General features: G+C 44.6%; 1 protein-coding gene across 1 annotated transcript; it reads left to right on the top strand.

Annotated features, from left to right (window-relative positions):
• The first annotated feature begins 45,416 nt into the window (after nt 1–45,416).
• SEMA3A (semaphorin 3A) lies at nt 45,417–121,470 on the top strand. The gene is made up of 16 exons (XM_032220582.1): nt 45,417–45,572; nt 50,694–50,756; nt 62,042–62,161; nt 85,125–85,218; nt 90,020–90,139; nt 99,223–99,365; nt 99,762–99,876; nt 99,986–100,055; nt 100,640–100,784; nt 103,221–103,440; nt 106,921–107,012; nt 108,672–108,713; nt 111,684–111,841; nt 114,057–114,124; nt 117,261–117,403; nt 119,081–121,470. The coding sequence occupies exons 1-16, from the start codon at nt 45,417–45,419 to the stop codon at nt 119,537–119,539; spliced, it is 2,208 nt and encodes a 735-aa protein (XP_032076473.1). The 3' UTR covers nt 119,540–121,470.
• Nucleotides 121,471–144,179: the final 22,709 nt, after the last annotated feature.

Raw genomic sequence — 144,179 nt, forward strand, 5'->3', positions numbered from 1 at the left:
TCACACCTGGTTGGAGGGAAGCTGAAGGCCCCTTTTCTGTTGTCTCCAGCAGTCGCTAGAGCTGTCACCATCCGCCTGCCTTGCGGTGACTTGGAGGGAGGTCTTCCTTTCCAGTCGTATTGGCCGGGGCCCAAGTGGGATCGCTCACACAGCCCAGCCTCTGATCCCCTCCCCTTTTGCAAACTCCCCATCCCCGGTGGAGCCTCCCCCCCCAACCCGGCTGCAGAACCCGAGAGTTATGACTACATCCAGCCAGGGAGAACCGTCTTCTCCCTTCTTCTCCCCTTCCCCTTTTTTCCCTAAGGCTGAAAAGGAGCCAATTGTGAGATCTCCACTTCAGATGATTTCGGTTGAAATCCCCCCTCCCTTCCCCCCCCCTCCCGGAACATTTCTGATTTTTTTTTTAAAAAAAGAAACTTTTGTTCAGATTCTCTTTGTATAAAGGAAAAAGTCTCTCAAGTCTGCCTGTCTGAACTTTTTGATTTCTTGTGCATTTATCATGTGTTTGGTGTCGGATTGAGATCAGTCTTGTTTCGTTGCTCTGGCTGCCTAATTCCAGGACAATTAACTGGGAAATGGTGGCCCGGTGGCTTTCCCTTCCTTTCACCTGGCATTAAGATGAATTCTCTGTCATGGTTTCCTCAGAAAACAAACTCTGGAAAGGAGAGTGGTAGCAGGGAGAGACGGCAGAGGCCAGGGGAAAGAAAGCCAAGTTCCCTTCACAAGATTTTGTTCACCTGTCATAAAGCTGCAGGTTTCATTGATCAAACTTTAGATTCTTCCTTTTCAGGCAACCTTCACAAAAGTTTCCTACCTACAAGGTTGTCGGGGAACCCCGTTGCTCACCAAATTTGCAAAGGCGACCTGTCCTCTCTGCCTTGACCGGGGTTGTTGTGATTTGTGTGGCTTTTTCTGGCTGGTCCAGCTGCCCCCTATAAAGCCATCTTCCCTGACCTCTCTCTTGGTCGGAGCCCTGGAAAGTTTAGCTAGTTTGGCAATGTCCCAAAGGTGCTTCTTCAGGAGGCAACTGGACTTTCTCCTTTTTTCTTTTGAAGGCGTTTCGCTTCTCCTCCAAGAAGCTTCTTCAGCTCTGACTGGATGGTGGGAGAACGGAAGGATTTATACTCCTTGCAGACAGCTGGTCACTTGCATCCTTTTATAGGGCCATTGAGGCCACTTGGAGGTCAAGGAATCTCTAAAAGTTCTGCAAGGAGTATAAATCCTTCCGTTCCTCACCGTCCAGTCAGAGCTGAAGAAGCTTCTTGGAGGAAAAGCGAAAAGTCTTCAAAGACAAAACCAGAAAGTCCAGTTGCCTCTTGAGAAAACACCCTTGGGGCAACCGTAGCCGGGAGGGTTCATCCCAATAGAGCTCCACTATTTCTCCACTATTGCTGTCTACAGGGATCCCCCAAAGGGATCTGTGCCTTCTGCAACGCTGGGGCAGCCTTGTTGGAAGAAACGTCCTTCTGGGTTCAATTCCAAGTGGGGGAGAAGACACTGGAAACACGGAGGCTGCTTGGAAAGGTGGTTTCCATGGTGGACGGGACCCCATGGCACTGAACCCAGAAGGGCATTTCTTCCAGCAGCCTTAACCCTCCCAGAGGGTCCCTGCTTTGCTGTTAAGCAATACCTGGGCCCCCACAGCAGGTGGCAGCACCTGACCAACCGTGTCTGCTCTCAGAAGCTAAGGAGGACCAGGTTCAGTTGGAACCTGGGTGGGAGATGACCAGACGGACTTGGAAAAAGATAATCCCCAGAGGAAACCCTGGTGAGCCGCTTCCATTTAGCTGCCTTTGTCAAAGCCCTCCGGGTACGGACAGCAGAGGTGGGTTCCTTCCTATTCGGTCCGGTTCAGCCAAACAGGTAGCAACTCCGGCCAACAGGTGACCGTTCCGGTTCTATCCTCAGTGGCGCCATCTTGATTTTCTGTTCTGCACATGCGCAGTACGATCTTCATTGAAAAAATGTAATTTTTATTCCTTTTTTAATGTGCGCGTGCACAGATCATTTTAAGTGTAAATGTGCACGTGTGCGGGGGGCACAAAATTTTTCAGGTGCCGAACTGGTAGTAATGGTGGCCAGAAGCCACCCCCGATGGGCAGGCTCTTCGTTTAGTGAGAGCGCCACTCCTGAAACGACTCTTCCCCAATTGGGCGGGATGGTTGGCGGGAGGAGCAGGGAAACGCTCCCTTCCGTAGAGGTTTCAGCTTTGCAAATGGGGCGAGGGAGTAAATGCCACCTGGGTTATTTGGCCAGTGGAACTCAGGGCACAGAGGAGCCTGCTGAGTAGCCAGGTGTTCAATAGGGGCCACAATGACATCACGAGACCTGTGGCCTCCCTTGCCCTCCTCCTGGGGGGGGGCACTGAGCACTTCCTGCCACCTCCTGCAGGGGGCTCTGCCAGCCTCCCCAGGCAGCGGGTGGAGGGTTGCAGGTGGGCAGGTAAAGATGCCGGCTGGATGGGATCTCCAAGGAGACGCTTTCCCTCAGGCATCCGACCGAAGGGAAGACTTCCTTCCCCATATTCTGATAGGGGTGGAAAGGTTGCAAGAGGCCTTCCCTTGGCTGCTCTGGGCCATCTCCGTATTTATACGTTAACAGCTTCTTTTGGGCATTCCTGGTCTTTAAATAGGAAGGCAGCCTATGCTGCTTGAGTACCAAATCAGTTCGTTCATTTGTTCATTTGTTCATTCATTCTTTCTTCCTTCCTTCCTTTCTTTTTCTTTCTTCCTTTCTTTCCCTCTTCCTCTCTCTTTCTTCTCCTTCTTGTTCTTCTTTTCTCTCCTTCTCTTTCTCCCTCCCTCCCTCCCTCCCTCCCTCCCTCTCTCTCTCCTGTTTCCCCATATACCCAAAAGATTCTTGGTAGGTAAAGAATATTAATGAGATAGAAGTCAAACCAGTGTGACTGTTTTCTACAGCAAACCTATTTTGACAGATGTTTTCCAGGACATGTACACCACTAGGTTTATTGCTTTAAGATGTGACTGGGCCAAAGGTATATATACACATATATATTATTAATACCAGAACATTTGGATAGAAATATAATCTAGGGGGGCTTTGGCTGCAAATGGAAAGCATACTTGGCACGCGGAAGGCCCCGAGACGTAGAGCCAAGGGGTCCGTTTTGCAGAAATCCAGACGACCAGCAGATGGCAGCGAAGACATGTAGAAGACGCTAACTCTTACCCTGCCATCTAGGAGTCCCGTGTCCCTATTTTTGTAGCCCAAATACATGTGTCCATCATACTGTTCACTTTGAGGTTAAGCAAAGCTAAATGCGGGAAGAGTAAAGTAGAAAACCAAAAGAATTAAGATGAAAAGAAAACGTCCTTTGAAGTTTACCCTCCTGTCCTTGTGAACTGTCCTTCCTTCTGCTCTTCTTCACAATGTTGCTCTTCCTTCAAACCTCTGAATGCTCTTTTTTGCTTCCCTTCCAGGATCTCATCAGCCACGATTTTCTCAGCCTTCCCTTCCTCCCCACGGATGGGTTTTGTAATTCGGTCCTCATTCATTCCCTCTGTATAACCAAATCATCCTTTTTTTCCCCATACAAGTCAGTCACTTTTATATTCAGTTCAGATTCTGCACAAAAATATAATTTTGATAAGAATAAAAAGTACTTTAAACCCTATGATTTATTATGCTAATAATGTCAAAAGATTTATAAATTGCCAGCATTATCAACAATGCTACCGATATGCAGCGAGGACAATTTTGTGAACTATGAGTACCCTCTACTTAAAGATATTCAGAAGGATCCATAAAGATATGACAACCATTCAGAATGAAATTATACATTAGCCCCTTTCTTGAGTGTGTAAAATATTCCTTTTTTTTTTAATTTTCCCAGCTGCTCTTTTCTAATTCATCTCTTTTGTATGTGTTTTAATCCTGCAAAATGGTTCTCACAGGAAGGAAGGGGAGGGAGGGAGGGAGGGAGGTCAGCCTGATGCCATGGATTCTGATTTGGAAACCATAGTTTACGGCTTCATTCAATGTGAGAATGAGCTAATATTGTTTATTCAGTGCTTGAAGTCCTGACCTTTAGAAGAAAAGACACAACTCACATCACTCTCCATTTCTGCCTGTGATGTTGAGTAGCATAATTGTGTTTTCCTAACACCCCAAATTCTGGCATAGCCGCCATACTGAAGCCATCCATACTGTTTCGCCTCTTTGGTGTTGACCCAGAACCAGTTCTAACTTCCAGGAGGACCCCAGCACCATTGAAGTAGGTGACAACTGATTGACATGTGTCAGTCCAGTCCTGGGTCCCCTGTGTGTCCCTCCCCATGGCTTACCACGGGGTGGCGGGGGGGGGAAGGTTCATGCTATTTCCTGGTCACCACAAGGTCCTCTCTTGTCTCTTCTGTTGGGTTATGTTCCTCTCCCCAAGGCCTTTGCCCACTGCAGACCTGAAGGCCCAAAGGGACAAAGTCAGTTCCCCCATCAAGGGGCAAAGAGTGGGAGACCCACAGACACCCTCCCCAAACAATGCCATGGGGGAGGGGGGATCCTTATGGGCAAAGGCTCCTGAAGAGCTGGATCTCTTGTCTGCCAACAGGGCCAGGTTGCATTTGCTGCATGCTGGGAGAACCAGAGGCAAGTTCTGCTTTAGCTCCACATTTGTTTGTAAGTGTGTCTGTCTGTCTGTGCGTCGGTGTGCAATGCAACTGAGTGGCTGTTAGTAATATGCTTGATATACAGTATGCATTATTAATGTCCAACTGCACCTGGGCGCAGTTGGACATTTGCACAGCGGAATGCATGGGTGCATTAGATGAAATTAAGATGCGACTCAAAGAAAGAATGACATGAGTGGCCCATTTGGCTTGGTAGGATTACCCCGATCTCACATTTGCCCTTTTATGAACCCTGGTCCATGGCTATATCTGTAGGTGCGCCTTCTTCTTTTATCCGGGGCCACCAGAGCTGAGTCCTGGGGGGGGGGGGACCCATGGCAGTGGCCAAAGGACAACTTCTCTTGTGGACCTTCTCTCTGAGGAAGCCTTCTTTGGTGTCTGCCATATCCCAGAATTCCCTGGAACAGGTTAAAAACTAATAAATGGCCCCAGAATGGAAGCAGAAAATGAACATTCCTCCGCTCTGCTAAGGTGCCTAATAGAAGGCCCGACCTTGGGAATCTCCTGTGCGGAGACCAGGCCCCTTCAGCGCATCCCCTCAGCAGACGGGAGGAAGGAGCTTTGACAGGCGGAGGCCCCGGAGGGAAGGCCAGGGGGAGGCAGGTGAGGTGAAGGAGGGCCGTGTGGGCCAGCATTCAGCTGGAGAAGGGTCTCCCTTGGGGGGATGACAGTGCCATGAATCTAAGCACAGCCGCCTTGTCTGTGGGAGGGGAGAGGCGTCGTCTCTTGTTACCCACAGATGAAGGTGGAGGAAAAGATGGGCTGGGTGTCCGAGTGTTTCTGCTTCCGATATTCTCTGGCAATGCTCTTCCCATTCTCCTCCTGGCACAGTTTGCAGTAGAGCCAGTAAGCCTCTTCTCACTTATAGGTGAAACTCGAAAAATTAGAATATCGTGCAAAAGTTCATTTATTTCACTAATGCAACTTAAAAGGTGAAACTAATATATGAGATAGACTCATTACATGCAAAGCAAGATAGTCCAAGCCGTGGTTTGTCATAATTGTGATGATTATGGCGTACAGCTCATGAAAACCCCAAATCCACCATCTCAGAAAATTAGAATATTATATGCAATCAATAAAACAAGGATTGTACATAGAACAGTATCGGACCTCTGAAAAGTAGAAGCATGCATATGTACTCAGTACTTGGTTTGGGCCCCTTTTGCAGCAATTACTGCCTCAATGCGGCCTGGCATGGAAGCTGTCAGCCTGTGGCCCTGCTGAGGTGTTATGGAAGACCAGGATGCTTCAATAGCGGCCTTCAGCTCTTCTGCATTGTTCGGTCTCATGTCTCTCATCTTTCTCTTGGCAGTGCCCCTTAGATTCTCTATGAGGTTCAAGTCACATGGGTTTGCTGGCCAATCAAGCACAATAATCCCACAGTCATTGAACCAGGTTTTGGTGCTTTTGGCAGTGTGGGCAGGTGCCAAGTCCTGCTGGAAAATGAAGTCAGCATCCCCTTAAAGCTCGTCTGCAGAAGGACCCCTCGGGTCAACCCTGAGCTACAAATATTCTCCTTTATTTGTACTTTCAAATCTGAAAGGTCTTAAATATTCAGCCAGCTTCTTCAAGACAATACTGACCTATGTGTAAAAAGACAGGAGCTCATAGGACAGTCAAGTCCTTTGAAATGAGCAGCAAAATTTAAAATTGGTTTTAAGAAATGTTTGTTTTATTTAAAAGGCAACGTCCCTTTCCAGCTGGTACTGGTGAGAACATTTGTGTCGTTTTCCTGGCAAGAGTGAAGGAATTGTTTGCTGCTGTTGTTTTTTGAGATTTCTTTTTGGTTTCCTAGTCTACTATCTATCCCTGGGATTATTTTCTGTTCAAGTCTCAGGCTGGGCTGACCTGGAGTCTCAACTTTTGAGAGGACTCAAAGGCTGGAATAAAACTGTGCTCGTGTGCAGCTCCATCGTTCTTTAATGCCATAGTGATGAAGGTCACACAAATATTTGATCTGGAGAATGATTGTGAAGGAGAGCGTTCAAGCGGATTTGACCATTTGGATGAGGCTTTGCATTGAATCCACTTTCCGAATTGATTCCATCCAGTTTGACTAATTGACTTGAGATGTTTGAATTATCGAGTCTAGCAAGCAGCCTTGCCTGCAATAGATCAGGCTATTCCCATCCTATCATCTCTGTTTCAAATATATAAATTTATTTTCACTGAAGTTGGACCTAACATAGTCCGAGACTAGTTTTAACACGTTATTGTGATTGTAGAAACTGACATCTGTCATTTTCTTAACCCCCGGAAGTCTCTAATTTCAATTATAGCAGTTTAAATTAATACAAATGTCATGGACCTTTATATGGAGTCAAAAAGATTTTTTTTCACTCTCTTTTAAGATGTGGCTTCCAGATGTCACAGAGATCAGATGCAGAGCAAATATGTTTCTTATCCAGTTTTATGTCGTGGCTCATTTAGGTTCCCATACCTAATGGAAAACATTCCTTGCATGTCATGTCATCCTTTGGATACCCACCTATCATAAAACCTGATGGTTTTATGATCCATCAAACTTAATATTGCATGAGATCTGTTGTGGTTCACTCCTGTGTGAAATCAACGGTAATAAATCTGTAGCTCATAGAAATGTCTGTGCAAAGAGACCCGAGTTTAAATGGCTTAGAAATGGGACAGCTCTCTCTCTCTCTCTCCCTCCCTCCCTCCCTCTCCCATTCAGAATTCTAAGCCAAGATATCTGGAGCAACTAAAGCACGATTTCTGATTTTCCAGCACGATCACATCAAATGTTTGAAAGAAGGCAGAATGTCCCTGTTTGCCAACTTAGAAGTTGTTTCTTACAAAAAGAAAAAGAAATCCATAGAATCTCAGAGAAGCTGGTGTTTACACTCCCCATCTGCCCTCCGTAGTCACAGGGGCAATCCATGCAGTAGATCATATTGGAAGTATCTTCCCTGTCCAAGCAATCTTTACAAGGCATGATTGGTTCTCATGTGGAAGCTTCTGGACTGTGTTGTGATGCCTACTTGCAAATATTGGAAGGCATATATACATATAACTCTGTGTGTGAGAGAGAGAGAGTGTGTGTGTGTGGTTTTCCTTATAAAAGTGTACCTGTACCTTACAATCCCTGCAGAGGAGGAAGGTGATTTCATGGAGCACAAAGGTGGGCGGGCCCAGTAGCAGGAAGTGTCCCGTGGGAAAATGTGCTAGCCTGCAATCAGCATGAGATGCCTTGGAAGAAAGTCTGGCAAAATGTCTCCTTCCAGGTTGGACATTCTTAAACTGGTTTAGGCTCAAACCGCCATGAAGCACAGAACCAGAACAGCTCAAACAGCAGGTGTGAGTATCTCCTAAAAGTCTGTGTTAAAAGGAAGTAGTGGCAGTTAATCTTGTTTGAAACTACTTTCTCTTCTATATTTTGGTGACATGAAAATCTGATCATATTAAAAATCTTTAGTAACACCATTTTTATTTCTCTGGCCTTTCTGATGTCTTAATTCGCTTTTCATTTTCTATCAAGTAACAAGGAACCTGCCAACACACTCAAATAACTAGAGTTTTAGAAGTTTGGACGAGTTCGGAAATTCAATTCCCGAGTGGGATGTGGCTCGTTCTCTTTCAAACAAGTAGTAGAACCCTTTTCATTAAAGCATGACGTGTAGCTGTATCAAAGGCCTTGACACTCAGCTTCTTGGCGCAATAATAAATACCTACAGAACTGTGGCTATCCGCCATATGTCCACCCATCTGTCCACCTATAAATCAGTGCAGAAAATGAAGACAGGGTGGTTGGAGAACTGGCTGTGGGAACGGTTGGAGTAAACAGAGGCTGCGAAGCTTCACTTCAAAGCTCCCATGCGAAGAAGGCGATTCAAGTGAATCATCAAATTGGGTCTGGTGCCTTCACACTAATTCCACAAATTAGTGGACTTTTGTTTACATGCATGCATATTTTTTGAGATTAACCATTCAAATGGATTTAAAAATGTGAATCGGTTCAACGCTTAGAGCAGAAACAATAATGGAAATCAAATGGACTTGACATTACATCAAACCAACAATTCAAATCAGATGTTGGGTGATTCAGACGCTCATAATAACTGGTACATTCCACCCAAGAGGTCATCTGGAGGCCAGGAGCGGACAGGAAGAGTGTTTAAAAAGACTCTGAGTAAGTTTACAGCTAGACTTACTAGGATTCCCTATTTTTATTATAGGAGTCTGCTTCTAAGGATACATAATTTGGAAGATACGATTCAAAAGGTAATTTCAAGAAAACAAGGGTTTAGGGCAGAGGTGCTATTCGGCTGGTTCGCCCCCAGTTTAGGCGAATCGATAGTGGTGGCAGCGGGAGGCTCCGCCCACCTGCCCTGATGTCATCACGGACGCTGCGCATGCGCAAAAGGTTCTGCACATGCGCAGAAGCACTGCGCACGAGCACTCCCACTTCTGAACCGGTAGCAAAGATAAGAGGATTCCATGCCTGGGTTAGGGTTACCTAAGGAAAACCCTAATTCTTCACTGAACTCCGTTCTCCATATTTTCCAGAAAGCAAAGCCATTAAAGGGGGGAAACTCCTGTGGTTTCCTAAAAGAGATTCTGTAGCTGCCTTTGTTCAGGTGAGCCTGTTACAGTCATCTGACACAATTAGAAACCGCTCCGTAAGACTCCCAGACCCTGCTGTGTGCACATCTGCACTTGAAAACACATCTGCTTGTTCCGTGAGACTAACCTTTTGCAGGAGTTCAAGCTGGAGCAAGGGACCTGGGTTACTGAATATTTCCTTCAGGGGCTCCATGTGGCACAGCTAAGAATGGCTTTCCACACTCCGAAATGTCTGCGCGGATCGATTTGTCTCCTTTCCTGATATACGGGGCCTTTCGGTAATAATAATAGGTGACACGTTGTGTGTGGCTTGAAAAGAACCTGTGTGTTACGGTTCACCTGGGGCCTTCAGAGAGCCAACTGGCTTCCAATGCACGGATGCCTTGATGCCTTGCCTAGCAAAATCCTATCTGCGGTGGCGCAGTGGTTAGAGTGCAGTATTGGAGGCTACTCCTGCTGCCTGCAATTTGGCAGATCGAATCTCACCAGCTCAAGGTTGTCTCAGCCTTCCGTCCCTCCGAGGTCAGTAAATAAGGATGGATTGTTGGGGTCAAGAGGCTGGCTCTGTAAACTGTTCAGAGAGGGCTGTAAAAGCACCATGAAGCGGTGCATAAGTCTAAGGGCTATTGCTATAAGAGAGTGTAAATCTCTTCTGCTTCTTCCGGTGAGGAAGGTTTGGTGGTAACAGTAATCGTGTTGGAAGGGACCTTGGAGGTCATCGAGTCCAACCCCCTGCTCAGGGGACCTATACTAGGGATTCGAACCACCAAACTGCCGACCTTTCTGACAAACATTGGTGGAGGGGGAAAAACCCACTAAGAGGGGAAGAAAAAAATGATCTGAGATCAACTAAATGCTTCTGATATGTAGGAATGAAAAACAGGGCGAGGGGGGATTTTGAGTGCTTGAAATGTAAATTCTGCATTTCTCTTCTTTGTTCCAGCTTTTGTGTGTTTGTGCATAGCTTTCCAGCTTTGCCTGCTGGAGTGAGTATTTCTCAGGGATGGAGGCTCCTGGGCATCTTAAGCTGGAACAACGCGAAGACTTTATAACACAGCTGGAGAAAACTTCCAAAAGGTGCTTTGTTTCAAGAGGATCCTTTCTTTGAAGCTGCTTTGCCAAATTTCCCCCCACACACACAATGGCAGAGCAAGGCTGCCACATGGCTTGGCCTTTGCCTCACTCAGATGGCTCTTTGCTCTCCCCCTCCCAGTAAAAAATGGCCTGCACACGGGAAGTGCCAGAGGAGGAAAATAATGCACCATCTCCTAAAATAAAACATAACTTCACAACATCAAGCTCCTTGCCAAGGCAATGTCTGGCGTAATTTCTAATGTGATAAATCATTAAGGGAGGTTTGATCTTGCCAAACAGTAGCAATATTCAATTAGAACAGAGCTGGAAGGGACCTTGGAGATCTTCTAGTCCAACCCCCTGCTCAAGCAGGAGACCCTACGCCATTTCAGACAAATGGCTGTCCAATCCCTTCTTAAAACCCTTCAGTAATGGAGCACCCACAGCTTCTGGAGGCAGGTTGTTCCACTGGTTCATTGTCCTCACTGTCAGGAAATTTTTCCTTATTTCTAATTTGCTTCTCTCCTTGATTAGTTTCCTTCCGTTGTTTCTTGTCCTGCCACCTTCAGGTGCTTTGGAGAACAGTTTGACCCCTTCTTCTCTGTGGCAGCCCCTCAAATACTGGAAGACTCGTATTGCCCCCCCCCCCCCGTAGTCTGGGTGACTTTATAAATATGGAGAATGTGAACGGAGGCTTCAGGCCCTGCCTACGTACGTGCATGATGTGGAAGGGACCTCCTAGTGTTGGAGTCTTCTTCAAAACAAAACAAGTGAGGCCATTGACATCGAATTGATGTCCCTGACTTCACGTGGGACACTTTTTTTCTGTATAACAGCAACCACAACAAATTTAGACCAAGGGCTCATTAAGGAAGGTTGCAAATATCAGACAAAAGACCTCTGAGGTTGGGCATAAATACTCCCATATGCCACGTTGGCTTTGATCTGGGAAAAAAATAAATCAGAGGGCATCCCATTGTGAAATCTCTTCTTTATTGCATAAATAACTAAAAAGTGCTTTGAATCTGAGGTCCCCCTGAACTCATGGCAGGTTTCTTGGCTTTCCAGAGGTTTGTTCCATTCAAAAAGCATTCGGGACTTGAGGGACGCAGAGCCCCTCTTGCCACAGGAACATTGTAGGAGTTAGAATTTGTACCGTCCTTTGATACTGGATTTCTTTTGTTAGAACTGTTTGTGTGTTCCTGTTATTCCTGCACTGTAAGATCATCGCACACAACCTTTTGTTGAGCTTCCAGACTTCTTATCTAGGGAACCCATCACAAACAAATGCTAAATATTCTACTGTCTTTCCAAGACCGGAATGATCCTCTGTGTTAAACTTCTAACACAAGAATAATTTGAAGGGGAAGATCTCACATAAATTAATCGGTTGCCAAGGCAATTTTTTTTAGCTTTCTTCCCTTAATTAAGCAGTAGGTGTAAAAACCAGAGTTTTAAGATGACTGGAATAATTCCTCATTTCTTTTAATGCAATCCACACTCAGAGGCGTTTGCTGGAACACATTTTTGGTGAACAAAAGCTACATTCTGAGTAGGATTCATCTTCAGAACTGTGAGACATGATAGTTTGGAAAAGAGATGATGGTTTTCAGGTCCGCTTGGTAACCCAGATGCTACAAGAAGCAGAGTTCCATCTTTCTAACCGGAATCTTGCTAATCAGAGGAAGGGAGGGAGGCCTCCGGGATGGAGGCCTTGGGCAGTTTCCCTTCTCTTTGGCCCACAGAAATCTTCCTGCTTGGCTGGGAGGCCGAAATCCCAGAGGCTTCACAATGCTTCTTCAGTTGCGATGATGGGACCTGGTTACGTCTAGATCCTTCCTGCCCTACCTTGGCTCTGTCACTACATGCCAGTCAAGAAGCAACTGGGACCTTCCTTCCTGGAGTGCTTCAGTTTTCTCTCTGACTAAAGTGATATTCTAGATAGTTTCCTGAAACTATCATCCTCTTCTATCGTATCCTAGATAAAGACAGATCCCATTTGCTATAAATGCCATCCTTTCCCTCATTCATGTTCGAATAAGAGGCTAACTTGACAGAGTGACCCAGTAAAATTCTAGCTGGCTTGCAATTTTATGTTATTGCATTACTTTACAAGTTGGAAAAAAATCCCGTGAAGAGGAAAAGGAAAATCTTACATTCTACTTTGAGAACATACAAGAGCAGACTGCAATCTTACTTTGCTTCTTGAATAACATCAGTGGATATGGATGGCTCCCCCAAATCATGGTCTGTTACCCAAGATAACCCTCTGTCTATTCAAGTTGCTTTTCTAGTTTTTAGTAACTCTGGGAAAATTTGCAGATAAAACTGAAGGAGGAAACTTTCTGTGACAACTTAGCCTTGTGGTTCTGCCTTCAAACATTTGTGGTTCGTCTTTTTCTTGGCTCTCAGAGTTCTTCTTGTGTTTGTAAAAATTGGGAGAAAAAGTCTGACTACAGTTAATTGTTTTGGCCTTAATTCATGGAGGCCCATGTGGTCATTGAAGTCTATTGTGCACTCATCTTTGAAGTCCATAGCCCACCTCTTAAGTCTCCCCACTCAGTGTGTCATTGCGCAAGAGGCAGGGAAGTCGCCCTTCCCGGGCGTCTTCTCATCCACACCCTGTAGAGGCAGGTGTGAGCATCATGGGGTGTCAATAAAAAGTCCATTAAATGAATGGGAGTTTGTGTCGCTGTGGCTCTTTCACAGACAGAGTATTGCAGTTTTTCTCTGGAATAGAATTGTGCTCAAAGGCTTGGAAACCATACAGGAATGGTTCAAGAGCCGAGGTGGCGCAGTGGTTAAATGCAGCACTGCAGGCTACTTCAGCTGACTGCAGTTCAGCAGTTCGGCTGTTCAAATCTCACCGGCTCAGGGTTGACTCAGCCTTCCATCCTTCCGAGGTGGGTGAAATGAGGACCCGGATTGTTGTTGGGGGCGATATGCTGACTCTGTAAACCGCTTAGAGAGGGCTGAAAGCCCTAGGAAGCGCTGTATAAGTCTAACTGCTATTGCTAATATTATCGGGGAAAGAGGAGGCACCAGCAAGCGCGGCGTTCAAGTGCTTATTTAAAAGCATCCGTCCTTTCACCCTTTAGAAGACTTGAGTGTCTTCTAAAACTGGCAGCTTGGTTGTTTCTAATGCCATCTGTTCTTTTCCTTTCGGTCTGTTGAGGAGCAATGAGGAAGGTGGGGGTAGAATCGTAGTACCATTAAAACCCAGCCATTCTGGAAGGAAAGTCTCTTGTTAGGGCTGCTATTTAGGGAAGTAGCTCCTCCTTCCAAGGTAGCTTTCACCACAGGTGACGTACAACACTTTAACTCAGCCCTCATAGACCCCCAAGCTTCATTGCTTTCCTTCAGTCTTGAAATCTGCATCTGTTTTTGCTCTTTTTCTGCATCGATTTGCAAAATTAAAAAAAAAAGTGAGTACATTTATGTGTATTTAATGCATATCTTTATTGTTTCCTGGCATGAATGGGACTGTTTTTTTGTGCAAATGATGCTTCCTTGGCATTATAAACTTTGGTTCATAATTTAACCTAACAGCTTCTGGATGCACTTTTTCTTAATATGCACATTTTTAAGCTCTTATGTCTAAAAAAAACCACCCTGTCGATTTAATCATACTTTAAAAAAAAATAGAAAAGTGCATTCTAGGTTACATGGAGAAGTACAAATTAAATATCCAGGTATGGGCACAACTGCCCCCCCTGGTCACACAAGCCAAACCTGTTCCTACCACATGTGCTTCTTTTTAGCTGGACGGATAATCACGTTTAGCTCCACAAAGTTGGTCAACATTTTATAAACTTAAGGAAAACCTTTTCATTACTGGCAATCAGACTGAGGAAAGCATATTTGTTTTCTTTCACTCTCCTGAATGGCTTTTAGGCACTAATCTAAAATAACATCACTTTCTTTCACTCCGTGTTCTGCATTTTTTTTTTTAAATTAGAGCTGGGTTTCTTGTTTCTGTCTGCCTAATAGTGTCTGCTATTATTCTACTTTGCTGAGGGACTGAACAAGCCAGTCGATATTCTGCAAAAGAGCCTCAACAAGCAACCAAACAGGCCTGAAACTCAAAACAGGAAAGATTTGCAGATCTGGCAAGAAAAACAAAAGTATTAGGAAAAAGTGACCTCTGTCCTGCAACTGTAACCAGAGGTGGCTAATGCCAAGGACGCCTCTGAGCTCTCCGAGTGGGCAGGATGGGTCTTAATTCTTTCACTTGAAGTCCACTCTGGTTGCAGTCGGGAGAGGACGTTAGTCATAGGTGTGGAACACATCATGTGCAGCTGCGTTCATGGATAGTTCACCCTTTGCAGGGCATGGATGGGAGGCTGCCAAGACAGGCCCTGTTCCTCCAGCGTCTTGAAGCACCCAAGAAATATGGCTCTGCTTTACAAGAAAAGGTTTCTCGTAAGAAAACAGACACTGCGAGGATCCTTTGAAGTTTCCCAGTTGAAGGCTAATCTGTTGCGTCTCTGGCCTCTCCGAATCACTCAATGTGACAAGTCCGGTAGTCAGAGCTGCAGATAACATTGCCAGATCACGATTTGTTTAAAAAATATACTGTATATATAGACAGACACAGACACACACACTGTAAATATATACGAAACAAAGAGCAATCCTGGGCATACAACCAAAGTTACTATAGAGATACAATGTTTGCAGAAATATTGTGGTTGTAAAGCTTCCCATTCAAGAAAGAGACCCACCAAAGGCCTCTCTTGGCTTCTCTTGTTCCAACGGCATTTCCAAATAATGCAGCCCCGTGTGATCCCTTCGCTCTCCTGCTTGTGGATCCTTTAATTGTCCAAGATGAGAACTCGATTGCAAACAGATGTTGCAGTGTTGGTCAAGAGTCCTCATCTGTAGCTCTACTTGCCAGGAGTAGGTAGAGGAGAAGTTTCCAGGCGTGCTCCATGGGAAATTGCAGAGAGAAGCAGCCTGCAGAGGTCTCAGAAGGACTCAGAGAGAGGAAAGACAACAGGTATCTGCCTCTGCTTCAGCTGGAGATACCAAAGACTAGATCCAGTGACCTTGATTGATCAGTTGTGTTCATCAAGTCAGTGTCAACCACGTGGATAGATCTTCTCCATGAAGAAATGGCCCTGACCCACTGGGTCCTTGAGGTCTTCCACCTGAAACTGAGTCCATTCCCTTTGCTTCTGATTGTCCTGCCCTCCTCCTTCTTCTCTTTCCTTCCAGCTTTTCCAACATTGGAACCTTCTCCAGATCTTTGCATAAAGTATCTGAAGTAGGTTAATTTGGGCCTAATGGTTTTGATTTTTGTGGATGATATGAAATGATATGATATGCTTATGGAAATACTTTTATTAAAAGAAATTTATTTAAATAAGTCACAACACAAACAAAATATATTTAAAACCTAATAGGTAACTGGGATGATCCATAAAGCTAAATAATTATTATGTTGAAAGCCAAGTCAAATATTTATTACAGTCAAAAAGTCCACTACCCATTCAGAATGCTGAGAGAGGATCTAGTTAAAAGTCCTAGATGTTGAAAGAATAACTCTGTATAAGAACAGAGGTGGCGCAGTGGTTAAATGCAGCACTGCAGGCTACTTCAGCTGACTGCAGTTCTGCAGTTCGGCGGTTCAAATCTCACCGGCTCAGGGTTGACTCAGCCTTCCATCCTTCCGAGGTGGGTGAAATGAGGACCCGGATTGTTGTTGGGGGCAATAATGCTGACTCTGTAAACCGCTTAGAGAGGGCTGAAAGCCCTATGAAGCGGTATATAAGTCTAACTGCTATTGCTATTGCTAACAGTCTTTTCATATTCATTCTCAACTGGTGTTTTAGAGCATGTGGGAACAGCTGCTATAAGGTGTTGCAGACAAGAGTCACAACTCACATGAAATATCTTTTGAAAAAAACCATCCAAAACAGGGCTTAGCATTCCACCTAGAGCCATTGTTTTCATCCAGACCGTGGTCGCATGGAAGATGGTATCTTAATTCCCAAAAATATATATCACTTCAGTACACCATGACCAAAATTGGCAGGCCACTTTGTCATACGCTCTTATTCTCCTTCTGTTTTAAATTTTAAGAAAAGTTCATACATTTTAGCAATTGCATGTTCATTTTATTTTTTCAAATAAATTTATTTTCAAATTCTGACTTAATATTGTTCAATTCCAAAAGTCCTTTTGACTACTTTCAATTTTTTTTCAACTACCAACCGGTTCCAACCCAACTTATCTTTTCAAAATTGGCCAATGTTGACTCATAGGAATCCCATTCCTCCTTGGATTCAGACCGAGGGCAGATTGTCACACCTGCCCTTGCTACTTCTTCTTCTTCTTCGTTTAGCGCCCCTGTGGCCTCTGCCGTGGGTTGTCTATTAGGTCTGCAACTGCCAGAAGGAAGGGGGATGGGGGGGCTTTAATAAGCCATCACTAAATTATGGTCCTCCGGGTGAGGTTCAGAAGATGAGAGTCTGTCATCATCATCATCATCATCATCATCATCATCATCATCATCATCATCATCATCATGATGTGCGTCCTTTGGAAGCCACTCCCTCATGACAGGTTGCCTGATAAGATGACCTTGGGTTATGTCAGTGAAAGTGTGGAGCAACATTAATGATGAAATGCAAGAGCTTTTCTGGACTTTTTGGGGATCAGAGGGATCTTTACATGGCTGCATATTTATGAATCTGAGGCCCGGAGCAAGCGACTCCTTTCTTTTCCTCGTAGGCTCGGTTTAATTTAATAGAGGTCAGTTTACAAAGCATACAGACTTCTGAAAGCTTCTTGACCGGGAGGCCAAGCCTAACCTGAAGCTCCGCTTTCATGGAGAGGGCTCCGAGGGCCTCTGGCCAAGAGGTATTATTTTTCTTCTCTTTTTTTTCTTTTAAATGTGTTTTATTACGTTGTTATAAGACATACATAATAAATGATGGTAGTTTGATACGGTGGCATTTATACAGTGTTGACTAGAGGTTATTAATGATCTAATGTTTAGATAATTCAGACCGTGAAAGATTGGTTAAAAGGATGATATCATTGTTACTGTAACTTAGATTTAAAATGTTGGTTTTAATCAGTGCAGGGAGATTTAGCTTTTACATTCAGTGCTAATTATTACATGGAGAAGGCCTAGTTTTCCCTCCAGGGGGGTGAAGTTGGGTGCCATGGACCGAGTCTCTCAAAGGCTTCTAAACCCCGATAGTGGGCAAGAGGCCATCGGGGGCCCTTCAGAAGCCTTTAGAAGGAAGCGGCAGGACCATCTATATGGATTTATTCCAGCATTTTTAGTCCTTTGGTACAGGGAGAAGTAAGAGGGGGGGGGGGGAATCCTATTGTTTGGTGTCCTCCAAGTACATTGGATTCGGATGATGAGTGTCCAAGAGACCCAAATGCCCTGCGGTGGATTGTCTTTCTCCTCTCCCTCCTTCCTTCTCCTTGAAGTTTGGAGCTTGTGCCAAATAGTTTCAACTGTCCTTGACTCTGTGATGGCCGCCGAGACCGAGGATGTGCAGCTTGAAGACTTGGGTGACCTCCGTTTCTTCTCTTGGGCCTCAAATTTCAAGTGGCAACATTCATGTCCCACAAAACCCAGTTACTCGCTTTCTGGGTTCCTGCAGTACAGGCTGGGTTCGTAAACATGTTAAGCCACAGAGAAACTGGAGAAAAGTAACGCAAGCCAAGACTAGAAGCATGGTTAGCAAAGGTGTAGCTGCTGTGCTAGTGGAGAGATCCGGAGGGGATGGTTCAAAAGGGCAGCTATGACTGTGTGGTGGTTGAGAGACCAAAGGGTGGCTGGCATGTTGGTAGTCATTTTAATCCAGGTGGCAAAAAAAAAATACAGGAATTATTTAACAACTCCTTAACTGATAGACAATGAGAGATTTAGAATAGTGAAAAGTGATTTTTTTTTAAAAAAAGTTGCCCTGAAAATAAATGGATCAGAACACACATTTGTGGGTGCTGAAAACACTGTTATCACACCTTACAATGTGTTACATTATTTTTACTCTACTTATTTTAACAAGTTTTGCACAGAATCTGGAAGTAAAACTTTTATTTAGGCCTACAGTTTAATAATCATCGATGTAAAACGAGTCCTCCTTGCAACAGGGAGTTAACAATTTGTATCCGTAGCATATGCCGGAATATGTTTAATTATAAAGGTGATGATGAACCCAGATTGCAACATGTACCTGGCAGAGAGAACTGAATAGCTATATTTATATTTGCACCTGGAAAGGCCTTTTTCTGTTTCCAAAAGGCATTTGGGGTTCCAGGTGATACTTTTCAAGTGCAGAGATGCATGCAGAAATATTAAGTTGTGCAAAAGTGTGTCACACTCAATATAGCCAGACAAAGTCCAGAGATTAAATGGAAGGCCTGAGTTCCTTGTGTCAAAATAATATTTACTGGTCCCTAAAACAGCTGGTAGCACTTAATCGGGAATTGGATGATAGAAATGTCCGTGTAATCAGATGATCCAGAGGGAAATGATTTCATGCAGAGCTCTTAATGAGGTTTCTCTTTTCTGTCATATTCGTGTTATCCCACAGTCTCGCTTCAAACAATAAAGGTAATGAGCATTAGGAGCGTGTCTCTGATGATTACACCACGGGAAACTAATCCCAGTGTCAATATTTGCACGAAACCGAAAGCAGGCGTTGGAAATGTGTTTCCCCCCACTTCGTATTGGTCTTCCTGGGATCCTTAGATGGGAGCCAGGCAGCACGCCTTGTGGCCTTTTGTGCAGTTTGGAAAACAGCATTTAAGGTGCAGCTTTCCTTCCTTCATTGGTGGGAAATTGAGGGGAGAATACAGAATATTTTCCTGCCGAGCAGATGGACAGGCTGAGTCCCTTGGCCCAAAGGGACGGAGCCACAGAGGCTTTGCGGAAGATTCACCAAAGCGGCTGGGAAGACGGGCTTTTTAAAAAACTTTTTAAACTTCACAAACTTACCTGGAGTTCTGGAATTTCCTGGTAGTCTCTTATCCAAATACTTAATAGGTCCTTACTGGAGGCTTTTGAGATTAGTCAACGTGCACTCGATGTGGTCGCCTGGTTTGAGACCCCATCAAAGACTAAGGAAACCTGCGCCAAATTAACCTATACTGGTAGAATATAATGACTCTTCTCTTCTATCCTGGCTGTAAAAAAGATACAATAATACCCCTAGCTGGTCTTTTCTGCAAATCCACTGCCTGGGGTATGCATTAGAGGCACTCTGCAAGTTAGACCCCATTTCCTCCGGGGCTGTAAGATACACTTTGTGAGAAGAAAATTGCTAAGTTTACAGGCAAGGGAGTTCAGCTAAAAATCCATTATCCTAAACAGATCAGAGTATTGTGTAAAGGCCGCGTATTTATCTGAACGTTGAGCTTTGTGTTTTGTCTATATGTGTTTTATTACTGTGTTTTCTTTTACCTATTTTATCTTGGAAATAGACCTTGTATTTTACCTTTAATTCCTTTTCTTTCTTCTCGCCATAAGAACGATCAATCAGTAAACTACCCGAGACGGCCTGAGGGAACAACCTCACTCCATCACTCGGAGCCCAGTTAGAAGAAGCTCCATGTCTCTCAAGGGCTCTTTCCATAGCTTCAGGCTATGCAGACTGAAAAGAAATGTCCATTATAATAACTGGACAGGCAGAGGCCGGCGACTCCATTCAGGCAGCTTTAAAGCGAGAAAATCTAGCAGAGGTTTCATGCCCACAGGACAAGCGGCCTTTGGCCTTGGACGATCTGGAAAGGCTCCTCTGTCCCCCTGCAGTGGTGGAAGCAGAATGGACATTTCCACCACCGTCCCTCCTGTGAAGTTAAATCTTAGACTTCATCGGGCTTAAATCAGGGAGTGCAGCTAAATGCTGAGGAGCAGCTAAGGAAGCATAACCAAAGCGGGGTCCCCAGGAAGGCCAGAAGCAAAACGGGGAAATCAGCTGTCCTTATTCTTATGCAGGTTGTCTAGCCAGCCTCCCTCAGTTGAGCTCAGCTCTTGGGCGTCTCGTGGACACGACTTCGCCGCCCAGCCCACAGACGTTGGTGTTCAATAGGCAGCAAGAAAAGAGAGAGGCTTCTCTTGCTCTGGGTTTAGCGTTGGCTGGCTGAGGTGTCGCTCAAAAGTGAAGTGATGCCCCTTTGGATTTGTTGCCACAAACAACCACACGACTTCATTCCAATCGCCCACAAGCCCCTGTGTGTGTCTAATGGGGGCGCAGAACTCTCGGAGGGCAAATCACAGCAGCCAAGTGTGGAAAACGGGCTTCACCATGAAATTTCACTGAGGCCAAATGAGGCGTTTCACTCTACTGAGTTGGGGGCCTCCCAAGTCTCACTAGTCCCTTTAAAGCAGGATGAATTTGGGTGACAGCCAGAAATGATCCTAATTATCTTTTTTCCCCAATTAATCCCAAATACCTTGTATCCAGAAGTGTTAGGACTGCCCCAAGGGCTGCGGAAAATGTCCAATTTCTGGGGCAGGAAAGACCAAAGAATTCTGTGTTCCTGACCAGCCTAGATCTGATCCGTGTGATCCTGAATCTTCCAGAAGTGGATATTCTGGGACCGGAAGTAGTTCAGGATGTTTCAGACATCACCTGACTCCAAGAAAGGCTGGTCTGGGATCAGAATGGGCTTATTCTGTGCTCCTTGGAATCTTCTCTTCCTCAAACGAGGATTTGTACTTCCCCAAGAGAGAAACTTTAACTGCCCAATTTGCATGTGACTTAAATCCCAGTAGTTAAAACTCAATAACATGCAGAATCGCTTTGATTAGTGCTCTCCATAAAAAGGCAGAGAAATTACCTACCAAGAAAGTAAGTTCACCATGATACGGAGGTGATTCTTCTGCTTTCAATTGTAGGAGGTTTATAGTATCCATTATCTCAGCACTCCTAGAGAGGCCCCACATTAGGCCCCACCAGAGAGGGTTCAGCATTAGTAACTAAATCTTTCTAGAGAGTGAATGAGCTGCGCATAAATAGAAGAAAGGGAGCTATGTTGCCTTTTCAGGTGCGAGAACTGTGTTTAATGCCAGCCGCCTTTATGAAATAAGCATCATGGAATCCAACTTTATCTAGCTGCCTGTCCATTATCTTCTTTAGCGACACCTTCCCTGTCTAGGGTATCATCCTGGCTGGGGTTCGGTTGTAGGGCATCCCTGCTAAGTGTATCTGCAGCCACAGTTCCACAAGTCACAATTCATCTGGCTTTTGAATAGCATCCATGCGCAGGTAACTGGACCCGTCCGCTGGTTCCTCCTCCCAGAACGGGGCAGATCTCTCCTCTCGGGCTGCTCCTGCGTCTGCTGTTGCCCTGCATGAATCGCCCTTTCATAAGCTGCCATGGGCTGTGAGAATGGCCTTGGGGGGCAGGAAGAAGAGGCGTCCAGCCAAGGTGAGATAGGAGAGTAGCTGGCTCCACAGAAGGGAAGGGTCTCCGGGGGGACCCTCCCTAGTTCCTTGGGAAGGTGGGGGGAGGGGCATAAGAGCTTTCAGACTTGCAAAGTTCTTTTACTCTAAACTTGTAAAAAAAAACATGTCTCCATTAGTGAATATTGTTTTACTTTCCTCCCTGGATTGTCTCAAAGGGCTGGCATAAATTTGCTTCTCTTTCCAGTTGTGTCTTCGTGACAGGGTCCTTTTTGGTGCAGAGCTATTAACAAGTATAGAAAGATAAGTTCTCCTTTGAATTGAGCTCCTGAGGCCTTCAAGGACACCTCCAAGCAATTTCCTGACAGCCACAGAGAAGAAGGTGGCCTCTTACAGGCTTCCATGCGGGGTTCCCCCCCCCCCCCCCCCAGCTTTCTAAGCCAGCCCAGAGCCCGGGGATTTCCTGCTGGAGCTCCAGGCAAGAACCGGCCAGGCTGATAGCCAAAGCCAAGGCAGGTAACTCAGGTCCTTCCCTCTCCTGGAAGTAACAGATGGATGCCATGTATGAGTTTATGGCCAAATAAGCAGAAGAGGGACCAAGTAATGGTAGCAGCAGCAGAAGAAATGCGAGAAATAGGAGTCAGGTCCTGATAACCTCATTTATTACATAAATGAGTCCCTTTAATATAGGACATATACTCAAATGAAGCATTTCTCTCAGTACCAGCATCTACACAAACTTTCAACAAATGAGCAGCCTTCCTCGGTTGGGAAAACCCAGCCACAATTCCTCAGGATGATGACTCTGAAGGGGGAGAGATTTTCCCTTCATGTCTCTCCATGGTCCTGTGTTCCAGCCTGGGGCCTCCATTGAATTTCATGGTGCAAAAGGAACAATTAAGGTTTGATATCAAACTTTATTGTTCTGTCAGGTGTGCTTAAAGAGTGGCTGTGTTATAGGGGGGGGGGGGGGGACCTTCCTGTTTTCATAAACAGGAGATCATTGGTGACAAAGGTTTGGACTGACAAGGAGAGGAATGAGATCCATGGCAAACCAACAGAAAGCACCAACTGTAGGAAGCCTCTTCATCCTCTGGCTTTCTGGTTCGGGAGGACAACCTTGGCTAACTTCCTTTCATGTCTGTAGAAAGAAGTAGCTGCTTACAGTATAGATCTAATCCAAAATATGAAGAGCAGGAAATCTAGTGAGTTTCCACCTCGCTAGTAAAAGATAGTGAAGCTGAGTTGGAGGAAAGTTGCTTCAATACATTAAACTTGTTTTAGAATCAGATATGACATTGTCTCAGCTCCTCTCTATCCAAAAGAGGGAAGAAGGCTACACGATGAGAAGCTAAGGAAGGTGCGTAAACTGGATTAGTCAAAACATCGCTGGTTATTATTCTTAGTGTTGGAAATGGCAACTTTTTATCCTGCGCTTGGAAATGAATCTAGTGGGTTTTCTTTATTTGGGCCCTACCTGGATTATCAAGAGTTAATTCTAACGTTTGCATCATCTGAAAAGTTTTATCCTATTAAAGCTAAACCCAGAACAATTGTACCCACTTTCTTTTGAGCAAAGTCAAGTTCCTGTCCTTCTGTTTTTTTCCAGAGTAGCTTGAACTGATTTTGAAAGTTGCTCTGGATAAAAAATAATAATAAAAAAGAGAATGCAAAACCTTCTTGCTCAAAATGGAACAGAAAGATGTTTAAAAAGTATGTGTGCATAATTAACGGCACTGGAATTCCAAGGGGTGCCAAGGAAAAAGATATTTAATATTCACTGATACCTGCTTTTCTATTTTTGTACCGGCACTGTGATTTATAACCATTTTTTTTTTGCAATGTATTGGATTACCTATTTTAACAGCTAATTCCCTTCTCACCCCGACTCTTTCTTTGCTTCTTCCTCAAGTAGCTTTCTGTAAGTACTTCTAAAGCCATTTCTGTGATCGCTTCTAAGCTGCCGGTGGAGGGCTGCTTAGGGTGAGCTTATGACCCGAGACAGACTTGGGTTCAAGTCTGCCCGCAGCCCTGGAATCTCATTGGGTGCCAGTTTGAATTCCTGGTTAGATGGTGGTTATCTTGCTTCTTTCTAGTCTTAAATTCACCCTGTGCCATTTCTCTGCACTTCAATCTGCTGAGCCAATAGAGGAAGGTTGATTTTTTATTATTATTATTATCTTAATGTTGTGCATTTTCTGGTGATTGAGAGATAGTCCTTGTCTTTATTATGATTGTGTCATTATTAGCAAAAGTTATGTTCAAAGGAATTTTGCTTATGAGTGTTTTGAACCTGTTTTGATACATCAGATATTGGACAGGATGATGGAAGGGCCTGTTTTTGTATTGATGTGGGCCGTGCATGGGGGGGGGGCAGGGATAAAAAGGGGAGGGGGCTTTGGTAGGTCTTGACTGTTTTGACTCCCTTCCTCTGCAGACAGCCGTGTCAGCCTAAGCCCTACACTAGGAGTCTCATGCATTCAAAATGCAAGATGCTTTCTTGAGAGGGACCGTGTGACTATTTCCAGTAACACGATTCGGATCTTAAGGTGGATTCCTGTTTATTCAAAGGAGCAGCAACCTTGTGACAGTGAAGCTTTTTAAGCCTGCATGGAAGAATGGAAATCAGTTGTGGGACGTCTCTTATCCTGAAGCTGTGTGTGTGTGTAATGCTTTTGTGGATCACGTAAAGATTGCAGAGGTTAGCTGTGATGATAATATTTCCTTATAATATTCCAGGCACTTTAGCCTAGTGGTTTAATTTCCTCTTGAGCCGCTAACCAGCTTTTGTGAGCGCTTAAAGACTTAAGTGTGAAATGAGGTTTAAGTGGCTATTTTGAAATGTTCTTTTCGGAAGTCCTCACAGGCACTGACAAAACAGCAGACGGTGAAGAGAATTGCAGGTGTGCCTGACTCAATTTTGAGTCAAATTAGACATAATGGCTTCAAATTAGGAAATGAGGAAGAGATTCAAATTGGAGCAGGAGGAGATAAATTGATTCAGGAATATTCAACATATAATTTCTGTGAATAATTGTTTATTTATTTGCAGGGCTTCTATACCACTCAGTGGAAATTGGCTGCGGGTGGCTTACATTACATATCAAAGGGATTAAAAATGCAAAGGATTGCACCAGATGTGGAAATACCTCTGCATTTGCAAATCTCCAGATTACAGGAAAGAGAAACTCGATATCTCCGTCCCCAAAACCTATCAAAAAAACTCTTCCTGAAACCCAGCAAGAATGGAAGCATCCAAACCAACCTGAAAAAATGAGCCGTGCCCCAGAATTGCTTTTGCAGGGGTCCTTTAAATCTTTTTATACCTGTGATAAAAGATTAAAAATATCCAAAGTATATTGTGGAGAAGTGATTTGGACCTTAGTTGGAGGAAGTCCCATCTTTCCTCCCAACTTGTCAGGAGTTGGGCTGTAGTAGCAACTGTAGAAATGAAATGTGAAAAGGGTTTGCACTAAAATAAAAAAGGTCATCTTTAGTCTTAAAGCATCCCTTTAGTTTCACCAGAAGACAACCACCATGGATTAATTGATACGTATCAGATAACGCCATCTTCTGTTGCTGGTGTGACATCATTAAATCCAATCTAATTTAGGTTTAAATCATTTCAGTAGCATGGAATGAAGGAGAGGTGAAAAGAGAGAAAACCTCCATATCTTTAATTCAGTTCCCAGGAAAAGGGGAACAAGCACAACAGAGTGGGAATGGCCAACGTTCCTGTGAATCTGATAGGAAAGGTTAAAATCAGAGAATCTCCGCTTCAGTTCAAGAACGAAGACCCCGCAGGTGTTCCATCTGATTCCCTTCTCCTTTGACTGCACCGATGTTCCAGATGTTTGTAGGGTGGGTGTGCCAGTAACGTGTCTGCCTAGGCTACAGTTGCTGAGACGTTAATGGTGCAGTCATGACTTGGCGTGTGTGGCAAGACCCTTCTTCAAAACAGCTGTAGAGAATACCTACGTGGGTCCAGGTGGTGCGTGAATGGGACCTCGGAGCGTTGGAAATATGAACCACACATTTCCTATTGGATTCCTTTGGCCGATGCCTGGTCCAGAAAATGCTCCGGAGGAGGTGTCCTTTTGAAAGAGGAGATTGGCAGGAACCTCCGAACAGGAAAACTGGTTTGTTTCACTGTAATTCGTAACCCCCTTTGGAAGGTGTCTAGACTTTAGTGAGACCGGTCTTTTGCAGGAAGTGGCCATCAACGTTTCAGTTGCTGCTGCTCTTCAGGTGGGCCCAGTGTCCATCTATCTCCAGTTCACACAGACCCCTCACATCCTGGACATAAACTGCTACAACCTCTCCCCTCGAGAAGCTGCTATGGGGCATTGCATGTCAAAACAACTAGACGCAAAGAGAGTCCCCCCCCCTCGGTGCCATAACTCTGCTAAACACCTAGTTCCCACAACATTCTCTTATGTCTAAAGATATTTACCCATGTAGTAGGGCTATATTGCTACTATCCTTCTCATCTTCTCATGTTTCTCATCTTTCCTACTGCCTTCTCCAAATAGAATAGAATGGAATGGAATGGAATGGAATAGAATGGAATTCTTTATTGGCCAAGTGTGATTGGACACACAAGGAATTTGTCTTTGGTTCAAAGGCTCTCAGTGTCCATAAAAAGTCAAGATACATTCGTCAAAAATCATAAGGTACAGCACTTAATGATAGTCATAGGGTTACACATAAGCAATCAGGAAACAATCAATATCAATATCAATCGTAAGAATACAAGCAACAAAGTTACAGTCCTGCAGTCATAAGTGGGAGGAGATGGGTGATAGGAACGGTGAGAAGACTAATAGTAATAGTAATGCAGCCTCAGTGAATAGTTTGATAATGGTGGGGGAATTATTTGTTTAGCAGAGGGATGGTGTTTGGGGAAAAACTGTCCTTGTGTCCAGTTGTCTTGGTGTGCAGTGCTCTATAGCGTCGTTTTGAGGGTAGGAGTTGAAACAATTTACGTCCAGGATGTGAAGGGTCTGTAGATATTTTCACAGCCCTTGTTTTGACTCGTGCAGTGTTACAAGTCCTCAATGGAAGGCAGGTTGGTAGCAATTGGTTTTTCTGCAGTATATTGGTATACTATGATTATCACTTGTTTGTATCTTATGATTTATTATCTATGACGTATCACTTTGTTGTTTGTATGTCCACTGGGAGCTTCTGCACTGGAGGCAAATTCCTTGCATGTCCAATCATATTTGGCCAATAAAGAATTCTGTTCTGTTCTGTTCTGTTCTGTTCTGTTCTACTCTATTCTATTCTACTCTACTCTACTCTACTCTACTCTACTCTACTCTACTCTACTCTACTCTACTCTACTCTATATTGGCCGTTCAGTTTCACAAAATATCTTCCTCACTTTTCTTTCAGTGTCTGGCTGGTCACTATCCCCAATCTTAAGGTATTTATAAAGATCATACATATGTTAAAATACATTTGCATGTTTATAATTTCTCCTTTAAAATACTTATTTTCCATTAAAATATAATTTGCAACAACAACAAAAATCCTTTGGAAGTTGATACATAAGAGATAATACATTTTGCTGTGCATTTTATTTTAATGTATGTCTTTAAATGAACCATTGGGTCAGTTTAATGGCTGGGGAATCAAAGCTGGTCCGTTGGAAGCCAAATTGCAGAAGAAGCCACCTTTTGGAAATTATTTCTGTAAATACGGATCCTCTTTGATAAGTGGAAAAGGAATCTTAGAGTTGCCCCCCCCCACTCACACACACACACACACACCCCTGGTGTTTGTCCACTCATTGTGTATCTTGAGTTTTACAAGGCCGCGGCTTTTGTGTGCTATTTGAAGCTTGTGTCGATGCCCTTGTGGCATAAGAGGTGCTGCTGGTGACCACCACTCCTTGAGCATGAATGCCTGAGAGGAGGGAGAAAGGATTTAAAAAAGGTGGAGGGTTAATGCGAATAAACTCTACCAAGCTCTGCATCTGGAATTGGATTAAAAAATAATTCAGCAGAGTGTCCAAATCCAATGACGTTTTCAGTCAGACTGGCAGTGGGATTCTTCAGGCTCAGGAAGTTCCAGGTGACCATTAAACTGCAACCTTCCCACTGACTTTCTGAGTCACCAACCCAAAGGGGCTTCCTTTCAAAAGGCAACTGGGCTTCCTTGAGTTTCAGCCGCCTTTTGGGAAAAGCCCCTTTGGAACAACCAGGACCTGGGTGACTGAGAATCCCCCACAGACAGGTTGACTCAACCATCCGAATCTTGGCCAATTGGCCAACTTCTCCGTGTGTTCCTAAACCCAAAATCTGAGCTTGGGCCTGGCCGTCTTCCTTTCCTGCTTCCTGCCCCAAAGGGAACATAGCCTGCCTAATAAATTGGACCCCCCTCCCCACCAGTGGTGGGTTCCAGTTCGGACCGGTTCAGCTGAACCAGTAGTGGGTTGGTGGCCTGGGTAGCTGGAACTGGCAGCAACCCAGGCCTGCCACGGTTCTCCTACAGCAGCGCCGTCTTGACTTCCGGTTCTGCGCATGCACAGAACAATTTTCATTGCACAAATTTATTTTTTTCCCCATTTTTTAACATTTTGCGCGTGTGCAGACCTATTTATGAGCAAATCCGCACATGTGTGGAGCACGCATCTGGCATGCACCAAACTTTTGTGTGCACTGAACTGGCAGTAATGCCGGGAGCAACCCACCCCTCACCCCCCACCCCACCTCCCACCCTTCCAAATAGCCTGAAGGTGGGATGCGGAGGGAGGAAGACGGAGGGAAGGGAGCAGTCACGCAAAATAAAGAACGGAGGCATTGAAGAAAAGGCCAAGTAGGTGCATTAGGTTTCATGAAGGCCCAGGAGGGGCCAAGGCAGGAATAAATGTTTTTATTTAGCTTGTTTCTCTTCCAATATACAAATTCACCCAATTATGAAAGTTTATCTCATTGGATTAAGGTGGAATGTGATGACAAAGCTGCAGTTCTTTGACTCTGAATCTAACTGCTACTGTCATCACATTTCACCCTAATCCTATAATATAAACTTTCATACACGTATATTCCTTTAGCATTATTTTCCTTTACTCTGTTTAGCAATTTTTCCCTCCTGGCTACACATAAATGCTCTTAGATTGGCAAGAGTTCTTTAGCTGTACCATGTTCCTGGAACAACTTCTGGAAACAAATGAAATATTGTTGTAAATCTGTAACCCTCTTACGGGTATTTTTATTCCAAACTGTATCGCAGTAGTTTTAATAGGAAGAAATTTTATATTTCTGACTCAATTTAAAAATTAGGAGCAATAACAGAGTCCATTATTACTAAATCTTAGATACTAAGCTTTAAATAGGAGTCGATGGGCTTGAGGTGGAGGAGAAAATCTTTACAGAGAATGGAATTTACAGAGGAGAAAGTCAGGATTATGCTAAACTTTCCCACAAATCTTATGGACATGTTTTAGACATAACACTGAATCCATATTTTCTTGCCACCCCAAACTGAATGCTGGGACCCTCAGAATTAAATATTGGTTTTTGAGTTCTCTGCTACCTTATTCTGCGTCATTAAGTATAAAAAAGGGACTCAGTGTTTAGATTGCTTAGATAAACTGAAATAGCAGTTAAGGTGTTCCATTTATATGCTCAGTTGTGTGCAAAGTTGAGGAACATTTATAGATTGAGAAGACCAGATTGTTGTTTCAAATACAATTAATGCTTTGAACATCAGAAAGATTTGTATATTTAAAAAATCCCAAGAATATTAGATGACCTATTAATTCTCAATGCATTACTGTGCATGTGATTGTAACATTGATCGATTGTATTTAATACTGAATAAAACCTCTGTACATTCTTTTAGTATGTTTTGGTTCATGGATCTTTTAATAGAGAGGGATGGGGAGAAAGAGAAAGTGTAATATTTTCCTCCCGAAGAAATTTGTTTTAAACTCTTTTGGGGAGGGACAAAAGATATTTATCCCAAATGGATAATTGATTTTTGGGTCAGTTTCTAAGGAGAGGGAAGGAAACATTCACCTGCCCCAAAGGTGCTTTTTCAAAAGGCAACTGGACTTTCTTTGCTCTTCCTTGAAGGGATTTCGCTTCTCATCCAAGAAGCAAAATCTCCTCAAGGAAGAAGCAAGTCCAGCTGCCTTTTGAAAAAACACCTTTGGGACCACCAGGATCTGGCTGGCTGAGAACCTCGATAAGTTCTCTTCTTCTTCTTCTTCTTCTTCTTCTTCTTCTTCTTCTTCTTCTTCTTCTTCTTCTTCTTCCTCTTCCTCTTCCTCTTCCTCTTCTTCTTCCTCCTCCTCCTCTTCTTCCTCCTCTTCCTCCTCCTCTTCCTCCTCCTCCTCCTCCTCCTCCTCCTCGTCCTCTTCTTCTTCTTCTTCTTCTTCTTCTTCTTCTTCTTCTTCTTCTTCTTCTTCTTCTTCCTCCTCCTCCTCCTCCTCCTCCTCCTCTTCTTCTTCTTCTTCTTCTTCTTCTTCTTCTTCTTCTTCAACTTTTCTTCTTCTACCTGATGGAAACACAGATTGAAGTGAATGGTCTGTTAAAGGAAAACATTGCAAGGCGTGCATCCTTTGATAAAGGCGTGACCATTTCTCGAGAATATATTTGGTAACTCAGATCACTGGTGAGACATTGAAGGAATGGGGGGGGGCAGTTAATATCTTCTTTAAAGGGCACAGACAGGCAAATGAATACCCTCTCAAAGATCTCATCACACGTCAATAGAAGAGCGCTGAAACAAAATAACTAAGGTACTTCCAGAGAAATAAGTCTCCAATGTGCCATCCAAGAGGCAACAGAGTTATCCTAGGTGTGTTTTCTTCATGGAAACCCCTGGTGGGTGACGTGTGGAAATGGAAGTCTTTAACCATTTGTTGCTTCTACAAAGCTCCCAACAGCCAACGTAAAACGTTTAGAGTCTGGTCCCCTAATAATATTAGAAGAATGCGAAGTGTTTTGAGTTCAACATTTATGCTCAAAATTCATTTTTCAAGCTCAAAACAGCTGCTTCACCATACAGAAAATGAGCTGCTCCCATCACTTCAGAAATGCTCTGAACTTGAAACACCTCAGAATATTCATTTCTCCAAACCCTCCCCAAATCAGAACCATTATTCTGAGTTTGGGGGAATGTAGAATTCAAACTCCCCTGATCTGTTCGGATGATTTGCAGATCCATGATATCAGACCTATGTTTTGTCAACAATAGAAGTATATTATATTTAGTCTTGTACTTGGAAAACATAATTATCTAAATATTCCACACCCAACCTAATTATGTAAACTAGATGAGGAAATTGCATAATTAAAGCTTGTCTAGAAGCAAAGTTATCCGAAGAAGACTCGTTTTCTCACTCCTGGGTGTGCAAGAATAATTTGAGGGGTGTGAATCTAAAGTTTCAAGTTGCTATTCTGGAAGCCGTATTAGAACAAAATATATTCAGCTCAGTGGAGGGAAACGTGTCCTGGTACAGAATATATTTTCTGCAAATACACAGCTTTCACTCAAACCTTTGCAGTGATTTGAAGTCGATCCATACAATTCAGTGAACAGAGGTAATTGAGACTGTAGACATGGAAATGGGTTGAACATTAAAAAGATCCTTCATCTACTAAACAAATATAGCATGTTATAGGAAAAAAACAACTTAGAGTGTGTGAGTTTTCTGTGTGAAGAGCTTTTGAAAATATGGGAAAGCAATCAAAGATTTGATTCCTTTTCATTCTGAAGTGGCTCAGGCCAAGAACAGATGTCCTGTAGGAGTCTATTTATCATATGTTTTGGCTTTTACATGTGCATGAAAAAAGAAGGGGGAAAAAGGCCAGATGTTAGTAATATTTGATGTATATGTAGCCTGATGAATGTTGATCGCAGACAGATCCACAAAGAAACAAAAGCTTTCAGCCAAAACCTCTTTAAAAGCCACGATGTACACAAGGCAGGAAGTCTGTGGTTAACACTATGTGGCAGAAAATCACCACAAACAGGCCATTACCACAACTGTCCTTCGGCCTTGAGAGCAGTTTTACACCTGGCTGTGTGTCTGGTGCACCAACCAAGAAAGAAGGAAGTTGGTGGGGCCTCCCTGACCAACTCCAGGGATAAGAGATGCTTAGTAGGAAGTATTCCAAAGAAAGGAAACTAGCATTCCACAAATTGCAAGTGAAACATATTAATTGAGAAAGAACTTCCTTAACTTTAGCCACAACTCTCTGTCTCTCCACCATGGATCTCCATTCTTTTTTCTTTCTGCTTCATTGGAGAATAGAATAAAGGCCCCTGAACAGGTGCGCCTCATCTGGCCTTCGGGACAATTAAATAATTCCTACTGGATAGGTGAGCAGAGGGGAGATTGCTGAAGCAGATGCAAACCTGAGGAAGGGTGCTGGTAATGAAGTCTTGAAGGTGGGGTGGGTGAGGAGGTTTCAGGCAGCACCCAAGAGAGACGGGGGGGGGGGGGAGGGGAGGGGGGGAACCTGGCCAGGCTCCATCAAAACCAGCTGGTTTTCCGAGGCTGAGATTGGCTCTTATGGACAGTGACTGATGGCTGTTATCTTTGCATGGATTCCCCGGTGCCCAAGTATTGTTATGCACCTGTATCTCATCCTCCGCTTTAAAAATAAATATAAATCATAATTTCTGAGTGAAAAGCGAGAAATCCATTCTTAAATCCATGGAAAGTGAGGGGATGGTTGAACTCTGAAGGCATGATTAAGATGCCAGAGAGATTCCAGAGTATTACTCATTAAGTAAATAATACAAACTTTAGGCAAACGTTGTCTGCTCGGTATGGAAACACCAGCTGGTTCCCCCATTGTGCTAAGTGAAATATGGTTTGTTTATTCTGGCTTAGTGGACTTCACCAAACTCAGTCCTCTGGCTTGCAAATCATAATTTATGTTTTAGCAGATTATGTGACTTAGTTTGCTCAGCAAATCATGGGATCTTAGCACATTTGTTCATTGTGTGCTAAACTATTATTCATGTAACTCAATGTCTGGTTTGTGAAGATGGCTTAGCAGCTTGGATAAATCTCAGCACTGTCTTGTAAACTCTGGCCGATGGTTTAGCATGTTGTGAAAACCTCACCCTTTGTGTTCTCCTCAAGAGGTTATGATTACACAACCATGCGCTAGTGAAATATATGAATGCAGTCATTGTTTAACACCATGGGTTTATTACCATCTTCCAGGGTGTGCCTCACTTGACATAGGCCTGTTGTTACTTGAGATTGGATGTGGATGGGACGTTCATTGGAACAATTGGAGTCAAAAAAGATCGGACTCCGGTGTCTGCAAGCATCTAATAGACCTTGCATGGGATTGCTACTTGTAATCTTATTGCTTTAGAGGTCTTCAGATTTTGCCTGGGCAGCATTGCCAATTCTTCCTTGCATTTATTGAAAATACACTTTGAAGCAGATCTCTGCTGGCTTATCCTGATAGACATCCTTTCCTCCTTTTTTTGTCCACCTTTAAACTATGAGACGGAAGTTGAGCCCTGTGTTATATTTCCTGCTACATACATACGTACGTACGCCAACTGTTGACTCTACAGTCAACAGCTACTTGATTTGGATTGATCTTGAAATAAGCTGGACTGAATTGGAGACCACCAAATCCCAGAGTTAGCTTGGGAAATTGGAAAAAAAAGCATTTCTTTTTGTTGCAAAAAAAACCCATAAATGTTCTTACAATACCAGACGGTGAAGTGAAACCCAGAAAGAATTTAATTTTGCCTTGAAGTATAGCCAGTGGGGAAAACAGCACTCCAGAGCTGAAGTGTCATCGAATTCAGGAGCTTACGTCAAAATGGAAACCAGTTCTTGATCCGTGCCATTGTTGCTGGATTTGAGGTTGTCGGGATATGTAGCTTCTCTGTTCAAAGTGGTTTCATAATGCAGACTTTGGATGCAGCCTCCTTTCTAACAAGAAGTTTGAAATAAAGCAGAGCTTGGAAAGGGGACTAGACCCCATTTCTATGGAAGAGCCTTAGAAACCCAAGAAAGCAGCCGTGACCAGGCAACAGAAGCTCCTCCCACAACAAAAGGGGGTGGGGCTTCAATAGCACAGTTGAAGTCCTCCTCTTGATGCCTTTGAAGGCCTCCGGGAGTCCCCCTCGCCCTCTCCCTCCGAATGCTCCCTCACCCTCTCTTCCTGATCCAGCTGATGCTTGCGACATGAATTCATTGCTCTCTATTTAGTCTGAGACTGAAGGCCCCTTGGGCTCTATGGGACTTTTGCTAAGATTAAATTATGTGATTTTTTTAAATATAATGATTGCATTCTGTTTGGGAAATTACTGTGGCTTGAAAAATGACTGCATGGCGGGTAATTTTTTCTGAACATCAGTGGCAAAACTCCTGTTTTTTGGCATTTGCTAGATGTAAATCCGGGTGCCTGATGACATCCTTCCTGATTTCCTGCTTTTGGTTAAAATTCCTGCTCAAATTTTGCATTTCTTGTTCTGCCTTTATTTTTTTCCCAGGCTGAGTCTGGCTAAGGAGAGGAGAGGAGAGGCGTGTTTTATGTTGCTATCATATGTATTTCTTTCAACAAAACCTGCCTCTCTACAACTTTGCACTATTCTCAGATCAGTGTGTAGGTGTGCTATTTTACCTGTTTTCTTTACCAACATGAATCTTTAAAAAAACTTATTCTTGTGCTGATATCCATGATACATGAATTTTTTAATCATGGTTGTCTGTCTCAAAAGTTAAAAAACAAGTTTACATATCAATTCGGTCCGGTGCAGATGGGTGGTTTTTCTCTCTTTTTTACTTTTCAGTAATTCGTGATTGGCAGTTGTGATGATAAAGTAGGATGAAAGCAAGGATTGATTGAACAGCTGCGAAAGATCCCTCCCCTGCATTTATTAGATGAGTGATGAGATGATTATCCCGAATGAACAATAGAGCGGCATAACAGACCCCATTGAGGGGAGAGAGAGTTTGCTTTTTCCCAGGGTTTGCCTGATCTTACGTCCTTTTAGTTATCTCAGGATATCCAGGGGGGACTTAAGTATTCCTAAGAATTTGTAAATTTGGGAGGGATTCTGGCTTTGGCCAGTCAGTCTGCTACCAGGGATGTTTGCACCATTTCTCAGATTGAGGGTCATGTGCCCCAAAGACGACTTTCTCTAACATCAAGACCTGCTGTTGAAGTCGTGCCCCGATTGGGATCCGGTTGCCTCCAATATCTCCGTCATGAGATGAGATCAAACCCCCTGAAATTATTACGTCCTGATCCAACTGTCCCTATTTGACAAGCGTCTGTCAAGTGCTGATTACCAGTATCTCATCTGCTCTTAAGCCATGAGATGCTATGCAGCTGAGATTTTTTTTTAAAGGAATCAATGGTAAACTGTAGTTGACATACATCAATACACAAATCTGGAACATGTGTTCATGTTCCCTTCCCTTCTTTTTCACAGTTCTTATAGCACTTTTTAGATCAAAACATCCTTTTTGAAATGGCCCAAATATGAGCATGGTGGACCAGGTTTCTTATTGTCAACAGTTGGAGTCAATAAGGAGAGAGAAAAATCTGGAATTTGTGCATGGTGGAATTAGTCTTAAAATACAATATAGTATCATAGTTTAACCTCCTCTTCTATCTTTCTCAGATCACCCTGATGAAATGGCATAAAATCTCCACCCTTCCTCAGAGCTAATAAGTGCCAGGGATCACTAGATTCCTCAGGTGGCCCTTGACTTATGACCACACCTGGGACCAGAAACTGTAATTCCATTCTAAGTCATTGTGATCATAAATTGAGTCATGCAGTGGTAAGCTGACCCATGCTGCCCTACGTTGAGTCAGGCCATTGTAAGTGCAAATCCAGCTTAGACCATTGTAAGGGTTGTTTTTTTTTTGCTGGAAATGGCCAGAAAATGTGACAAATAGCAATCATGTGACCCTGGGATGCTGCAAACCAGAGATGTTTAGTCTACCAAAGAGATGACTGAGAGGAAACACAACAGCACTTTCCCAATATCCGGAGTTGGCCCAGGAAGTGGACTTAGAGAACAAAACCAGTGGGTTAAAACTAGAAGGAAGGAAATTGCTGACGGGAAGAGTTTCCTTACTCTGCAGTCTTACCACTCCGTGAAATAAATATATATATATATATATATATATATATATATATATATATATATATATATATATATATATATATATATATATATATATATATATATATATATATATATATATATATATATATATATATTGCTGGAAGCCTACAGACAAGCTGGCTGCGTATTTCCAGAGATCTCTGCTGGACGTTGTGCTGAACAGAGGGTTAAACTCTAAGGCCACTTCCAATACTGGGATTTTATTGCATGGCAGAGATTTATATGATCCTGTTTAGGTGAAGAATTCATAAGGGAGAAAGTTTTCTCCTCTCAAAATATTTGAACCAGGGCCAGTCAATGAAACTGAATTGTGGAAAAGCAAGACTAGATAAAAGGAAGCATTTGTTCACTTGGTGCATAAATAATTTATTCTTTCACCGTCCGAGGGTTCAGCCGTCTTCCCAATTGGGACAATGTTCAAAGAATAATGGAATAAATACATAGCACTAAGACAACTTAAAGCTGTGGTCCTTGAGGGGTATATAATCCAGCCAGACACCGAGGCAGGGGGTTCTCACCAGCAGGTCAACTACGAATAGAAAGAGGCCAGGACATCTATATTCTGCCTATGGATTCTCTTCCTTAAATAGGTCCCTGGAGGGCAGTGGCTGGGATGTTGGATTAGGACTGGGATAGATTTAAGTTTCCACCATGGAGTTCACCAAACATCTCTAAACATTAGCTCAACATGACCCACACGGAGAATTATGAAGATATACTTAGAGAGATCTCAACCTCTCGGTCTATTTTACAAATGCATGTTATTGCTATTTTAATTCGTTATTTGCTTGAGTCACATATGATCTAACAGAATAGAGAAAAATAAAAAATGATATGGGAACTTTACCAAAACTAGGTTTCTTTAAAAGAATAATAATATTAATAATTAGAAGCCATTTTAGAGCATTATTTAGAATGAGGTAGCTGCTTTTTTCAGCTTCCTAGCATAAAGGGATATTTTGACATAAAGGGCGTTTAGTTCAATCCCATCTTCAGATCCATTTGAGGCGTAAAATACAGGTCTGAAATGTTGCTGCATCCCTATTGTTTTCTGTAAATGGGCAAAGCTGAGAGGAATGGCTCCTCTGCGCGTGGTTTGATATTGAAAGCAGGATTCATTCAGACAATTATATCACCTCTAGAAACCGTGTAGTTGGGTTCATAGCTCACACCTTTGCTAAAATGTGTTTAGGCAGGTTCGCTTGGGAGAAGAGTTGAGGTAACAAGATGTTTTTCTCCAAAGAGACTAAGTTGTTGGCCCAAAAATTAAATCTTCAGGTGTGTTGGACTCCTTGCTATTTAGTAAGAACGTACTCTTGAAATATTTTTTAAGGGTTACTATTTTCAAGATGGAGTAAAAGGGCCATGCTGGTTGTTTCCCCCCCCCCCCCTTCCATCGTACTATGTATCTTAGTACGGTTCAGGGGGAGCATTTTAAAATAGAGTTTACAGTTGTGCAATGAAACCTTGTAAGTTTTCCATCTGAAATGTTCTCCATTGCCTTCAAATGAAGCCACCATCTGTGTTGTTTTCCCATTCTGCTAAAAGTGAAACAAGTAGGTGTTTGGGTATTTCTGTATTACAACAAGGCCCGTATTTTTTTGTTGCATTAAATCCATTTGATCGAATTTATCTTGTCTTTGAATCTCACATTTCAAGTGAAATTTGACCTTTTGGTAGCCACCAATCACCAGGCTTGCTTGCTTTGGCCGAATCCTTGGCTGCAGGGGATCAAGGGGGGTCTTCTGCCTTTTGTAGCTGGATGATAGAAGCATCGGGAGAAGGATTGTTTTTAAGAAGACTCAGAAATTGTCAACACACAAGCAAATTTCTTTCTGCAGCTTATTGGCTTGACTGAAAGAAGATTTATTTTCATACCTGTTTGTCTTTTGGACTCTGTCCCTCCGATGAACTAAAGAAATGTCCAGAGAGGTGATGACAATCAAATTTACATGGACAGAAACAAGACCGAAACTTGACGCGAAAGAGCAACTTGTCATTCAATAAAGTATCAACAGAGAAAAAGGCAACACCTATATTGCAGTTTAAGTAAAATAAACCCTGAAAATTTGCACAAAGTACATTTTGTGAAAGAATCCATTTCAGAAAACCCCATTGCAATCTCACAATCGTATTTATTGAGAAATATTATATCTTGAGGCAAAGCAATGATGATGGAAAAATTAGTGTGACTGGCAGCTACCACTTGCTGGTATTAAGCAAGTTCTAACACAGGCATCTAATATCGGCTCCTGTTATTCTAAGTAGTTGGAACTATTCCAGTTCTCATTTCAAAACAAAGCATGTAAACGGCATTGGTTCATGATCTGCGACTGTGCGCCATACTCTGCTATGTATGGGTGGGTGTGGGTGGGTGGATGTGGAGATCGCAGAGACCAAAAAATGCAGTAAATAAGAAGAGTGCAACTCTCTGTGCTTTCCTTAGATGGGGGTTTGGATGGAAGCCGCCTCTTGAGGTTTCTCGGCCACCTTCTCCTCCGGAAATCAAGAGGTTATGGTACTTATTTGCTCCTCATTTGTGCATTCGCATCAATCTACGCAGTGGCATTTCTGGGTGTTTCCTATGTCCTAAACCAGAAGAGACTAAGGATCTCCTGCCGTTGAGCTGAACAGGGTTTGATCCGTCTTTGAGTCAGAAGGAAACTGGGTGGGCATGAAATTTGCAGACTTCTTTACCAAATTTATGATGCTTCTATTGTTGGCATCATTGATGCAATGCTACGTGAGGAAGACTTTGAGAAACGAGGAAAAGGGAGATGCTGCTTAGGGAATGGTCACATAATCAATCAGTCAGTCAGTCGGAATAGAGCTGGAAGGGACCTTCGAGGTCTTTTAGTACCACCTCCTACTCAAGCAGGAGACCCTAGACCCGTGATGATGAACCTATGGCAGGTGTGCCCAAAATGGCACGTGAAGCCATGTCGCCTGGCGTGTGCGCCTTGCCTGTTTGTCTTCTGGGTTTCTGGAGTGCATGTGATGATCAGCTGTCCTTGGTGCATGTGGCAGTGCCAAAAACCGGTGTGCGCATGGGCATCGGACAGCTGATTGTCAGGTGTGCATGTGCGCCAGAACCCAGAAATCCAGCTTTTCTAGAGTGCAATCTCTTAGCACACACGGCAGTGCCGAAAACCAACCTGCGCATGAACATCATCCAGCTGATCACCAGGCACGCATGTGTGCTAAGACCCGAATGTTAGGCTTTTCTGGAGCACGGCCCCATCGAGCGAGCGCACAGGCGACATTTCCACACAACCTTTTCGGCACTCATTGTATTCCTACAACAAAATAGAATTGGCATATCCAGTCATGTTTCTTGTCTGATTTACCTGGGGGGGCTGACAAAGGATTCTGTAGCGTATCCCCCTGCTTTTCCACCATTTTTTCATTTTCCAGAATGGGAGGAGGGAATGGTCACACGTGGGTTTTATCACAGCCTGATTGGTCCAAGGCTGAGAGGAAATCTATAAATACCGGTGCCTGTCCATTGCTAGCCCAGATTCTCTCTCAGCCTGGTCCAAGCTGTAGAGTAGTTGGATAGGTTCTGTTTGTTTTCTCCTTTTGGGTGAGTTCTATTCAATCTGATTCCTATTTGGCTAATTGGGCACTTTAAATTCAAATTCTAAATTGATCTGCTGCGGCCCCAAGGGACAGATCTCTGCCTCGGGCGGCTGGGGGAGAGCCCAGTGGGGCACCAGTCTCCCCCCCCGCAGGCCAGGAACCTTTGCCCGTCCCCGGGTGCGGGGGTGCGGTTCCATTCAAACTGCTTGGTTCAAACTACTTGAAGGGGCTGTGTTTTTGCAGCAGGAAAGTGAAAGTGAAACTTTAAGCCTCGAGGAGGCTCCAGCGTGCAGATCGCTCCGGAGGGGGCCCCTCGCTGCAGGCTTCCTTTGTTTGTGTTGCCGGGGAGACAGAGCAGGGGGGGAGAGCGGCTCTCCCTGCTCAATTTAAAGTGAAGCCGGCTAGAAGCCTGGCTGGGCTGCTGGTGATTATTTCCAGCCCTTTTCTCCCGCGCACGGAGTTCCGGTGGCCATTTTGGAGGCTGCCACGTGCGTGAGGCCTTGCCTTATTGACGGGCCTAGTGCGGCCTAGTGAGAGGCCTTGAGCCTAGGTCTCCCCACAGGCTTCAGGCCCTGGTCTCAGGTGGGACTTTGGAGGCCGATTCCTGCTCCTTTCGTCAGACACGTGAGTGGGGCATGGACGAGGGAGCGGAGATTCCCCAGGGGCAAGGGGCAGGCCCTACTGGGAGTGAGGAGGCCTTGGATCGGGAGGTGGGGAGGGGGGCTCCCCCTCAGAGACCCCTTTCTTCAAGGCGCCCCTCCAGTTCTGTCTCTAGGGATGAGGCAGCTCGCCATAGGGCGCTGGAAAGGACCTTTGCCAGGGCAGAAAGGCAGGCCCAGTCCTCCAAGCCTTTATCTAGGGACAGATCCAGGTCCCCTGTTAGGCCCATTTCAGAAAGGTCTCTACTTAGAGGTTTTAGCCCGGCTTCTTCATGCAGCTCCCCTGGTAGGTCGCAGGCCTTCTCCAGGAGGGGGCGTTCTCCATCCCCCATAGATGATCCTCTGGAGGGCACGTCCAGAGGCCCCTGTTCCCCCCAAAGGTTGGCTCCTCAGGGCCCTGCTTCTACTTATGGGGATGTGGAGGATCTGGATAATCTCCCTGAAGGGATTAAGAGGCTTATTTCGGCAGCCATCACTCGGGGCATTGCCCAGCGGGACAAAGGCTCCCTTTACTCTAGGCATGGGGGGCTGAACAGGGCTCAGTTTCGGGCTTCCTCCCCTTCCATGATCAGTGAGGCTTCCTTCCTGGGTGGGGGGGAGTTACCCCAGGAGATGGGATTCTCAGATGATGAGAATACCACTGTTTCGGAGGAGCCTTCTTCTAAGGTCCTATTTATGCCCGCCTTGTTTAAAGTTCTCTTGGATAAGGCGAGGCACACCACCAAGGTCGGAACTGGGGATCCCTCTGTGCCCCCCCCCAAGGGATCCCGACATGGTCATGTTCTCTGCCACGGCCACCAACAAGGAAGAGATCCCTGCCCCTCCCTTGTTCCTAGAGGTTCTGACCGACCAGTGGGCTAAACCTTCCACTTTCTCTTCTCCAGGTAGTACCGACCGTCGGCATTATAACATGGAGCAAACCTTTGCTCAGGCCATTCAGCTCCCGACGGTTGACACCCCTGTGGCCGCATTGGTGTCCTCCTCCCCGGTGGTGTCGGGCGATGCGGCAGATAAAATGAAGCCGGAGGATAAGCGCGCAGAGCTTACGTTGCGGAAGAACTTCAACGCCACAGCGTGGGCCATTAAGGCGGCGGCCTCGGCTTCCTACTTTAATCGTGCCACGGTCATGTGGCTCAAGAAGCTGCAGGCACGCATTCCCATACAGGAGGACCGGATCCATCAGGATCTGGTCAAGATTCTGGCGGCGTGTCAGTTTTCAGCTGACGCGACCTTGGACACGGTCAGGTTTGCTTCTAGCGCCCTGGCCACCTCGGTCACCTCCCGTAGGCTCCTGTGGTTGCGCCATTGGCAAATGGACAACAAAGCGAAATGGGATTTGGCGGCTGCCCCCTTCAAGGGGCCCGATCTCTTCGGGGAGGCTCTTACTCGCATCCTCGTGGAGGATAAGGACAAGAAGAAGGTCCTACCCTCCACGGCTAAGAAGGCCGAGAACAAGTCACGTCCCTTCCGTAGGCAACGGTATAGGGCCCCTAACTTCGGCTATAACCAGCGCTTCTCTTCTTTCTCTTCTGACAGGCATTTCTTGGGGCAGCCCTTCCAGGACAGGAGCCGTTTCCAGGGCCAGGCTCGGCGGCCCTTTCGGGGGGGAGGCGGCCGTCCCTTCCGCAGGGGGAAGTGACTCGAACCCGAGTCATCCCATCGGCGGCCGCCTCGCTCTTTATGCGGACCGGTGGGACGACATCACGTCGGACGCCTGGGTTCGAGCCACGGTTCGTTACGGGCTCAGGTTAGAATTTCTCTCCACTCCTCCAAATCTCTTTCGGTCGTTCCCTCCATCCCGGAGTCGAGAGCGCCGCCGCCTGATGAGTCAGGCGATCGCCCACCTCCTCGAAATCCATGCGGTGGAGGCGGTTCCCGCAGGGGAACGGGGCCGGGGCCATTACTCAAATCTCTTCGTGGTCCCGAAGAGCACGGGGGGTTGGAGAGCAATTCTAGACCTCAAGCGCCTGAACAGGTTTCTGGTCTACAGGCGGTTCAAAATGTCATCGCTCAAGTCCATCCTTCAGGGCATCAGGAAAGGCGATTTCCTGGCCTCCGTGGATCTCACGGAGGCCTATCTTCATATCCCCATCCTGCCCGCTCATCGCCGGTTCTTGAGGTTCTCCCACGGGCCCCACCATTACCAGTACAGGCTCTTCCCTTCGGCCTGGCCTCGGCCCCGAGGACCTTCACAAAGGTCCTGGCGGCTCTGGCGGCCCATCTGAGATCGGTCCCGGTCCGCCTCCAATGTTATTTAGACAATGTCTTGCTTCAGGCGGGCTCCCTGTCTCAGGCCGTTTCAGATCTTCAGATTACCATTCGAAGCCTCCAGGCCCTGGGGTTCTCGGTAAACTTCGAAAAGAGCCATCTCACTCCCTCCACTCGCATTCTGCATCTGGGGACAGTCATAGATTCCAAGTTGGGGGAGGTGCGTCTGTCTCAGGAGAGGCAGGTCAGCCTTCGTCGGCTGGCAGAGAGCGTTCGCACAAAGCGCTCCGTTTCCATCCTCTCTCTGTCGCAGTTATTGGGCAAGATGGTCTCTTGCATAGGGATTGTCCCGTGGGCCAGACTCCATCTTCGGCCCCTTCAATGGGAGCTTATCCCCTATCAGAGGGGACGAATGAGCAATTCCCTTCGGACTCTCCGCATCTCGACGGGAGTCCGTGCATCCCTGGTGTGGTGGCTCTCCCCGGCCATCCAGCGGGGGTGTCTGTTCTGGGAGCCGAACAGGGTGACCGTCACCACGGACGCGAGTCTGTTCGGGTGGGGGGCCCTGGTGGGCTCTCGGTTGGCTCAGGGCAGATGGACGGCCTCGGACCTCCGTCACAACATCAATTGGCTGGAACTGAAGGCCGCGCGTCTGGCTCTGAGTCACTTTCGCTCCTCGGTGGAAGGGAGCCACGTTCTCCTCCTGACGGACAATGTGGCCACCAAGGCGCACATCAATCGTCAGGGCGGGACCCACTCGAGAGCCCTCTGGCTGGAGGCTCTGCGATTGGGGTCGTGGGCGGAGAAACACTTACAGTCCCTGGTGGCGGAGCACATCTCGGGACTCTCCAACGTCCAGGCGGACTGGCTCAGTCGAGCAACTCTGGACAACGGCGAGTGGCAACTCCACCTGTCGCTGTTCCGGGAGATCTGTTGTCGGTTCGGGTCCCCCCGGGTGGACCTGTTTGCGTCTCCCGAGAACACACAACTCCCGCGTTTCTTCACCCGTTTCCAATCCAGCTCGGCAGAGGGCACGGATGCCCTCAGGAGCCGGTGGCCCCCGGGCCTCCCCTATGCCTTTCCCCCCATTCCACTCATCCCGGGGACCGTCAGGAAGGTGGTGACGGAAAGGGCCCTGGTCATTCTGGTGGCCCCGTTTTGGCCCAGGAGACCCTGGTTTGCGGACCTGGTTCAGCTGTCAGTGACTTCCCCGTGGAGGATTCCGCAGGGGGAGGTGGTCTTACGGCAGGGGGCCCTGATTCACCCAGAGCCTCAGTGGCTTCAGCTGACCGTTTGGCTCTTGAACAGCGGCTTCTAAGGGGGGCTCATCTGTCTTCCGGGGTCATTCGCACCATCGAGGCGGCCCGTCGTCCCTCAACGACCCGCATTTATAACTCCACCTGGGCAGCGTTCGTCCGCTGGTGCTCCCCCAAGGGCATCTCTCCCGTCAGAGCCACCATCCCCAACGTCTTGGATTTCCTTCAGAAGGGCCTGGAGGACGGGCTCTCGCAAAACACCTTGCGTCGCCAAGTGGCGGCTCTGTCCTCGGTCTTGGGGGGGGCGGGATCTTCTTCTCTTTCCCAGTCTCCTCTGGTCAAGCTGTTCCTCAAGGGGGCGGCAAATCTCAGGCCTCCCCCCGTTCATAGATTCCCCACGTGGGATCTTCCGCTTGTCCTCAAGGCATTAACAGGAGCCCCGTTTGAACCTCTCCGCTCGGTGCACTTGCGCTTCTTATCACTGAAGGTGGTCTTCCTGGTGGCCATCACTTCCGCCCGGCGTATATCCGAGCTGGGCACCCTGTCTTGTAAGGACGACCTCTGTCATTTTCACCAGGACAGAGTGGTCCTTCGCCTTGACCCGGCGTTCGTCCCCAAGGTAAATACCCCCTTTCACAGGGCTCAGGAGATCGTCCTGCCTGACTTCTGCCCGAGTCCGTCCACTGACAGGGAGCGTCTTTGGCATCGTCTGGATGTCCGCCGTGCCTTGCGGATCTACCTCCGGCGGACCAAGGATTTCCGCAAGTCGGAGGCCTTGTTTGTCTCCTTCCTACCTGGAGCTCTGGGTTCGAGGGTGTCCTCGGCTACCATCGGCCGTTGGCTGCGTCAGGCCATCTCGGAGGCCTACGTGGCCTCAGGGCGGCCGGTTCCGTCAGGCGTCACGGCGCACTCTACAAGGAGCGCGGCAACCTCGGCAGCGTGGGCCACGAGGGCCCCGTTTGAAGACATCTGCCGGGCGGCTACCTGGGCCTCTCCAACCTCGTTCATCCGGCATTATCGTCTGGATGCTTTCGCGTCAGCGGACGCGTCTTTCGGTCGTAGGGTCCTACAGGGGGTGGCAGCTGAGGCTCCCCTTGGTTCCTAGAGTTCCTGTTCTCCCTCCCTGGGACTTTAGCTTGGGTATGTCCCACGTGTGACCATTCCCTCCTCCCATTCTGGAAAAAGGACGTTGGTCTTACCTGAACGTCTATTTTCTGATGGGAGGAGGGAATGGTCACAACCCGCCCTGAGTTCTGTCTGTTGGGGCCAAGGGGAGGGCCCGGGGGGTGTTTCCCGGGGTTTGTTGTGTTGTTTCTTGTTTTTCAGTTGTACCGTTCATGTTCGAGAATCTGGGCTAGCAATGGACAGGCACCGGTATTTATAGATTTCCTCTCAGCCTTGGACCAATCAGGCTGTGATAAAACCCACGTGTGACCATTCCCTCCTCCCATCAGAAAATAGACGTTCAGGTAAGACCAACGTCCTTTTTAAATAAATCATGATTCATTTTAATAAAGTCAATTCTATGTTTGATTTGGTCTGCATTTCCCGGCCTTCCTAGGCTGGCAAGTGGAGAATGTTTCTATCACATTAGCAGTAGTTTATATCATCCCGCAGCTTAAGTGGCATCAAAGGTCAATTATAAATCCAGTGCATCCCTCAGCTATAAATGCCACGCATTATAGAAAAGTTAATATAGGGGCACATTAAAACTGAAGTTTGTACTTACAGTTTTGGGTTCTAGAACGGCTATTAACCCAGGGACAGAGGTCTGAAAAACCTCTGCCTAAGGAAATTAAGAAGCTCCAAAGGGCTGTTACTCATCTGTTTACTTATTAGAACCAAAGTCATTGTTCTTGACATTAACAATACTTTTTTTTTTCTTTTGTCCTACAGAAATGTACGAATCCAGCAATATAGCTACTTTCCATGGACTGGTCAATAGTTCTAGTTACCACACATTCCTTTTGGATGAGGAACGGAGTAGGCTCTACGTGGGAGCAAAGGACCACATATTTTCTTTCAACCTAGTCAACTTCAAGGATTTTCAAACGGTACTTTTCATCTCTTTTCATCTTTAGATGTATGGTATGTCGATGGGGGTAAGACGACCAGTATGGTATGAAGCTGAATGTTGAGCCACTTAGTTACACAAGTCCATTTGCAACATTACAAACACTCATAAAACATTATTTGGCGTAGGTAGAATATGTGAACCCATTCCAAGACTTGCAGAACATGGAAAAGGAGTAGTTTCCTTTCCTCTTCAGTCTTCTACATGGTGTATCACTGTCGTTGGAATTTCATCTACATGAAGTCAAAGGCAGTTTCAATGATTTGGATGAGGGAATAAATGGGGAACTCATCAAATTTGCAGATGACACTAAGCTGGCAGGAATAGCCAACACTCCAGAAGACAGGCTCAAGATACAGAAGGATCTTGACAAACTTGAACATTGGGCACTATCTAATAAAGAAAGAGCCGAGGTGGCGCAGTGGTTAGGGTGCAGTACTGCAGGCCACTTTAGCTGACTGTCATCTGCAGTTCAGCGGTTCAAATCTCACCGGCTCAAGGTCGACTCAGCCTTCCATCCTTCCGAGGTGGGTGAAATGAGAACCCGGACTGTGGGGGCAAGTTGCTGACTCAATTTGCTAAAAAATTTGTAAACAACTTAGAGATGGCTGAAAGCCTTATGAAGCGGTATATAAGTCTAATAAATAAATAAATAAATAAATAAAATGAAATTCAGTGGTGAAAAGAGTAAGGTTCTACATTTAGGCAAGAAAAACCAAATGCACAGGTACAGTATAGGTGGTACCTCACTCAATAGTAGTAACTGTGAGAGGGATCTTGGAGTCCTAGTGGACAACCATTTAAATAGGAGCCAGCCGTGGGCAGCAGCTGCCAAAAAAGCCAACACAGTTCTAGGCTGCATAAACAGAGGGATAGAATCAAGATCACCTGAAGTGTTAATACCACTTTATAAGGCCTTGGTAAGGCCACACTTGGAATACGGCATTCAGTTTTGGTTGCCACGATGTAGAAAAGATGTGGAGACTCTGGAAAGAGTGCAGAGAAGAGCAACCAAGATGATTAGGAGACTGGAGGTTAAAACATATGAAGAACGATTGCAGGAACTGGGTATATCTAGTTTAATGAAAAAGAGGACTAGGGGAGACATGGGAGGAGTGTTTCAATATCTCAGGGGTTGCCCCAAAGACTTGGGGGTGAACCTATTCTCCAAGGTACCCGAGAGTAGAACAAGAAGCAATGGGTGGAAACTAATCAAGGAGAGAAGCAACCTAGAACAAAGGAGAAATTTCCTGACAGTTAAGACAATTAATCAATGGATGAACTTGCCTCCAGAAGTTGTGAATGCCCCAACACTGGAAGTCTTTAAGAAGATGTTGGATAGCCATTTGTCTGAAATGGTATAGGGTTTCCTGCCTAGGCAGGGGGTTGGACTAGAAGACCTCCAAGGTCCCTTCCAACTCTGCTATTGTATTGTATTGTATAATTTGGGCACATGTCCGCTTTGAGTAGTATTTTGCAGAATTGGGTTGGTGAGTTGAATTTTTAAAAGTGCATTCAAAGTAATTGAAAGATTAGATGGACCCATGGCCAAATATCCTAACACTTGTAGAGTTGGATTCAAATATCTGACGAGTGCTGAGAAGACTCGTTCTCTGCGCTCCCCAGAAGGCAAGAGCAGAACTGGTGGGTTAAAACTACAAAGAAGTAGGCTCACCCTAGATGTCAGGAGGAACCTTCTAACTAGTAGGTAGAAATTTGTCAGAAGGAGATGCAGCCTGGAACTCAGGAGATTCATCAAAGGAGCAGTTTTCTTGCCAGAGTTGTGAGTGTTCCATCTCTCAAGCTTTTCAAGAGCAGACTGGACAGCTGTCTGCCTGGGATGATGTAAGGGATGCTGCCCTGGGCAGCTCGGAGGTCCCTTCCAGCCTGAGGATTCCATGACTGCCTGAGCTGTCAATCAGTGGAAGAGCCACCACGTGAAGACAAGGGTTTTCCATTGCCAGAGGTCTGCAAATAGAGGCTGCACGGTGTCCTGCTAGGGATGTTCTAGTGGATCCTACACCAAAGTGGAGATTGGGAAAGGTGATGATGTCTAAGCTGACTCTTCCAACTCTACAATTAAAATTCTTCAGCTGAGTTTACTTGACTGCTGAATCACAAAATTCAAATGGACTCTTTGAATCAAATTGCAGATGGGAATCTACTCTCGGTTGCTTCACGCAAAAAGGATGACAGAACTGTGGAGTTCCATTTTTAACTGTTGAGAAAACAGACACAATATTTCAAGAGAGAGGAAAGGAACATTTCATCCACCAGGAGCCTCCATACAGCATCCTGGGAATCTCACAGATTTAATCTTCATCTGTCCCTGACTTTGGGCACCAGATCAATCGATACACACCCAATCCAGTGAATGGTGATCATTCATCAAATGTTCAAAATCCAGTTTGTTCACATACAGAAGGAAAATGTGGATGAGAAAGGCCAGAGACAGTTGAAAGCACTAAATTATATAAAGACAATGAATCTGATTTAATTCTTCATTTTATCACTTCAGATGCTTCCACCCAGAAGATCAAAGCCATGAATAAATCATTATAGTTGGAATACTGATGGCAGCAACACAATGGACAGTTTTGGATTTGATTAAAAACAGCGATTTAGGTTGAAAGCTAGTAGACATTTCATTATGAAAGCATGCGCGTAAATAAAACATTAACAATATGCATAACACAGCTATATTTTCATGAATCCTCAATCAAGAATTCTTGCTTTAAAACTGGCAAGGTTAGTTCTACTTTGTGTTAATCCACAACCCATTAATTCCTTGCACGATAAATGATTTTTTTCCCCAAGTCCTGAGTGGAGATTTGTATTCTCTGAAGATCAATATCCAAGTAAAATTGGCCATTTCCTATTCTCTCAAGAGCAGCCATAAAAGAAATGGGTTATTTATTCGGATGTTCTGTGAGGCTCAGGATGTAATGCAGAAACATCTGGAATCATTAGAGAAACAGGCAACTGCTGTAAGTAAAAAAAAAAGGGACAAACAATTTAGGGTGAATTCACACATGGACTCCGTTCTCTGTTCACACTTGTGTGGTGGCCCCAGATATTGAGTGGGTGACCTTGATGGAAAAGGTGCTCTGGTTCCTTCCTGAGATACTGGATGTAAGAAAACCAATTGGGATTGTTGGTCCTTGGCTCAGTTTGCAGTTTTTACCCAGTGTGGTCCAAGATGCCTGGACTCCTCCTTCAACACAGCTTCAGGCCTTCCTAAAAATACCAGTACGTTTTGTTAGCAATGTCTCCCATCATGAAACCTGCAGCTGCCTTTGCTATCATTTGCCCTAATGACCTTAAATGAACTTCTTCCTGCTTTATCTGCAAATTGATTGAAGATTAAGGTGATAGTCCAACCACATGGCCCATTTATATTGCATGATGTTGAAATTTGATCATGTTTTATTCTTTGGGCAATTCTAAAAGCTTTTTAGAAGACATTAATAATTAACTAAAAGGGGTTTGGGGGCTTTTGCACTAGAAGATGAAATTGATTGTTAAGAATTAAACCCAAACATAACCAGAAATGAAATTGTGAATCACTGTAGAATAATTGGGACAAACCCATGAGGGTAATAACCTCACAGCGTCTTTAATGCAGGAGATAGATAACTTCTAGTTGTTATTGTTATTATTGAATGGCATCTTCCATTATTTCCATGCCCCCTGAGTTTAGGGGACCTGGAGTCCAACAAGCGAGTGAGAGACGCTGGTGCCACAACGGTTTCTTCCGCAGGACGTGTGACGCCCATCCACTCTAACCTTCTGCTTCCCAGATTTGCTAGATTAACTTTTTCCAGAATCTACAATCCAGCTAGAAGGAATTAATTTATCCTCTATTTTTGTTGGTATTTATCATCCATTCACAACTCAGAAATCTCCAGCATATTTAGAAATGACATTTCTAAGTTTTGCTTGATCACTGTGGGTGATCAAGGATGGATGGATGGATGGATGAAGAGACAGAGAGGGAGAGGGAGAGAGAGGGGGGGCAGTATGTTGTCTATGTATAGAATAGTCCACTTACTTTATTTCTTGCTTGCATAATTTTATATATTTTTTCCTTTCCTCTTTTATTTTCTTTTACCTGAGTGTACCATATTCTGGCCATCTGCTCTCTAACTATAAATAAAATATTACTGTGGTTGTTAAGGTACCAAGCGTGGTGTGTCATGCATGCCTTTCTTTGTGACATAATGTGTTCAAGGCCATCCAGGAAAACAAGACAATCTTTGATTAAAAATAACACCCCTCTGTTATTCCATCTACCATTTTCTAAGGATACAATACAATACAATAGCAGAATTGGAAGGGAACTTGGAGGTCTTCTATTTCAACCCCTTGCTTAGGCAGGAAACCCTACACCACTTCAGACAAATGGATATCCAACATCTTCTTAAAGACTTCCAGTGTTGGAGCATTCACAACTTCTGGAGTTAAGTTGTTCCACTGATTAATTGTTCTAACTGTCAGGAAATTTCTCCTCAGTTCTAAGTTGCTTCTCTCCTTGATTAGTTTCCACACATTGCTTCTTGTTCTACACTCAGGTGCCTTGGAAAATAGTTTGACTCCCTCTTCTTTGGGGCAACCCCTGAGATATTGGGAGACTGCTATCATGTCTCCCCTGGTCCTTCTTTTCATTAAACTAGACATTCCCAGTTCCTGCAACCGTTCTTCATATGTTTTTGTCTCCAGTCCCCTAATCATCTTTGTTGCAGAGAAGAGCAACCAAGAGGATTAGGGGACTGGAGACTAAAACTTAGGAAGAACGGTTGCAGGAACTGGGTATCTCTAGTTTAATAGAAAGAAGGACCAGGGGAGACATGATAGCAGTCTTCCAATATCTCGAACAAAAATGGCTCTATCTGTATCTATGTATAGTCGTATCCAAATAAAATCCTGTCCAGTAGGATGTGGAGATGAACACGGCAGGCCTATCATGATGAAGCGAGCAAATCCATAAAGGGAGTTCCTTTAGAGAAAGAAATAATCCTAAAGAGAGCGGGCGTTTCCTGGGTTGAGATGACAGCTCTGGATTGCTAAGTGACATGATGCCATTTTGACTTTACCCCCTTAGATTGCTTGGCCCGTGTCTCATAGCCGGCGGGATGAATGCAAGTGGGCTGGAAAAGATGTTTTGGTAAGTAGAAACCTTTATTAAATCTCCCACTTTCTCCTTGGTCAGGCTGGTCAGTATTTTGTGACCTTTTTAAAGCTCTGGTTGCCTTTTTCATAAATAATGTCATGTTGGCTGAAGCTTGGACATCGTTCAAGCTCCATGTTCTCCCCATGTGCTCCCGTGAGGGTAGACTTACATGTAAATGGAAGGAGGGAATGAGCATATAATTGTCCCCTTAGTTAAGAAGACTTGGGAGCGTGACCTGGTTCCTGTAACCCAGCGGAGGCCCTCAATCTGCCGCCTTGGAATAGGGAGGCCTTTGTGAAGTCAATGAGAGTCATTAATGTCAAGAAGCTTTGAAGGCCAGGGGGGGGTCTCCCTTGACAAGGACACACGGATGCCTTCCCCATGTTAATTTCCTTCTTCCTATTGTGGTTGAAAACAGGGGGGGGACATTTATTTTACGCATTCTTTCTCATATCATCACTCTTTCCTCCCCAATCGTTTCAACCCTTCCATTAGATAATACGGGAAATTGTGGGGCCGTTGGGTGTGATTGTAATGCTGGCAGAGGATAAATAAATAAAGGGATGGAATTCACTGTAATTATACAGAGACTGAGCGCATTCTTTCAAGACAAAGGGAAAATCACTGTGTTTGCAAAGGCAGAAGACAGCCCAGAGCTTGTCCCAAGTGAATCTTTAGAGATGGTTTGGTAAAATATTCATCATAGCAGCTGGCAGAAACCGCTGCCCCCTCTCAAGTCGGAAGTGAACGAGAGTCATTGACCAGAATGGGGTTCAGGATCGGGAGTCCAATGTTTAAGATGACAAAGATGATCTGTGTCCACGGAAAGAATTTGCAAAAATTCCTTGACTAAAGAAGGAAGAAGATCATAAATAATGCAGTGGGCCTGTTTTAAAGATCCTGCTGGGTTAACTTCCAAGGAATAATGGGCCTTAGACTTAGAGGCAACTGCTTTTCCCCACAAAAGAAGAGGTGATGCCTTTTGTAAGCTCAAGTTTTAAGAATAAAGAAAATGAATTCTTCCTTTTGGCCCCCAAGGGAAAAATGAAAAGTAATATTCAGTAGGCTTTCTCTTTCATTCCCTACCAAGGAGGGAATGGGAAATAGAACCTAAAGAACATTTAAATCAAAATAATGAAGGTATTCTTATGATGACAAGTATTTTGCATGTTTGAATGCCCAGAAGTTAATAAATCACAAATGTTTAGGGGGGGAACTAACATTTTTTTAAAATTTAAATGAAGTGATTGTGAATCCCAGTTATTAACCGTTCTATGCTGAACAACTGGCTCAGCAAGAGCCCTTTGCAGCGGCTCTATTGCTTATGTGAAGTAAATACGAGCAGGGACGACTCATGTCGGGTGGAAGGAGCCCACTGGTGACTTCGGTCGTGACCTGAGAGGGAAAGGCAACTCTGTTGGCTAGCAGGCTGTGGTTTCTCTCTGCTGGAGTCCACCAAATGCCTTCCGCGTTAACATCAATCACCGAGTGCCATGAAATGGATATCGTTGGGGATCTAACATTTCAAGGGTTTCCCCCCCCCCCCAGACACTGATAAATATGGAGGCTCCCTGACGGCACAGCTGCGGGGGGGGGGTCTTCAGAAAAGAGAGTTAACAGTTGGGAGGAAATGAAGGTGTGGATGGGCCACTCCGTTTCTCAGACGTCTGCAATCCAACCATTCACCTCTGTGGGAAACGTTATCCGGTGTGCTGAGTTGGGTTGTGCTGGGGATGTGTTAAGAACATTCCAGTTTGAGTCATTGATTTGATTCTGTTTGACCCACATTTCTGATCTGATCCATAAAAACTGATCCCACCTGATCTAGGTGCTTGAATCAGATCAGTCCAAGAGAAAGAAATGTTTCTGGCCCAGTGGTGGGTTCCTACAGGTTCAGACCAGCAGTAGGGCCTGCCGGAACCCAGCCCTCTTCTGGCCACGCAGAAAAAGGGCCCCCAAATCCTTCCACGGGATTTGATGTTGGACGGGCACTGGAGAGATCTGGGTTCTGGTCCCCTATCAACCCATGAGTGATCTTTGGCCGGTTCCTCTCTCTAAGCCCACGCTACTCTTGGCAAAATAGCCAGCAAACATACCTAATACCTCCTATTTTCTCCATACTTTCAGCCTTGTGAGTTGACTGCAACAGAATATCTATACATGAATTAATATTGGAAAAATCATGTATGCATAATGTTCAAAATGCATAGGTTTCAACTCAGGAGATCCTGTCTTATTCATAGAGAAGTGGCCAAGCTCTGTTGCATCTACGGTAGCTTTTCTTCCTATGCTTTGTGGGTCTGTGTGAGGGTGCAGGTGGGCACCCATGTAATTACCCTTGTCATTGGCCATTCAGGGATGAAAAATCTGGGGTGCTTTGGCACTGATCACCTTGTACATCATGCATACAAAAGCTGTTTTATGCATATTTATATTCTGCCTTCCAATTTAATAGTCCTCAGAGTTGGTCATCATTCATAATTCATCACACACACACACACCAAACACACACCTAACACCAACCTGCACCAATCCCAGCCCCCTGGGCCCCTGCTTTCTTGTGCTTTCTTGCAAGGGAAACAAGGGGAGCGTCTTTCTTTCACTGGGAATTAGAAGCCAGATGATCTCAATGCTTTTCCTTGGGAGGGAAGGGGAAGTGGTTTGTGGGGAAAGCCAAGATATTTACCTTTGCCGTCTCTCAGTCTTTGTTTCCCATCTTTGCAGACTCTGCTTCCAAAATAAAAGGAGACCAAATAACTCAGCGGCAGCCCCCGCCCTTTAATCCACTGTAAATTAAGAATCTCTCATCTCTTTGGATCCATGTCTGCCCTTGGTTGCCAAAATCCTCATGGTTAACTAATGTCCCCCCAGATACGTAGAACAGACATTTGGATCTGAGATGACTGGATTCCTTCATGGAACATTTATAAATATCGCTTTATAACAACTGTTTGCAGTATCGATTAGGGCTCTTCAGATGATGGATGCTCAGATGGATTTAGGAAATCAAACTTGAGCCAACTTTTATTTGTGTGTGTGTGTGTGTGTCTTTGTATTAAAGTTATTAAAGTCTTAAAGGCCTTTTTTAAAAAAAAATATTATGAAATCCATTCCTGCTTCACCAATACCCATGGACTGCTTCGTTTCTAAAGCTGTCGATGGAGGCTCTTGTCTGAACGGGATGTCAGGGAAGTGACTATAATTGTTCTTTCCATTAAGTCAGCCCTGGTTTAGTGCCAGCCTTCTTAATCCCTAAAATGTGCCAAGCTCAGAATGTCATATCTCAATGCCAGCATGAGAAGCTACAGTCTTCTGTCCCACCTTAAATAATAAGAGTCATCGCGAAATTCAACATCAGGATTGCAGCTTCTTTCAGTGTTGGAAGAGAAAAACAGAGAAATATAAAAGACGCCCAACAGTCCGTGCTTCAGCCTGGGAAGGATCAGTGCAGCTGTAGTGACCCACTCAGGGTTTCTGTCCAGAACAATTATAACAGGTTAAATTGTTCAAACTGTGCCTAGGGGGTTTAACTTTGCTTGCTCAAAAAAATGAACTGTTACAGAAGGATGTTTACATAATAGGAGGCTGACACAGCTTGCAAAGAAGTTGAAATAGATACAAGAGAGACGCGTAAGAGAGCAAGGACTACTTCTACCATATAGGATGACAGGCACCATAACTATACATGGGTTGTGCAGATTATCTAAGACTCAGTTCAAGTTTTTGACTCTGTTTAAGTATAAAGTAAAAATTATCCATGTGCCTTCGGTACAAAACTCCAGTGGACCTTCAAACATCTTTCAGTTCAGGATATCAAAGTGATTACCTTTGCGATGTCATGGCAACCCCTAATCCCATGTCAACCTCTACCACAAGACATGTTGGTGGGGATAATTCTCCTTCGTGAGACCCGTTCCTCTTGGATCCCGCCTGCCTTTGTGTGAGAAGATCTAAGCACAGATGGAGCACCGGCCAAGGTGGGGTGAGATCATCCTTTCTTTGACAGTCATGTAGACCAAAGGGAAAGTGCCCCATATACCCCTTTTGGTGACTGGCTGTGTAAGGTCGCGCCCACAAATGCAAAATTACTTGTGCAACAAGAAGCCTGGGCTACAGGATCCAGCTTCATGGATGCTTCAGAGACGACATGGTCTCCAGGACTTTGAATGCCCTTGTTGGCCTTAAGTTCATGTGTGCACTTCGGCAGAAGGAGGCTTCCAGCGAGATAAGACGCTGATGCTTTTATTTATCTCATTCGGCGTGATTCACACGCAGGGCAGGGCCTCGAGGCCAACATCTCCTGATGTGAACATGATGCAGGTCTCCAAAGTGAGAGCTATAATTTTGTACAATTAGAGCCAGAGGTACGTGTCTACTCAAAAGTAAATCCCATTGATTTTGCAAAGGTTACTCCACTCTTCTGAAGTCAGGTGGTGTCTCAGAAAGTAACTTTAACTTTTAAAAGCCTTGGTTGTACTGTGAAGAAAAGAACATGTGTACATCTATGCAAGTAAAGGGTTAGTTGATGCTCTTTCCATCTTGAGGCCAAGTCAGCTCATCTCTGTTGCAACCAAACCCACCTCTGCTTCCGGCCTCACTTTGTCTCTTCTGGATTAACTGATTTCCACAGCTTTGGAACCTCTGAGGAACGTTTGAAAAAGCAACTTGGCATCTCTTCTTTAAACAAATGTGACTCCATGCCAGATTTTAATTGAAGAGAGAAACTTTAAACTTCCTTCTATTAAGGTGTTTCGGTCTAAATTTTCCTGTGGGAAAATAAGGAAAGGCAAAATCAGAGTTGCCTTAAACATTCTGCGGTTGTGTAGGGAAGTCTATGCGAGCTCATTGTGGCGCTTCTGGGGGGTATTTGTTGAAAACATATAGAGATTGCTAAGCAACTGCTTCACAGAGACCCACAATCTGTTGCTCTCTTTCAACACTTTGTGTTCCCCCCTCCCTTCTGGAGGGCTGAGAACTTTGAAGTGCATTGATTGCAAATGGCTGCATTTGGAAACCTTTCCCAGATTTGTAGGAACCACCTTGGGGTTAAAAGTACTGGCTCATTGATGCAAAATCTGAGGGGTTTATAAACCTGGCCAGGCTTGCAAAAACTACCTTATGTACTTTGCCAGGAGAATCCGGCATGAACGCAGCGCCAGGCATGATCCAAGACGAACATGCGAGGAGACAAGGGAGAAGTTAAAGCAAACCCATCGTGTTCTGTAGAGTAGGCTGCGGAATTGTACTTAATGATGCCATGTCTACGTAATATCAAGATGATTTTCATGATGATGATGATGATGATGATGATGATGATGATGATGATGATGATGATTATCCAACTTTTGGCGATTCTCTGGGCCAGGTGGTCTCTCCACATCTTCTGATCTTGCATCCTTGAGTCATTCTGTTCTCTCTGGCCGCTGTTGGCCTTGGTGGCATCAACTTTCATGAGACCACACCCAAAGGGGACTGCAACATATATGTCTTCTTCGTTTGGGGAAGTGGAAGAGAGGGGGAGAATGGGTTTTCCTTTTCTTTTTAATCTTTGGCGGAGGTGGAATTTGTCTAAGTGCCCCTCTCTACCGGACACCTTTTCACCAGAAATCAGGACCTGTCTTGTCCCGTCTCACAAAATTAGTTGTATTCCTTTACTGACATCTATTTCTGAGTCAGCTACAGGCATGTTTGAATGCAGGGAACTATTGTTGTTTTCTGCTTAGATGACTTTTAAAGGCAGGTTGCTTGTTGACAGATTGGGGCTCTTCCCTCACCCTTCCTGCTAATCGCTGTTTCGGTGTGAGAGATTATTCCGCAGGGGCCCCTTTTAACGAGGCTTTTAGTGGCAGGGAAGAGAATTGTGGCTTGGCTTCAAATGGCTGTTTAGAGATTAGAGGGTAGAAAAGTACCAGTGATATGGAAGTGGATTAGGTGACCTTGTGTACAGACCCATTAGATAGGTCACTTAACGGAGACCCGTGTTATTATTCCTTTCAGGAACTGCATTTATGTGCCTTCCCATAGTTTAATTTCTTTGGTTTCAACAGGAATCTCTCTCTAGAGAATGTGCATCACAGTTGAGGTTACAGACGATTTCTAACTTTGTGACATGATGCTCAGTGAAGCTCCTTTGATTCATCTGTACATTGAAATGTTGGACATCAGAGTTATAAATTGTTATCTCTGTTATGTAAATCTTTATGGATTATCTCCTGTATATATTTTTCTGTTCCTCCCTTTATCTGAGAGAATTTAAAATGGACAGGGTCTTGTACGATGCTGAGGAAGAAAAATGTTCTCATAAGCTCTTTTCTGTCAAGAAGTCAGGAAGATAAACCTGAGTGACTTTGCTCAGGGGAGAGGGGGGGGGGAGGGAGCGCACCACTTAAAATGAGAGGTGTCAGACTCCAAAAATACCTCCTCAGGTGTCCCTCCCCCCACACCAGCTTCACTCCCGAAATTCCCAGGAGCTTCTGTGAGGCAAGAAGGACGTTCTGACCTCTGTGACTTCCTCTTCCACAGCCTCCAGTGGGTGCAATGTGCTTCCCCAGAGCACTTGAGAATGTATGAGAATCCTGCCCATCTCAGCTCTTCACCTTTCTGGAGACTCTCCCTGTCCTCCTTGCCCATAAATGAATCCCTTCTCCTCGTCTCAGGCATTTTTTTTCTGCTTCTTTGGGAAAAATTCCTCCAATATATTTAGTCAGCTCTAAATGTACACTTTTAAGAGCCTGATGCTGGGAAAGATGGAAGGCGAAAGAAGAAGAAGGGGACAGCAGAGAAGGAGGTGGCTGGATGGAGTCACCGAAGCAGTCAGCGTGAGCTTAAATGGACTCCAGAGGATGGTAGAGGACAGGAAGGCCTGGAGGAACATTGTCCATGGGGTCGCAATGGGTCCGATATGACTTCGCAACTAACAATAACAAATGTACGCTGTGAAAGTTGCCATATATTTACTGAATCTATTATTTGGGATTTGGCCTATGATTTTACGAGGCTGATTCTTGTGCAGTTTTAAGGTACTGTGTTCTTTGGTAGTTGTGTTCTTGTTTATTTTAATTTCTTATGAAATATTGATTACTGTTGACATTTTAGCATCATTTGATGACATTTCAACTGTCCAGCATCCTTTAATTTCAGCTGGAAGGAGGCAAATTCACCCATCCACCCATCCAGCCATCCATCCATCCATCCATCTATCATATCTATCTATCTATCTATCTATCTATCTATCTATCTATCTATCTATCTATCTATCTATCTATCCATCCATCCATCCATCCATCCATCCATCCATCCATCCATCTAGCTACCATCTATATCTATCTATCATCTATCTATCCATCCATCCATCCATCTTTCTAGTGGTGTATTAATTTATCCTCAAAGATAACAACACTCCTGAATTGAGTCATCCCTTTATAACCAATTATTTAACAATCATTTGAAGTTACAAATCACGTAAACCTATCCTTGAAGTCGCAATTGCCTCAGACGCCTCATGCGGTTATGAGGTTACATTTCAGGTGCTTGGAAGGCAGCTGGCATTTATGAGTGGCTGCAGCATCCCTCAGTTGCACGACTGTGATAGTTTGAAGGGCCCTCGCTCAAAACCAGCGTGGTGTCAGGTGTCCCTGCATTTCCAGATTCTGTGCTTGGGTTGCCCATTGGAGGTCTGCATCTCTGTGCATACTCATTGCCCTTTGGGCCAGCATTTCACATACTTCACCCTCTCTGTCCCTGGTTTTCCCCTTAAGGACAAATGTCCTCTTTCCTTGAGGGAAAGGCAGCAACAGCTGGGAAAACCCAGTTTGAGACAGGCTGAACCGTTCCAGGCTGACAGCCAAGAACATGAGTGGGTACTTTGCACTAAAGCCGACATGCCTTGTCCTGAGTATTGAGAATAATTTTGAATGCCAAATTTCACAGCTAAGACATGCCTCAGATATTAGCGTGGCAGTGTTTGATGGAGGGAAAGGAAGAATGCTAATAAATTGGCAGAGCCTTGGAAATATCTTAATGAAATCTCTGCCTACTAGGTGGCTTTCTTATACCACTTGGCAATCACGTAACATACGCAAATTTAATTAGGTTTAATACCCACCTGCATTTAAAGGGTTATTATAGCCGTGTAGTTTGATCTCTGCTTCCCGATGAATATGACTGTTGGATCACTAGATGGATAGAGTGGCTATTAAAAAAAAACATGATTTGGCAACTCAAGTTAAAGTTGACTTAACTGACACTTCCTTTCAATCAAATCCTCTTAACTGAACTACTGAATCAACTTCTTTCATTGAATGAAACTGAATTGGGAGCCTGCCAATTGATTACTAAATTTTATAATTTCTATAGGTGAATCCTTTTCACAGAACAGGAAGTGGAGAAAGATCTTTCATCAATTTACTCCACAACCATTTATATTGCAATACTTAGGATCTTTGTCTTATCCTTTTAAGATAAATCTTAAAACTAGTGCTATATAACTACAGTGCAATCATTCACAAATTCAATTCCTGGTGGAAAGTTTGAATGCCACAGAATAGGATCGGGCTACGTGCATCTGATGATTCCTAAGAAGGATGAAACCAGATAAGTACTAACCCTGGCAGAAAATATAACAGACAGAGACTCTCTAACAGTAGTGAATGTATTCCCCTTCCCAACTGGGGCAGAAGTCATGATCGTATAAAACCTCAAACATGGAGACATGACAATAACTCAATGTCTATCTCTCCCTCCTGCACCTCAAGGAAAGTTGGATTCTTTATAAACATTATGTTCAATCAGATATGCAGAAGCTGGATATTTGCAATGCAAATGTGCATTTTCCAACCAGATTGCCCTCTAGATACGTAGAACGGATTTCACATCTAGAATCCCAGAACTGGCCACTCTAGCAAGGGAATCCTGGGAGCTGGTCTACCCAACTAGAAAGCAACCACATTGTACAAGGCTGGGACTGTTCTTCTACCTCAAGTCAGTTAAAGCCATTTCCATCCTTATAAATTAAAAAAAACCTTAATAAACACAAAATCACATGGTTGGTCGAAAGTGAAATGTTGGTGAGACATTTGCGCATTGTCATTTATAAGAATATTTGTACTCAGGTATTATTGGGGATGCTCATAAGCGACAACGTATACAGGCTCTGTAAAAGTCTGCCTTAACCGAAACTGAACTCCCACCCACGTTGAGTTTGGTTTCCCCAGACCATGCAAAGGATCTCCTGGTCAATCGCATTGGGGTGAATTGATCTGTACTGTATTGGCTAGGAAGTGGGGGAAATGCCCCTTTGAACAGATTATCATGGGGGGGAGGGGAAACAGTGGCCATAACTTTTTTCTTCAGTTACCCTCTGAATGCCGTCCTTCAGCTCCATAAAAGCATTGTCTAAAGGAACCACAGCTATTATCTTTGGCTGTTATCTGGCTCCAGTAGAGCTGAAAGTTTAATTCCCCATCAGCTGGGAATCACAGGAAAGCTATTTCATCCATGAGAGGTTGAACGGAAGCTTTCAGTAGTAAATAAATACATTTAATAGTGGAAAGTTTGATCCTCTTACCAGCCCCTCTCAGGGCCCTTTCATTCCTATAATCCATAGCTAAAACAGGGTGCATTGTAAAGGGGAGATGTATTTTGGGTGGAGATGCATATTTTGCTGTCAAATGCAGTGGTGTTGGCATTAACCCAGCCCAAACTGTTGACAGTAATAGAAGAGCGTTGATGGACATATCTAGCCAGGGGGAGGGGCATTCACATGCCGCCTAACGCTGTTTGTGGTGTGCTTGACCTGGTGGTAGCTATGGAAATGGAAGGAGCCTGTGAATCACTACCTAAGAATTGGAAAGGCAGACTAGAAGCAGGTGGAATTACTGTAGATTTCAGCCTCCAGGAATGGGGGAAGAATGCAGGTACCAAACCAGACACCACTGAGGACCCCTTGAAAAGCAAAGCTTGTAAATATTTGTGTTGTCTCTTTTGGGTCGAGCTGTACAGCTGGTGTCTTGAAGGCAGATCCGGGCAATGCACTAATAAGAAAGGCACTTTGCCAGGGCCTTGTTTTCTGGGATGTCTGGTTTTCCCGACTTCCAAAACTTGGTTTTACAAAATCAGGTCAGGTAGGACCTTGGTGATGGCTTATTTTTTAAAGAAGTCTACGTCTTTCGTTACTGTTCTTAATTGTATCTTTAATTGATTTAATAACATGCTCCCCTACACAGATCACAGTGTGGGTAACTTATTTTTTCTAAAGGCCTCCAGAAAGAGATGAAAAATAATAAATCAATGACATGTAAGCAGAATACCATACAGGGAATGCAAACTCTGTTATTCCCGCCTCAATAAAATCAGAGAGAGTACAGAACTGGGAAGGTCATTAAAATATCTGGCAGAAGAGGCAAAACCGATGTCGTTCCATGCCTTGACCCTCCTTTTTCTGGTTGCCATCGGTGTCACTTCAGAGGAAGCCCACAAAGGTCCAATATCTGAGGAAGGCAGCTTTTGCTGCAATTTCTTTACTTGAAAACAATCTATTTCTGCCTTTATGTAGTTTTGGGGTTTGGAGCGAAGATGCCAAAAGGAAGCTCCTCAACCTGATTTGCAGATGTGCGGGTTTTCATTTTACTTTCTTTGGGAAATATATGAATGTATGAATGTATCGAAACCCTCAATTTACCTTACCTGCCAACGAATGTAGAGAGAGCTCTGTATAAAATGCTTGTTCTATGAGCTCTCATTCTCCTATGGAAATCCCCTCTGACCGGACATTTCTCCAGTAAGAGACTGGAACCTTACCCAATTGATTGAGGAAGAGTTGGCTCAAACTGTGGGTCTTCTAGAAGCCTTCGAGTCTTCCGTGTTTCTGTGCTTGAGGAACGTCATGCTGGGTATTGGGCTGTCATTTTTACTTAAGAGTCTAAAAGTGCCAAGGACGTGATGGGGTCTAAGAATCCCCTGTTCATTAGTCAATAAGAAATTCCCTTTCAAAATATCTTGTCTTACCATAGATGCAAATGTTCCTTTTTATATTGTTTTATTTCAGGGAATGGTGTTTTTTTTAATTCAACTTGAGTTTTGTGGAAAGGGGATATGACAGGGCCTCCAAATGGTATTAAGTAGTAAAATATTAAATTACAATATTAGAAATGAATATGAACCACCTTTTTGATATAGAAGGCCACCCGATTCAAAATTGCTCTGGGTGACTAATGTAACTAAAAGAGAAGAGAAAGCAATTAAAGTTTTGTGTTGCCGTTCTTGTTGTTTTGCCTCTGCAGAAAGAGTGCGCTAACTTCATCAAGGTGCTGAAAGCTTACAACCAGACCCATTTGTACGTCTGTGGAACTGGAGCTTTCCATCCTATGTGCACCTACATTGAAGTTGGAGGACATCCTGAGGTAAGAGGGACACCTAAATTCAGTCTTTTTTTTTTCCAAGTCAGTTGTTTTAGACCTGATTTTGATTAATGACCGGCAAAGGTACAATCTGTTTCATTGTTATTGACTCTACCAGAGTGCAATCATGGTGGAAATGCTGAATCAGGACTGGAAACACTCATCTTTGAACCTTCAAGCATGGAAGCTCATAATGCCTATTTCATCAATATAATTTGTGTTTTAACCAAAGTTCAAGGCTTTTAAGCCCCATGCAAGCAATTTAAGAATATTTATAACCTTGGCAATGAAAGTTTGTCCATGGCTGAACTGCACCCAGGAGAAAAATTTCTTATATCAAGTTTAGTGTCTGTATGTAGAACTCATTAAAAAGTTTCACCCCCAACTGGCTTGCCATTTCTCCGTTTTCCCATTTCCGATTCACCCGCAGCTATTTCAGTCTGCTGCACCATCAAATATTTCCAGTCTTTCCAGCTTGTTAGTCGAATTCAGTTCTTGGGGATTTTGTGTGCATGTAATTTTCTTGGTGACATTATAAATAATGGCTTATTCCCTTCTTTTGCTTTTGAACTTCCCAGTCTAATTGAGTTGCTGGGATTTTTCCTCTTCTGAAGGACTAACCAGGATTTGTTTTTGTTTGTTGAGCTAAGTCAAGGACACTCGGGGTTATCGCCTACTGGGTAACAGATTAACACAGTTGGAAGGGAACGTGCAGGTCATCTAGTCCAACCCCCAAGCAGGAGACCCTACGCCTGCCTCTACCTAGGATCGAACTCACAACCTCCTGATTCTGAGGCAAGAGCTCCACCTTTAGGCCACTGCAGTTGTTAGTACTATAGCTCTAATCTATTTTTCAATCGGCAGACTCCATCTCCACACCTGGGTTTGGTTCTGGACTCCAGATCTTAAGGAAATTCAGAGAATCCCGAAGTAGAGGATGCAAAAGATAGAGGATGGGCAGGGGCTGGGAACTAGCCTATTTCCTTTCTGATGAGGCACGGCTGAGCACACCGGGTACATTTAGACACGTAGACAACGTAGATGAGATATGATGACTTTTTCCAAGACCTTGAAGTGGGTCCCGCAGGGAAGTCTCTGTCACCTGGAAGGCCAGAAACAGAACCACAGGCCATAGAGGAGCCTCTGGTTGTAATGACCAAGGCAGGTGGTGAGATCTTTGTGTGCCCAGGTAAAATCTGTACATCCTTGATGCCAGTCAATAAAGTTTGAGTTGGATTTCTCCACAGAGTAAGAACTTGGCTCTGTGGCACATCCAGTTTGATTATTCTGTTTTTATATAAGATAAACAAAGTGGTGTCTAACCGTCCAATGGTCTTGGGGATACTGGCTTATCGTGACTCGGCTGCTTCATGCTGCTCAGGTATTCTTGGTTCCCTCAAGAGAAACGTCTGGATCTGTTCATTTAATTTGGAATTCAAAATAAGAACTGCAGCTTCTTATTCTGTTAACAAGCCACAAACAAGCTCTAGTTTATTTAACTGCCCTTCTTGTCAGGGGAGTTAAACAAGAGGACAAGATGGGAAGTTTGCAAAGAATTCTTGCCACTAAGTCAGGAGCGGATTCTGTAAGGATTAATCATGGCTCATGAAGACAGTTATGACCAAAAAAAGGAACGTTTCGCCTTTCTCCCGTGTAACCTTTGCAGCGACGGCTTCAAGAACAATTCAAACTCCGTTATACTTTAATCTTTCATTGGAAGGCCTGCCATTTAATTTATGGGGCTGTTTTTCAGCTGATCGCCTTGGAGCAGTTACTTGCTAAGATATTAGCAGCCATCTTCCGGATTTGACATTCAAGATTGCAAATTAATGTTAAAAAAAGAGAATATCATTATTCATGTGATTGAGGCTGTGCCTAATCACTTAAACATCAGATTACTGTCTGGCAGAGAAATTAACATATTAAAAGCTGTGAAGATTATTTTTCTCCATCTATATATAATTTTTGGGAAAAAAAAACATTATTTTTTAAAACCCCTTCCCCCCCCCAGGACTCTTTATTTCTAGGTGTTGGCTTTTATTGTACAGGAATTCAGCATACGTTCTTGTTTCGTGCTTGAATGCTTTCCTTCAACACTTATTTGTTAATTATCAATTGTCTCTCACGGAGACAAATTCACCCACCCACCCCCGAGAACGCGGCTGATGGCTGCATAAACAGAATTTTATTCCGTGTACTTCATTTGGGATCTGGGAGCCACATTAATTGACTTAGTTCCTTAACATACACATCAGTCACAGGTCTGGCGTCTGTTGATGGATAAGTGACAGACTGAGATCTTTACTTTATGAGCATACAAGATGCACAATGTATGCAACTACCATTATATTTACCGTAGGGACGTATATGGTGCTGCAGTTAAGCACACCCTCAGCCACTCAATGGCCACTCATTCCTTCACATGCCAATTGCCTCCAAAAGAATGTTGTGTTATGTGAGAGAATTTAGAGAAAAAAGACCTCAAAGGAATGGCTTCCTTTTCTTCCCCTTCTCCTGCCTGCCTTCCTTCCTTCCTTCCTTCCTTCCCTTCCTTCTCCTTTATCAAATTTATATAGCCACCTGTCCAGTGGTAGGTTTCTATTATTTTTTCTTCCGGTTCACTCATGGATGTGGATATATGAATGCTGATAATTAATCAACAATTTATAGAAATAAATATTAGAGAAGAGAAAAGGTTTTTTTCCCATTCAGGAGGATTTTTTTTTCAATATTGTACATCAGCATTACATTATCTATGAAGATTTAGTCCTATATCTTTAATTTATCCATAATGTTTAGTTTGGAATGGTTTTTTCTCTTAAGATTGGATTAAATAATTGGTTAAAAAGTTTGCAAATTATTTTTAGTACAGCACAAAAATGGTGAGAGTTTCTCCTAATCCTCACTGGCCCTTTTTTCCTCAGAAATACATCTTTTAACAGTTCCCGTAAGTTAATGCATTTCATTCATTCCCATAGATCTCTGGATCAGGTCTGGATCTTTCTGAATATATTAGAAGTTCAATTCGTCACTTCAAATATTCAACGTTTTGAAGATTAGCACCTCTATATTAAGGGTAAAAATCAAAACACAGCCGTCTCCATCCTTGCTTTCGTTTCGTGCAGTTGTGTTAACTGGTATATCTGTACGTAGCACAAGCTGTTCAAATTATACATAAGGATGCTTTTGAAGCCCTTGTACGTACTGAAACTATTTCTAGCAATGAAGCAGGGAAAGTATCATTGTGCCTGACAAGATAAATTATATGTCATTAAATGAACCCCATGACATTCATCAGCTTTGAAAGGTCTTTCACATCCTTCAGAATTATAGATTGCTTAAGGAGAGCTGAGGTGGCATGTCTTCCTCTCTTGCCTTCCAATTTTAGCAAATAAACGATGCCAGTGTTAACTCTGCCACTCACAGAGCACTGAAGTTGGAATATGAAAAAGCAATAATAGTAAAAAAAAAAAAAAAAAAAAAGAAGAGTGAGTGCATGCAAGATAAATCAAGTCTTTTTACCCCATGGAGTTTGGGATGGTTTTTTTTCTTCTTTCAATTTCCTTTAATTCGAGATGGAAATTCTCAGTAAAACATTTTACAATTTGACCAACTTTTTTCAACGAGCCTCCAGCTGTTGACATGGAAGATGTTGGGTCTGCATTGGCAGATGTGTATCCGGTCGATCCCACCGGTCCAAACTCGTTACATAGATTAAAACGGTTATTTTGAATGAAAACAGATGAAATATTTGAATCCCCCCAGGGCCGTCCTGAGGGTGGGGTGGCTGACAGAGAAAGCCAACATGGCAGCCTCAGTGGTGCAACTGAATCTCTCCCTCTCGTCTTTCCTCTTCGACCGCATTCAGCTCTTCCTTCAGGTGAGCCCCGGTGTCAGCACAAAGGAGACTCTTGGCTATCTTTCATTGTTGTCACTGGGGGGGGGGGGGCTTTCATTCAGGCCCTGAAATAAGGAACAGCCCTCAGGATCTTAGCTGACTTGATAAGAGGGGGGAAGCCACTGGGGGCCAATTCTCAAAGCGTGCAGGAGGATCCCCTGGGCTGCCTCAGAGAGGGGAGCAGCCTGGCCCAGCACATCTCTTGGCAGGGGGCGGAAGGAGAAGACCTCGGCCATTCTGAAACAATGTTGGATTCACTTATTGCACCCCAAAATAGAGAAACATTTAACCATTTTAGCTCTAGGAATAGTTTTGTTTTGTTTTTTACTGTGGAATGAAGTGTATCTTCCATTGCTTCCACCGCAGTGGAGTGTCACCTTATATAAAAGCAACCTTCGCTTTGAATCCGGGTCACCCATGGAGTGGAATTCTATACTGTCATCTTTTGTGGAGGAGGGGCGTATCTCACACGGGGCTTTCCCCATTGTTGCTGAGAGATAATTGCAGATCTTGACTACAAAGTTATGTACAGCGTGGAACACCTGAAGGGAGGGAGGGGGGAGGAGGAGGAGGAGGAGACACTGCCATGAAAGCAAAAATTTGGGGAGCATCTTTCCTAACTAGCAAACTTTATTAAAAGGCATCGGCTGACATCGCCAGATGTGCAGTGGCTGGGCCAGTGTTGGCTACTTGACAATGTGTGGACTTCAGCTCCCAGGATTCCCCAGCCAGCTTTGCTTTGATACAAGATTTAACTTTGGGGGAGGGAGAATAGAGGTGGGTTGCCCAGGTCCAATTGGCATAGATGACAGGTACCTTATCAATGAAGAATTGGAAGCAAATTCATCCCCAGGGAAGCACTCAAGATTCCTTGTCCTGTTTTGACCGGGCGTTGTGTTGAGTTCCTTGACTCCTTGTTTTCCCGCCTCTCAGAATAACAAAAAAAAATAGTTCACATAGGATAATAACTACATAAGAGAGCACAGAACTGATGATGAAAGCAATTCTTGATGATTGTTGTAGAGAGAGAAAGCCTTCACGTATTCTTTGCCTTCTCAGTCCTTGCCATCTGTAAGGCACCATAGTAACCAAGAGAGAAGACATTAATCCCGTCTTGCTCCTTCCTTCCTCTTTGTCTCTGTCTCTCTGTGATTCTCTCTCTCTCTCTCCCTCCCTCCCTCCCTCCCTCTCTCTCTCTCTCTCTCTCTCTCTCACACACACACACACACACAGGCACACACCTACACACATTAAAATGCAGCTGATATTCATTTTCTTGTAAAATGTAGCAGGATGGAAGCTACTTATCCCTTGGAAGGAGCTGGACACACCACGATTCACAGCTAAATATTTACTCTGGCTATTAAAGGATGCTTAGCATTTCTTACTCTTTGTGTGGGTGGATACCTGCGGATGCCTTCAAATCAGTTCTGACTCCTGGCAACTGCAGTTTTCCTAGCAAGATTTTCAGAAGGGATTTGCCCTTGCCGCCTTCCCAGGACTGAGAGGGAGGGCCTGGCCCCAAGTCACCCGGCTGCCTTTGTGTCTAAGATGGAACTAGAATTCACAGTCTCCCAGTTCCTTCACTTCTCTATTCACGGGGCATCCCGTGAGCACTTCCTTGTGACTCCACTAGCCTAAGAGAACAGGCAGGTACAATCTCATCAGGTTTCACTGACTCCTATTGACCCTTGTTGGGTTTCAATGATAATAGCCTGTTTTCTGGTGGATGTTGCTTTACATGGTTCATAAATGATTATGTACCGATCAACATCCAGTAATATCAATTATCATGACTGGGAAATAATTGCTGGGACATTTAGAAGAAGAGCTGAACTTTCTGGCCTAAGTGATATTTCAGAAAAGCAAAGAGCCATAAAGAGGGAGATTTTAAGTACCTCAACATCTGTTGAGAAGCAAACCTTGCCAAGTCTGGTTCCCCCAGGAAGTCCCAGACCGACCTTGCCAGTAGGTTTCTCCCTCAATGAGCAAATGAAAACACAAGTCAAGTTCTCCTTGCCTTGATTCTTCTCTGTGAAGACGACGGACTGAAAGGGAGGGGGGTGGATGGCATACGTGCCATGCGGTTGGCATTAGCTCTTCAGCCCGGCCTTCAGCTCATCTCCCAATGGTGCACCCATCACAGCTGGGCTGAAACCCATCCGCCTTGATCTTGTTCTTCCTCTGATTCTCTCTCCTTCTGCCTTCCCCGGCATTACAGACCTCCCTCCACAGGACTCTTCACAAGATGCCTCCAAAATGGAATGATCATTTAAGCCTCCGCATCGGTGCCTTGAGTGAGAACTCTGGGTTGACTATTCAAAACTTGATTTGCTTATTTCTTGGCAAAACAACAATAACAACCCATTGAGCATAATCAGACATTTACCTTCGACTTCAGAAAAAAGGGATTGCAATAAATCCAAAGGGAAAATTAGTAGGATCCCTTCACGTGAGAGGAAAATGGGAAAAGAGACCAAGTCAAGAAAGAAATGAAAAGCACAACAGCAAATAATGAATTTTAATTAATTTAATTTTAAATTTAATACTGAATTTTTAATTCTTTGAACACATAGAGTGTAATGATAGTATTTCATTGGAGGCAAAAAAAAGTCAAGATGGCATCACAAATATGTGATCAAAGTTCAACCCTCGGCAATCAATAATCAATAGCTCCTCTATTGTCTATATTAGTGCTAACTATCAACCGTTTGAAGGTTATTTTTGGAAACCTCGTGCCACTTGTTGCACAACTAGATGAACTCAGTGAATAATCACACACAGTTAAAACCAAGCTGTCTGTAAAAGGCTTAGTGTAGCCCATCTCAAAGCCATCTTCATGAGCCCCGTTGAAGGTTCTCTCCCTCCTTTTGTGCTTCCACACTCAGAACAGGAATGCCTATTTCCAAAACTCTACATTTTACAAAACGGACAAGTCCATCCTGAACTCTCGCAATGGAGCTCAGTGGAAAACCTGCTGCGAATTTATAACACGTCAACCCCCCACCCCCCCAAGGGCTCCCTGCAGCACCGAGTCCCGGCAGGGTGCTAATGATTGCCTTGGCCCTCACCTTCAGGTTAACTCACCCAGATTGCATCAAGGTGGAGGGTAACAGTGCATGGCTCAGATACGGGATAATTACAGCACTGAAAGTTTCTTAGCTGTTTAATGGTTACTTTTCCAATAACGCCTTTGCTCTCTGTGTTTATGGGTGGAGTTAACTCTTGAATTGTTACTTATTTCTGGGGAAAGCGCCCATGGATGCAAAATAGGTATAGGTACCGGATTCGTTTTTGCTCTGGGATGGGCGATATTTTGGGGCCACTCCAGAGTTTTCGGATGGTGGAGAACCAAAGGGAAGGTAGGCAGCATCCCCTGTGCAGATTCATTTTGAGGTAGGGAGTTTGGGGGTTTTCTTTGCTCTTTCATGCTCATGTGCACAATTTTAAGCCTTATGTCAAAGTGTTTATGTATTTCTCAACTCAAAACGGAAAGAAATTATACTGATGTTCAAATACCATTCAAGAAATTATACAGTTTGAAATAACTCTGACCAGTGGGCAGATCTGAAAATCAATGGGACTAGGGGGGCTTTCTACAACTCTTAGTTATCCATCTGGTTGGTTATCAATTACTTTGATAGATTATTTACATGAAAGAAACGGTTTAATCTCCAATAAGCCTCTTCAACCCTTTGAGTCCAGTCCTGTCTCCTTTATCCTTGCCATCTTTTTTCCTGTGTCCTCTTGTTCAACTGCCAGGTTCCTACAGATACACAATAGATTTAATGAATCAACGGATCAAATGCTGATCATTAGGAACCACAAATATGAATTAATGTTCTTTGAAGTACCCTGTTCACAATGCCACCCCTTAGATGGGAGGCGTGTTAGTGTACAGATCTGTAGTCTTGTGAAAGCCATGTGTAAGATGTTGTAAATCACAAGGGAGTCTTAGAACAGAATTACAGGAGGTTCCTGGCTTCATCTCTTCTGATTTATTCCAGATAAAGAGATTCAGCCGATTAAATCTGGATGTCTATGTTCAATTCCGCAAATTAAATTGGAATGACTTTAATCAATGGAATTTGATTATGTAACCAATTCCTTAATAAAATGTGCTCAAGAGTTCTGCAAAAGATGATATAAACCAGATACGTATTTTTAGAAAGGGGAAGCATATGGCCACGTAATTCAGACAGATGGCGCCCATCTTTTCCTTTCAATGTCCTGGCCTTCATGGCTCTCAGCCTTCCCCTTTCTGGAGACTTTTCTAGAGCACGCTAACTAGAGAGGGGACCGGAAGAGCAACCTGTCGGATGAATGGCAGGGTCTTTCCTTTTCCTTTAGGTTTTTAGCCGAAACGATGAAATGTCTGTGTGGTTTCTCTTACGCTTTTCAAAAGAAAGTGGGGGGGGGGGGATAGTATTTCAGTGTAATGATAAATGGTGCTGATTATTATCCAAAAAGCTACTCAATCATGATACCTTTTAGAAGACTTATGAAAGATGCTGTTGCAGTATGAAATATAATACCCATTGATAGCCATAAGGAAGAAGCAGTTATGTAAACCAATATCAGGTCTAATTCAAATATTGAATCAGATAAGCCAGATGCATTTTTCCTAGAAGTCAGTCGGAAGAATATTAAGACAATGGTGTGGCAATTTTTCTTATCTAATGCAATGCCTAGAATAGTTTATCTAACAATATCAAAAAATTATATTAACTTAAAAAAATAACCATATCATTCTTCATAAATAAAATATTACACATTTACATAGATATATTATTTTGGTAATTGAGGTAAATCTTGTCAAGGTTTGAGCTTAGTTTATATGATGCAATGATTTGTCCTAATAATAGTAATTAACCAATGGCAGTTTTAAAATATTTCTTTTTAGCTGAACTGTCTGAAGAGTTTGTTAAGCCATTTGAAAATGAAATCGGCGCATAAATTTTTTTACAGGTATAGTTTTTCTCAGTGAAAGTATCATGGCTAATAATGAGATAATTATTGTTAACTGAAACAGTTATGATAACTCAATGCATTGGCAATTTTTTGCATGAATTATTTTAATGAGTTGATTGGTGAATTGGTATCCATGTAGAATGAATGAATGAATGAATGAATGAATGAATGAATGAATGAATGAATGAATGAATGAATGAATGAATTGATTGATTTCGGATTTTGGCTTTAACTGCATTGATCGTATGGTTATATTTTGAATTCTGTCTTCTATGTGTATTTTAGCTGCCTTACTGGCATGAAGGTGGGGCTCTATATTCAATAATAAATAAATTACAGACGTCCTTAGAGAGTGAAACGCAGAGCTGCGTAGGGGCAGATCTAGAGACGGAGATAAAGATAGGAGATAGGAGAAAGAAACCAGCTGGGCCCCTTGTGGAAACGGCCTGCCACTTGCCTCCTTCCAGGGTTATTTTCTGTTTTATAGCCCCAGGAGGGGAGCAAGGTAGACTCACCTGCTTGCAGAATGAGAAGCTGAGAGAATTAATTTCCCCCCGGCCCATTCAGGCTGCAACTTGCCTGCGTTCTTTGCTTGATATGGATTCCTGTGTTAACCCAGCTCATGGGTCGGCTTCCGTCATGTCCAGTTTCGCCCTGAGTTAATAAAACTGATCCTTTATTTCACAGCCAGTGTACCAGCACATGTCCGTCTCCTTGTCCATCTGGGCAGTCCTAATATTTTGACTTGGCTGGAGAGTTCTTGCTCCAAAGTATCTCATCAATCATTTTTAAGGGGTCTTTCTTCGCAGAATGCCTTCCCTCTCCATGACTTATGCTGCTTAGCTGTCTTTGAAGAAGAGGCTCGTTTCCTTAAGGTGTGTGTGTGTGTGTGTGTGTGTGTGTGTGTGTGTGTGTGTGTGTGTGTGTTTTGAGATCATGGGCATTAAAAAGCTCTAAGAGAAGAAAGATGAAATAAATCAAGGAAGGTGACTTTTCCGGTGGGGGGCTTTCGCTTTTAAATTTTAGGCCTCCAAATATGCGCTGGTGAGTTTCATTCAGTGATGTCGTCAGAGTTTTGATCTGGCCTGTTTTATTTGTCTTAGCCCAGGGAAAAGGCTTGTGTGAAATTCTTGCACTGCCAAGAGTGGGTGTGCCTACAGGCGAGCTTTGCAGGAGGATTTCAAATGGCTTTGTGGTTCTCAGGAGGAAAACCTTCTCTACAATTCGTCCATACAGATTGAAAAGACAAGATGGCAGCCAGGATGGGTCACTTGGAGCCCGCCCCTTTTCTATGGGCATTGTGACTGCCGTCGTGACTTTTCACCCAATGCCCTGAAGAAAGACCCTCCCTCTCAATAAAAGCTGTGAACTGGAGGTTTTTTAATGTTTGGCTGCTATTGTGTTTTCTTTTTTTCCACAGTATAACCTCAAAGTTGGCTCCCAGATAAGAGCTGCCAAACTCCCAATGACAAGAGATGGTAATAAAACAACATCTCTAAGTGCTTTGCATCTTCTAGTGCCTGCCTGGACTTTGGCGATCTATGCCTAATTTAAATGTAATTGGAATATAATTATCCCAAAGCAGCACTGCCAATCTTAAGGTTGACGCAATGCAAGAAAAATAACAGTGTGATGGAACCGACACGTAAGGAGTTTTAAGAGGAATTGTTAAAGTTCAGTTGGAGAGGGAGGACGATATGACATGTTTTTATACTGTGGGATACGTTACATCGACCATGGTATCCTTCTGCGACGACTGCGGGAGGTGGGAGTGGGAGGCGCCGTGTTGCGGTGGTTCTCCTCCTACCTCTCGGACAGGTCGCAGTCGGTGTTAGTGGGGGGGCAGAGATCGTCCCCTAGGCCCCTAACTTATGGGGTGCCTCAGGGCTCGGTCTTATCCCCCCTACTATTCAACATCTACATGAAACCGCTGGGTGAGATCATTCGCAGGCACGGGATTAGATACCATCAATATGCGGACGATACTCAACTGTATCTGTCCGCCCCGTGCCAACTCAATGAAGCGGCAGACGTGATGAACCGCGGCCTCGAAGCTGTTATGGACTGGATGAGGGTTAACAAGCTCGTGCTCAACCCAGAAAAGACCGAGTGGCTGTTGTGTTTCCCTCCCAGAGATTCGACCAATATTCCATCACTCAGGCTGGGGGGTCAAATTCTACACCCCTCAGAGAGGGTTCGCAACTTGGGAGTCCTCCTGGACTCACAGCTATCGTTTGACCACCATTTAATGGCTGTGACCAGGGGGGCATTCGCCCAGGTTCGCCTGGTGCGCCAGTTGCGACCCTACCTGAATCGGGAGGCTCTCACAACAGTCACCCGGGCCCTTGTGACCTCTAGGCTGGAATACTGCAACGTGCTCTACATGGGGCTGCCCTTGAAGAGCATCCGGCGACTTCAGCTAGTACAGAATGCGGCCGCGCGAGTGATTGTGGGTGCACCTCGGTTCACCCGCATAACACCTATCCTCCGCGAGCTGCGCTGGCTACCTGTCGATCTCCGGATGCGCTTCAAGGTGCTATTAGTCACCCATAAAGCCCTACATGGCAGTGGATCTGGATACTTGAGAGACCGCCTTCTGCCAATTACATCCCTGCGACCAATAAGATCACATAGATTAGGCCTCCTCCGTATACCATCGGCCAGCCAGTGTCGGCTGGCAACTACAAGGAGGAGGGCCTTCTCAGTAGTAGCCCCGACCCTTTGGAACGAGCTCCCCGTAGAGATTCGCACCCTCGCCACCGTCCAGGCCTTCCGCACAGCCTTGAAGAACTGGCTCGCCCGTCAGGCCTGGGGACAAGGATAATTCCCCTCCCGAATGATGAATGTATGTTGTTTATTATTTTATTATATGTCTTATCTTAATGTCTGTATCTCCCCTTCCCCTATTTTATGTGAGCCGCCCTGAGTCCCCTCAGGGAAAAGGGCGGCCTACAAATATTAATAAATCTCTAAATCTCTAAATCTCTTTACATAATCCAACAAAGTTACATGGCTGACCCTGGATTCTCATCTAGGCACTTGTGTGATTTTTGTGAGTTCTGTATGCATCAAAAATGTCAGGCATAAGAAATAGTTTTAAACAGATATCTGAAGAATGTCAGGAAAGCAACACCTTGGATACTGGAGGTTTTTATGGGTTCCTAATCTTGCCTGAATGGTGAAATTCCCTAAGTATCACAAAGGAAACCCAAAGTGATGTATGTGTTTCAAAGGTGAAGTCTCGACCATATTAAATCTTGTGAGAATTCTGATAAATATTCCAGTAAACAAGCAATATTTCTTCCACTTCAGAATCTAAGGGAGAAACAGGATTTTTGGTTCTAAGACAAAAAAGAAATAGCATCCTGGGAAATGACTTCCTTTTCCTATCCAATATAGTCAACTTACTAGCCAGGATCCGGCCACTATTGCTGATGACCAGGTTCATAGGCCAAGAGAGAGAGAACGGGGGCAGATGTGGATAATTTTTGAAGTCACTTAAGGTTGGGAAGATTATTGACTACGCAACCTGCTCCCTAACTCAAGCTCCTCAATGGAAGGCTGCCTCTGATAGGACAATTGGAAACGCTGCTATGTGGCCCACAACATTTTTGCTATTATAAGGGATCAGATTTAACAACTTGTTAAGAGACAATTACTTGTCTCTTCTCCTCACAACAGCTTGCAGGAGGAAAAGGAAGTTAAAAGAAACCTCTTTTGGGCAAGTGGATCCCCGCTGTTTTCCTTCTGTTTTTGTGTCTGTCGCCTCCTTAACCGGCTTAAGGACAACCGTTTCCTTTTGAGAAAAATGGAAAGAAATGAATCTTAGGCATTTCTCACTGCGGCTTCTCTGCATGGAGGAGAAGCATTACTCACTAGCCCTGACCCTATGGAGCTCTCCTCCCGAGATCCACCATGAATATTTCTTGGTGCAGAAGCCCTTTTACCTGCCAGTGTCCTTCCCGCCTGTCTCCCTACAGAGAAGGCATGGAGTATTTTGTTTTTAAGAGTGTGGCTAAGCATCCGTGGGGGAAGGGGAGCCGAAGACCCTCCTACACAGTTGTGAGACTGACATCATGACACACCTGATATCAGTGGGATTAACCAGCACATGCTTCTGATTTTGACAAAGGGGAGGGATGACAGTCTAAAGAGGTGCGAGAACAACCTGAAGTTAAAAAAAGGACTGGTGAATAGCTGCAATATGCTCTTTGATTAATCAAGTCTTCTGCGCTCTTGCAATATTGCCACCATTACATTGTCCTTGAGAAGTTTTCCTCCATACTGTGTACAAATAGGACTGCAGTCCAGCTGGGGGGAAAAATGTTGAGGTTAAACTTTGAGGACAGCTTAGAAGTTCTCGTCTTCTTCCACTTGAGGGGTGTGGGTGGGTGGTAAGCGAAGAAAGGCGGAAGGGTTGAAAACGTGATCTGTGGATCATTTGTGTGTGTGAGAGAGAGTATAGTCGTCTTTGAGGCTTAATTTGATCAGTAATTAAGCCCAGAGTTTATGTAACTCACCAATGGAACTCATGAATGTGACTTAATTCTGTAGCTACCTTTAAAGCTAAAGTGCTTTTTTTAGGGGAAGTCCTGAGTAATTTTCTACTTAACGGTAGCAATACAACCAAGATATGCAGAGTACCGTCAGTGAGATGGACGGTTTGGAAGTGTAATAAATAAACAAGTATCGAGATGGCAGCCCCGGGCAGTCCATTCAAAGCACGGCCTCCTCTTGGCTGGCTTCGTTTTTACTACACCCTTCCAGGTTGCAAGAGGTGGTGTTCTGCTACCACAGTTACAACTGATAGGAAAGGAAACAAAGTTTGCAATAATAGGATGTATTATTTTGGGGAGGTAGGTTCCAAATAAGCAAGTGCCTTCTCAACCATGAAAATCTGGCAAAGGCTGTTGATTGTCTTTTCCCACAACAATATTAGACAGTTAATGATTTGGCCATTGCTTCAAATTGGCTAAAAAGACAATTGGGTGATATTCCATGACCATAAAATTAGAAGCCGGCTGCTATCTAGAGAAAACACAGTTGTCACTTCATAATCGACTCTTCCTGTAGTTGAATATTGAAAATATTTGCATTTCAAAGGGAGGGAGGCCGAGTGGTGAGATGCAATCTTGGTCCAGAGAGAAGGTGGGCCAACATAAACCCACCCACCCTTTGGGTCAACAAAGCCAGCCTTTGCGTTGCTAGGAGGGTCTCATTTCCACCACTTTCCCCCTATCTAGGGAGCGTGAGTGTTTGGTGTGATTGATCTTCCATTTCAGCCACCCTTTCTATCTTCCTCCTCCTTCCTCCTCCTCCTCCCCCTGACATCAGTGACAACTGTTAAAACAGGATAGATGGGAAACTTCTGGGGAAAATATGAAAGCGGCAGAAAAAGATAATTGTGATATAGCTGCTCAATTTGTTTCAATAGATTAGCCCCTAAAGCAAAGGCCCTGAGGTGGGAAGCGACTTTTCAGCTGCAGTTAAAAAATTCCTTCCCAGGGTCTGTTGATTGTACAGCCTCCCTTGTTTCTTTCTATGGCTTCACTCTCCAAAGGGAAAGAAAAACAAAGTAAGAACTACAGCAAAGGACAAAACAATGTTAAACATGGAAAAATTCCTCCAAACACCCCCTCAGATTGATATGCAAAATCAATTAAACCTTGACCGCACAGAACCCTGTTTATTGGTCTTTCCATTTAATTCATAAATATCAGCTTATTCCAACACATTTCTTCAAAGACATGTAAGTCCCATTTTCTTGCTGACAATGCAGAACCATAATTTCTGCTATGTTCCTGGCTTGATATGTCTAAAATCTTTCCTAAGTTGATAAGTTACATATTTTGATACATAAACACTATGTAAACATTGCATTAAGCTTTATTTTTCTTGCAAAAATCATATTAACAATCACGTCAGTATTTCACCAAGAGAGGGCAACCATAGAACAAATTCAAATCATATGTATAATAGTACCTCAAATATGTTATATTTCCAACATCAAAAGTCTGACACTGTTTGAGACATCCCATAAACATGAGGCTGTGAGAGACATATGATTGCAAGAAACATATTTAAATGTAGTTAAAACACAAGTGAGCATCGATTTGTCATAACAGATGTTCCAGCTCTGCATTTCAAAATTCATGCAAATTGCCAACATTTATCAAGCCAAAGATTGGCAAGGAAACAAGGCTACACGAATCTATCACAGAACACATATTGAATGAAACTGGAAGAAGATGGGTTTGATTTAAAAGTGGCTAAAGAAACTTCAATAACTTGTATTATGCTGGTGGTTTTTCCCCTGTTAGCTGAGAACATGAATGTCAGAGAGCTTAGTGTGAAATGGGTCCAAAATTGAACTGGGAGAAGATTAAATCAATGTCAAAAATAATAATGAAGATGTAATGTCATTCTTCTCTGATCAATCACCAGAATAAACCAGAACAAAAAACTAATAATTGTCTCTCAGAATTTGACTAAATAGATTTTATTTTTGACAAAAAGAAAAAGCAGACTTTTGAATAATAATATGGTTAAACGTTTTAGAAATACATCTTCCAGGCCACTTTTATTATGATTATCATGAGAGTGTTATCAAATTGTCAGTTGTAATTTCTATCTGTAATTCATTTCATAACCTAAATTTAAATCTGTTACAGTGCATACAATTATTCACATGACCCCTGAATGAAAAACAAATCTCTAATATAATATGTCCAGAGTCCACTAAAATACATATTTTACGGCATAAGCCAGCTCTGTATTATTCAGAAGGGAACCATTTATATGTTCTTGGGGAAAAAATCTATAAGCTTGTTTAAAATTGAATTCTATAGAGTAATTTTAACTTGTCAAAGAAGACGTTGTAATTATGTCTGCTGGAACATGCATCTCGGAGGATACAATGCAATCAATTTTTCATAGCTGGTTTTATACTTCAACCATACTATTTATTAGTGGAAAGTTATTATTTCTTTTTGAAAAGGGGAATGGAAAGGACAGCTCTTTCTCGGAGAGAGAGCTCAATTTAAGGTTTAAATCAGAGGACAAAAGGCAGATTGTCATTGCCGTTCCCATTTGATGACTTGATGTATAAAACTTAGGATGGTCATACAGCAAATGCATGTATAAGTCCACAATTTGTTCAACTTCCAAATTTAAAGCAAAATAACTCCTTGGCAAGACCTGAATTTAGGTTTCTTCACTCCTGCGCCAAGTTGGCTCTTGTACAAAATATTATAAAAGCTGTTAAATATATTGCATTAAAAACAAATTGTTTTTGCTACAGAACTGTAGCAGCACCAAAGCCACGTGGGGCAAGTAGGTGTCAGAAGTGACAAGTGTGTTTGCAGCCAAGTGGACCTGGTGACTCACAAGGCATCCGGACACCCCCCCCCCCACCTTCCCTTGAGAGCCCCCCACCCCACCCCCGTGGACAGGCTTGTAAGTCACGGGAGGGCGTAATTGTAGCCACTTTGTCCAAAGAGCTGAGTAATCCACCAAGTCAGATTTATGGGTTTTTAGCATTGCAGGTTATTAAAGCAATTGCATTGGTACTTCCCTTATGTTGATTGTTGTAGCTCATGTATTGCCCTGTGTGGGAGACAGACACGTGTTGCTATATCTGGATGATTTGCTGTTAGTTGGAATGACACCATGCTAGGCAAGGTCTTCTGATGATGAACAGCATTTTTCTAAATACTTGGAGATGCATGCTACAGTTATCAAGAGCCAGCAGGGCTAATCCCAATAAATTGTGCCAGATTAATCATCTTTAATAGAGTTACTAGTTTAGTTGATTAGGAGAATGGTTGTCCTGGGCTTTAGTAAAGATCTCTGCTTAATAATCAAGTGAAATAATAATGGCTAGGTGATAGTATGTTAAATGGACTCCCTTTGGCCCCCAACATACTTGATCATGGCTTCTCACAACCGGGAAGGAGAATGCAGGGTAGAATGTACTTCAGGGCTCTGTTGTGGGTCCTGTGAAGATCAACATTTTTATCAGTGATCTAGGTAAGATAGTTGAAATGGTCAAGACTTCAGATGACACAATTCTGGGAGCTAATATTTTAGAAGACAAAGTATTCAGACAAGAACAAGGCAAGCTTGAGTAGTAGCCTGATAGGACGGAATCTACAAGGAGAAATGTAAAGCTAGGCAGTCATGGAGGATACAGGTGAGATGTGAGAATCGGATGGGGCAGAGCTGGCTGATTAGAAGGATGCGTGAAAAGGACATTCTTGGGGTTCTTCTAGCAAGACCAATGCGCCAGCAAAGGGCCCTGGCAGCTAAAGAAGCCAATGTTTATGTTGTTGTACATTAAGATGACCATCGGGACCATAAATCCTGGGAAATAATTTTCTGTTACCCTGAATTGAGGTTGAATATTGTTCTGAGCAATACAGTTCAAAAGAGACAATAATACATTGGAGCCAGTTCAGAAAAGGGCTCTCAAGAAGATGAGGGTTTCAAAATTAAGACCCAGGAGGAGCAGTTGAACAATTCAGGTGTGTTAAGCTGATATAAGCCATGACTGAGGGGAAAGTAACAGTGTTCAGCTACCTGAAGGCTTCACACACGAAAGAGGACATGGGATATTTCACTGGTGTGGTTGAAAATTTTGGTTGAAAGTTTTACCTAAAGTGATGCTTGCAGGCAGATATGACAATTCACCATGACCAACTTATCTATTGTAACTCTTGTATTTCTGGATTGACTTTCTTTATTATTATTGACCACATTGAAATTAATTCAACTTTTATATTTGTTGAATTTTCCCGCGTAGAGTTATCTGTGACAAGTTGGCCATGCGAGTTGTCCTAGATCCATAACATCAACCTTTCTACCCTGTCCCTTTTTCAGGGAAACCCAAGTGATCAGACAAGGAACCTGGATTTTATTTCCTCATCCATCCAAAACCTGGGCCACAAAGGGCAACATTTGCACCATCAGCCATCCTGCATTTCTAAAATCAGTTAGCATGACTTAATCTAACTGGTGGATTTTAAAGATACATTTACGGTCATTTGGAAGTTTCCTCCTTTTGAGAAGGTTGATTGGAATAAAACTTCTGTAGGCTGGTCTATTTGACTGTAGCAAATTAAACTGAACTAATGGTTGCAAGAAATCTAAAGGCGAAAGAGGAACAGAATGATATTAATGTTTAGAATCACAGTTGAAAATCATTGCAATTTTGGAGGATTAACTGAAAAATAGTCTGTAAAAATAATTAGACTTGATAAATTCTTGTCCAAATGTAGTTTGAAAAATACAGTACAAGATTAATAAGTCAGGCGTAGAGATGGTTGCGTATCTTATTGCTTGCATCTGCTGTCTATTTAATAACTTGCACGTAAAAAACAGACATTCATTACAGCCTAGCATTTATTTTTCCAGAGATTTTTCCTGTGTGGAAGCAGAAAGCAATGGTGGTGATAGATTATACATGACAAGCCTGCATGTTGTTACACAAAGAGATTCCAATCCTCAGCCTCCTCTGAGAATTGTTCAATATTCTTGACGGTATCTTATGTCTAGGATGCCTGGGATATGGCATTTTTGACGTCCTTAGTAATCAGTCAAGTCTAGCCTGACCCTCTCACAGTAATTGATGGCTCCACTTCTGCGGGATCACCTTGGGCATTCGTGCACAAGGAGAATGAGATCCTCTATTTGGTGCCGATCTCCTCAATGTAAGCACTTCATTCTGAGAAATGTGATGACGACTCAGAAGTATTCCAAGCCCATCAAATATTTTGATTGCACCAGTTGGTGAGTTATCCCGCATGCTCGGTCAGGGGCCCCATTCATCAGCTCTGCTTGCCAAGTCCTCCCTCCGCTTCCCATAGCTCCTTCTTCTCCCCAAGCACCTCCCCCTCCCCAAAACTGGCCAGGACCCAAAGAACGACGCATCTAACTCCGCGTCCCAAAAGAGTATTGAGCGGATTAAAGTGTGCACTCTGGAATCAAGATGTAAGACATTTATGGGCCTAAAAGGAGCCAAAATGTTATGAAAAGATCTACTAGAAGCAATTCATTCCAAAACCTCCTATCTAAAAGTGCAGGTCCCTTAATGATTCATCCGAGAGCCGGAAAAAATATTTTCTTGTTTTCTATCGTTTGAGTGGAGGTTTTTTTTGCACCAACGTCAGTGTTCAGTTATTAATGCAATGCTTTTACTTGCCCTGCCAGAGAGAGAGATGGTCTTGGCTGAGGGGTAGCAACTCTCATTGTTCCCACCCAATTTCAATGGCAAGTGGGGATAAGCCACCTTTCCTACTTAAGGCATCCTGTCTCTTAGTCAAGTAATCCCGTTCAGTTTACTATCCTAGGAGCAATTGGCTAAGCTACAAAAACTCTTTCCTCAATTTCACTACAAAATTAAATCCATGTGTGTGCGGTGGTGAGGCTCCCCTTGAGACAAGGCTGAACATGCCTAGAAACTATACTCTTGTAGTCCAGGAAATAGGTGGCATTAAAAAATAGGTAAGATCTTCTGAGTGAGGTGGAAGGATAGTTCAGAATTTCATAGAACTGTAATATAGAAATATCGGAAAGGATCATCCTAAGGACCTGGGAATCCAGTCCAGGAAGACATTACTACAGCTGGCCCTGTGGTCCCTCTTTAAATCCCTCTATCAACTCTCAAGGCAGTTCCACTCTGCCCAGATAAACTGAAACCCTTGTCATTTAACTCCACTCTTCCTTCTTCCATCTTCTGGGAAAACACCACGTTGTTTCAACATAACTCAGTCCAGCACTTTACTTGAAGAGAGTGATCAGGCCATGCAGTCTTCGCCTGGATCTAATATCATAGGTGTACCTGACCCATAAAGAATTCAAAGGAACATTGATTTTTTCTTAATTTTGACTAGAACTTCATGTGATATTTCAGCTGCATCACCCTGTTAAATATAGTTGGTAAATATAAAACTTTAAAAATAAAGTTGCTATTAACTGAATAAAGTTGGATGTTGACTATGTATGACACAATTTGTTGGAATAAATAAATAAATCCAGCAAGGTTTTACTTAAGGACTAGATGGGTTCATAAATCTGGACTCAATTCAAGGTGCTGGGTGCCGCCCTTAAAGTCCTCCATGGGTCAGACCCACAATATTCATTTCTTGATCTTATGTAGGTGATATATAAAGCTGTATGGTTTATTTTGCATTGTTTTTATCCTGACATTAGTTTGCTTAGAGTAAGTTCTGATTGGAGTAGCCTCATTGAGGGAGGGAAGGAGGGAAGGGGGGAGGGGGAGGGGAAGGCATAAGCTTCATCCAGAAGAAGAAGAAATACCTTGAAAATGGGAACCATTGAGGGCAATGGTAGCAGGCATAGAATATTAAGAATGGGAGCAGGGCTACAACTCAAGAGCATGAATGTCAGGGATAAAAGATTGTCTTATCTCTTCATCATTAAGTGAAGTAGTTTCAACTAATTTGTAGAATACCGAGTTGAGGAAAGTTGAGTTAGATAAACCAACAGGATGATATAATATAAGGCAAGTTTGTACCTTTGTAGCTCTTTGTTCCTCGAATGTTTTTTACTAACAAACTTACCAACCTTTTCTTTCCCATCCCTCCCTTCAAGCCATCAAAAGCTCAGATGCAGCTGCTCAAATCAGCATCTACTGTATATATCAAGCTTAAAAAGTGACACCTTGTGCATCGTGACATTATCGTCCAAATTGTGCAGTGATGTATTTGTGTCATGACTTCTGATAAAGTTGTCAAGTACAAAAATTCTACCATTTGGGTGATGACATCATCACATTTTTTCCTTGCTTCCCCCATCTCATTTTTATTCTTTTCCATACAGAGAGAAAAAGCAGAAACAATGCATACAAGGAAGCTTTTAGTAACTCATTCCAACTTGTTTTTCTAGGAAATATTCAAAAACTCAATCTATTATCCGTGGCCTGAAATAGACAAGTCCCAGGAGTGTCCTGTGATTTTACTAAATGTGTAAATGAGTCTTAAGAAAGAAAAGAGAATAGTATATTTTAAGGTCCTTAAAAAAAGAACTAGAAGGAGAATGAATAACATTGCAGATCCTTTGCCCCTAACCACATAGATAAATACAATTATGCTGTAATTCAGCAAAGCACTTGATTTATCTATTGAAGTTGATTCCAATCCGCAAAATCATTGTACCAAAATAGTTTTGCTAGTCTTTGAGATTTTAAAAGAGGTTTTGTTGGTTTGGTTTCTTTTCATCCTGTAATCTTTAATCTGAAACTTTTCTTTTGACGGGTGTATTTTACGTTCCCCCTCATGTTCCTCCCTTGGCTCTTTAAGGTGCACCAGAACCTTTGGTGGGTTCTTCCCATCCAAGAGTCTTTCATCTGCCCATGGATTCTTTGTGGGCTTTTCCCTCTTTTTTCCTTGGCTGTTTACTTCATAAGCATCTCTAGTCAGTCTTCCCTTTCACAAGCCTTTGCCTCCGAGGGGCCTGAAAAATGATTCTCTCTCTGTGCGTGTGTGTGTGTGTCTTACTGATGACAGGGATAAACTGAATTCCTGGCAATAAATGTCATCTCAAATACGGCAATCCCAAATTTACCTACAGCCCACTGATTCTTGTTTTGTTTTTGTGTGTATGTGCTTGTATAATCCAGACGAGAAGTTTTTGGAAGACTCACCTGCGTGTCTGATATTTCTTTCCCTTTGCTTCAAAGCAGAGAGTTCAGAGGTGCCAAAATGTTCTTGGGCCCCGTGGATGAACTAGAATGCCCTTTGGAAGCCCTCACAGATGCACACCACAAAGACATCCACAGACACACACACCACACCACAAAGAAGTGGCGGGACTGAAACTGTCACTCCCTTGTTCGGTTGTTGAGAAGACTAAAGATCTAGAGATAGACAGAGATATATAATGAGTTGGAAGTCAACCTTCTGCCTTGGAAAACTTTGGTGACTCTCTCTCTCTCTCTCTCTCTCTCTCTCACACACACACACACACACACACACACACACACACACACAGACACACAGACACACACACAGAGATACATTAAAATCAACCCGTTCCACTGCTTAATGTCTCTTACAGCAGGAAACTGTTCTTCCTTATGTTGAGTGTGGCTCTCCCTCCTTAAATGCTGGGAGAATGAATCCAGTGGCTCCGCCCTGTGAGAGCCCTCCCTGAAAGGACGGAAGGCTGTTTTTGTGCCTTCTCTTCTAAGATGGACAGGGCCAATTCTTCCCACTGCCCTTCATAGGATTCGCCTCCAAGCCCCTCGCCTTCTTTGCTGCTCTGCTCTTCATTCTTGCCTTGTGACGGTGGAGGAAGGGACGGAGGTGTGACGGGATCACACCTGCAAGAGTGGGACCATGACTTCCCCAGGGCTCAGCGTCATTCCTCCCTTGTTGCAGCCTGAAGGGGCTGAGGGCGTCCTCTTCATGCCTCCCATCCTCTTCAGTCACCCCCAAAGAGCATCTTGGCATTTCGCTTTATTGGAGTTTTGCCCCCTGTGGATTTTTCAAATTCGTGTGTAAAAATTGGTCCATTGCAAGGGGGTTTCCTTTTAGTGACCCACTGAGTTTCTGTGGGTGAGAATAGACTAGAACTCAGGTCTCCCCAGTTCCCGTTCACCTTCCGTTGCCCTTGCCCAGCCTTGGGTCTCAAAACCAGGATTGGCCTAGAAATAAAGGCATTCCTTTCTAATACAGACACATTAGTGCAATTGTGTAGATATCGAAAAGTCTGTAAAAAGAGTTTGAAGACACATCCAACCTCACTGATGAAGAAAGCAAGAGAACAAGGATGGCTTCATAGGCGCTTAAAAGACACTTGGCAGAAACACGCAAGAAAAGAGGTTTCACAGAGGCTTAAAAAGAAATAGAAAGGCGCCTCTTAGTCCACAAGGCAGCAATTCACCAAGTTTTATGAAGCCATCCTTGCTTTGTTATCTAGTACATTATACATCCAATGAGAAAGAAAGGAAAGAAAAAGAAGATCAGCCGTCTGGTGGCTTAGAAATAAATGCACAAAAGGTTTTATAAGTTATACATCTCCAGTAATCAGTCTGCTTGGCTCAATCATTTGCTTCTCCCTTCTTCTTCTTCTCAACAGGACAACATTTTCAAGCTGGAAGATTCACATTTTGAAAATGGCAGAGGAAAAAGCCCTTATGACCCCAAACTTCTGACAGCTTCTCTTTTAATAGGTATGTAGTGTAAAGTGGTCTTAAACACACACACACACACACACAAACACACCATTTCTACCTCTGTTCCTTCAAATTATTGGGCCGGGTCGGTGCAAGACGGCTGTGCTCTGATTCAAATTTCAGATTTGGGGACAGGACAAATGAGTTTGATTTACATCCAAGATCTGAAGACAAACCAGATCATTGGATCAGCCCCTTCAAGGCCAGAGGTTGGGTTTTTTTTATAAAAGAAAGAAGCACATGCCTTTATGTTACGTGCATATATTGGAGAGTAAATGGATGCCTAGAGGCTGGTCCCTACTCAACTGCCTTTGGATCGAATGGGGTGGGAAGGGCAGGGACAATGGGGGATCTTATGCGGGGCCCCAAGAGGAGCCGGTTTCCTGGGCTTAAGGCCTCTCGGAAAGAGCCGGGCTGCCTGGGGCTGCCAATTGAAGCCCCTCCCATCGGAGCAATGGGTTGTCTCTGCAGATGAGGGGGCATTTCTTATAACGCGGGTGCAAATCTTCTCCTCTGTTTGAATCAATGGGTGAGCAGCAATCCTGCAGAGCTTTGGGGCTCCCAGAGACCCTTTTAGGCAATGCAATGTTTACAAACCCAATCCTAGAGCATCCTAGGTACGCCCCCCCCCCCAAATAATTCTTTGGCATTTCTTGGATTGCTCTCAATACGAAAAATATAGAATCTATTTGGCGGGAGGGGCTTATATTTCTCCCGCTCCAACTAAGTCAATGCTCTTTCCCCAAAGTTTCAGGCTTTCTCTTTACACGAGAGCGTGGGGTAACTTACAGGAGAAAATCATGCAGAGGGCCTCAATAGTAACTGGTGGCTACTTCACATCCTCCTTGCCTCCATCATCGTTGCCTCCAACTTCACCATAGCAGAGAGTATTAAACTATCTTTTCAATCAGAAAAGGAGGCCTGGAAATTCTACCAGTCCTCAGCCTAGAGCTTCAGTTTAGTTATTTTATGGCCGTGTTCTTTCAAGCCCACCTATGTAGCAGCCCCTACCCAAAGTTGGCTGATCTTGAAAAGCTAAGCAGGGTCAGAACCGGTTGCTACCTGGATGGGAACCTTCAGAAAGTCTTACACCTTGAACTGGATCAGTCATTCCTGTTGCTAAGACAAGAACAGAGGTGGCCCTTCGACAGCCATCAGCGGCCCCTCCCCGCCTTGCCGGCTTCCTTGCAAACCACCTGCAATTTACAAATTCCTGCTGGCCTCTGGGGAGCTGGCAGGCTGTTGCCTCAGAATAACAGAGTGGGCAGGACCTTGGAGGTCTTCTAGTCCAGCCCCCTGCTCGAGCAGGAGACCCTCTACCATTTCAATCTCTTGTCCAATCTCTTCTTAAAAATCTCCGGTGTTGGAGCCCCCACAACCTCTGCAGGCAAGCCATTCCTCACAACCCTGGGGTTCGTTTAACAACAGCAACCAAGATTTCAAGAACTGCTGTCAGTAAATGATGCCAAATGATGTCACTATGCTTTATGATTGCATCCCTGAACAATGGAACTTGTTGGTCATAAGTCAAGGGCTGCCTGCAATCCAAGTCCCTGCTCAGAGCGGCAAAGAGAAAATTTCTTTTTAGGCTGATCTAAGCCCGTGAGACTCCTTGGGTTTCTGCCCCCTTTCTTCCTTTCTGTCTGTAGGGGTCTTGATTGTGTTCAGGCTGGGAAGGCCGGGCGTGGTCTAGAACCCATCAAAGTAAAATTGGGAGAGAGCAGCTAGTGCCAACCAGTACGATGTTACCATGAAAGCCCAGGAACTTCAGAAATGATTCATAGTCATTTAAGCATCGGGAAGAAAGTGGAAGTATCTCTCCTCCAGATGTTATTTGAAAGATGAAAAGCATTTCAGGCTTGTTTTTTTTACTATAGCACTTAAGAAAAGGAAATAATTCTGTGTTTTAACAAATCCTTCATGCTTTTAAAAGCAGCACTGGGGGAGCATGGAGTAGACCGCCTCCCTTTGGAAATTGGAGCGATGAGTGGGAACTGCCCAGAGGGCGCTTTTTAAAATGCATCCCTTCACTTTGCAGTAACTTGCACCTTGAATTTACTCGAGGTAGGAGGGGGAAAGCCCTTAAAAGACAGGTGTATAATTGAGCGCCTGGAGCAGAAAACATTTGTGGTGGAGTTTCTTGGGCAAGATTGACTTTGAAGGAAAACTAGGATGGCAAAATCAGCACAAAGCCCCTTATGGCATCTTGCCAGGTGAAGCGAGGAGAGTTTAGCTTTTCATCTGCACTGAGACTAATGGGGGAGCAGTCTGGCTCCCTGGCCTTTTGCTTTAATTAAAAAAAAACCCTAGAAATATTTCCCTCTTTTTTTAAAAAAAAAAGGGCAAAGAGACAAAGATGATGAATCTTAACAAAAAAACATCCGTCCTAAACCTCGACAACCTGAAGAGGTGTGGACTTCAAGTCCCAGAATTCCCCAGCCAGCAATCTTGGGATCCATTCTGAAGTTCATTAGAATCATAGTTTGAGTTATCAACGCCTCCCTTTGGCACGACCGGCCTCAGGGAACAGCTGGACCGGCTTCCGCCGAGGTTTATTGGCTTTTAAATTCATGAGAAGAAAATCACTGATTTGTTCCCTGCAGTCTTTTCAAAATCTATAATAGGCAGACGTATTTTGAAAAATATGTTATAATTAGTGCAGTTGTAATCCTTTTATTTAATTCAAAATATCTGTTCCTCGGTGCACTTGCAACTGATTTTCATTCTTTTCAACCGTGCTATTAAAATGCCAGTTTGGGATGAGAAATAAATAGCTCGGAGGGCTTGTTTAGCTGACGCTTATTATTAATGGGCCACGGGAGGCACAACTGCTGTTTGCATGCCAATGTCTAGCTTTGCATTTTCCAATAAAACCTTCAAAATGCTCCGATCCAGCCACAGGCGGAGGATCTACCTAGGAAACTCTGGCCAGAATCCGAATAGACCATATGTAAACTCTGTGCTCATTAATGTGGCCTTAAGAGCTTTAGGGCAGAATGTGGGATGCTTTTTATTTCTTTCCAGCCATTCATTTGGGTTATTGGGAACAAAGATCCATAGGAATGGTCCAGTTTGGGTCTTGGCCGAGTCAAGCACCATTTGGGACTTTTGAGTCCCGTAAAACTATATAAAAAGAGAAGAGGGAGACTGAGGTCTCTTCCTAATCTGGGTGTCCTCCAGTCAAATGGATTCCCAGAATTCCCCCAGCCTGCGTGGCCGTTGTTAAGAATTCTGGGAGTTGAAGTCCACCCATCTGGAAACAGGCACCCACGACATGGAAGGCTGCCCCGGATCGGCCCCTTTCCCTGCCCCCCCCTACGGCTAGAGGGCTGCTGCCTCTTGCTCTTCCTGAGAGAAAGGAAGCCAATGAACAACAGAGAGGCCACAGGGAAGCCCCCTGTTTCCTCTGCTGAATCTTGGGCGGGGGGGAGCGATAGATAGTTGCCTGCAAATGACGGGGCCACCTCCTTCAAACTCCCCACCCTCCCCACGGCCAACAAGGGTTACACTAATATCGAAGAAATGGTGGGACAGGACCTTTAAAGAAAGGATGGCAAAGGAGGGACAGAAGGAAACGTGAATGACCCCAAAAAAAATTTTTTTCAATAATTACATTGAATTCTTGAATTGTCCCACAGCCAGTTGACCATGAGACATTGGCCTCAGCTAGTTGTCCCACTCCATGGTCAGAGAGCCCTGGGAAACCCTGCTCAGATGGTAGTTTTCACACACACACACACACACACACACACACCACCAATGACCTCCCCCCCCCTTTTGACAAGTGTGAAACAAAAGCCGTCTTCTTGACTTTCCCTTGATTGATATTGATTTATCCCAAATCTCTTGAGGGAGGCTGACAGGCGAATGGCAGCAAAGTTAAATAAAGGCCAAGAGGGGCCTGGGAGGCATTTGCCGGAGCTCCCCACTTAATAAGGGCTACAATTAAGTGGCGGCCTCTCCTTTTAAAAATATAAAGTGGCAGAGAGAGACAAAAATGATGAATTGGGAGCGAATGCAAAACTTCCACTCAGATGTGATCATCTTCTGGCAGGAAGTCCTCCAGATCTGCCTCCGATCTCCTTGTTCTTCATATTGCATGATCATAATTTCTCCTCTCCTGACTTCTAGGATTTTGCAGACTGTCTGAAAATCATGTTTTGATCGTGTGGGGAGAAGGCAGCTTGCTCAAACATGGTAGCCACACCAACCTCTGAAACTGGCACAGAAAGCACCAGCTTCTCTTGGAGTCGGTGTGCTTGTTGTTCAACCAAATCACATAAAATCCTCTCTAGGCCATTCATTATGACCACGAAAAGCAGAATACCGGGACTGCAATAGGCTGTTAACTCACTTCACAATTTATATTGTGAAGGCAGATACGCACAAACACACAGACACAACCCTACTCTATCGTTCTGTAACACACCAGGAAGTCTCCAAAGTCAAAACAAATGAACCAACTCCGGGTCTATTTTATTTCCTCCCTTTGCTTTGTGGGGGGAGACAAAGAGGAGGACATGCATTTGCTTGCTACATTAATATAAATATGTGTTCTTTGCTCTATAAATTAGAGGTTTCTAAAGTCACAGCGGATATGACCGAGTCCCTCTCTCCATCTCTAAAGGGGCATTTGCCAGTCTAGCGAGTGCCGTGTTTTTGCCCCCGGCTGAAGCGTTCAGTGGCAAAGCCAAAGTCTCAGCCCGGGAAGCCCCCCTTTCTGTGCCCTGAGAAACGGTCGCGGGAGGCTTTCTCCTTTGCTGATTCTGACCTGCTGCAATTCCATGAAACGTTACAGATGGTGAGCTTTACTCAGGAACAGCGGCCGACTTTATGGGGAGAGATTTTGCCATCTTCCGCACTCTGGGGCAACACCACCCGATCCGGACCGAGCAGCACGATTCCCGGTGGCTCAACGGTAAGCCTCCTTTTTCCTCTCTATTTCCTTCATGATCAGCAGATTCTAGCACTATTGGCTTCCTTTTGGCACCAAGGGCTGCACAGTGTTAAAGCGGTCAATGAAGTTAACGGGAGTCGCAATACCTCGATGGAGATCACGGCCTCCGTATTAATTGTAGGGCTGTTTCTGGTGCCGGAGGGCGCCTGAGCGCCATTGCTATTGACCTTGGCTTTGGTCTTAGACGTTGGCCTGGTAACTGGAAATAGACTTGGTATGAGATGGTTTCCCTGCCCTCCTCCATTGTGAGACCAAAAGTTGGCTTATATTTTGCACAAACTTTCATTGACATGCAAAGTCTGGCTCAGTCCAGTCTGTCCATTTCTTCTTCAGCCAGAAGGAATTTTCGCCTACCTGGAGGGAGTCCATTTCTCTCTTGAGGTTGTTGAGGAAGTGTATTTGTATGCAGGATGGATGATGGAGGAGCGGACTTCCATGTCCTCCCAAGAGAGGCGTTTCCAGAGGCAAATCTGATCTCATTTGTTGCAGTTGGGTTACAGGTCACGTCCAGCCAAAAGGGAGGAGAGAAAGGAGAGCAACTCTCCCCATGATTCTGCTCCAGCCTAAGCATAGAGGGGACTTCAGTTTCAAAATTCAATGCAGGAGAATTAGTCAGATCTTTTCTTTGGAACACAAGTCGATGACGCAAGTCCAGGATCGGAAGGGAAGGGGCTGCTGAGCTCCAGAGCTCTGCTAGGTCTCCCACCCAGAGCCTGAAACTGCGGCTGGAGAATCCCTCTCCATTCATAGATTTTCTTTCCTTTCTACTTGCTTTCATGTCTCACTTTCCCCTCCGGTTCCCTCCTTCAGCCACCCCGGGAAGGTCAGGTGTTGAAGGATGGCATCCACAGGAGTTTTATTTTAAAAAAAAAAAACACCAGCTGGCAATTATGGCCACACAGTTGCAGCAAACATTTTGATTATTCTTGCTTTCTCTCCCTCTCTCTACACACACACACACACATATACACACACGCACAAACAAACAAACAAACATAAGTAAAATAAATGAAGGTTGCAAGAGAGTTTTTATGTCTTGTGGGAGCTGCCATCTCTATTCTGACATTTTTATTACCTTTTGCAACTGATCTTTTTCGTTCTAAACATGTGGATTTTATCTGCTTTAAGCCACATCTTTATGTGTGGTTTCATCTGGGCACCTTTGGGTTTCTCAAAAGTTCCAGCTGACAGTCTTTAAAGTATAAACGCCACGTCTATGAAAAGCCTTTGCGGTTGTGTGGTTACAAGGAAAGTCTGCAATAGTTGTTGTTGTTGTTGTTTTACAAGCTGAAGGAAGCTGGGAAGCCTTTTAATTAAATCAGCACCTTGAGCCAGACGACGTAGCTCACTGACTGGGAGTCCCGTAAGTGCTAATGTAATATAAATAACAACGGTGAATCTCTGTCAAACATTTGCTTCTGCTTGGTGTCTGAATAAGGGCAGTTCTGGGCAGATTTGTGTGTATGTGAATTCTAGGAATTCCCCACCATAGGCAGGGGGTTGGACTAGAAGACCTCCAAGGTCCCTTCCAACTCTGCTATTGTATTGTATTGCATTTTGGGATTTAGCTTGGTCTTGGGTAGTCCATCAACCATGCGTTGTGAGATTAAGGACTTCATATTGTATTGTCTGACTACTAGTTGGTACTACAAGGACCTTCCTTGCTAGTCTGTCCTCCTTGGTGCCTGCTAGAGTTCTTACACTGCATGTTGTAGAGGAGTCTTGGTTTTTCTTCTTGGGCTGCTGGGTCTTTTGGTTTACTTAAGATATTTTGGAGGGTTTCAGTTGGTTTGCGTGCTTCACTGATGCCATGTGGTTGCAATTTGTCAGAGTTTGTTGCATAAATTCAACTCCAGAAAGCACGTACAGATAACTGATTCAGCTGGATTCATTAACTTCTTTATATACCTAAGAATAGATGAATCAATGTACAATACCAACAGGTGGTTCTTCCAAGTAAACACAAGGCAGGAGAGTTACAGGCAATCACAAGCAGTTGGTTTCATTTCAGCAGACAAGCCCAGGCAGACTGCTAGTTTACATCTCACAACAGCAGACTACAGAAGTTTCTGTTTCAATTCTCTGCACAGACTCAGATCTGTTTAAGCTCCCATTGACTGACTTAGTTGCTATGTCTATTCATTGGCTGACCTGGTTCCCATGTCTCTCCCAGTCATGAATATTTTAACACAATTGTGTCATCCTTTTGATCACTTGTGTTGGTTGTGCTGTGGTGGGCTGTGTGGTCAACATTTTCTGATAAAATTGTACAGGTATCCTTTTATTTGTTTATTTATTTATTATGAGTGATGTTGTAAAGCTGGTCTGTCTATTCTTGCTGCAGCGTCTTTGTGATCATCTGAATAATGTTCTCACAAGGCTTCCGTGATGGGAGGTTGGGTTGCCGCTTCCATGCTGGAACAGAGAAATTTTCTCACAACAGTTTTTCTGCCATGGAGAATCCCTACAAGGCACGAATCAAATCAGCACCAATTTTCAAAGCTATTTGAAAACTGCTGTATTTTAAAAACTTTAACCTATGGAAGTCAGCCACATAGACAATACTATCACTATCAGCCCGTGTGTGTCCCTAAGTACCTGTGTTTGCGTGTGAAAAGAAAATAGGTGGCCACTCTGAAATCCCCGGTCTGGAAAGCCCCGTGGCCTTCAGTGGCAAACAAGTGGGCATAAAATTGCAATTCTAACATAGCTCCAGGCTTTGGTTGCTGTTGCAAGGTTTAATAGAAAGAAGATCCCCACTTGCTCAAATATCCACCTGCTACATTAAATTAATTATGAAAATAATTCCATACATCATTCATTCTGCAAGTGCAGCTAAAGGTGTACGTTTGTTTTGTTTTTAAGGGGCAACAAACTTCCTATTCCATTTGTGTAGCTGGTTCCTGGAAAGCCCCCCAATCTTTTGCAGGCTGTGCATGTGCTCCCCTAACCCTCCTCTGTGCAAATCCACACGGAGTGTTATCTTGATTGGCAAGAAGATCAAACACTCCTATGAGGGTCCCCTGCAGGAGATCAGAGGAGGGGAATGGAAAGATCAGGAGTCGGAGTCGGATAGAAAACACCCGCAGGAAACGATAGGAATAAGAGATGGGAGTGGGCAGGCAAATAAAGTCAGCTTTAAAAAGTTGAAATGCCGCCTAAGAGAAAGATGGGAGGGGAGATCCGTATCTCTAGGCTTTTCCATTATGATCTGAAGGGGCTGGGAAGTTACCCATCTGCACATCACGGCCCAGGAAGTTCGGCCTCAACGGTGCTGTCAGGATTAGGCATCCGATGATTTATTTCCTTCCTTGCACAGCTTGTCTCTGTTTTGTAAAGAAAATGTATTTCCAATTACTTTAACAGCAAGATAAATGAAGTGGAAGAGTAGAGTGTGATTACCTATCTAGAGGAATATTTCCACTTTAGAAAAATAACCCCTTCGTTCCTCCATCCCTGCAACGGAGCTGCTTTTCCCACACAGCCAAAGAATTGGGCTGCGATGGAGGCGCTTCTGTGGTTGCTGCTGCTGCTGCTGTTGCGCAGAAATCTTCCCCATTAGTTGTGTTACCAGGGAGCTGCGATTCCTAGTTATAACTAGGTAACTATTCGCTCTCCAGTCCGCCTGACAGGCCGGCACTTCTGTGGGAGCCCCACCCGGTTCCTCGTCTATAGAGAACTGGGTTGTTCCAAAGGGAACCTGTTGAAATCACCTCCCTCCCCCCTTAAGCTGGTCATCCTGGATGTAGAAGCGTGGAAGGGCCAGGCTGCCCCCCACAGTGGCTTCCTCCCCTGGGGAAACGAGGGGCTAACGCACCCCAATTGAGAACACTGAGAAAACTCACCCATATTAGAGTACCTACAAATATGCGAGAGTGTTAATATTGAATGCACTAGGGAATACGCATGACGTATTTTAGTGAACTATAATTCACCTTTAAAGGAAGGTGAATTAAAGAAGAAGAAGATCGCACCTGTAGGGACAGGAAGATGGATGGTGTGATCAGGCACTCAATTCTGTTTCCTTTTCTTCAGTGTAGTTCTAGCCATATTAACCCCACTTCCTATTTATTTATTGATTTGTTTGTTTATTTGTTTATTTATTTATTTTATTGGAATCAACAATATCAATCAAGAGATCCATCCATAAATAATGGAACTGCAAGCTAAAACACTGAGGTTTATTCCTCACATTTTTACTGCTAAATTAAATTGGAAATTACACATTCTGTCGACATGAATACCAAGCAGGGCTGTCATAATTGATGCAAAAACACTGAATACCAAAAAGGATAATGAAGATTATTTTTTGTGCTCATTTCTGCCAACTGTTGTTTCTATGCTGTGATGAATTTCAGTTACATGACAAGTTAGTGTAAAAAAATAATAAAAGCAAAACAAAATCATTCAGGCAGAGCTTATTTCAAACTTTACTGTGCTGTTGATTTAATCTTCCTTTAATAGATTTTGTGTCAAATTTGTCTACACTAGCTGTGAAAATTAATTATAAGCTCCACAAAAATATATTCAATGCGATCCCAGATTTGTAGCTGTCTTTGTCTACAAAGTATTGAACGTTCAAAAGGCAGCAAGGAACAGGAAGGAAATATATCTGAGAGGTGGGCGAAAATGAAACATTGAGAAGTAAAAAAATTGGGGTGAAGACAGGTGTAGATAGAAGCACTTCAAATACTTAGAGTTGAACCCCCAGGTGAAGAAGTGAACAGAACTTTCCAAGCCTTTTCATTTTCAGTCAAGAAATTGCAATCTTCCTTCTCTAGCACCTCAGACAAACCATTAGCAATAGCACTTACATGCCTCTCCACGTGCTTAACAGCCATTCTCTGAGCGGTTTACTGAGTCAGCCTCTTGCTCTCCCAACAATCTGGGTCCTTATTTTACTGACCTCAGAAGGATGGAAGGCTTAGTCGACCTTGAGCCGGTCAGGATCGAACTGCTGGCTGTGGTCAGTGAGCCAGCCTGCGATACTGCGCCACTCTGGCTAATTACAAAGATTGCCAAGTTTCCCGCAAATAGCTTGTGTTTGCAGAAGCTGGGTGGCTTACTTTTCTTATTAATTGTTTCAGATCATTTTCTTTTCTTTTTCTGTATTTTAAATTTAACAGTTGTGTTTTATTGGCATTTCTGAATTTTGAATTCTGTGTGCCTGTCTTATTGGTCTGTTTTGGGGGGTTCCTGTCTTTTCTGTGCCACTATAATCGCCTGCAGAGGTGAAGGGGAAAGAGACGGCCAGTGCTGGGTGATGGCTTGTTGGCAAAGACGGATCCCTCTTCTCTAGTAAGGGGCGCCCGTTCCGTATTGTGTGTTCACCAGTAATTCTTAGACGACAAATGAACTATCCGGTGGTGTCCACTGAGAAACATTACCTGAACCACCAAAGCAGGGCATAGAAGCCAAATCGCCTGCAAAAGTCCAGCGAAGATCAGCTTGGCACCGGCCAAATTATTTAAAGTTCTCTGTACAAATTCAGGTTTCCACTTTGCTCCTTCCTTGTTTGGATCCCTGATCTCTGCGTGGCTAGAAAAGGAAATTGTCTCCTTAAAATGAAAGAGGCTGAGAAGCAGCTGAGAAGGACTGTTTTGTAAGGAATCTAATTTACTTGGAGAATTACATATAATTTCACACTTCATTTTTTTCACTTCATCGTATAATTAGTCATTACAGAGAATCAAAACTATTGTTTTCTCCTTAAGAACAAAGGCCTTGGAAACTGCTAATTATACCACAGCTCAACATTTTCGCCTTTCTTTCCTCTTAATGGGCTTTTCTGAATGTGGAGCTTTGCATTTGTCAATTTTCCAAGGAAAGACGATTTCCCCCCCTTCTCATAAGAAGCATAGAACAAAAGAAAAGATGCTTACCTTACGTTAGAAGATGTATACAATCTCCCTTCGCTATAAATTTAGCAAGGATTTTTAGCTAATTGTACATTATGCACACTCCCCCTCACAACTACAACTGTTTGTTCCAAGCAAACAAATATGGTCTTGTTAGTTCTATTTTTGGTGTTTTGCCATTTCTAATTCAGTAGGACTTTTCTCAAGAATAAATCTGAAAATAGCTCCTGAATAGTGGAATATTTTCCTCAAGTATTTGCCTAGAGAGTATCTCTGAAGAGAAATGGGGAGAAAGTTTTAACGAAGATCCACTTGATCTGATCATAAGTAAAGGTAGGCAGAGGATCCAGTCAGGATTGAACTGTTGGGTGGCTTTTCTGTTTGTCTTTGGGTCGCTCAGCACCTTGTCTTCTATTTCCCTCAGGAAGCCTCTAAATGGTATTTCATTTTACACCACTATTCCTTGCTTTCTTTGAAGTGAACTTTTAAAGGTCTATTAACCTTCAACTTCACATTTCCTGGAGACAATCTTTGATTTTAGTTGGATGTTTCATATTGTACTAGTTCAAGAATAGATGCAAGCAATATATTAATGTGCTTTTTAGGTTGATATTTGGATTTATTACTTCAACATTTGTTTATAGCTCTTAAATATTCACCCCGTTGGACTGAAGTAATATAAAAAACATCAGCTAATAATTTTAGAATGAATTATCTGAATTATTTCGGTGGTGACCTACAAGTTTTAGTTCCCCCTCCTGGCAGACGCTTTGCGTAAAAGAGTTTTCCCTCATTAGAATGTTTTGGGGGATCACCAGGCTGATATCTCATAGGGAGATCGATCTCATCGTAGTTTTGAGAAGAGCATTTTGTTTGCTTTTTCTTTAATCATTGCAACAGAAAAAGAATTTCTTTAGAGGCCAACAGGATACTGATGTTGGACGAGAAACTGCTGGGACCTTCTCTTTCGTGGCCTATCTGGTTATGGAGGATGGGAATTGGAGTCTAGTAGGACATTCTGCCCACCCCTGGGAAGGAAAAGGCGGCATCTGCTGGCCAGAAGACCATATTCATCATCATCAGCCATCATCATCATCATCATCATCATCATCACCACCATCATCATCACCTCTACAACGATAAAGAATTACGTCCTGCTTGCCTTTCCTTTTCTGTCGTGCTCCTTTCTCTCACTTTGTTGTTGTTGTTGTTGTTGTTAGCCGAGGAGGTCTGTTTCCAGCTTCTGCCCTGAGTTCAGAGGCCGGTTGGGGCTGGGAAAACTGGGCAGCCTCTTCTCTTAAAAGCAACTGGTGGCTTCGTCCTCCTTTGATCAGGCTCAGTCACATTGGAGTAGGGCTGGTGTTGCTTTAAAAAACCGTCTTTATTGTTTCTAGCAGATTGAAACTCGGGAGGGGAAAAGGTTTGCCAACTCTGCAGTTCTAACATTGTTTCATTGTGGTGGTTCTTTTTTAATACGTATAAATCAATTGTCTTCTCTGCAGTCTGGTGTGGTTGATGAAGGCAGATGTATAATTGGCAGGTCAAAGGGGAATTTTTACTCCTGCTGTAACCTACTTTTGTAACTTGTTGTACAAATCACACACACACACAAACACAGGACATAACAAGAGCAAGATTAAAGTTGCTGGAAACAGAGCAGAAGTGGGATTCCCATCCCCACAAATAATCCGATTAGCCATGCAGGGAACAGAGAGGCCTGATGAAAGAGAAGTCCAGAAAAAGAAAGAAATGTTGTTGATTTTAGCCTTATTTAACTTTTTTATTTGACGTTGTAATGACTAAAGTTTTATGTTATTTATAACATTTCGATTTTGTGGTTTTATTTAGCTGGCTATTGCTTTTGTGATCTTGTGAAAGGGGTACAAAAGAAACTGGGCCATAAACAACCAACTAAGCCCTTTTCGCGATGGAGAATGTTCTTAAAAGTCCCTGAAAGGCACAAAACAATCTTTTCCACAAACCACATGCCACAACTTTGCTTAGAACATGCAACAGCCCGTCAAGATCAAACAGAAGAGACCTCAGAGGGAAAAGTGGGGCCACGAAGCTTCCCGGCTGAAACGTTCAGTACAGATTTGGCGCCAATAACTTTCTGTAAGTGCAAGAGAAAAGCCAGATCTGAGCTAAGGAGCACATCTGCTTAATAATGCGATCCTATACAGAGGTGCTCAAAAGTAAATGTCTCTTCGTTCTTTGCAACCCACATAAGTGATTAAACACACCTACGGAGGATGGTTTTGCAACCTATCCTGTGTTTCATTTATTTTCTTCTGTGGCACGTAAGCAGTTTCCAAGTGTTAAGTCTGTAGTTCTCATTATAAAAAGCTTTTATAAAGCCCTTGAAATGTTACCTAGTTGGGTAACAAAAACTCTGCAAGGAAACAACCAAGATCAGAGACCATCAAGAATGCCATAATTCATACTTGAAAAAAACCATATAAAGCCATGAGAATCATATTTATATTCCTACTAGGAGAATCCAGTCCAATTTATAATAGATCCTTTTTTTAAAAAAAAAACTTGTATACATAGAAGTTTTTCATCTCAATTCCTTACTGCTTAAATCATAGTCAGATTCTTCTCAGACTTAAAATTGAGCTAATGAGAAGTGAACTCCTCAAAAAGAATGTTTATTTTCCCACACACTTGAAATTGTCTTACAGTATTTGCTGTCTCTTAGGCCAGGGAAATGTAAGATCAATTTTTAGAACTGAATGTGAAGCATTGCATAGTCCTGAAAACTTCACCCATTGCTTTCCAGGTCATTTGTATCAATCGTGGTTGAAATATTGTTCAAGGATATGATGGTGACAGCTAAATCTGTAGGGCAGTAAACAAACTCCGGGAAGTTGGGCGGTGTTGGGCTTTAGTGCCTAGTGCTGGGCTTTATAGTTTGGTAATCAAGTTCTGGAGCAGAAATTTCCAGATGTTTCATCAGCTGCATCTTCTTCAGAGGCAGAGTGGTCTACAGAAACTTCTCCTCTAAACTCTGAAGCTCGGCAATGCCCAGGCGACCCCAGTCATGAACGCCTGCAGCAGTAAATTCCAGAAAACTCTAGAGCTTTTGAGAAAAGCCGTTGTCAGAAGCCTCCTCACCGGAGATTGAGAAATCCCACAGTGAGGTCCTGTGTAAAAACCCCTGATGCCTTTGCGTTTCCTTCACAGATCCCAGGTTTATTACTGCTCATTTGATCCCTGAAAGCGACAATCCAGAAGATGACAAGATATATTTTTTCTTCCGAGAAAATGCAATCGATGGGGAGCATTCTGGGAAAGCCACACATGCCAGAATAGGACAGATCTGTAAGGTAAAAATCATGTCAGGTGAAGAGAAAAAAAACTCCCAGGTCTGGAATAAAGTTCCCCTTTGAAATCTCACGGCCATAATGAATATATTTACTTACTTTAATATTTATTTGTTCATTCCTTTATTCGATTCATACGGTCTCCTGGTTCAATCCCTGCATTAATTCTACTCCTCTTGGCTTGATGGTAGCAAAGCCCCCGGAGAATTCCTGGGGTGAAAAGCTCCACGGTGACTGGTGCTCTGAGGTTCTTCCTGCCCTCACTCTGGGAGTGTCCCTCCAGCACAGAGCCTCCCACGTGGATATTGGGCCAGGCAGAAATCAAGTCTTCCAGCTGTAATTTTAGATGTCACAATCAGGAGGCTCTTAAAATTCTGGTGTGAAACTTTTATTTGATAGAATGACTTTGGTGGACACAGAAGCCTCGTCAACAAATGGACAACTTTTTTGAAAGCACGGTTAATGTGTTCTGTGCCGGGACCTAATGGCATCGACACCCATTTCGACGAACTCCGTAAGTGTCAGAACCAGTTGTGAATTCAGATTTATTCCCTGATCAGCTGCTGCCTATGTTTCATTATGAATTGGCCTAAGTTGCCTTTCTTTCTTCCTTTTGTTGACAGAGGATGTGTTTCTAATGAACTCGAAAGATCCTAAAAACCCAATCATCTATGCAGTATTCACCACTTCCAGGTATGGCGTGTGCTGTCCTCCTTCTGTTTTGAGAAGCTTTCTCTGTCAGGTGGGGCTTGGAAGAAAAGGAGACATTTTCTTAAGCTTTGGACTGGGAGAATCCCGTGAATGTTGAAAAGTTAATGAACTGTCATTTTCTCATGGAAAGTCATAAAAAGAATTGTGGACAGTACAAAAGGGTTCATGAATCATAGACAGATGTTGGGTCATAGAAACTTCGCATTGTCTCTTGCTTGGGATGTTGGGAGAATGTAGTATGCTAGAAGCAGCACCAAGGCTCTTCTTGAAGCTTTCTGAGGTCGATTGGTTGTGTGGCTTTCCATTACTTAAGGAAACTGAACCTGAAAGCAACCTTTCCATGTACTCAGAGCGATACGGGAAGAGGCCCATAAGGGTCACAGGCCAAAGTGAAGAAGAAATCTGGGGGGCGGGAGGGGACAGAGACCAAAGGCATAGAAGCAAGCAGGCAGATAGAAATGGGGAAAATGCTCTGTCCACGTGGATCACAGGGACATTCCTCAAACCTTCTCAATTTAGAAAACAAAATGCCTCAACATTTTTCTTCTGCTTTTCCCCAATGCCAGCAATATCTTCAAGGGCTCGGCTGTTTGTATGTACAGCATGGCTGATGTGAGGCGGGTGTTCCTGGGTCCCTACGCTCACAGAGATGGCCCCAACTACCAGTGGGTCCCCTACCAAGGAAGGGTGCCGTACCCTCGGCCGGGAACCGTAAGTGCGCTTCCTACTGGAGAACCAGGGGCTGCCAGGAGGGGATGTTGATGTTGAGTTGGGACGTCAGGAATAACTTGAAACAAAAGGAAGCGGGGAATTTCTCCCCTATTTAATAAATCATAGCCTTTAGGATGCCCTCTGCTTAAAGGTATGGTGATGTCCTTTGGAAGGTAATAATCCCACAAATTATATATTTTCTATAAGAGACGTCCTTTTAAAAGGTCCGCGAGACTCTTGCTGCTCTCCCATTTAACAGACCCCCCACCCCTTTCTTTCGAGAATGCTGTAGGGCCAACTTTTCCAGGAAATATATTTTCTTCATGGAAAACCAGCCTGAAATTTAGGTGAAACAGGAATGCCTGTAGCTGGGCTTCCACCAGGGGTGCCATGCTCACCTGAGGTGCATCAGAATGAGGTGACAGACAGCTGACAACTTAGGTTTTAGTTTGACTCTATATAAAAAGTTAAAGGCATATCCTCCTTTGCAACTGAGCGTGACTGGGATCGGGTACTCTATGGAGTTAATCAGAAATTGTCCTGGCATCAATATGGAAGTGATTTGCTACTGTATTCTTCTGGGTTGCTGCTTTTGTTGTTTTTACCTCCCAGACCACTTAGTTGTGGTCTCTCTACTAAGTCCAAGACAAAGCTGCTTCACAGTGGGAGACAGCCAAGTTCCACGGTATTCTTTGCTCACCATGAGGCTTCCATAAGTCATTGAATATGGGAACCACTTTGACAGAGCACCTAGGCGCAAAGAGTTAAGCTCTGCTGGAGAACTGGCCAGCAGGATAGAAAGGCTGCACGTCAACCCCATCGGTCAGTCAACAGAGGAATCCAGAACAGTTGCATCAGGTGTGGTAAACACGGAAACTGAGGTCGGGTATCAGCCAGACGGTTTTATTTTGCACATTGGGCATTGGAGGAGAACATGCCCACTTTGGGAAGTCCCATGGTGCTTTTCATTATAAATTTAGCACTTAATGAGCATCTGCTTGCTTGTAAATTACGAAGCTGGGTCATTTAAATTATAAAATCGGGTCATTGAACAAATGAAAAAAATATTGAACATTATCCACCCATGCTCCTGCGGGTGCCGGGTCAATACCACCTACTTCTGAATTACTTTCCTTGTTCAATCCATTTCATGTACATTCTCTGATTAATCATTATCTAATTAATGCAAGCAATCAGTGTTGCCCTCCATCTGGAAGAAAATCAGGCCTGCCTGAGGGACGGGCAGTGTGGAATTCCCTTAAACAGAGAACGGCTGCTGGGCCCTGGAAAAGGAGCCGCCATTGTTCCCGTTGCTTAAGTGTTGAAATGGGGCACCGGAGTTTTCCAAGGAAGGGGGGGCCCTCTGCGTTTCTAACCACATTTGGTCTGAAGTTCTCTCAGCTTTGATAGCCACCAATGGAGAGGAATATTGCAATGTTGCTAAAATAAACACTGAACCGATACCCAACATTTAAGAAAACACTCAGAACTGGCTTGCTAGCCTCTTCTATCTTACTGGGTTTTTTTTTTTCTTGAGAAGACGTAGAACTTAGATTTAGAAAAAACTGTATTGTCACTTTGAATACAGACTAATCAGGATACATTAAAATGAAATTCCGTTGCATGCAGCTCTCAAAGGGTCACCACCTCCAATATACACTACATAAACATGACAAGAAATAAATAAATAAAGGAATAAAGGAATAAATAAATAAAACTTAGGAAGGTATGTATTTGTGGGTGGTATATAGGTTGATATGTGTATGATTAACTTTCTTTCCAATGAAGTAAGTCCAGTCTGTAGTTATATTTTTTTCTGAATTGACCAAGATTATTATTTCATTATGAGACCAAGTTTGGTGTAGTGTTTGAGGCTTCGATCTGGAAACCAGGAGGCCAGGAGTTCTAGTCAGCCGGGTGCCCTTGGGCCAATCACTCTCTTTCGGCTGAAGGAAGGGCAAACCATTTCCAAAAAGTTTCTTTTGTCAAGAAAACTGTGTCCAAGTGGTCTCCAGGAGTCAGACATGATTGAGCAGAAGGGGAGAACATATTTAATCCTGTGTTGCCTTTCAAGTGGCATAAATACATTAGAAATTCAGAAGTTGCCAAGCACATGGCAAGAGTTGCACATTGGAATTCATAAAGGGAGCAAGCGAAGTAATTTAGTTTGAAACTGATTGAATCAAAACTCCAAATTGGATTAACTTCCATCACATAAGTCATAATCACTAAATCAAATTGGTTTGCCTCCACAGTGATGCAGCTGCTTAGGGAAGGCCTTGGCAACGCCTTCCTGTACTTCCTGGGCACCTGGAGTGCTGCACCAGGCAGGCCTTTCCCCGCAGGGCCTGGCAGAGAGCAGCAGAGCAAAATGGGGGCCCCCACCCCCCACCCCTCCCACGGTTCCTGCTGATGGTCTCGTCTTCTTCCCACCAGTGTCCAAGCAAGACTTTCGGAGGCTTTGACTCAACCAAGGACCTACCGGATGAAGTCATCACCTTCGCCAGAAGCCACCCGGCCATGTACAACCCTGTATTCCCTATCAACAACCGGCCCATCATGATCAAGACAGATTTGGACTATCAGTTCACCCAAATCGTGGTGGATCGGGTAGACGCAGAAGACGGCCAGTACGATGTCATGTTCATCGGCACAGGTGAGGCTTCTTCAGTCACCTGTTTTGTTTGGCAAACCTGCTAGGAAGTGAAATTCCACACCCCCAGGGAGAACCAGGGTGGGTTTTTTGATTGACAGAGGAGCAGAAAGTGAAACCAATCCCATTTGTTTCCTTCCAGAATGGGCTGGAGTGCGCTTACATTAGAAGGAGGGAGTGCTGTGTATACCATTTTTTAAAAATCCTTAAAGGAAGCTGAAACATAAATCCAGAAAAAAAAGAAATAAGAAACAGGCCCAGTTTTCACTTGACAGCCACACTAGATAAATTGTTAGGAGAATTTTAGGACTTTTCTTCAATTTGAAAAGAAGCAGCTTTATTGCTCATTTAATCTTCTCCTACCACCGAGAGGAGCAATACAAATGTGGACAATTTTATCACTTCTAATAAGCGACGCCCTTCCTGACTTCTTTCTCTTCCAATAATATATTGGAAACATCGGACAATGGTACATATGTTTGTAAGTTATAAATGATAAGCTGTGATTTAAAACTTTGTTCGACAGGAGGAAAACTAGCAAATGTCCCATAAACTTTGAGTGTCGGTGGGTTTTTAAAAGAATTTAATCAAACATGATTTCCCCCCATCCCATAACAGAATAAATAAACACCACTGAAAGTGTCTAAGATGCTCTGATCACTTTTGGGGTGGGGGGTGTGTCTTTGAGTGATGAATTAATTAAAATAGAAGGGTGCTAAAGCGTGAGAACTAAGCAAACATTTCAACAAACAAAGCATTTTTCCCCAGAGAAAACACACGTAGGAAATGTATGAATATCAAACGTCCATTAGGGCAATTTCATTTATATGGTGATGTGGATCAGAAAACGGGTACAAATCGTTTGGATTGTTTTAACTGATTTCATTTCATGCTCCAGTTCCGTTCAAAGAAATGAATGGAATCAGGTCAATTGGATTTTGCTTTCGGGATCAATTGGTTGCTTGTCCTGGGAGGCCCCCAAGCTCCCTTCCGCCCCTGGGATTCCACGGGGGCCTTTTGAGCCAGGAAAATCGGTGGCCGCTTTTCTCCTTTGGTGGCAGTGAAATGCCACAGCATGGCTAGGATCTGCATGGAGGCCGATCTCATTTGATCCCGGGGCTGGCCAGGAGTCTTGCCCTCCAGGGCTGCTATGGGGGAAATTGATTGGTCAACTACATGACGAAATCAGGATTTCATAATAAATAAATGACCACACAGATCAACTATTTTAACTATGATTTATCACTTTGTTGTTTGTATGTACAGTGAGAGCTTCTGCACCAGAGACAAATTCCTAGTGTGTCCAGTCACACTTGGTGTCAGGGTTCCAAATAGCACCCAAAAGTAAATCAGAGTCCGAGGCAAAGTATTGCTCAAAGTTCCAATTGATGAAGAGAGACACGTTGGCGCATCTGGGAAAACCCGAATCTGAAAGCTTCCCGGTTTTCCCCACCCAGTTGAAAGTCCAAGATCTTTCCCCCACGTCCACAAGCCCATCCCATGGTCCCATCTCTCACTAACACGCTGGCAGCTTCCACCCATCCAGATCCGGTCAGGTACAGAGGAGCAGAGACAAAGGATGACCTTGGCTTTTTAGGAAGAATTTTGTTATGGCTACATAGCATCTAGCTCCGTATAATCCCCCCTCCCATTTTCCCACCATAGAAAATGCATAGTAGAATAATAGAAAGGGTGGGCAGGCCAAAGACCCAAAAGTAAAGATGGCTGCAGGCCTGACACTTGGCCTAGAAAGAATATTCTGTTCCGTTCTACTATTTTCTTATATTGAAGTTGGTGCCCTTGTGCTCTTAGGTATTTGGGTTTAGAATTACGGACTAAATTAATAGGCTAAAATGAACTCTTACACGAACAAATGTTCATTTCATCTTCTCCAGCAAATGTATCTTTTATTACCTCGGTCTGCACGTGTAACTTAATGGGGAAGTAAAGAAAGATCATTTAGCTCAGTCTGAGTCCGTCTGTCAGTCCACGGACATTCATAACACAATGTCTGTCTTGTAAATTAAGTTATGCACCCAAAGCTTTCTGACCTGAACAAAAGGACCGATTCAGTGGTGTGAAACTGCTTGAAAAATTACTCAGCTGGAGAAGCCGATCCTGAAGGGAGATAAAGTTTCATTTCAGATGCCTGGGGTTCTAATATGTAACGTGTTGTAATTTGGACCTCACCGACGTTATAAAGGAATCATCACGGAATTTCCTTAGAATATGCATGAACACTTTCCAACTTTATCCTCCTCTGCTATTGGAAAATGTTTTAAAAGTATAAGAAGAGCCCTCTTTCCCTGCTGCTCCTTTGTTTCAGAAAACGGATTATCTTTTCATTTCTGATTCCAGCAGATTGAACAGATGTCTACACTGCAATGCTATGTTGTTGTTTTTTAAATCCTAATTTATTAAATTAAAAAAAAACCTTTTACCTAAGCATTGTTCATATTTTGTGCTATCACACAACCCGGGGATGGCATTCAGCAAATGTTATACACCATATGCATTATATCTGTTGTATCTTAAGAGGAGTGATGGTTAATTAGATGTCAGTTATTGCTTTCAGAGAATTCCCACCATCCTCTTTTGAGATACTTTGGAAGATGTCATTAAATGTTCTTAAATACTTTAGATCACTTGCTAATTGCAATCTAGTCTGTGTTATGTGGGTATTTGATTCATCCGAGACTTCTATTGGATAATTTTTCCAACAAATCATGTTAAAGGATTCCTTGGTCTGTTGACTCTATTCTTCCAACAAGCTTTTATATGACTCTGACAAAATTGCCCCATTCGTTGGCACACAATTCCTGCCTCTTTTGGCACACAATTCCTGCCAAGAACTTCATAGTCACTACAACATGGTGGGAAGTCTATCGGTGTTAAAGTGATACCACCAGCTTAGACCAATTACAAAACTCCAATTAAAAAAAATAACCTCACAATTCAAAAAATTGTGAAAACATGCTGTTAGCTCCCTCCCTACGGTCCACACCAATGTTCACGATAGTGTCTTCCCTTGAATTTCAACACAGCAATTAAAATGTTAGAGTTGATATAATGAATAATAAAACATGAGCCTAATTCCCATTTGTGGCCGCTGGTGTTTCATTGGAAGGGGCTTCTTCTCCTGTTCCCTTCCTGGTGGCTGAAAAGGGCTCAGGCCTTTCAGATCCTGGGGGTTTTATAATCCAAATATTTCATCGTAATTCCTCTTCTGAAACTCTTGAGAACTTTGGGATCCCTTTGGAAGCAAATGTGCCTTCTGAATCAAGTCTCAAGTGTAGATAGGAATAGCAAAAGCCCTCAGACTTATATACCAAGGCTGAGTCGACCTTGAGCCAAGTAGGATCAAACTACTAAACTGAAATTTATGGCTGCATTTTCTGAAAGATACTAATTATAATGTGAAAACAATTGAATTTTAAAAAAAGTTATCCTACTTAAACAAAAATACTCATTTCTTTCTTTCAGATATTGGGACTGTTTTGAAGGTGGTCTCTATCCCGAAGGAAACCTGGCATGATCTGGAGGAAGTGTTGCTGGAGGAGATCACCGTCTTTCGGGTGAGGGGGATTATGGGGGGCTCGGGGGCTGCTTCCGTGTGTTGCCAGCCCTGCATTCTGCCCACACATTTGAAGGCCTCGTTGCCTATCCTTTCACTCCCCAAAACAATATACAGAATTTATCCTGCCCATCGGCCAGCGGTGTTAAGGCAAGGGGGGCAGCAAAAGGCCTGTTTTTCAGATGGCAGAGCAATTTCAGAGTCCCAGTTTGAATGCTGTTGATCACTGAGACCCTTATTTATTTACATAAAGTGGTCCAGGCTCCTTGGGAAGATGTGGCAAGGAAAGGGGGACAATACAGTCTTTCTGTGATGCAGTTTAATCTAAGTTGGTTAAATGTTTTTTTTAAAATATTAAATTAGTTTAGATTTATTTTTATGCAAATGATACAGTATTTTCCTCCTTCCTTCCCTGAGCCAAGCTGACTTCAGTTAGCATCTAGTCAGGAGTTACTTTAAAATCAGAAACCCCCCCCCCCTCCAGCCCTTGTGGCAGAGCCTGGCTCCTGAGGGGAGCTGTGGGGGGCTCCCACCTGTTCCCCAGCTTCAACCCCCAAATACCCGGCTGCCAAAGAGTCACACGGAAGCCTCAGAGCTGCTGCCAATAATCCTCAACTACCAGAAGGAGCAGGGCAGAGGCAATAGGAGATGCCAGCCCTGGCGGCCCAGTAGTGGGGATGCAGCATTGCAGGCTGACTCACTGCCCACTGCCAGCAGTTCGATCCTGACCAGCTCAAGGTTGGCCCAGCCTTCTGACCTTCTGAGGTTGGTAAAATGAGGACCTAGATTGTTTGGGGGGGGGAGAAGAGGCTGACTCTGTAAGCAGCTCAGAGAGGGCTGTAGAGACGTCTGATGCAGTGTATCAGTCTAAGTCCCAGTGCTATTAGGGAATTAAAGAACTTAAGTAGTTTTAATACTTGGACTTGCACCGAAATTTCAACACTGCATTTCTACCTGAAATTAGTGGCCCTGAGCCTTCCTCCTCCTCCTCCTCCTCCTCCTCCTCCTGGTCCACATTTTTCTGTTGCCAGTTTCAGTAGCATTGAAGGAAGCAGCCATTGCAAGAGGCGTATAAATCCTGATGAGATGGAAGTTATTTCGGCTGCGTCAGAGAGAAGAAAGAAAGGAAGAGGGGGGGGTTACCCTGGGGAGGGCATTGACTTGTTGGCCTATTGGTCGGTTGCTTTTGCTTCCCATCGTGGCCGTGAGGCTCTCAGCCTCCTTCTGCCTCCCCGGGGGTCCTCTGGGAAGCCCCTCTTTTCCATGCTTCTGGAAGGCTGAAAGGGTAGAAGCTGATTCAGTTCAAGCAGGAAGCTCCTCCTCCACGGGGTGGGCCCTGCCGGAAGCCCCCATCTGATGAACCCCGTGGTTCCCTTCCTCCCAGGACCCCTGAGCTGGGCAGGTGGATTCCCACGTCAGGAGACATTCCTGAAAACATTGCGGGGCCTTTGAAAGCCTCAGCGATACACCTGCCCGCCTGCTTTGAAAAGACCCCCTCTAGCTTCAGATGATACACTGAATTGCCCCGCGGGAACCTTTCAATGCCTCCATAGCAACCACAAATGGGATGCAGATGTTTTAAGGCATCCAGGTAGCATCCCATGAAGTGGAGCAGCTCCTCAAATCCCCTTTGATTTTAACTCTTCTTTTTCTGCTTCAGGAAGCCACACCTGTCTCAGCCATGAAGATTTCCACCAAGCAGGTAAGTGTAAACAGAACCTCTACATTCTTAAATATTTATTGCGTTTTCGGAGTGCTTCATTTGGCTTTCCAGGTGTGAATTCTGCTCCACCCCGTTTTCTCTTCATAAATATTTATAACCTCTCAGGTGGAATCCTGTAAGCAAGAAAATGCAAAGTTCTTTTCTATGCGTCCCTAAAAGCGAAGTGAAGGAACGGGCCTTCTCCCTCTTTTAAGGGTGGCATTAACTTTAAAGCAGTGACATCTTTTTTTCCCCCCCGGCTGTTTGGGTATTTCCCAGTCCTGGTCAGACCTTACAGCCCTTCAGCTGAAATCGGGCCCTTTTTTCTCAGCTCCCACTGACTAACTCGCTTTCGGTAAAGTCCAGGGCACACAGGTCAGGAAGTGGGAGAGCCCATCCCAGCAAACCAGAGGTGGTTTCCTATTGGTTCAGCCCATTTGGCCAAACCGGTAGCAGTACGGCGGCCTAGGTTGCTGGAACTGGCCGCGACTCAGGCCTGCCACGCCCCCAACCCGGTTCCCCGGTTGCCACTGTTGTCATCTTGCTTTTGAGCTCTGCGCATGCTCAGAAGAATTTTAATTGAATTGTGCATCCGCGCATCCAAGCGAACCGGCAGTAAAGCCAGCCAGAAACACCGCCCCCCCCCCCCCGGCAGCAAAACCTATTGGACGTCCAACCTTTGAGGCCAGAGGACCTTTCCAGAATCTCCCCGTGCTCTTGCTTCTCAACGCAGGTGAGACAAGAGAGAAGCAACTAAGGAGGCCTTTCCAGAGAGTGAGAACAATCCATCAGGGGAATGGCCTCCAGAGGTTGCAAGTGCTCCATCACTGGAGAATTCAAAGAAGAGATTGGACAGCTATTTGTCTGAAATGGTATGGGGTCTCCTGTCTGAGCAAGGGGTTGGACTAGAAGACCTCCAGGGTCCCTTCCAATTGTGTTATTCTGCTTGTTCTGACCGAGGCTTCCCAAGAACATGAAGCAAACTCCTGGCCCCAAGAAAAACCCCTTTTGTTAGTTTACTGTGATTTCTGCTCATTCACATCCAGCAAAGTCTTTCAAGGGAAGATTTACAGTCACAGACCTCATCTGGCTTTTGCCAAGATCTGCAAAACTTGGCAAGGAGTCTCGGAGAGGCCGAACCAATTAAGCGAACTAATTGTGTCTTGCAAACTCCACTCCCCTTTCGCTCCCCTTTTATTTCCTCTGGGAGGGGCCATTCACCGTCCCCCTGTGGCCTTACTCCCAAGTCGACCCTTGTTCTTTAGCTCTTCCCTTCGTCTGGCAACTCTGCGCATGCGCACCCTGGGAACAGGCTCCAGCTGTTCTTCTGCCTGTGATGTCCGAAGGCAGCTGATAACTATCAGATGGCCCTGGGCCCCCTCTCTGCCTCCGACGCAGAGCCCTCATCAGAGCCTTCCCCAGACTCCAGGACTGGCCCAGGTTCCTCCCCAACCTCCTCACTGTCCGAATCTGGTGCCAGCTCTGCTGGCTGCTGGTGGGCCATAACACTGCTTAACTTTTTCGAGAACACCAAACACATTTTCACCATGTGGGGTGTTGCAAGAGGCAAGTTAAGTTCTTGAGGTGGCCTTTGAGGGGTCACTTTCTGTGTCACCACCAAAAGATCGATGTTTCTGACTTGCTGCAGGACAGGATTCCTCAACGGTTAGGAGTAGAAGGTTGCTTGCTGGAGATTTATCCCGGGATATTTGGCAGGCAAAGCAGAAGGCCTGCTTACAATCCTTCTAACCTTATCACAAATCCTTTTTTTTTATGTTAAATTTTTAAAAGCAAGTTTGTGTTTGTTTTATTGACATTGATTATAATGATTTATGATTTATTGAACATAAATATGCTGGAAACCCTATTAAATATTAGAGCCTGTCTAAAATGAATGTATTTGACATGAAGTATTTTGTCTGGAATTTCTTCCACTGTAGAAAAAGAGGGAGACAGAGAGAGAGAGAGAGAGAGAGAGATTTAAAAGAAGAATGTGCTATTATGAGAAAAAACTATTCTGAAATCTCTGCCGAGGTGTCAAGTGTGCGTCTGTGTGTGTGAATACCCACATGCTCTGCTTTTGATTATTTCCACATTCTTTTTTAAAGGAGCCAATTTCATGTATAACAAGCCAGGCATTTAAGGAAGGATTTTCGATCAAAGTTCTCTTGGTGTATTCAGGAGGGATTACAATCGGGGGGGGGGGGCCTCCCCATCTCCGGCAAACAAATCCCCAACATTAAAGCGCCCTTCATCTAAGGAAGCCCAAGTCACTTGTGCAAAGGGGGGGGGGCTATAAAGCGTCAGTCTAGCCACACGTTGTGTATGATGCGCTCTGACAGGTTTCTGGCCTCACACGCTTGCACCGAAGGGGCTTTTGAGAACAGGCTGGTTCCTGTTTCCAGGCCCTTCAACGCTGCCTCAGGTGCCTCGTTCTTCCTCTTCTGGGAAGGAGGGAACTTTCTTAGGAGGAAGTGATGAATTTATTATCTCGGGGTGTGCAAAAGGATGAATTTCCATCCATCGGCTGAAAGAGTCGCTCTTCTCCTGGCAGTCAGGGGTTAAATTAGGCCCAATAAGGAAGATTCCAGCATTTGAAGAGAGGGAAAATGCACCCTTCGCAGTGAAGTAAAGGCTATTGGGTGCACCGTGCAGGAGGAAGTGTAAACGGATGGATTGGTGGGGAAGAAATAAACATGTGGAGTAGAACATCTGTAACTAGGTCCTCCACTGTCTTGTTTGCTGCGTCTAATAACGAGCAAAAGGATTCCCCACGGAGCTCCGTTTCCATTGAAAAGTTAGGAGTTTCTCTTTCGGTGAGGGGGGGGGCTGCATAGGTCCCACAATATTGTTGCTTGTGTTGCCTACAACGGCAGAAGAAGAAGTTGCTCCTGCAAAAGCTTGAACGCAACCACTGGGCCCCGCTGAGTGGTTGACCGTTGCTTCCTTCTTCTCTTCCCAACCCTGCAGCAACAGGTCTACATCGGCTCGGCGGTTGGAGTCTCCCAGCTTCCCCTGCACCGCTGCGACGTCTACGGGAAAGCCTGCGCGGAGTGCTGCCTGGCCAGGGACCCCTATTGCGCTTGGGATGGGGCTTCCTGCTCCCGCTACTTCCCCACTGCCAAGAGGCAAGTCCAGGCTTCCCTCTTCTCTGACCAGCTGACCAGGGCCCCCTCGGCCCTTTCCCCACAGGCAGCCCTCTCTCGTGGGGCGGCTTTGGTGGGGCTGGGACTGCGCCGAGGACACCAATGTGGCCACCGGCTTCCAGAAATGCCCACGGCTTCAGTTCGTCCTCTGTTTGTTTTAGTGCCAATATCGGGTGGTTCATTTCCTCCAGAGGCGCCATTGCCTGGCCTAGATGTCAACTGGGCGAGGTGGATCGAAAGAAACACACAACCGCTTTTATATATCCGTGGAGGGGAGGCAAACTCTTGTGGACCGGCCCCTCCACAGCCACACTTGCCCTGGGATGCCCCAACTCGGAAATTCCACATCAGGCGTATTTCCCCCACACACAAAGGCCCTTGGCCACATCCTTGGACCCTCCTAAACTGGCTCTTTGGGGCTTTTAGGGCGAGGGGTTTATGGAAGCAATTAAAAAGCAGCAAAGGGGGAAACCATGGAGGCGCCGCTGACTTTGCCTGTATTGGCTCATTAAATTGCAAGCCTCTCTTTCCTCTCGCCTCTGTTGGGCCTGGCCTAGTCCTCATTGGGGGGGGGGGGGTTTGAGTGTTGGTCAATATTTTCCAGACCAATTAATTAATGTTCCAGTTCCATTTAAAACAGTGGGACAAAATGTTCTTTCTGACCTCTGTTAAGCTTTCCAGGAAAAAAAGGGAGCAATTCCTGAGCTGCGCCCCCTTTTTTCCTGGTCTTTGACGTTGGACACGATTTCAGGGTTTTTCAGTTCCACTGCGGCCGCCTCTTCAACCTCTCTTCCCTCCCCTCCCTTTGGCTGCCTCCTCATTTATTCCGTCTCCCTTCTCTTCTCCTTTCTTTCTTCTTCGGCTTCCAGCAACATCCTTGTTTTCTCCTCTTTTCCTAAAAATTCCACTTCTAGGGACTGGATGGGGGGGTCTTGGGTCTCTGGGCTTTTGCCGTAGGAACACAAAAGTTCCCAGGAACAGAGTTTGTTTTTTTAAAAAAATACATTTTTGCAACATCCTTTTTTAAAAACGGTAATAGCATACGATGTTTCCAAACAAAGCAATTATTAAGCCTCTTGTAGGTCCTCATTGTGCTCAGGACTTCCCAATCGTCTCTTTTAACAAAGAAAGGTTTTGCAAAGAATTATCTCAAATTGTGGGCTTAGAGTTTCAGAAAAGCCCAAAGAAATCTCTATTGGACAACTCCTCTTCCGGGACAGTTCTTAAATACCATGTTTCTTTTGACCCCTGAAATAAACGCTTGGCCTTATTTTGGGGGAGGTCTTATTATTTTTGAGGTGCAGGAGGTGGCGAGCTTGGTCAGCTCGTGGCTGCTGCTGTGTGGCAAAAGTTTCGGGGAGGGCTTATTTTCGGGGAAACAGGATAAGCGTCCATTAATTTTTGATGGAGGCGATCAGTATGCTTAAAATCCACTTCTGCTCATAGGTCCTAAAATGGGAGTGATTGTAGGAGGAGGAGGAGAAGGTGGCCGCCTGGTTCAGCCTCTCTTGGATTAGATCCTCTTGTGAGAATGCTTGCCAGAGAAGAAAGGTGGGGTGCAAACCAAATAAAGACCCCTCCCTCCAAGACTGAAAAAGCTTCCTCCTTCAGACGTTCAGAGGGAAGAGGAGGAGAATAACAAGAACAATAGTGCAGAGAGGTGACATTAGAACTCATGAGTGGAGTTTCCTTTAGCGAGAAAGTCAAATTACTTGAGTTAGCAAAAGCTTGTCTGGTCTTATTTTCAGAAGCAAGAAGAGGCTCGGTAGATTTATTTGTGCATTTATAAAAGTTACACTGAATGTGCAAATTCCGCTCTTATTGATCCAAGTGTCTACAAATCAATCTGGAACTTGTGATAAGCATTTTGCTTATCACAAATTGGCTAGAATATTCCCAGAAATACTGGATCAGAAGCCTTGGTTTTTAAGCACAGCCCTGACTGATAATTATTTATCTTTTTCCCAAATGTTGATGAATTCATTCTTCCATTTTTTGGCATTGGATCAGATTCCTGAATGTGTACTTTGATTTAATATCTTGACACATTCAGTGGGCGATTAAGCCTCCATTCTGTGACCAGTTTGCGTTTTGGAAGAGAGATAGTCTAGAATATTAATTTCATTTTTAAAAATGCAATGAATGTGATGAAACAATATGGTTTTTTCCTCTCTCTCTCTCTCACTGATTCCTGTAGGCGCACCAGAAGACAGGACATCCGGAATGGAGACCCTCTCACTCACTGCTCAGACCTCCAACATCCCGGTGAGTTGGAATTTGTTAGGTCAACAGACGAGACCGGACAAGGCAGGAGCCAAAGAGCCGATGGGACACCTGACTTCGGTCTCCTGGAAATGTATAGGGGGGAAATGATCCCCAAATCCTTTGCATTTTAGCTTGATGAAAATCCACCCAACTTGATTTCTTTTCACCTCTTTGTGCCTATGATGGTTACCTGCCGTGCTATGAACCTGCTATACCTGAGGATATCCCGACATAAGAGAGGCTCCCTGGTCTCTCTCTCTCCCCCCCCCCCCTCAAATCTTTACCTTCCAATTCAGAAGGAAGCCTGCAAAAGGCAGCAGCCCCCTCTGCTGGGCAAAGAAAGCCATTGCCACGTTTTGCTGATCCATCCCAGGGCCTCTACTTGAGTTTCGGGGAGCAGAGAATCGTGCAGAAGCTTGCAGAAAGCTTGCAGATGGGCAGATAAGAAGGCTGCTAGCAAAAATATTGATGAAAGGGCTATTGCAGCAGCCGGGAACAGAGGGATCCTCCTGGCCCAAGATTCAGAACGACTGCCAGCTGCCTTTCAACATCACTCCGTCTAATTCTTCCTTTCAGCTCTTTTCCCCCTTGGTAATTTCCAAGCCCCCGCCCCCCATCTCTCTCCAATGGATCAGTTTTGTTCCACACAATCCTTTAAAAAAACCAGGAAAGTCATTCCACTCGGATCCTAGAGAGCCTAGGTGGCGCAGTGGTTAAATGCAGCACTGCAGGCTACTGCTAGATCAGCAGTTCAGCGGTTCAAATCTCACCGGCTCAGGGTTGACTCAGCCTTCCATCCTTCCGAGGTGGGTAAAATGAGGACCCAGATTGTTGGGGGCAATATGCTGACTCTCTGTAAACCGCTTAGAGAGGGCTGAAAGCCCTATGAAGCGGTATATAAGTCTAACTGCTATTGCTATCCTGTAAGAAAGAGTGAGGAGATCTGAATGGCTGCCTTCCTCACTGTCTGCTCTTGGCTTAGCCGCTTCCTTCCCTCAGGGTTTCCCCACTTGGGCTCCGAGAGGGCGATGGGCCTGATTCGTCTGTCATCAGCGTGGAAGGAACCGGCCTGCTTGCTGGCTTCCTTCTGGGGACGGCAGTGCAACACACAGGCTTTGTCTGCCAAAGGGGCCCTCGGCCAACAGGCAGCCCTGGCAATGGATTTCCCTGCAGGAGGCAGCCTCTCTTTCATCGGCAGAACAGAAGGGCTGAAAAGGTTCTGACTGCCAAGCTCTCCCCCTCCCCTGAATGCCCCCAGGAGACCCCCCATTAGGGAGGGTAATAGGGGACCCAGGCACTGCCACGGCCTCCAAGCAGGAAGGCTGCCCTCCGCGGAAGCCCCAGAAGCACTTCGCAGGTTGACTGTCTTATCTTGGGATTTCTATTTATTTATTTATTTCATTTATATGCCTCCACCAATGTGCCTGGCAAACCCGGCTGCAACCAAAGAAAAAACGTCACAGGAAAACAGTCTCGGCCCATGCAGAGTCAGGCATGCCAAGCGATTGGAGCCTCTGCAGAGGTTTCCAGGTGCCGAGGGAGGATGGGTGGCGGCCGCATGAGAGGAACGGGAAGAGTCCTCAGCGCTCTTCCAAAATGGCCTTCCCAAAACCGCAGAAATAGGCCGGCTCTGAGCTCCTCCCCGTGGCTGAGATAAACACGACCCACGTTGGCTCCTGAGCTGGCAGGAAACGGCCGGCGTAGATTCTGCTGCTTGTCCACTGCTCTTCTCCCTCCTCCGCCTTCTGAGGGCTGGCCTCGCCTGTGGCTTTGTCTCCTCTTTGACCAAGCGCCTCTTGCGAGGGGGCAGGTGGGGAGAGTTCGGGGGGAGGCTTGGAAGGGCAGGTTTGCCATCCCTATCAGGACCGACTAAGTAACCGGGGAGAGGCTGAAGAAGAAACGGGGGGTGAAGCAGAAGGAATGTCCTGCTCAGCTCAATGGCCTCACTTGCCCCTGTTACTTTGGGGCTGTTCCATGAGAGGAGAATTCTCCTGAAGGAGCCCCTTTGCCAACTCACAGGTCTTGCTAGATGCCTTCAGCTTCCAGCCCTTCCCCGGGCGCAGAGGGCTTGCTGCTGTAGCTCCTCCGGTGTGGAAGCTGGAGCTCCTGCCATCTAATAAGAAGAGGGAGAGTCTCCTGGTCGGAAAAGACCCTACAGGGCACCTTCTGACTTCCACATACCTTGCCCTGGCTCTCCTCCCACAGGTGGTCCAGGCCTGGAGGGGGGTGGGGCATGGGGAGATGGAGCAGTGGGGGACAAAGGGATTCAGTGGTCCTTGGAAATAAGAACAGGGGGAGGTTCAGCCATGAAAAGCATGTCGGCAGAAGCAGCGGGAGCTCCATAATGTCCCCGGGGGCCATGGAAGTAACACAGGCTCTCCGTCCTTATGCAGCACAGGACCAGCACTGTTTCCAAAGGATGTTCACTCCACACTTGGAAAGCAAGTTGAGCCTCCCTTCAGAGGAATGTTAAGCCTGTAATCTTAAGGATGAGGCGAGTGCTGGTTGCGCAGGACCTGGTCAAATTAATTCTGGAGCCCCACCTGCCCTACGGCAGAACCCCGATGTCCAGAGGACCCTTGCCAGAGCAACCTAAACTGGTTGCTTAGAGCTGATCCCGGATCCTGGCCTCGCAGGCCCCTCTTCGTTGGTTTGGAGGGGTAGCAATCAAGATTGCTGCGTCTACAAACAGCCTCCGTTTGCAGCTGTGGCAGCCCAGGGCTGGCGAGAGCAGCATAAACCCCAGATTTATGTTATTCCAGAGATGAGGAAAGGAACATAAATCCTGGATTTCATTTGGTGGCAACCTCCGTGGCGTCTAGTCAGCTCCTAGGACAGGAATTGGAAAGCATCCCAGGAAAAGGCCAATGGCCTCCGGGTTTTTTCTATGATGTCACCAGGAGCTGAGTTTTATTTTTAAAAAAAGAAATGTGCCCACAAGCTCACTTATGTGCGCAATTGTGACAATCTCCCAAGCATCGCTGCTTCGGAAGAGCTGCCTTTGCCCTTGTTCCCCAACCGTGTCCCCCGGGTGAGAGGGTCCCCTTCCCCCGCCCAGAGGGCTCCAGAGGGTGAATGCAGGCGGCCCTCTTGCAGCCAGGCCTAAACGATGCCCCCCCTTTACGGCTCCCTGCAGGCAACCCGAGCGGGGGTGGGCTGGAGGAGAAGATCATCTACGGCGTGGAGAACAGCAGCACTTTCCTGGAGTGCAGCCCAAAGTCCCAGCGTGCCCTGGTCTACTGGCAGTTCCAGAAGCCAACCGAGGAGAGGAAGGAAGAGGTAAGGGCTTGCGCCCCAGGTGTCCCTCGGCCCCTTCGTCCCAACGGCCATCATCATCATCCTCCTCACTTATCGCATTGCGATCTCCCCCTGGGAACTTCCGTTTAGCCTGAGACCAGCCTGTCTTTTGCCTCCTGTGAGGGCAACAATAAAACCGAATCATTGGTTCCATTTCAAGGGGAAAGTTTCAAGTTTCACTGAGTAAGGAGGCTCTGCTGGGAATCCCCTGAGCCCCTGTCTCTGGTGACACACCCCCCCAGTCCCCACAGAATGGTTACCCACGGAATACGGTCGGGCTTTACGTGATTCCGGGGTGGGGGGTTGGTGAGAAGGGAGAGGGCAGAGTAGCCTGGGAGCTGCCATCATCACCACCACCTCCCTTGTAAGCGAGAAAGCCCCTCTTCCCTGCAGGCTAGACAGCTTCACCTGAGCTGGGGAAGGAGGAGAAGGGAGAAGAAAGGAAATAATTATACAAGGCAGAAAACCATATTTTGAACGAAGGATGCATAGTTCATTCGTTGCTTGGCAATAGCTACGCATTCTGTAAGATTCCCAAAGTGATTCGTTTTTTTAAAGCGTGGGGAAAAAATAGACCGTCTTTCTGTATCCTCCTCATGTGTTGGGCAACGCTCCCATCAGCCACAGCCGTTCCCCGTTGGCTCAAGATGAAATCCCATCGAGCTGGGAACAATTAGCACAGATCATAGAACATCGATTTTGATCTGAACCATAAGGAAAACATTGATGACATGTTTTCTATTGATAAATCTTAACACAATGAAATTATGAATTCAAATACGCAGTGTAGCTGCTTTAATTCAAATGTGTAGACATGACTCCTTGCCAATTTAATTTTGCTTATGGAACTGTGGGAATGCAAAGAAAGAGAAATGCTGTTTTGCAGTGTGAGCAGCTTCCCAATGTGAGGACTTCAAGAATTCTGAGCATTTCGCTCCCTTCTTTTATAGCGTTGTGGGGTTTTCTTTTATGCATTGTTAATAAAAGGATGAGAGAGGAGGAAAAGGAATTTTCCACAATAGCGCTGATCAGTAGGAAACTCTGGGAGTTGACGTCCATCGTCCAGGAATTTGCCCTATTTGGAGAAGGAGGTTGCTAGCCAAGCCCATCTTCCTTCTCGTGGAGATGACGTCTCTCGGACTGATCGCTTTGATCTTGAGGTCTCCTCTGACTTAATAGGGAGGAGAGCAGGAACAGGCACCCATTTATTATAATGATTGTTTGTCTGTAGTTTGACATGGGTGCTTTTATTGTCTTCAAAGTTCCTTTCCATATTAAAGATGGATGTTGTAACAATGGATTACTTAAGGTAGCTCAATCCTTCTGATCATTTATTCTGTATGCTATGTAGAACAGCATCGTCTCAGCGATGTTACTAATGAACTTGGTTTATTTATTGTTTAAACATGTCCAGAAAGTATAGAATAAATGAAAAAAAAATGTTTCTAACACTGCACTCATTTGTCAAACTGTTGGAGCACCTTCCTCTCTTTCATTCTTTCTTCCCCCTCCTCCTGCTCCTCCTCCTGCTCCTCCTGTTCAAAAAGATCTGAGAAACAGCCCAGAGTGATAGAAAGTCTCATCCAAGGAGCCATCATGGCTGAACAAAGTTTCACTCTGTTCCCTGCTTAAACAGGAACTTACTTTCTTCCTCCGCAGATCAAAGTAAATGACCGCTTGATCCGGACAGAGCAAGGCCTTCTCCTGCGGAGCTTGCAGCGGAAGGATTCGGGACTCTACTTCTGCTACGCGGTGGAGCACGGCTTCATGCAAACCCTCCTCAAGGTCACCTTGGAGATCATCGACACGGAACACCTGGAAGAGCTTCTTCATAGAGAAGAAGAAGGAGGAGACAGTGCCAAGGCCAAGGAGGCCTCCAACGGCATGACTCCCATCCAGAAAGTCTGGTACAGAGACTTCATGCAGCTCATCAACCACCCCAACCTGAACACAATGGATGAATTCTGCGAACAGGTGTGGAAACGGGACCGGAAACAACGCCGGCAGAGACCTGCTAATGCCCAGGTGAACCCAAACAAGTGGAAGCATCTACAGGAAAATAAGAAAGGGAGAAATAGAAGGACCCACGAGTTTGAGAGGGCGCCGCGAAGCGTCTGAGCGACAATTACCTCCAAAAAAACCCCTCTTTTATCAAGTAAAACCTTGCATAACTGGAAATGAGATGCAATACAGACTAACGTTTTCTATGGCATTTACGTGGATGTTTACAAAGAGCTGGGAAGCTTGAATGATTTCCCACTTGGTTGAAAATGGGCCTGGTTTGCTGAAACGTTTCCCATTGGGCTCGTCTCATTGACCCCCAACATTTCTGGAACGTAAGCTGACTCTGAAACCAGCGTGTGGTTTTGCAGTGAGATGAATTTCTCTTTGGACTGAAGAAAAGAGGACTGTCGTGGGTCATGCCGCCATTTTGAAAAGGAGTTATGAGGAGAGAGAGAGAGAGAGAAATGCTCTCTGGGACCTCTTGAACTTGACTAAAGTACTGCATGGATTTTGGAAAGCTAAGGAACAGAACCTTCAGACTTGGTTGTATGCAAGACTTATACACCCCTTTTGCCTACTAGTTCTCTTGTTTATAAATGTGCTGGAAGAATGGAATTAATACTGTATGCAATTACTCCTTAGAATCAGATGGAGCCCAACCATTCATTCCCTGAAGCCGACGGATTATTCTGGCCCTACTACTGATGACTCCCTAACCTTTGACTTAAAGATGTATTTTATTAAACAACTATTTAAATATACCACAACCAATATGCAGTCAAAGATAGCTCTTTTGGGGGGCAGAGGGGGGGGGAGATAGACTAGGCTTTTTGTCTGATAATATTCTGATATTCTGGTTGTTATTTTATTTTTTAATGAGGAAAAAAGCTCCAGGTTTACTTTTGTTCAGTTTTAATTCCTTGTTTATGAAATGGAGTCAAACCATAAGCAAAGTCAACCAAACTGCAGGTGATTTATATTATAAGTACCTTTTATCTAATTTCTTAGCAGGGCTATCCTGACAAGGGTTTCTTTTTGCCTCGTGGTTTCTCCCCTGTTCAGCCTGAGCCCCTTCGTCTTATCCTATGCTTTGATATAAAGAGAAACTGATTGAAACAATGAAGGGAAACTCAAATGACTTAAGCTGTATATTTTCTTTTTTTTTTATCTGGGAAGACTGTGAATAGCATTAAAATATTTCTTCTGCTCATGATCTTGTTATATGGATGGCAAAAATAGAACACTCTCGGATGAGAAATCCTTGATTCGTTGACATCTTAGAAAGACATCGTGGCTTTCAGCTGCTCTAGAGGAGCAAAATATTCCTCAGTTGATAAAGCGCCAGACTTGCTTGCCCACATTACAAAGCAGACAATAGTCTGTCATATTTGCAATATGACACAAATCCAAGTTAATGCATGAAAATTTGATCTGAAATAATAATTGTAAACGGGACACGTCCTATGTCTTGGGATGTAACATGGAGTCAAGGGTGAATTCCCTGAAGATTAAAAAATCTGGAAACCATGGAGTTAGCAAAACTAGGATCCTGTCCAAGCTACCCTAAGGAAGGTAAATCTCATACGCCATTTCTACACTGACGTGCAGTGCGCAATTCACCTGCAGTGAATTAAAAGCATATGAAATTATGAAACTACTCTTATTTCATTGCTAGGCGTTTCTCCTCTCTATACTATAAACTCATCATGACTAATAAATAATCCCATTGGTTTTAGTAGATCTATCCAAATTTTGCTCAGTTTGGACCAAAACCAATATCCTTTTTTCCACCTTGGGTAGCATTTGGGTCTTCCAAAAAAAAAAGTGTTTCCAGAATTTCATACATTTTGGATACAAGAAGCACCTCTATTAATGCCTGAGCTTGCAAACTTATTGGGATGATTTAAAGTGTACTGAGAATTTCAAAAGTTATTAAGATTTTGCCCTGAGCTTCTCATGATAACAAATGGCTTATATCAGCAGTTTTTGAACAGGAGGGCTAACTTTTACAAATCTTGATGTATCTTCCAGTAATGAGCTTTAAAAAAAATGACAAAATGCACCATATTTTTTATTCTTCAGCAGGCATTTTAAGTTGCAGTAATTAAATCTGAATGTGAATATTATTATTTCTTTTGTGTGTGTGTGTGTGTGTATACACAACTATTCTGCAGTCCTAACCTAGCCGCATTTATTTTGACAGTTTCCAATGAACTTGCTGGACTTTACTTTTGATTAAACAGGATTAGAAGTGTGACCCCAGAAGCAGATTTGAGAAGGCAGATCCTGCGGATGGAATGTTCTGAGTTCACCCATCACCCTCAATCGTAGTTTTCATGATGGCTTGTTGTTTAAACCACAACAGACATGAGAAGCTAAGGAGAACTAAGGAAACTCAGTAATTGGAGTTATCTATAGTTCTCTTTATAAAATAGCTTACAATTCATGCACGTATTGGACTGAACTCCAGCAGAACTGTGCAAAACAGCTCCCTGAGCTCTCTGTGGCTACTCAGGGTTTGCATCCCCTGAAGAGCTTCTGTCCCACTGAACGGGGGTCTCTTCCACTCCTTGCCCACAAAATGCCCCAGATGTAGCCTGTGAATGTCAACCTGTGAATCTTGTCCTTGTATAACGTACAGACGGACCATGGGATGAAATAATGATCCCTGTGAATTTATTCCTCAGCTCCAAACCACTGAGACCCCCTGCAAGGGGAGACGTAGCAAGATCTGCCGGGCGGCTGAAGGATCACAGTCCTAATAGGAATATAGGAAGTTTGGCTTCTCCGTGGGCATCAGCCTTCCCACTCGGACCAAGCCCTCCTTCACCCACAGGGCCCTGTTCCTAGCAAGGGAAATAGGCCCTTTCACCAGGATCCCCCGCCCCGCTGGGCGCAAGGGCCTTTGGTGTGATCTGTTCCAGGCCCCGGGTTTTCCTGAAGGGAGCAGCGTTGGCTGGGCCTTGCTCCCCTCAGAGGCACACGGGCGCATTCTTCAGGGCCTCACCCGTCCCACTGGAAGGAATTTCCCTTCCTCCCATCAGCGGGGGGAAACCTCAGCTGGCCAAGGCCGAATCCCCAGATGGTGGAGCTGAGCGTCCTGGCCCAATGGCCAGCCTTGGTGGGGAAAGTGTGCAAATGGGTGTGCAACATTTGATTCACCAGGTATAATGGCATCAACAAGAGATGGACCTTATGGCCATGCCTAATGCCCAGTTGGGCAGAGAAGGCATGAGTGTTTCCCTGAGTATCGGTCCCATGGGGCTCCTAGGCCCAAAGGCCCTGGCTCACGTCAGCACTGTTGGGACTGCTGTGGCGGTTGAAGTACGGCTACTCATTGACTGTGATGCTCCTGAAGTCATTGGAAAACAAATAAGAGCCAAATGCAGGATTTCCCAAATGGAGCAGACGGTCCAAAGTCATTTGCACTCTACTAAAATGGTTTTTTTAAAAAAATGGTGCAGCCTTTTGGAGATTAACTTTATGAACTACAGAGATTGAATGTGGGCAAAGAGCGATCTCCTATCTCTCATCGTAGTCTTCCTAAAACGTTCTCTTTCTAAGCTTCATTGGTTCTCTGATTTTTCGTTTCTGACTTTTACCTGGCACGTTTCTGCAATTTTCTCATACTTTCCTCAAGACTCCTAACTTGTTTTCATTTCATTTCCAAGCTGCCAGATGGTTATTTGTGTGGCCCCATCCGTCTTTTGCTGGGTCTTTCCATTGCACCGGGAGGAAGTTCAGCCACCAACATTAATTCATCTGGATTTTGCTGGGATTTTTACAAAAAACATAAACATTCTTTCTCTCCAAATTGAAACTTCACTGTCGTAATCCTTAGCCTGCATAGTTGAAATACCACAGTGCTTAGGGTTCTATTGATAGTCTGACGCACCCAGGTTCATTAATTTCCTTCCTATTTTTACAGTGGTTTTATCATTCAAGTGAAAACTTAATTCCTAAGAGGTATGAATTCTGTATTTTTAATTTTAAATAAATAATGAACACTATAATACTGTTATTTCATAGATTTTTCAGCAAAGGCAGGAAACATAACAAAAAACCATCGCAGGTTAAGAGTTGTCATCTCCTTATCGGCAAAACTGATGGATTCATTCATTCATTCATATAATCACTCAACTCAGATTCTGTGATTGTGTGGCATATAAAAACCCAGAAATAATTAAAGTAGGATAGCACATTAAAACACACAGATCGATGAAATAAAATACTGAAATCAATAAAATAAAATACTGAAATCAATAAAATAAAATACTGAAATCAATAAAATAAAAAATAAAATACATTATTGAAGTGCCACCCCCTTCCAGGCTTCCACCTTTGGGGCCAAACACATGTCCCAGGGAACCTCCTCCTTCCTAAAGGGGGGGGGGGCTGCCACAGAGAAGACATCTGGGTCTGGGTCCCATAGGATGGCCTTGTTCCAACAAACCAACCTGGGCTGTGCCCTCCCTCTGAGAAGGGATGGGAAGGGCAGGTCAGAGCAGGCCCACCTTCAAGGATCCCAGCTCTGAGGGCTTTGAGGTCATAACCAGCAGCTTGAATCACCCCCAGGAGCCTCAGGGGAGGCCAAAGCAGAGGGCATGCCTCTTCTGCGGGCATAACGAAGAACGCCCATTGCCGCCTGTGCCACCCCCTTCTGGACCAATTGATAGTTTCCCGGTGGCCTTCGAGGGCAGCCCCACATAGCGTGCATTGCAACAGTTCAAGTGCCGAAGGCGCCGGGGCTCCTGAGCAGGGATTGGAGCAATCCGTCCAGGGATGGGCGCAATGGGCACAAAAGGAGGAGCTGCCCAAGGGTGCCAGTCTGCCTTCTGGAGCCCTGCTGCTCACGGAGGGAGACAGACCTCCTCCTGGGGTGAGGTGGGCTGCTTCCGTGCCCCTCCTGACTGCTGCATGGGCCGGGTGCAGGTCCAGGAAATGAATCCCTGCCCCAAAGTGGTTTCTGGACATCCGTGGCTTCCATTGTCCTCTGCCCTTGGCACAAGGCGGCCCCAGAGAGGAGGCAACGGAACGGTTCCCTCTGCTGATGGCAACAAAATGTGTCCTGCTCTTGAAAAACAACGGAGATGTTATTTTGTGCGTTATGAAAGAGAACAAGAATCCCCTGGGGAGATGTGGAACCCGTCCATAGGGAGATAATTTCTTGCATAATTTCCTCTTTTAAAGTCACTGGAGTCTTGTTTGGTTTGAAGGCCTTGGAGGTTGTCTCGGGCCCAGGCTGGGAAGATGGTTAAGGTTTTACGAATTGCAACACGCAACTCTAGGCGCATGTTGTAACGGAAGATTTAGGTCGCTGCAGTCAGTGAGATTCATGGCCATCTGACGTGTGTCTCCTCCTACAGAGTCCAAGAGATCCGGCTCCCAGGTGAGTGTGCATCAGTCTTTCAAAAACTTCACTTTTTCACTGCACAGGGCTCCTTATTTACACCCACAAGCCCTCCTGAGCGTGTATTTAAACAACTTTCCCTTTTTAGAGAGTCCTGAAAAGTTTCCTCGGGCGCCGATAAGTCCCGTGGCTTTACGTGATCAATGCTCTCCGAACAAGCGACTGGTTTTAATCTTCAACCCGCAAAGGGCTCCCAAACATGGTGGAGGCCTGAAGACCCTCTCGGTGGTCTTGATTTGTTTTAAAGATTGTTAACTCCAACGGGGGTTCCTCCCTGAGGGCTCCTGCGAAGAAGAAAGAGGCAGAGATCTGCAGATGGCAGCATTCTAGAATCAACCCTAGGAAAATTACGTTTTCTTCCAAAATTGCGTATCTGACCCAGCAAAGATCTACTCAAGGTTGCTTCCGGCCTCTTCAGTCTGCAGAAGCAGGTGGGTTTAATTTGTTCTAGTGGAAATAAAGTGAACTCCACCTCCATTAAATGAGATGCGCTTTCTGGCAGTGCCGGCTGATCAGTTCGGCCTCCTGCAGCCGCCCTCGGGCCCTCGGAGGGGGGGGGGCTCATAAGGAGAGGGACGGGGAGGAGTGGGGTCTGCCTCTCGGCCTAGGCCAGGCGTGGTGGGAAAGCCATTTGGACGTTTTTCCAGTTGTTTTGTACCAGGGCACAGAGTGCATTCCTCACCAGCCGACAAACAATTTCACTACTATATTTATGTTGCTCCATTTCAGATGGGAGCAAAGAATCCCGGAAGGGCAGGGAAAATGTTATGAAATTGCTGCTGTAAATTATTTCTTTCACCATGTATTTGGTTGTTAAATAAACATTTCTTCAAAATATTTGAAGTTGACTGTCTGGACTGTTTACATAAAAATGTTCCCTGTAAACCTAATGGGGGGGGTGTGGAGTGCCTGAAAGCCAATAGAGTTTGGGGGGGGGTGTCACTTTTCCCTTAACTCCACGCAGCCCCCGCCAGGAGGGCTCCCTTCCAGCCTCTCCCGCGGTTCTTTTCGGGTGCCCAAACCACCAAGGAAGAGTTCCCGGCTGTTATGATCTCCCTATTTGGTCCCAGGGAAGCCATTATTGTTGCTGATGCCATAATTATATTTTGTGGGATAATAATATGTTCCCAATTTTTTCTGAAATTTCAATAGATTTTCACCTAATTGTGTAATATCAATCAATCCGAACAGGGCTAGGCGGGACCTTGGAAGTCTTCTAGTCCAACGTCCTGCAGGAGACCCGACGGCATTCTGGGCTTTCCAGCCTGTTCTTAAAAGCCTTAAAAGCCAGAAGCCAAACGTTATCAGGAGCACCCATAACTTCCGGAGGCAGCTTCTGAATGCCAATGGTTAATTGTCCTCACGGTCAGGAAATTCCTCCTGAGGTCCAGGTTGCTCCTCTCCTTGATGGGTTTCCATCCGCCGCTTCTTGTCCTGCCTCTGGGGGGCTTTGGAGAATAGGTTGTCCCCCTCCTCTTTGTGGCAGCCTCTCAAATACTGGGAAACAGTTGTCACGGCCCCCCTTCTTGTCCTTCTTGTGAATGGGTCCACATCTATGGCCCATGGGCCAACGTGTATCATGGCTGCACATTTCCAAAGGCTGAAAAATTACACACAATTGCGCACGGGCACACACACACACAGAGAACGCTGTTTCCTTCCCTTGTGTGTTTCTGACTGTGTTTTCCCTTTGCCCTTGGAGGGAAAGGAAGAGGAGAGCCTGCCTGGAGGGAAGCTGGTGGGTTGCTATGGAAAGAGCGAGGCGTTGCTGGAGGCAACTGGGAAATAAATGAGGCTTCTGGGGGACTCCCGCTTTCCCCAGGATGCTGGATTCATTGGCACTGAAGACAAGCAACTGACTCTCATGGATTGCCCTTCCCGTCCTCGGTTATCCCTCCAGGCGATTCTCCCTTTGAATCAAGCCAGCTCTGTAGGAGTTCAACAGCATCCGAACACTGACCAGCATTTCCCTGCTTCCCAACGAGATCTGTGGAAAACGTGAACCCAAAACCCGGGTGTTAAATTCGGTGCTTTGAATTATTGCTTAGCGACAGAGTCAATCTCTGAAGGAAGGTAAGATCATCGACCTCAAAAATACAAACACGTCTCGTATTACAAAACTCTTATTTGTAAATGTCCCTAATCAGAGTGGCCAACTTTGGTAGGAACCTGCAGTTTCCCTCAGCCTTTCAGCTGGCAAAAGCTGGGAGCAGGAGGATGGCCTTGATGGTCCTTCACCTCTGGTCACGAGGAGGTTTGGTGCTTCCCTTACAGCCAACCGGCTAAGCCGCCACTTTGAAAGCCAGCACTTCCTGCTTCTTTCAGAAACGCCTTTGTCTTCCATTTTGCCAGCCAGTAAATGGGGAATAATAAAATTTGCTTCACACAAAAAAAAAGAACAGTATTTTCTATTCTAAAATATGCCATGGAGCGCCAATAAAATAGGTTAAAAGTTAGTTATGCGTTTAATATATCCATGATGATGGTGGGTGGAGAAGCATCCTATCAAGCCTCCTCAAAAGCTGCATCTCACCCGTCACCTGCTGCAATCATAACCGAAAAAAAGGGCATTTGAAGCTTGCACACTTTGGGAGACAACGAAGAAGGTCTTTGCTTCCGCAGGATGCAGGCTTCTCTTTCTTCACCACCTTCGGATAAGCGTTCAATGTTGACGTTCGCGTTATTCCATTAGCAGCAAATTCGAGGGTGTTTTTTGGCGAGTTCTGAAGATATTTTTGCACAGCTGCATCTCGGGCCACCTTCGCTCCCCATCTGGAGGGCAAGCAGGCGTTTCCTCTGGCGCCTGCAAGAAAGGGCACATTTTGAACACTGAAAAGTGCATGGCTGCCATCTGGTGGTCATAGTCAGCAGCAGATGTAACCTTAATGTTGGGAACGAAGCTGTTTTGAAATGTTTCCAAGAGTTGGAAATAAAGACTTTGGGTCCAGCAGTTCAGCCGTGCAGCCAAGGGCACCTCCAGGTGTTCTTTCTACGGCTTCCTGGGCTGAATGAAACGGCAGCATGAACTGCACCCTGGGGGCTCCTCCTCACGTCCCAAAGTCCCAAAGCTTCGCATGCGCTGAAAGAAAACCCACAACTGGAAGAAAGCGAGCAACCCCAGTTTTAAAAGAAGGGAAAGGAAAGGAGAGCTGGGAGGAGGCCACTGGCCGTCCCACTCTGAGTGGAGCTTTTGCCTCGGAGGCGGCTCTGTCCCAGCACCCAGAGGGAAGTCGGCTGTTGGGTGGGGAGAAATTCTAGCGCTGGATGAAGGCTGCCTGGCAGGCGCATCCACGAGCATTAAAGAAAAGTAAATACCCTGGTGGAGATTGGCTCTTCTTCGGTTCTTGGTTCTTTCTGTTTTATACGAGGCCGAAGAGGCCGAAGGGAGGCCTCGGCTTCCTTGCAACTCAAGGCGGCTTCATCTGATTTGGCAATCTAAGGACTTCCTTCACTTCCTTCAGGGCCTCCTTGTGGCTTCGAATGGTGGAAATACACCTTAGGAGGCAGAAAATCCCTCCTGCAGAGTGAAAATCTGTGGGCCGCGAGGACCCCCGAGGAGCACCACAAGCTCCTAGCCCAGGAGATCCAGGCCCCCTTCCCAGCAGGGTTGTGACCTCAGACTCAGGGTTTTCTCCTCTCCGTAGGAAGAAAAGGCTTTGGTTATATAAAAGGAATTACACAAACAAGGCATGGCTGAGAGAGGCACTGATTTACTTCTCCCGTCTCCTTTAAAGCCAGCTGTCCGTGTCTACGGGCTGCCTGCGTAGAAATCCTTTGGGGCTTCCTGGGAAAATGGAGCAGAACTTTAGCTTTACTTTTCTTCCTTATCTTTTATTTCAGAAAAGTGCAAAACATAAGCAATCTTCCAAGATGCACAACAAGAACGAACTTAAGTTAAACAATCCATGCAAATAAAAATGATAAGAAAATGACAGGGGGAAAGGGGGAGAAGAAAAAACGAGAGTAAGACAAAATAGCAAAAAAAAATAAATCTGGTTTATATATAAGACTGGGTACAATGGGGGTTGCCAGGGGACAAAATAATTGTCTTAGGAAGGATTCAAAAACTAAGGGTTTCAGAAAAACAAAAGGTTCGAAAACAAAGCAGTAAATCATCCTATAATTTAGATTATTATACTAACGTATCTTGCCTCTGTAAATTCCTACATAAATTCAGAAGCACGAAACCTGAGGGAATAAGTAAAGTGCATTAAACTGAATTTTTCACTGAAAAGAAAGAGGTTCTCCTAAGTAGGGGTGATCGATCGGAGGCAGCAGACGTCAAAGGCCCCCGTTAGTGGTGAGTGGAGTGGGACCTTTCTAGGCAGGAGAAGGCAGTGGACCACCATTTTGGGTGGAAAGGAGACCCCAGAATTCCTCCCCACAAGGGACATCATTGTACACAGATGGTTTCCCATTTGAAAGTGCATGAGCAAGTTATAAGACTAGCACTGTTAAATTGGAATTGATTTAACAGAAACCAGAAAAGGGACTTTAGTTTATATTAGACTTAGATTTTAACCTGCGGCTGAATTTGAAGCCAAGACTTTTAAGAAAAGGAGGTTGCCTTCTTGGATCTAAGTGAATATTCCTCCCATCCCTCAAATCCTGTTTTTGGACTGCAAGATTTCAACACAGATTATACTATACAGTTACACTTTGGGGAAGAAGTGAAGGGCAGGAAGGCAGAGACCACAGCAAGCCCCAAATCCTTCTCGGCCCAGCCTCTATTATGTTCCTCTTATGATGTAATGGGGGAGCTATTTCTTAATTCATTTTCATAGCTGCCCACTTTACACGGCCTCTTATATTTATTTAGTCTGGGTCTATCAGACTTTGAAATTGGCAGAAATCCACCAAGACAGAATGAAAATCATTCAGACGTAAGCCAGACAGCCTCGGTGCATTAAAATCCTCAGCTTTCTTCAGCTTCGCCCATAATCTCTTTTTTTAATGTACTTTTGTCTAAGAAGAATATCAAAGTGGAGAACGGAAGGCTTCCTCCTCCTCCTTTCACAGCCCTTCTCAGATACACTGCAATAACATAGAAGGAGAAGGGGGCAGGGGGGCTTCATGTCCGGCCCCTCCCTGACTTAATGGGGGGAAGCGGAGCTGAAGGATTCGTTGGGTCCACAGGGGTCCCAGCCTAAAAAGAACCGGCCAAAGTCTCACGCGGCCATTGGCCATTGACTCCCGGAGCTGATCCCTGTCCAGCCAAAAATGGTTTATTTCTGTGGATCAGACCGGAGAACTCCAGCCTTCTCTCTCTCGGGGGTTTCCCGAGATCCTTCTGGGTGCAAATTGGTGGCACAATTTCTTGGTAGTCTGCGTCAGCAAATGTACAAAAGCTGCCACGTACGGCTAGGACTAATTTCATTGAGGTTTAATTCACCCCAGGAAACGAATTCCACTGTACAAAACCCTTCGCTCGCCTCATCAGCTGCCAATCCCAGTCCTTGACGTCTTCCCCCTTGAAAATACAAGTGTCACCCTGCCCCCCCCCATCCCCACCCTGGGAGCTGCAGGATGCCTGGGGAAGCAGAGCTTGGAGGGGGCCTTTGAAGCCCAGTCCCAGCCCAGGGTCCGCCTGGATGGATCCCTGCTCTCCAAGTGGGGGAAAGGGGGAAACGCAGGCTAATGCAGAGGCATTCAGAGTTACGTGGGAGAAGGAATGCAAGAGACACTCCGGCAGGGAGAAAATGAGGACAACTCAGTCCTGGAAAGGGGGAAAGAGGGAGAAATAAACCGGTTCTGCTTTGCATGAGGGGAGGGGAGCAAAGAAAGAAGTTCCGGAAGGTTTTTCATAAGGCTGTTCTCCTACTCCAGAGGAGTAAAGGGGTCCTTGCAAGGTCTGCTTCCTGGCTCAGAGGACTGTCCTTTGGAAAGGAGCATGAATCTATCCCACCTGCATGGATAATGGGGAGGGAGGTTCTCAAGTGTCAGTCCTAAGACCCCCACCCCAAAATCCCTATTGTTACTCCCACCCACAGCCTTGGGGGCATTGTTTTGCAGAAAAATGCCCCTTTCAGCTCCATCCAGGAAGCTGTTAAGAGGCACCCCCCAATGTCTCCTTCTCCAGCTAGGAGCCCCCCCCCCAAAAAAAGGCTGGATCAAAAAAGCTCAGGAAGTGGGCGGGGCTTTGACGGTCAGGTCATGGCTGCCATCTTGAGTTTTTCACCCCCTCCCCCCCACAGAAGTCCTGTCTGAGGTCCCTGGAAAGCTGAAACCCCCCGTCAGAAGGAGGCTCTGGATCACAGGCAAAGACGGCAGTTCTTCCTAATGAAAACTAAGGATAAGAATCTAAGGGACATGAAAGAGGAAGATTGAAAACGTGACAAGTCCTGGGGACTTTCTACTCACAAGTCTTCCTCGTACAGCATCAACTCCACATTTCCTAGCTGGGTTTTTGCTTCTGATCTCCGTCTCCCTCGATGGATTCCCCGACTGGTCCTTTCCTCTCTCATCCTCTGGCAATATTTCCTTCCACTTGGCCAGACATCCCCACATCCCTCGAAAAGACAGCTTGCACACGCAAAGCCAGCAATTGTTTTGTTTGTGTTCATGTAAAATGTTTCTCTCCTCCCACAGCTTAGGCTCTCCGCCTAGCTTGCAAGAGTATTTACTACGGTACGAAAACATAATAATACACCCGAGGAAAACAGAATATTCCTCCACTCGCAGGGATCGGAAGAAACTGGCTGAGCTACTTGGGTCCTGATAAGTGGGCGAATGATGAGTACCAGGAACTTTTCCAAAATAGCTCGAGGGCTATTTGAAGATCCGGGAGTCCCCTTATTCTGACTGGGGGCTCCACCCCTAGGAAGAGCCCTTGGAACCATCTCTGTGGCTGGCCGGCCCAACCAGGAAGGAGAAACCCAGGGGAGGCCAGCTGCTGAACGGTCTCCGGCAGGGGACAAACTGACCAGTTTGCACTGCTTGGTTGAGGACCGGTTGATTGGTGGGAAAGGAGCCGAAACAGACGCCATACAAAAATGGCCTCACGGGATTATTTGATGTTCATTTGGCTTAATCCCCATCAGAACCAGGAAATGCCTTGCGTGAAACTCAGTTAAGGTAACTCACTTAAAGCCACTCCTGACTCATCTTTTGAGGATCGACTAGTCTTCTTATTGATTTTGTGACCTGAATTCAGGAATCCTCTTTGTGGGTTGACATAGATTTCTGCACATGGGCACATTTATGGATCAAACCAATTGCCTGGATCAAACTTGATTTGTTGAGTTGAAGCTGATTTAATCAACCATGCAAAGCAGATCTTGGGTAATCTTGCTTTAGGTTCTTAAAATTAACACATTATTACGTAAGAACAACAGAGACACAGGCAACAGGGGCTCATATACTTATAGCCTCCATTCCTATTATTTATGCCAAAGAAAGTAGCCTGGAACTGCAGGTCATTTAGAAAGATGGAGAACATTATGGACATTTGGAAGCACTGAGTCTTTATCCAACACCACTTAGCTCCCAAAACGTTTTCTGAAAAAGATTGATCTGGACACTCATCCTTTCAGTCTTTCACAAAGATTGGTCTGAATTAAATTACCATGTGAATTGGCCACTTGCCAACTAAAAGGTTGCAGATGTGTTAACATTTCCACCTAGAAAGCAGAAATACCTTCCTAATGGTGAGGAGCTCGACCCACTTTTCAGAATTCTCTGCTGCTTAAAAGGGGACACGAGCATCTTCAGCCTCAATCTTTGGGAACAAGCTGCGGGATAGGATGGTCTTGCCAAGCAAAATAAACGATCAATTAATGTCCAACTCCTCTTTCGCTCAAGACTTTGTGTCTTTGCCGCAGTCTGCCCTTATCAGGCTCCATAGGCCTGAAGAGGTGATACCTGCACCACAAACACACACACACACACACACACACACACACACACTATGTGGGCCATATGTGAGAAGATTTCACAAGATCAAGGCTGTCATTTAGAGGGCGTAAATGGTGGGGAAAGGATTGTTGCCCTTCCTTAGTATTCAAAGTCCCGTCTACTTGGTTCTTCAAACCTTCTAGGCTGCCGATTGTCCGAGAAAAAAGGCACCCGAGGAGGAAGAGGTCTTCCGAGGTCTTCAAGCTGCTCCTCTTAGAAGCTGCTCCTCACTTGAGACGAAACCATTGGTTTCAGTTTGAGTTGGTGATTTTGTGATTTTATGTGTTTTATCTCATGAGAAACAGATTCAATCTCGTTTGAGGCTTGAATGGAAGAAATCATTTCTGAATCATTTGATTCAACCCTGATGAAATAGACTCAGTGAAAAGTATTTTCATGCCTATTCATCGAGATCTGCCTGAAAACACCACTTGGGTTAAAATCTGCCCCACTCTCTTTGCCTGAAGCCCTGCCTGGAAGCTCCTCTCCCTCGGTTAGGCTGATGGAGGCAGGGGGGCTCCTAAGGTTTCCTACCCTTCGTTTTCAATCAGCTTAACCTTCTCAAAGGTGTAACAACATGCATTATTACTTAGCATTGTGGGTGGGTGGGTGGGGGTGGGTCTGTCCTTTAACAGCCCTTTAACAATTTGGCCAGCAATAGGTATGATACACAGGCAGTCCTCGACTTACGACCATAGTTGCAACTGGAATCTCCCTCAGACATTGAGTGAAGTTCACCCAACTGCTTCTCTCAACAGCCGCAATCACGGCGCTCCCAGGGGTGGAAGTTAGGCTATGGTGCAGGCTGGTAGGTGGACAGAATGCCAGCTAAGGAGGGGTGGGGGTGGGGACAACCAAGGGGAGTGGGGAGTCCCTGGGATAAAGTCCCTGGGAGCCGAAATTCCCCTTGTTGAGACCCAGGCAGATTCTTCCCTCCCTTGGGGTCTGCGCCAGACGTCCCAGGGCCTCCCCCACCAGCCGAAGCCACCCTGAGCTCATCTCCTCTGCACGGAGTTCGGCCCCCTCCGGTCTCAGGGGGGGGGGGACGGTCCAAGCTCCAAGCAGAGGCTCAGTGTGGTCCGGTGAGGATTGCAGGGGGACCACAGAGCAGCCTTTCTAAGGCTACCATCATTCTGGACTGTTCTTACAGGGAGAATATTATATCCCTGAATGTGGTTTGCTTTGCTTCGTAAGATATAGAGCGGTATTTGTGACATAGCTATATGTATGAAAGCTTTTAATATTATTCATATTTTGTCAGCTAGGTGGCAGCACTTTGCCGAATTTGACCTGCCTTGAAAATGCTCAGCTAGCTCAGCCTTGGATCGGAGGCCACCAGAGGATTCCGGGGCTGGATCTTGACAATGAACACACACACACACACACACACACACACACACACACACACAGAGGGAGGGAGGGAGGGAGGGAGGGAGGGAGGGAGGGAGGGGGAAACTGGTTCTGCCCACTCTAGGTTAGAAGACGCCACGAATGTGTCCAAGTAGTTGACAGGAGTCAAGCGATGCAGAGCAAACCATGTTTAGACATCCCATTCACCTCATCTTACAGGTCTCTGGTGACTTGCAGCCAACGAGCAAATGTCTCAGCTTCTCTCTTCACCTTTCTGGAAACTTAGGCTCCCCAAATAAATGAAGCTTGGAAGTACCTGGATTCGAACGGAGTGTTCCTTGAGTGGGAGCATATAAGTGAGCAGAAAGGGACGTAATAAATTAAGTCCTTGAACCAGATCAGTTAGGAGCTATTAATATAATGTCCTTTCCAGAAGAGAGTTTTCCCCATAGATCAAGCATAAAAGCTAATTTCCTCCTTGCTTTTCCTCATCAGAAATTAAGACTGCATTGCTGACTTCCCCCCCATTTGCTGAATTAAGCCCCAGCAGCTTTCTAAGGCTGCTTCGATGGGGGAGTCAAGTCTGCCTGCCTGCCTGCCTGCCTGCCTGCCTGCCTGCCTATCCATCCATTCTAGGAAGAAGGTGCTCTCAACAAGCAAAGGTCACGCGCATGGCTTATGTACGTCACTTGGGGAGAAAATGTGCTTATGGTGGGGTGAGCGCCTGTCCCTTGCCCCGTCTTCTGCCCACCCAGCAGTTCGAAAGCAGGCAGATACGAGTCGGAACCACTTCCTATTTCCTCAGGGCTTCTGTGTGTTTGCTGTGCCTCCCCGTAGAGCCATGCTGCCCACAGGACCACGGAAAACTTCTTCGGACAATGCTGGCTCCTTGGGCTAAGAAGCCGAGATGAGCCCCCCACCCCCCCCACCCCCCCCACCCCCCAGTCGGACATGATTGGACGGGGAAGCTTTTACCTTTATATATTGCAGGTGCTTTTTGGACTAAAGGATTTTATTAATGACTTTAACAAATTTGTCTTTATTTCCATTCACTCTTTTTTACATGTGTGAGTAGGTTTGTGGCTTCCATCTTGACTTGTGTGACACCTTCTCCAATGTCCAAGGTTCCAGTAAAATATACACTTTTTATTTTAAAAAGTAGACAAAATAGTGATCTTTTTAAACGAATGTGTGGAACATCAGATTTTTTGTAATAGATTAATCTTATTCTTTTAAGTTCTTTCTTTCTTTCTATTGAGTCAGTGCTGACTTTTGGCAACTGGATAAGTCCCCCGTGGTCTTCTTGGCAAGGCCTTCCAGAAGGAGAGGTGTGCCCTTGCCTGCTTCCTGGGGCTGAGGGGGAGTGACTGGCCCAAGGTCACCCAGTTGGCTCTGTGCCTAAAGGGGGGATTAAACTAACGACCTGCTGGTTTCTAGCCTGATGAACATCAAACTGGGTCTTTAAATGGCTGAGGTAGAATCAAATACACATGCAAGAATTGATCATAGCAGCACATATTGTCCAAATTTTCTCTTCTCCCCCCCCCCACTCTCATCACTTACACATACATATAAATATCTTAGAAATCTGGCATTTTTGGATCGAGTTCAGTCCAACGCAGACTTTTCAATATTTGCTTACAATTTCATTAATGTAATAAATGGAATGGAATTTAAGCGATGAAGACTGATGGATTATTTCCTTCTGGAAACTTTGCAGGCTGAAATTTAGTTCTGCAGAGCTGCCCATAAATTACACTTATATTTTCTGCTACATGGAGGAGAAAAGGAAAAAAAAGAACAAATGTGAAATTACCTGCTTAAAAGAACCCTCTAAATTTCCTATTTGTTTCCAACTATAATAATGAAAGCCAAATGTTGAACAGCGGGATAAGCGTGCAGGCATTATTTTAATAACAAGTAGCTAGAAATAAGATCCATTTTCAGGTTTTGCCCGATGTGAACAGGCAGCAATTCCCAAGTCAGCTGAAGGCCGTGCGCTCTACAGGAGGGTCAAGATCTCATTTAGGGCAGGAAATGTGCCCCGTGTGCCATCCAAGGACAATTCCAAAGCCTCTGAATGTTATCATCATCCTCACCTTCAAGGCAGGCACTAAAGACCCATGCGGCACGGCTGAACGGAGACACTTTGATGGAATGAGCTCTTTTGGGTAATCCTGTCAGACGAAGGGAGGGTCTGAGGCGGGATGATTTTGCAGCTGGCCTTGTCAGATTTCAACAAGAGAAGCGGGATCAGACTGTCAAAGGGAAATCCCTGGGAGAGCTCAGGACTATTAAGAGGCACCATAAGCCACTTCCCACATTGGTACCAAGAAAAGGGCTCAAAGGGGAATCAATGAAATCACTAGGCGCCCATCGGGAAGGACAATTCTAGCTTTCTACGGGCTCAGCTTCTCCAAGTAGGTCTCGGAATATTTTAAAAAATAACTTTATAGTGGTTTTTTTTAATGCCGAAAGCACTTCAGGTACGTCCACATTCTTTGCAATAATCCCAATTAATATGCCGCTATGCACCCGTGTCTCCCTTTTGGGGAAGATGGGCTGAAGAGGAGGGAGGCTTGCCGGGTTCAACCCATTTCATTTTGACTCAGGGCCCCTGGCGAAAGTCTTCAGCCGCTCAACCTTTTGGCACTCTCTGCACTGAGAGCTTCTACACTTAATTTTAGTCTAAATATGGCCTATTTAATCCTTATCAGAGCCATATTCAGTCGGTTCACTTCTGGCAAATGACTTGGAACTGCAATCTGATTTACTTCCCTGGATTGGAGGCATTTGGATGGCTGGGAAACCAATAGGAATTGCCGTGTATTTGGGGGAAGGCCTGAGATGCTAATATCTCATCAATGCCCCTGGTCAATGTCCTCTTTGGTCAGAGTGGCTTATTTGGCTAATAAGATGCCATAATTTGCTTTCCATCCAGAGGGGGACTTTAGGCCTCCATTCCCTGAGCTCTTCGTGGGGGTTTAGCAACTGTTCCTTCTTATGCTGCGTCTCCGGCTTAAACCACAGTTCAAAAGAGCCCATCTGATTTCACCTCCTCTCTTAGTTCCCACAAGGTGAGCTTGCAGGGATTTCCCTGAGGTGGATGGAGCCTCTTTCTGCCCCCTTTCCCTCCTTCCCTCCCAAAGCCCATGAAATGCTCATCCTTGCGAAGAGGCTCCTTTTATTTATTTATTAGACTTATATACCGCTTCATAGGGATTTCAGCCCTCTCTAAGCGGTTTACAGATTTTTAGCAAATTGAGTCAGCAATTTGCCCCCACAGTCTGGGTCCTCATTTCACCCACCTCGGAAGGATGGAAGGCTGAGTCAACCTTGAGCCGGTGAGATTTGAACCGCTGACCTGCAGATAACAGTCAGCTGAAGTGGCCTGCAGAACTGCACCCAAACCACTGCGCCACCTCGGCTCATTATATAGGCCAGGCCCATTTTGAACACCTCTTTGTAGCAAACACAACTCTACTCTCCAGCACAGGATTATATAAACCTAGGCCATTATCACCTGCCTAATTATCTCTTGATATTTAATGAAAACAGCTTTAGATTCAAAGTAGGGAAGGAAAGAAGCTGCCCCACAGCTGCAGCCTCTGAAGATTAAAAAAACCAACAACTTCAGTTTAGAGGAGATGTTTAAAATAAAAGGCGGCTTCCCCTTTGAGCCACAGGGGAAGAGAAACGCACTCTGTTACCCTAACATTTGCTTAGTCCCAGGCCTTTCTTAAAATAAAGATGGGGAAGATTGAAAATTCCATCTTTGTTTTGCTTGGAGAAGAATTGCCTTCAGTTTTCTCATCCCCCTAAAAAAGAAAACAATCCAAACCATCGGCTGAAGAGGGAGCGTTCCCGAAAAGTAAACAGCTAGTAAACAAAGTCAAAGAATAAAGAGGGGAACATCGGCCTCTGTTTACTCAAAGGAGGAGCCACGTAGCTTCTAAAAACTCAAATTAAGCCCCTGCATTTCCAAGACATCCGTCCTTCTGGTTCTAATCAGCAGGATTATTATTTTTTCTCTCTCTCTCTCTTTTTCCTGCTTTCTTCTGATATCAGAAACGGAAGGGAAGAGAAGCTTCGAGAATTTGTTCTTTGAGGAAGAGAATTCTTGGTCTTACAAGATCTTCCTTTCTTTTTTAGCATTTGTTGTATATTGCTTTAATAATAATAATAATGATAATGATAATGATGATGATGTTACCGTTTTATGTCATTTTAATAAAAAAAGTATGGTTCATTGACATTGCAATACCTGGAGATGCACGAATTGAAGATAAACAGCAAGAAAAAATCACAAAGTACCGGGACTTGCAAATTGAAGTTGAGCGACTGTGGAAAAAGAAATCGTGTGTTGTCCTGATTGTAATTGGAGCCCTTGGAGCAATACCTAAAGGGCTACCTCGCTATTTGGGAATTTTAAATTTATCAGACTTGAACATTCTGATACTACTTGGAACAGCTTGTATCCTCCGACGTTACCTTAATGGTTCCTAGGTCCTTGGTTAGGACTCAAACGGTTGAGCCCCAAAGGCTGTGAATCTCACCAAAGATTAACCACAGAATAATAATGTTGTTACTGTTTTATGTCACTTTAATATCATTTTAACATCCGCGACAGGCCCATGTTGATTGGTCCAAGGGTGCCTGTCACATGCCGCCCCGTGTCGCAGGGGCCCTGCCTGGGCCAATATGTGCCAGTGAGGCTGCTCTGTGATCACGGATCTCGGAGGTCATCATGGTTTACTGAGGAGATGAAGCCACACAAGAGATGCCAAGAGTCCCACAGGTGAAGGATGAAGAGCGAAGCCTTCATGGAGCAACATCAAAGGGAAGCCACTTCACCACTCATGTTGCATCTGCAGATGGCCCCCTGGTGCCCCTCTTTCAGGTGACGAGGCTCCTGGTGGGTAAGAAGGAGGGAGGGGCTCCTTTTCAGGGCTGCTTTGAGGAACATTCTCAGTTGCACTCCAGCTGGACAAGTCCTTGGGAAGTGACCAGCACATATCTGAGCTCAGTTTTCCTGGAGACATGCCTTTTCCAGAGGAACCTCTGCCCCATGGAAAAACCCCATCCCATCCAAATTTAGCCCCATAGAACTGGTTCTTTTCCCAAGGATAGGGATGAGGTAAGGTTGGGGGCCTGAGGGTGGTTTTGAGGGCTACATGATAGGATTCCTCTTCCTCCCCTGTTTCATGAGGGACAGCCACAATCTTCCTGGGATCCTGTCCATCTGAGTTCCGAGGCTCCAGTGCAGTGCAACAACCCAGGGCCTTCTGGGTAATACACACACATTAGGTTTTAATCCTCCCCCAAATAAATGAGGTTGGAGTTCAGCACACAAAGATGCATCAGGAAGCCTTGATGGAGTCTGACTCTGCTTCCGTTGCATGTCCAAGGACTGGTTGGCCATTGATCTGTCTTCCAGGAAACTGAAGCTCTTCCTGTCTTTTGCATTTCCTGGAATACTTACTGAAGCAAAAAAATCATTTTTTCCCTGCTTTCTCTTTCTGTCTCCCTCCTAAGTAAGGCAGGACAAAAAGTGGAGGGAGACGAAGCATCCCGTGTGATTCAGAGCAAAGGGCAGCTGTCCATTAATCCAATCTGCCAAGCAATTTAGCATCTCCCTTTGTTGCTGCTTTAAGATCCAGAGTGGAGTTTTCAGAAGACGACTCACCTGAACAGGACAACTCATGGCACTTGACTCACACCACGGCCAACTCAACCTGGGACCACTTGACATGGCCAGCTCGCTGCAGGACAATTCAACAATTAAAATTTAATTAATTAATTAAGTTATTTAAAATAATTTTTAAAAATATTTTGATTTTTGTCATTCTCATTTCATATTGTTCCTTCTTTGTCATCCTTTCTTTAATGATTCTATTCCACTATTTTTTTCAATGTTAGTGTAACTGTATCCCATAGTGAGTTGTCATGCGATTGGTTGGCCATGGCAAGTTGTCTGCGGTGAGTCGTTGCAGCCCCTGCCCGAAGGAGCAGCATAACGAAAAGCTTGGATAGCCGCCTGTTGCTTGAGAAGAAGAAAACCGTCTTCTGTCTACAAGATCAGCCCCTCCGCACACAAAAAAGGACAAAATTCTCTTCTTGGGTGTTATTTAAATAGGGTGACAATAGATGCTGACAATCATTTGCCATGTTGGCTCTTCAGAATGAGAATATCCAGGTACTTCATAATCAGGATAATGTCCGTCTTAGGAAAACCAGCATCCTTTCCACAAAGCGAGAACTGGGGCAAACCACAATGCCAACAAGGCAGGGCCAGGAGCGCCTGCAGTTTCAGAGAAGATTCCTCTTTCTCGTTACCTCGTTAGCCCAAACTCAGGAATCCGTTCCAAACGATACGATTTAAAGTTAAATTGAAATGCTTGGGAAATGTGGAAATGTGGTTTTAGAAGGTAGGCCTAGCAGACAAAAAACAAGTCTCAAAAATCCCCTGAGCTGGCATTGCTTGATAATAAAACATGCAAACCTTTCACACCTGATTGCTTTTCTCAGAAAAGCCCTACGGAGAAAGAGCTTGATATTCTTCTTAGTCCTGCTCTATAACGCTCGAGAGAAATTCCATGGCTTTTGAGAGGAAAAAGGAAGTGATTTTGAGGGTGCCCACTCTAACGTGATCTGGAAGGAATACAGTTTCTAAATATTTCTACAGCACCTCAAATGGTCCAGAATGCAGCCTGTACACCATCCTTGCCAAAAGCTTACAATGTCTATAATTATTTCCCAATTATAGAGTGATATAAGGAATGCCTGGTGAGAATAAGTCTTTATATTACCCAACCTGGGTGCTTTTTCCAATAATTAAATAGAAGGGTCAACCTACTTATGACTGTGGTGGGGGGGAGCTTGAACAATCTCGAACTAAGCAAAGCAATCTTTCATTCTCACAATTAACATTTCTCATATCAGTCAACTTTGTATTTTAATATAAACTCGGCATATAAAGCTTCCAAATAAAACAGAGTATTTTAATAAGAATGAAAAATATGCCTCGTAATAAAAATAATGCCCCAAGCCACCAAATGTAATATTCCATGCCATTTCCAAAATATGCATCCCAGGCATTTTGTTTCCCATATGGCAGCTTGGAGCCAGCTCATATCAAAAGGGATTATAATTCTGTTTACCAAATAAAATATTCTAAAGTCCGAAATGGCTCTACTTTCTCCCTCTTAGAGGCTACTTGTCTCTGTCTTCTTGTGGGCATCCCAGGTCAGAAGAGCCCGTGAGGAAGGCTGGGCTAAGAGAAGGTGTAAGCCCCCCCCCCAAATCCCCCAGCAGCATCTCAGCAGAGGTTTCCTCCCTCCTGAGGGTGGTTTTCCCCCGTCCTGGTCCAACCCTTGAACCACAACCACACCACATGGCTGTGAGAAAAGCCTTGGCATCTTCTCCATGCTCGGGACCAGAGCAATCACTTGGCCAGAGGGGTTCTGCCCTAGCCCTGCAAGGGACAGCTGGAGGGTCCTGGTATGATTTTTCTTTCAAAAAAGATGCAAGGAGATATTATAGAAGTCTCCAAACACCTGGAAGGTTGTTGCGCAGAAGAGAGAATGTTCTCTGTTGCTCCAAATTATATTTCAGACAGTTCTCTCCTTCTGCCCGAGTGCTGCTGGGCACTCTGCTGTGGTCAAGCTAATTCTGCAATTGGATCCAGGATTGTTATGCCCTAAATGTGGCCTAACAACGGGTGGATTGAAAGTGCCTGTTTTTCAATAGCTTGGTCAGAACCAACAGAGACCCTCAGGAAAAGGCAGGGAAGGTGTTTATCCATGCCAGGAGGTTTTATTTAGGTTCTGGCTTTGCACTCTGATATTACGTGGGATAATCTTGATATTAGATTTTGATGAAGGACAATATTTAAATACTTTGAATAAACAGTGAAATCAAGTCCTCAGTCTCTGACTATCACTTTCTACAATTTCATATTTAGAACACAAAGAATTAGGGGATTAAGAGGAAGGAAAGGATAAAATACTTGGTACATGAAATATACATAAAATGGGTTTTAAAATAATATAAATGTATACAATTAGTAAATGTAGCAGCTAAGCATTGATATTGTACAGTGTTCAACACTGGTAAAATTAACACTTATCTGAACATTATAACACTAAATAATTACCTCCCAAAATGCTAATATATTAAAATATTATTAGTTTACACTATAAACCAATAATCTTCTAATGAATTTTATGGCAAGCTTTTATAATTTCATAAAATAGTAAAAATGTAATAAAAGAAAATGGATGCAGGTATCCTATATCTTGTGCTTTTTAATTCAGCTGCACAATATCTGACAAGCTGCCAAGTGCTGCGTTATTGCAGAGAAATACATCCTCACAGATAATATAAAATTCATGAATTATTAAATCACTTATTATCAGGAACGTGAAGGAAACAAGGAAAGGATTAAATTATGCTCCACTCTCCCCTGCTGTGAGCAGCCAGCAGCTTTGACATTCTCTCCTACCTGACGCTAAAGACGGTGGCACAAAATGTATTATTATTAATAATAAATATAATCGTAACAACCTATTTAATTGCTTTATACGTCACCTGAATTGCTGCAGCACTTCTGGTAAACACATAATAATAATAATAATAATAATAATAATAATAATAATAATAATAATAACAACGCCATAAATGAAATTGGAGACAACCACAAAAACGGAAGAGAAATAGCAAGAGAAGACACTCGGAGGACCCACACAAATGGGAAATGTACACCAACTGCCCCGAGTGGTTGCGTTGCTCAGTCGCCCACCATGAAGTCAATTAATCCCACATGCCTCCCTCCTTCCCCCCCCCCCGCCAGAGGGGAGACTTCGCGGGCTCTGGAGGGCAGAGCTTTCACGGAGAAGGTGGCCCCGTCCAGGGCCTTGGTTTCCTTTGACCATCCCCCCCCCTTGACCCTCTGGGCCACAATATTCTGGGCAAGATCCGCCTTGGCTAAGCAAAGCAGAGCGATGTAGAAGTTCTCTGAATGGTCTGGAAACCGAAATAAAAGAGCTCTAACACATTCACAGCCGCTCTCTCTTGAAGGGCTGAAAGCACAAAGGCCTTTCGAGTGGCCAACGGCAGAGAAGAACGTTTGTAGCCGAGGGTTGAAACGGGGGCTCCCTGGTGCTCTTGGAGATGGGTTGTTTTCTCGCAGACTTTGCTATGACCCAACTAGGTAAGGTGGCTGGTGCTGGTGGGTGTGCGCTTGCTCCCCTCTCGTATACTAATGGCTTCGGTGGGTGGGTGTCCTTGCTGGCTCCTGGGTGAGGCCGGTGTTTACTGCTTGGTTATATATTCCTTAGGTGGGATACTTGAAACTCTTCCCTGTAATCCTCTCGATGGTGGGGATGTATCAGGTCTCGCTTTCTGGAACGTTCTCTATGTTTTGGAAGAGGAAGCGAGAGACGGTATCTGGTATGTTTCCCCGGGGACAGACCCAATAAAAAAATCACGCTAAGCAGCTGGTGCCCAGGGCTGCACTTGAGTGTGTAATGATTTCAGTGCTGGCTCATGCCCAAATGCCCCCCCCCCCGGGGTGCTGCACCAAGGCCAAAACAAGGAAACACCGGCCTAATCTGGAGATGGGGCAATAGGGTGACTTCTCTTCTTTGAAAGAGACGGGGCCTCCGCCTTCTCCTCCTCTGCCGTGAGAGGCCTTTTCCCATTTGCTGACACAAACACCGGGGTCTCCAGTGAAGCTGGAGGCTGAAGAAGGTGGACCATCCTCAGGAAAAAGAAATCCTGACATCCATCACGGCTACTCCAGGTACCCTGGAAGGCAGAGCCGGGCCTGGTTTCCCTGCTTTGAAAGGTCTGGTGGGAACGGAGCTTTACTTTGCAAAGCCAGAGGAGGAGGGAGGGGGCTTCTGCTTAAGACCCCAGAATCTGAGGGGCCTTTTTTGATGTCGGTCAGGGGAGAAACCAGCTTTGCTTCACATCAAAGGTGCTTCACGCCCCCCCCCAAAAAAAAGATGAACTGACATATCAAAAGCGAAGCCTTTCCTGACATCTGATTCTATGGTGGAAAATGGCAAAAGATTTCAAGAAAGAACAACTGCTATTTGA

Source organism: Thamnophis elegans, chromosome 7 (genome assembly GCF_009769535.1).
Source record: "Thamnophis elegans isolate rThaEle1 chromosome 7, rThaEle1.pri, whole genome shotgun sequence".
NCBI lineage: Eukaryota > Metazoa > Chordata > Lepidosauria > Squamata > Colubridae > Thamnophis > Thamnophis elegans.

What these genes read in the sequence shown, in the direction of transcription:
- SEMA3A (XM_032220582.1), top strand. Translation starts at nt 45,417, where the DNA reads ATGTACGAATCCAGCAATATAGCTACTTTCCATGGACTGGTCAATAGT. An exon ending in AAGTTGGAGGACATCCTGAG is followed by an intron (nt 62,162 to 85,124) that starts GTAAGAGGGACA and finishes TCTTCTCAACAG; the next exon opens with GACAACATTTTCAAGCTGGA. An exon ending in GACAGCTTCTCTTTTAATAG is followed by an intron (nt 85,219 to 90,019) that starts GTATGTAGTGTA and finishes GAAACGTTACAG; the next exon opens with ATGGTGAGCTTTACTCAGGA.